Genomic DNA, 144,179 nt, shown 5'->3' on the forward strand with positions numbered 1-144,179 from the left:
GCAGTCTGGAGTGTGTTCACTGTGCCATTTCTTCTTTAGTTCCCAAGGTTGGTCATCTGTTTGGCAGACTTTCAATATGAGTCAAACTCCGCAGGTGGTAGTACTAGGACTGTTGTAACAGACAACAATAATTTTCAGGCTCTAATTTACACACTGGGGCTTCCATATTTTTTATAAATTTTTATAAGAACGATATCCATGCTTCCATCGAATATGAATTTCATTATACTGTTTAATTTTATTTCTAGTTTACAAAGCGAAGAGGCGTACTATAATTTAGCTGGCATCTGTCTAGGTGGTGATTTTAATGCTAGGATTTCTAGGGAAAATGAATTAGTCATGGACTCTGGTCAATTTGCCCTCATGTAACAAGGGTATAGAATTGCTGGATCATCTGTCTAACCATAACTTAATAAATGTAATGGAAATCGTAGCTGAATCTCATAAAGATAAGCATACTGTGTCATATATAAAGAGGCTGAAGTTGCGCTTCTACTATTGATTATCTTTTTATATCCACCTCCTTAGAAGATTGTTTAAATAAAGGGTGATGTCATACCAACTGCTCAGGGCGACCACAACCCCTTTTTAACAACAATAATCCCTAGGACGGAATTTGCCAGAGAGTGTGGGGCTAGTAATTTAGCATCTTCTTCTGACAATCTAAGATTGACTTGTTGAGGAGTTGACTATGACCTATTTTCAGAATGGTAAAAACACACCCACTACTTATTGGCATCTGTTTATAATCAATTGATTACAACACTGAAAAAATAAATGCCTTCAATCTCCTCTGTGAGGGTATCAAACAAATGATTTCTAGGCCTATAGTAGAATCCAAACAGGGACCAAGGTGGTTTAACAGAGTCTGCTCCGAGCAAATAGAGAGCTTCGAAGGGCACTTGCAATGAAACTTGGGGATGCAACCCTTGTTAAATCTTTGAGGCCCCAATATGAACGCATATCAAGGCAATGAAAAGATGAGATTTTAAAAGAGCGATGTAATAATCTTGCATGTGCTGTCAGACTAAAAAATGGTACTGGGTATTTGGCAGTAATCAAAAACATGAGACCTATGGGCCATACACTAACCCCCATAAGTTGTAATATAACTAGTGCAGCATGGGAAGCCCACTTTTCCAAGATATACCTAGCTCCAACACAAAATGAGGACCTCTACAACCATTAAATAGCTTTGAGGATTCAGATATCCATGCCAGTAGTAGAGGATGATATCTACTAAATTCTGGGCAAAAAGGCTCCTGGTCCCAATGGGCTTCCCATTGATCTCATCAAACGTAAACCAGTTTGGGTCGCCCCTTTCACTAAATGTTTTTAATAATTCAAATAATGCCTCAATTCTGAGCACATGGTCTACCAGTTCCTATTTTTTAAAAAAGGTGATTGATCCAACCCCAGCTGTTATAGACCGATCTCCCTGATTGATAACACATTAAAAATTCTCGGGAGGATCTTTTTTAATAAGATCAGGTCTTGGGCTGAGGAGGAAAGTATTTTAACTTCATGGCAGTTAGGTTTAAGAAGTAAAATAGACACAGCGAGATAGTGCCTAAACCTCAACTCGATTATCTGACCCTGCTCGCAGGCAGGCCGCTCCCCATGCTGCTGCACGGCTCTGCCTGCATTGAATTTTGCCTAATATTGTATTTTTCCCCTGTGCCTAACTTGCTTTCTTACCCAGACGTGTTTTTTTTCCCCTGTGCCTGTACTTGCTTTCTTGCCCAGACTTGTTTTTATTCCTCTGAGCCTGTACTTGCTTTCTTGCCCTGACTTCTTTTTATTCCTCTCTGCCTGTACTTGTTTTTCCTTACTGTGCCCAGTTCTCCCCGGTCCCCGCCCATTTTTCCTGCCACTGCATCCCTGCGGCCCTACCAACTGCAATCCCATTCGTAGCCCCGCTCCCACCTCCCAGCTGTTCCTCCCTCCCACATCCCCTCATTTGGAGGCCGCAAAGCGTCCGAGCAATAGATGCACGCAGCGGGCACGCAGCTGGTGAGCCGAAGGCACACCTAATGCAAACCTGTCTGCGCTCGTCCGCGCCTGGACCGCGCCCAGCCCCAGGACCCCTGGACCCTGTGAACACCGCGACACCCGACACCGCTACGATGCCAGAACCCTCCACGCACTCAACACCGGAAGATCAAACACCTGCTTACTGGCCGCCCCGAAACACACCTATGGAGCATTCACCTGCCGGAACTGCTGCTTCACAAGCATCCACCCCACCATGCTGCCGATCAGGAAAGAACCCAAACACCTCAGATGCATCCTTCTCAATACGCGCTCTGCCCGCAAACACGCCGTGAACTCTGGGACGTACTCGATTCAACCTCCCCAAAATGGCCTCCTTCAAAGACCGCCTAGACAACAACGCGCACAACCACAAAGAGCTCTTCAACATCATGAAGGAACTCTCCAATCCCAGCACGAACACCAACGATGTCCAACCATCGCAAGACCTGTGCGACTCGCTGGCTACCTTCTTCCACCGCAAGATCACAGACATCCAAGAAAGCTTCAATGCCGCGACTGCCCCGACAACCACTGAGACCTCTGCCCCCATGACCACCACCAGCACCAACCGCCTGCTGTCCTGGACCAACATCAACGACGATGACACCATCAAGATCATGAACACCATCCACTCCGGATCTCCGTCAGACCCATGCCCACACCACATGTTCAACAAAGCCAGCAAAGTCATCGCACCTCATCTCCAGAAAGTCATCAACACCTCCTTTGAGACAGCAACCTTCCCGCAGAGCTGGAAGCACGCCGAGATCAACGCCTTACTCAAGAAACCCAAGACTGACCCAAAGGACCTCAGGAACTTCCGGCCCATCTCCCTGCTCCTGTTCCCGGCAAAGGTCATCGAGTAGACCGTCAATGAACAACTGACCCGCTACCTCAAGGAGAACAACATCCTGGACCCTTCTAAGTCCGGGTTCCGCAGCAACCACAGCACCGAGACTGCTTTCATCACCGCCACGATGACATCAACTCCCTCCTGGACAACGGAGAAATGGCGGCCCTCATCCTCCTGGACCTGTCTGCCTCCTTCTTCATGGTCTGCCACCATACACTACAAGAATGCCTCCACAATGCCGGTATCCAAGAGAAGGCTCTGGACTGGACCACCTCCTTCTTCTCCGGCAGAACACAGAGCGTCCGCCTTCCCCCTTCCGTTCAGAAGCCACTGAGAGCATCTGCGGCGTACCCCAGGGCTCATCCCTCAGCCCAACTCTATTTAACATCTACATGGCACAGTGCACCCACGCCGTCTGACGGCATGACCTCAACACCATCTCCTATGCCGATGACACCCAGCTGATCCTCTCCCTCACCAAGTACCCCCACACCACCAAAACCAACCTTCACAAAGGAATGAAGGCCGTTGCTGAATGGATGAGGAACAGCCGACTGAAGCTGAACTCGGACAAGATGGAGGTCCTCATCCTCGGATCCACCCCTTCAGCCTGGACGACTCCTGGTGGCCGACCACAATGGAAAGCGCCCCAACACCCATCGACCATGCACGCAGCCTAGGGGTCATCCTCGACTCTACCATCTCCATGACTAAACAGGTCAACGCTGTCTCCTCCACCTGCTTCAACACCCTCCGCATGCTCCACAGGATCTACAAGTGGATCCCCACTGAAACGAGAAGAATGGTCCCCCAGGCCCTCGTCCGCAGCAGGTTGGACTACAGAAACACCCTCTATGCAGGAACCCCGACCAAACTGCTGAAATTACTGCAACACATACAGAATGCCTCTGCACGCCTGATCCTCAACATCCCTTGCCACAGCCACATCATACCCCACCTGAGAGACCTGTACTGGCTTCCCATCAACAAGAGGATGACCTTCAAGCTCCTCATCCATGCATACAAAGAACTACACAACAACAGATGAGAATACCTCAACAAACGGATCACCTTCTACACCACAAATGGCCAGATCCGCTCCACCGAACTCGCCCTCGCCACAGTCCCCTGCATCAGGAGAGTGCCAACAGGTGGCAGGTCATTCTCCTACCTCGCAGCCGAGTCCTGAAACGCCATCCTCATCGTCTTACGGCAGACCAAAAACCTATTAACTTCAGGAGGCTACTCAAGACCCGGCTGTTCGAGCAGTAGCAACACCGTCCTCCCAGCGCCTTGAGATCCTCACTGGTGAGTAGCACACTTTACAAATATCTTTATTTATTGATTTCCTCGACCAAATAAGTCTCTGCCATAAAATGGTTAAAATTTGACAAATAGGAAAACAGGTCATTTTACCTTGTTCCAGATTCAATAATTCAACATCTGCATATACATATACCTGGTAATGATGTAACGCATTGCTTAAAGGCTGTGCAGTTATACAATAACAAATCATTTTTTGTCAATTGCTTGGATTGACTTACAGACAGAGTTTCCCACTAAATACAAAAGAATTAATGCTACTGTAGCAAAATGATCAGGAACAGCCACGGGCCTACAAAGAAAGTACTGCTGACATTGGTTCATACACATATATTCACAAAGAAACATTAGTAAGTTAAATTATGAAACATAAACAATAGATAAAGGTAATACACATTGTAGGTCTTGTGATCCTCATCAGACAGAATAAGTATGTGGCTTCTCTGTGAGCCAAGACTAATGCAATTAATTGTCTTGGCTCACCAAGAAGCCACATGCTTATTCCATCTGATGAGGATCAAAAGACCTACACTGTTTATTACCTATCTATTTGTACGTTGAAGTCCCAGTGCACTCCCTCTCTCCTTCACCTCCCCCTTCACCCATTTGGGGCACTAATGTATTAGAAAAAGTTATACCATTTGTATAAATTATGTTTCTGTTGGTTCATTGTGATTAAATACCAGTGTACCTTTATCTATTGTTTATGTATCCATAATTTAACTTACTATTGTTTCTTGTGTGAATATATGCATACTGGGACCCCTTTCTCACTGTATCGCTATATACCCAGGTCCCAGAGACATTATTTAGGTCTACCCTTTTTCGGTAACGCAACATTGGCTCATAAACACTGAGAATTCGGAACTGTTTCTGTTAAACCTGTCAGTAGGCACTGAGGGTACTGGTGGAGGTCAGACGCTATGACATTTCCTGGAAGACCAGACTGGGGAGTGACCCCAGTGAGGATTAAGGTTTTGGGACTCTTGTATTGGAACTGAGAAGGGTGCAATAGGGGCCTGGTGAGTATATCTAGACCACCAACCAGTGTTCCTGTGTTGGTAGCATTTTATTCTTCCCACAACACCTGTTTTTCATTCTGTAAGGCTTGCCGCTGACCCTGAACCTCAGACAGGGTAGTCGCTAAAACCGCTAAATAAGTTTGTTCCAATTCCAGGGACTGTGCTAGAGCCCACACATCGATGATTTGTTCTCAGGAATGTTAGCCAGGCAACTCTGTTAAGGTGGGCTTGGCTTTCTGTCAAGGTCACTAACCTGTTGAATTTTTGAGGACTTGCAGGAATGATGTGGGTGGGACTATTCCCCTCCTTTTTTGCCAACAGCTGTTGATTGACACAAGTGGTAGCAAGCACCAAGCAGGGGGAAGGGAGAGATTTAGTAGGGAATAATACCTGACTATGTTTGATCTCATCCAGGCTTTCATATCCTCCTGATCACGGCATGTGTGAATGGCTTTGTTTCACTAATATACTGTCACCTGTTGTTATCACAAAGAGCTTACAGCTAGCACCTCATCGGAGCCTCCATACAAAGTTTCACATAACTGCCAAATAGCATTCTTGATACACACACACAAAGTTTATGTAAACATGTTCTCATTCCTTATTATCCTTTTGGATGTTGCTCAATGAGTTCATAATGACTCCACTCATAAGGAGCTGGTCGCCCACTTTACTGCATGATAATGTTCTCCGAATTTTGGCAATACCATCCATGTTCTTTTTCATACTGAAGGACAGGTCAGTACTTTTCCCTTGGCTCTTTGTGCCTATAATTTATCAGACTATTGTAGCCAGTTTTACCACTCTATGTAACACGTTCCCGGATTTGCAATTCTTTGAAAAAAGAGTTGACAATTCTATTCTCTAAAGTATCTGACCTCTTCTCCTGTTTTGCAGGTGAGGACTATCGGTGCAATGAGACAGTAATGGAAGAGAAGATCTCACTGGAAACAGAAGTGTGGTAAGTTAGGAAAGTACAAGTGAGAGATCCTTTCAGATTGGGAGCCGAAAAGCCAAGCACTAGCACATGTGCTCTGCATGGGTTGAATACTCAAGGGGAAATTACAAGATTGTGGGTATCCCATTCCACATCTGCAGACATCAGAGGCACTACCCTATCCTATCCTGTTGATGAATTTCATGTACCATGAGGCAAAACCTCTCTAGAAAGCAAGCATGTACTAAAATATTCTTGCAGTCTGACCCGTTAAGAAAAACTTCAATTTTGGCATTCCTACAGCAATATATAAAAGGTTAATTCCATGACTCATGCACATATCCTACTCCTAGTGCTTCACAAGTGCCTACTAGATGGTATCATAAACAGTATTGAAAGAGGAATATTGATACCAGCAGCAAAATAAACAGTGGATTATCCATCTATTGAAGGTATTTCTGCAAAAGTAAATGGTAATGTCCCTTACTTCCCTATGTGTAATATGGTGTATGTTCCATCCTCAATGGCAATGATTGTCAGCTTTTTTGTGAGATTATAACGTTAAATAACGTAAAATAAGCTTGTTGCATTTAGGTGTCGCCATGGTGATCAACTAGAACAGAGTGTCTGCAAAGTACAGCATAGCAATATAATCGAGTTAAGCTGTGACTGCCCATGTTTTTAAGAGGATATGTTATTCTGCATGATTTCTATCGCAGATGACACAATGTTACTCAAAGAGTATATCCTAGTGGACAATGTAGTCATACCACTATCTACTACCACAAGAACCCTTTCTAAATTTGGTACTTTAATCTCATGCAGTCTTTCAGCAGCCTCCTGCTGGGAAACATTCCACACTTCACTGTATATTGCATACAAGAAGTGCCTTTGACATGGTTTTTGAGGACTTAGTATAAAGTCCTGTAGTCCCATGTCATTAGACAGAAGGGACAAGCATTGTTCCAATAAAGGTACAACTTCCAAAAACTTTAAACTGTTACCACCCTGAGTGTTGTTTCTGAAAGTAACATGGGTTGGGACTGCTGATCTTAAACAGTTTGGGGTAACCCACAAAACTTGCATGACATCCGTTCGTATTTGACGGCACACTAAATACATGCTCTAGTTGGTCCCTGAAGAAATGTATGAACTTTACAAAGCGTGGTGATTAATGCTTCCATTGTGTAGTTTCTGAACTGGTGCCAGTGCACAAACTGTGTAAATGTGGGAATGTTCGGTGTCTTTTAATCATATTTCTTGGCCAGGCCAACACATGATGTCTGCTACGCGGTAAACATCGTTTACCACGATGTTTTCACAACGCAGTACCTTTAGCACGCATCCCTTACAACGCAAGTCGTTACCACGACTTGCGCTGGAGGGCGCTAAAGGATTGAAAATAGTTAATTTACTATCCCAACACCTTCCCTAGGGTCCACGGGGACTGGTGTTAGAATAGTAAATTAAACTATTCGAAATCCGCACCCCCTACGCAAGTCGTGGTAACGACTTGCGTTGTAAGGGATGCGTGGTAAAGGGATGCGTTGTGACGGTACACGTTGTACCGTCATACATCCCTGCTACGCAGATTTGTTAAGGAAAATCATTAGATGTGGTATTTAGCATGCTCTGAATAGTGCCTCATTCCCCTGAATCTGCAAATCTTTAGTTCCTCAAATTGCGACAGAAAACATAAAAAACGTGATGTATGAGCAAAATCGTATCGCAATATTAAGGAATCGCAAAATTTGCGATTCCTTAATATTGCATAAGCATTTAAGGAATCGCAAATTGCGATTCCTTAAATGCTATGTAACAAGCACCCAAGTTGTGCGATTTCTCCTTGACAAATCGCAAATTACCACCAACTTGCATTTTTCATGGTGCCATGTGGCAAACATATATGTGCGCCATATGCGCACACATGCTCATTTTAGAGCTGCATCAGGGTGTCCTTATGACACCCTTGAAATTATTCTCAATTTGCGATTCTCAAATTGTGAATCGCAAATTGAGAATGACTTCCCATTCATTCCTATGGGCCTCCTGGCCCATAGGAATGAATAGGAAGGTATTCCTTAATTGCGATTTCACAATTTGCTAATCGCAATTAAGGAACACTAAGAAATCGCCAAAAATTAGCACATTTTTAAATACATCCCGTTTTGCAATTCTCAAATAGCGATTCTCAAAAAATGATATCACAAAAAATGTTTTTCATACATATGCCCCTCATAATCCAAAATGAATTATTTCCTAATACTCCAGTCATATACATGTAGATTTATTGGCAGTGTCAGTTTGCGTACATTGTTCAGATGTCATGAATCTATACCTGCAATATATTATTTCTCTAAAGGGCAAAGCTAAACTATTCGACTTCTCTCACAAAGTATCTAGCATAGGATCAATACTTAACAAAATCTGTGAATAATATTTGTTTTGATCCTCAAAGTTGCTGTAGTCTGTGAACACATGTTGGGCCCCTTGTCCCTATGAACAGTAAAGTCATCACTGATAATATCCAGTTTCGCAGAAATTTCCAACTGCCTCAAGATCAAGTATACCCTTTGTCACCACATCCAAATGTCTCCTATCAGTAAATGAGATTAAATAATGTTTGATAATGAACAATGTTTTTTTTTGGGGTACAATTCTGAGCCTAACGTGAATATGATAATTTCAACCTTATATTACAGTATGTTTGTACATTTTAATATTATTGTTTGTAAGCTACTTTAATAGACATATGGATTCACATTTTTCATTAATTTGTAGTGCTTTCTCTATTGGCCTAATGTTCAGTCTTTCTCTAACAGCTCATCCCAAGTCATAAGGTTAGTATTGCGCTGCATAACACATTCTAGCTAAAATGCCATATGATCATCAGAAATTATTTTCTGTCCAGTAAGTCAGTATTTCTTCTACTAGTAAACATTCCCTTCATTATTTCATTTCATTAAATTATGGTAAATGATTTTACCTATTTGTGCCAATTTATTCATGGTATACTTAAAATTTACTTATGATACCAAATTAGAAAAGTACGAATGAATGTTTTGCAAATTAAATGTGGTCACAAAACATTCATAATTTGCCACCAATTGAAAACTGGTTGTAACTCATTGCAAATGTAAAGGTGTCTTTTCCCATTTGAGAATGGTTGGAAAAATATTGTTAAGGGGAGTCGGTGGCCCAAAGGAACACTGCATACATTTAAACCCATCCTCTCTCTTGTAACGAAAATGGATTGTAGTGTTTTACAAAACTTTCTCTATTTAAAAGCAATCACAGACATGGTGGCGTGCTGACCCCAGCAGGCCACAATCATTGTGATGGCTTTTATTCCTAAATGGTCGCAAATGTGAACACATTCATTATTACTCATGATTAGGGCTCCCACCTTTGTGGTATTTATTGTTATGACATTTCTGTCTGTATTTATCCATATTTATTATGAATTATTTGAGAAATAAAACGCTGAAACTGGTATATTTACACATTTATTAAACCCATAAATATGCAATCATGCTTGAATGCCTGCCAGGTTTCAGTGACATAAACACCCACAGAAGATAAATCAATGCACTATATGAATACTAGCAGCCCGCCCCGACGTTGTCCGGTGCAGAAGGGGGCTGGGGGCAGCACCGCTGCAGGAGACGCGCAGCAGAACAGCCAGCAGCGGGAGCAGCAGAGCGTACTCACCAGCATCACGTGTGCAGGGTGTTGTTTCCTTGCCCCCGTTTCCTTGCTCCTGGCCACTTCTGCCCACGCTCCTGTCCTGACTCTGGAGGCTGTCGGTTTGGCGCTCTTGCCCGCTTCTGCGCACGCTCCTGTCCGCTTTTCGCATGTCGGACTCAGTAGTCTGTCGTTTCGGCACTCCTGTCCTGCCCGCTTCTGGCCACGCTCCTGTCCGCTCTCCGAGCACTTTACTACTTTACTAACATGGTGGACCCGTGATTGTGATGTCAGCACGCATTAAACGCACACGCCCAGCTCAGACATGGCGCTACTTCCAAGGGACTACTTTCTGAAAGAACGTACTTTTCCCTTCTAAGGTATATTTTTTTATGGTATACCGCCTATGTCCATCTGCCTACCCTGACGTTTCCTATGATGTATTGGGTGTTTTGATTGGCGCTGCGGTTCCCGAGTTTACCTGGCTCAAAGGTGTGTGTTCTCGCTTTATAATAGTAGTGCGGATTTGTGCATTTCAGTGTCAGCTTTGCATATATACTGCTGTTTAGGCCTCTTTACTAAAATTCCTTTCTTTTTATTACGCCCTTACCTATCAATAGACACATTTATTGGCCTGGCAGTCATGGCAAAGTGTATTTAGAATCACTCAAAATTTACCCAATATTTATTTTTATCCACATATAAAAATAAATACAGACAGGACAATAAAAGTTCTTCTGTCTGTATTTACCTGTAAAACGGAAAACAGGGAGACTTATTTATGAAGCAGGTCTATTTACGACTCACTATGAACTTCTAATGAAATTAAAAAGAGTTCCAGACATTAGAATTTCCTCATTGCAATTCGCAGGAAATGCAATTAGGAAATCGCTATTCATGACTTTCGTACATCAAGCCAATGCTGCACTACTGTCCTCATTCTCCTTTAGGAAGCAAATACCTATTGATTACTCCTAGTGGGGTTTTCATTTGCATTGCAGAGTTTTTCATGCACTTGCTCACAAAAAAGTAGTTTTGAAAGTAAAGATAACTTTGTGTGCCTGCCTAATACTTAGACCTACCTTATAATTTCTGACCAGGTCTGGCAAAGATAAGAATTCTGGTGATCTATCACCTCTCACAAGAAATGTCATGCCTGATTTTATGTATTGCAGGGAAATTACTTCATCACAGAAATACAGTACACTTGTAATAAGTCAGGCATGATATTTGACACATGCGTGACAGTAACCAGGTTACCAAACTCTAAATCAAGCCCATAGCTTTTCATGGATATTTACCTTATTCTTAATTCTTTATCCCAGAGTGGTAACTTTATTCCCAGTCCTGACATTTTCAAGGGTTGAACAGGCTATGTTTTGGGCAGTTTTGAATGAATATATACATACTATTTTTGTATATTATTTACATTTTTAATTAAAATGCTTATTTTTTAACATTTCAAAAAATTTAAAATGTAATTTATTTTGATTTAATTTAACCATAATTCCCATGAGGTTTTATTTTGAGTTCCTTCCCCCAATTATTTGGGTGACTGTTGCAGTATCAGTGGTTAGCCATTTGGAGTGCTGAATAGGGAGTTTCTTTGCATGGAATTCCGCTGATCTTTGAACGGGTGAAAATCATCATGGTGCACGTCTTGGGGTGCACAATCAGTGAAAGTGGCACCACAATGTGTGCCAGAGGGTGCTGCTTCTTTATTGCCACCCAAGTAGATTTTCTACTCGAGTGGCAGCTTGCTTACCTTTAATGGTCCTGGCCGCCCATAAAAATCATGCCAGGGGACGCCAGTTTTTGCTCACAAATAGTTGGGGAGCCATGCGCAAGAAAAGTGGTTGGAGGAATTTGGCCAGACCTTGGCATTACATATATCACCCACCCTAGTACCGAACTTACTACAAAAGTGCAGCTTGTGAGTACTGAAATATAGTAAAATTACTCAAAAATCTATAATGTTTTTTGATGGTCTTAATAATTTTTGTTCATAAATCTTTTTTCTGAATTGGTTTGGGAATTGTAGTATGTACGGTGATTTACTTTAAAATTGTTCATACCACTTGAACTTAGCACACTCTGCTGAGGATTGTGTGTTGTTTGTGGCATAGCTACCAAGGATTGAACAGACATTCACAGTGTATTATATTTTGATCCAACTGGAGTCAGTTTATCAGTTGGTTGGGGCGTTGTCATCTCTAATTAATAAACCCATTTCAGACATTATTGTTCAGAGGTTGGGTTAGTAGTGTCCAGCAGTTACCATCTAGTTTTCAAATGTAGGAATTAAAACATGTAATTATAACATTTTCAATAGGCAAGAAATATTATTGATTGATCATGATTTTTCATAGTTTAATTACATTTTCTCACCTTGTTTTTCCTGTTGGAATTGTGGAGGTTAATCTGTCTACTAGCCTTCCTAGGTTGGATATGAAAACCACTTTCAAAGTAAAGAATCTTAAAGTAGTCCCTAGTGCAGGGTGCAAGACTGACCAGGACGAACACCCCAGTTCTTCATAAATGTGGACATTAGGGACTAATTTAATATTTGTTGAATGGGATAATATATCACAAACATGAGAGAAAGCCTGTTCACCTTATTACAAGGTAATTGTATCCTGTGATACTTGTAGTATGGTGAGTGGGATCTCTGCCACATTTGTGATGGGGTAACACATCCACCAAACCTTAAGTCAGGGCACTTAGTCATTGTTTGTATTAATATAGGGTTGGAGAAGTTGCTGAAGTGTACCCATGAAGGTCACACTGAAGGTTGCAAGAAATCCAGGTTTATGCTGCTCTGCACCTTTTGCTCCGATCAATTATGATTCAGTGGGATATTGTGTCAAAGGTGTGGGGAATTGATGAGCCCTTCTCAGCCTTGTCCTGCCAGATGAATGCTAGTTCCAAAAAAGGTCAAACTTTGAACCAGTGAAAGGCAATACATATTTCTGGCAGGTTCATCAGAGACACTAAAATCCACGTAGCATCCATTGAGAGCAGATGCTGACAAAATCAGCTGATCCAGCACTTCTTGATGAAGTTGCGTTAGACTTTGAAAGAACCTAACGGACCTAGTAAAAAGGTAAATAGTTGGACTGGGATGTTTTCTTAGTTTCAGTTTTTACTTTAAAATTGTTGTTGTTGCTTTAACATAGGACACATTTCATATAAGCCTGCTACCTAAAGCTACCAGGTTTTTTATTTGCTGATTCTCTCAGAACTTTGATTTGATATAACCAAATAGTACCCCCTCCCAATTAGTAACCCCATTTTTCTAAGAAATGTTCACAATGTGGTGTTCCCTACATTGGATCATTTATGATTTTGTCTGAATCTGCTAACACGCACATGGCTATAATTTAAGGGGCTGATTATGATTTAGGGCAGAAAGCGTGTTGGAGGAGTTTTGCCCGAAATCATAGGTTTCCATCAGACCACCATATTATCATATTGACGAATGGAGGGAAATCCACAGGGGAATTCCGCTCCACTTCTGAACGCCTCACAGAGCCCGTCGGGGGGGTGGGCCGAATAGTAATCCCTAAATGACAGTGGAGCCAGCCTCAGCTCTGCGGTCAGGATAAAAATGTATCTTTGACCCTGCCTTATCATGGTGGTCAGCCCGGCATTAAGACAGGTGGAAAGTGATTTTGGGGGCTCCTAGCAAGGCCCCTCCCTCCTGGCCCTCTACTTTGGGTTCTGGGGGCACCATACATGCGTGCACCTTGTGGCATGCAACGCAATGTACATTACAGTTCATGGATGTTTTAAATGTGTTTTAAATGTGTATATTTTCTATTGAGGCTGGTGATGCAACATGTAGCACTGGCCTCAGTAGAAATTATACATCGTCTACGACCACCGTGAAGGAGGCTGCATCATAATAGTGGAAGAGGGACTGCTAACAACTTTTCAGGTGGTCCAGTTTCTGCTACAATGTTGGCCGGACGCTCTTCTGATTGACAGCATATTTAGGGCGTAAGGAGCCGATTATGATGGCGGGTGGACTTTAGTCCGCCTGCAAACGTAGCAGGTTCAGGACCGCACACCTTTAATGCGGCAGTCCCGCACCACATATCATGATGCAACCACCGATGCAGCGGTTGCATCATGCGGTGGGAGCTGCTGGCTGCAGAACCCGCTGCAATGTTAAATGGCCATGTTGTGCATTTCCATGCACAATGTGAGAGGCACCGCCCAGTACCTGACACCTTGTGCATGGAAATGTAGTGTAAAACTGCCCTCCACAAAACTGAGGGTGCCCATAACTGGCCCCCAGATTCCAGCCTCCAGCAGCCTTTCCAAGGTGGTGGAAATGCCACGGAAAGTCTGGCGGATGCCAGCATTGTGATTGGGTGGGTGGTGCTTTTGAGGCAATGCCCCCATATGCCCAACCTTATCCGCTCTGCCAGGAAACCATCACAATTGCCTGGGGCAGATGTGTGGCGGGCATGCTATGCACCCGCAATGCTTGTGGAATGAATCCCCCACCATCCTGATGTGGCAGGGGGAAATGGGCATGCATATGGCGGAGGGACAGCCACCGCTTGTTTGGCAGTGCTGGTCCCTCTGCCATGGCAATGAGCCCCTAAGTTTGTGGTACCTATAATTTCATTGAACATTAAAAAAGACTAAAAACTAAAAGCCCAAAACTGAGCTTGTTGAAAGAATGAATAGCAAGTGCATGTTTTAAAGGACTTTTAGAAAAATCCTATTGACTTTAGTGTCAAAAATTGCATTGTTTTTTGTGTTTCAATTAAGGTGATGGAACACATGGCACACTTTACACATTGTGGTTAACACACAGGAAGTTAAATATTTATAAGCTGCACTCAGCAGACATCAAACAAGAATAGAATTTGGAATGAGGTTTGCAGCACACACAAACAAACTGAAACATTTGCAATTAAGATTACTTAATATAAGAATAGGTGCAAATACAGAAGAAGTAAAGTTTGAAACTTTTCATCATTGAACATGGCATCCTTTTCTGATCTGCAAGAGCTCCATGATCGACACTTGGATGCGACTGCTCTATTTAATGATTTTATGGCAAAGGATTCTGTCTTCCTTAATGATGCAATTACTCAAATGTTACCTTCTTTCAACAAAATCTTCACCTCAGGTCTGTTTTGAATTTCTCCTGTTCTCCAAGCTGATGATGTAGATAAATGTTGCTGTTATACAAATATATGCTCTGTGTTTATGGATTGAATTCTGCAAATGTTTACGAGGGCATCTTTGCTTTTGGTGCATTAGGTGTTTTATTTGTTTTGGTTATTTAAAGACAAGATTAAATAATAAATGTATTTGAAAGTTATGTAGCTAGTGAAATTAAATCAGGAACAATTGAAAGAATTATCAAATGTGAAATCATGTGCTTTGGGCAAAAGCACATTGATGATGAAAAAGACCTTTGTAAAGTGTATAAATATTTACCATTCATCCATAGTGTCTAGATGAATGCCAATAATGTACATTGTTTTTGCTGACACTGCACAAATAATGTACATTTTGAGAATAGAGAAATGGAATAAAGCACAGGAGGCTGTATCTGCAACTCAATATATAGGATCCACTAGAGACTTAAATGGGACCAATTGTATTACAGATCTGATCCTACTAAATATAAGTGACATTAAAAATCTGATGCATCATGATTGAAATAAACAAAGATATTTCCCTGGTTCTATTAATGAATCTTTTATATCTCACTATTTCGTGAAAACACAATTATACCTGAATATATATGCACGGGTGTCAATATTTTACCATAGATTATGTAAAGTAGACTCAACATCGCATCAGACATAAAATATAGACCCCCATACCCTTTAGCTTGCCCAGAGCATGAACAGGGCATGTTTTAGGACTGAATTTGTCAGTGCAGAGGTCACGGTTAGACTCTCAAAATTATGACTTCAATAGTCAACACTTTACTCGCTGGCTCCCTGACCTTTCGGGCCTTATTTGGCAATGGGACAATTCTCAAAGCACTCCAGAATTACTGCCTGGAGTATTTGCCTCATTATACTTTCACGTCTTTATTGTTCAGATTCTGAACACATTTATATTCCTGTTGAAGAGAACTTGAAGCCATCATTTTGAGAGTGGGACCGTGACCTCTGTACTGACGTTGCTGTATAAAGATTATGGTCATTGGATTCTCACCCTTTTCAGGTTTTTTGTGATTTCGAATTTAGTCTGCTTAACCATTTAATATTTGGTCATTTTGTATTCCTCCTTCGAAGGGTTATTGCCCTAAGGAGCCCTGACGAAGTTCTCTTTCGAGAACGAAACGTGTTGGCTGAACTCTGTTTTGAACATTCGTATAATTCTGATAAATAAAGGACTTTGAAAATTCCATTGGTAATTCTTGAACGTCTTGAATCCTGTGCACGCCCTTCATCTATATGTTTAAGGATCTGGAGCACAGCGCCATCATAAGACGGTTGTTGCCTGGGATAGTGCGTCGGACTAATACTGAACGGTGAAACTGGTGGAGCGGTGCAGAAATGGTGGTCCACCATCTGTTCTGCTTTGTTGTACAGATCTTGTTCCATTAAATATTAGTGACATTAGAATTCTGATGTTTCATGAATGAAATAAACAAATATATTCCTCTAGTTATTTTAATGAGTCTTTTATATCGCACTATTTCACGATAACACAATTTTACCTGAGTATATATATATGCACAAGTGCAGATATTAACCATTGGTTATGTGAACTAGAATGAATATCACATCAGAAATACAACCTGGACTCCATACCCTTTAGCTTACCCAGAGCATGAATAGTGCATGTTCAAATGTTGCATTCAAAGGTATGTCTGTGCAACACATTTGTGGAGGTGGCTGTGACTTTCTAATGTTGCATATTTAAACTGTGTGATATATTGGGGTACGCTGGGCTCTATTCACAAAGGTAAACTACTACTAGTAGAATGTACTCCTACAATTGTGTGTATTTCACTTCTTTGGGTATTAACAAAATAGGACTGTAAACGTTCTCAGACATGTAGACATACTTTTCCATAACCCTTGAAACAGGGGGAAGAGCCACATTTATAAGTGAAAAGTTACAACTGCCAGATAGGAACAGTAATAAGTGAAGCACCATACATGGCCCACCACTGATACTGAACACCCTCCGATAGAAAATAAAGAAGCTTGTTTCTTTTAAAATAATCACTTAGTTAATAATTAATCTAAATTATTTTAAAAAGTAAAATGTAAATATTCGTATTCAATGTTAACAAATTATCTAAAAAAAAATTAGAATTTATTATAAACCATTCTATAATTTTAGAATTAAGGTGACATTCATTTTTACTAAAATATAATTGAATTACTTTCAATTATGTCTATACATCACTTATATTAAGTAATAATATATATTAAAAAATAAAATATTTTACTGTGTCGTTTTTTCTTGTATACTTCAGAAAAATACTGCTAATTTATTTTAGCATATTTGACTAACTGATCGCCTGCCTACCATATTCAGTGGTAGAAGGACCACCAACTTACTGTTGACGGAGCACTCCCTTGATGGAAAGCAACCTCTGATGGCCCACAGAATAGGGGCTGTTTCAGGAAGAACCTTATACAGCCCACCCAACTCAGAGCATACTGTCTTACTCCCACAGCCAAGTAAAACCTGGTGGTGGGTACAAATAGTGACCTCACACCCAGTGTGAATACTACCTGGATACAGGGTTACATATTGTTTTATCCTCTGGAGATATCACTGTGTGTGATGCTCTGCAGATTCTGGTATGCATGAGACCTGTGGGCACTAAGCAATAGTAACTTTCTCCCAAAAGGTTGCAAGCAACATAATGAAAGCTGCCAAACAAAAGACCTTGAGAGAGGTTTTTGCAGTTAGTCTAACCACTGGCAATCACACAACCTCTTCTGCCACAAGATTAAGATGATCTACAACAGCTTCAACAGTCTTGTTATACAAGATCCTCTCACCCTGCTCGCAACCACTGCACCCAACATCACCAGACCCCAGCAGACCCTGCTCAGCTGGACTCCCCTCATCACTGAGGACACCCACAAGATCATGAAGAGCATCCACTCCAGAGCAACCACAGCCTCTTGCCTGGACCAAATCTTCAACAAAGCTGGCACCTCCATTGTCCTGAACTCTGTCACACCATCAACTGCTCCATCATCTCTGCTACCTGTCCAGAAGACTGGAGACATACAGCCAGCAACCTCTTGCCTAAGAGACCCATCTCTCTGCTCCTCTTCCCAGGAAACGCCCAGCTTTTCTAGATCATAGTAGCAAAAAACACCCTGGAACTCTCTCAATCCAGCTTCTGAAGCAACAACAGCACCGAGACAGCCGTCCTCGCTGCCACAAATGATGTCTGTACCCTCCTCAACAGAGGCAAAACTTCAGCACTCATCCTTCTGGAATTCTCTGCTGCCTTCAGAAGAGTCCCCCACTGCACCCTATGCACTATGAGACAACAGCAGCTGCAAAAAAGCTGTGGGATGGATCCGCTCCTTCCTCACTGGCTGAACACAGAGAGTCAGACTAACACAGTTCCGCTCTGAACCTACAGAGATTAGCTGCAGAGTGCCTCAGAGATCCTCCCTGAGCCCACTTTCTTCTCAACTACATGGCCCATTTACAGACATCATCAGGAACCACGGACTCAACATCATCTCCTACAACAATTAAGACCAACTAATCCTCTCCCTCACAAATTAACCCAAAGTCACCAAGAACAACGTCCACAATGGGAAAAAAGCTGTCACCACCTGGATGAAGAACAATCCTTATCCGGGGCTCCACCCCCTCCTCCTGGGATGACTCCTGCTGACCCTCATATCTTGAATCCCGATATACCCACAGAACTTGCCAGAACAACAACATCCTGTACTCCTCACTCAACATGAACTACCTGATCAACAACATTTCATCATCCTGCTTTCACAAGCAGTGCCTGCTTCAAAAGATTTTCAAGTGGATCCCCACCAATTCCAGAAAGACTCGACTACAGATATACACTGTATGCCAGCACCACCCAGAAACTCCTCAAAAAACTGCAGGACATTCTCAATATCCCTCACTTTAGCCACATCACTGACCACCTAAGAAAAATCCACCTGCTCCCAGTCAACAAAAGAATCACCTTCAAGCTCCTCGATTGATTGATTGACATTTTTAGCATTGTCGGTTGTGGTGGGTGTGAGTTCAAAATCAGCAGGCTGCTAGGTGCAATCCCAATGTGGGCTCTTATTCCCGAAGATCATCCAATTGGCAATACTGCTCATGCATTGTTGAAGTTTGCCTTTGTGGTGACAACGTTGTCTGAGAGTGAAAAAATAGCTGAGTGTTGTCGGCATAGGAGATGGTGTTGATTCCGTGTCTGATGATGTTTGCAGTGGATTCATGTATATGTTTAAAAGCGTGGAGCTGAGTGATGATGCATGTGGGACTCTGCAGATTAGGTCCTTGGGTTCTGATTTGAAATGTGACAGTCTGACTTGTTTTGTTCTTCTGGAGAGGTAGGAAGCTATCCTTTTGCATGCTGGTCCTAATATTCTTGCTATGTGTAGTCTAGTGATGAGTGTGTAGTGGGAGACAGTGTTGAAAGCAGTAGAGGGGCAACGGAGGAAGAGGGCAGATATCTGTCCTGGGTCTAGGATAGTGGGTATGTTATCTATGGCAATTACGAGCATTGTTTCTGTGCTGTGGTTGTTACAGAATCCTGATTGACAGATTTTTTTGCATTCTAAGTGGTCCAATGTGTCTGTCTAGGTAGGGGAACAAAGAGAATGTTCGGTAGTTCCTGAGTACTTCGGGGATGGCTGAGTTTTTTTTTTAAGGCGGTGGTGATTTTGGCATGTTTCCAGCCATCTGGGATGGTGGCTGTTTTGAGGGAGGTCTTAAAGATTGAAGCGAGTGCAGCATTACTGTTTCTCTATCCAGGTTGCAGATATGATAGGAGCCCCTAAGAGGATTGTCTTCTTTATTGCTTCAGCGTCCTCGATGGGTAGAGGTTTTCCATGTTGTCAGTTCGTAGTGTTTGGCTGATGAGGTTAGCAGGCTGGGAAGGTCGATGTTGGTGACTGGAATTCGAAGTTGCTGCAGATCTTATTGATATTTTCATGGAAGAAGTCAGACAGGTTGTTAAATTTCATGTGTGTATGCTTGGGAATGGACACCATGTGTAAATGCTTGTAAATTGGCATAAACTAGGGGTGGGCAAAGAATTCCGCTCTGCCGGTGGAGTTTCCCGAGTTTTTCTCACCCTGCATTCCGCAAGGAGCACAAAGTGAGCATTTGCGAGTAAAAATCACTCGCTAGACCTCCTCCCGGCAAGTTATCTCAAAGCTGATGGTGCGGCAGGTTGCAACAGCTTGCATTAGGTCATGACTACTCGTGTTGAGAAATCTACAGCTTGCCATGAGGAAGGTGCTGCTTGAGTAGAACATCTACTCGAGTGGCAGAACCAAGAGGCACCCTCCTGCACTGCACGTAGTGCTGTTTGTGCTGATTTTATAATGTAGAGCCGACTCCCGGGGCTAAAAATCTGTGCAAGCAGCGCTTCTTGCCAAACTCTACTGCTCGCGGAATTCAGAGTTTTTGAATCCCTTTGCAAAGTTTTGCAGAGCAGAATTCCACGAACTCTGCCCAGGCCTATCATAAAAAAAAAAAACATTGAATATATCCCTGACTGACAACTTATGTAACAGTGTTCAAACAGATGCCCTGCTTAACATTTTGTTATAAAGCCATCCATAGCCACACAAATCAGGCCTTGTGTGTTTTACAAGTAATAGTGTTTATTTCACAAATTTAATTCCATAAAACATACATTCGATAAAGCATTTCATTCTAGGAAATATTCCAACACTTTATATGCATTAAAATCAAGTTTAATTGAAAAGGTGCAATATGCATGTACAATTATACTTCCCTTGACCAATTAGCCCACCTCTTTAACCCCTTCGATGCTGATGACGGAGCGGTTCCGTCATCAGCATCGGTTGGGCTGTGCTGATGACGGAACCGCTCCGTCATCAGTACAGCCCTGGGGGAGAGCGCTGGCGCTCCCCCCCCCTGTGCGGCGATTTTTTTTTTTTTGCAGGGGTGGCAGCGGAAGACTTTCCGCTGCCACCCCCTGGCCCCCCATGCTTCCTGGTGACGTCAGCGCGCACAGCGCGCGCCGACGTCATCAGGAAGCGCTGGACGCGCTGGAAGCCATTTGCTTCCAGCGCGTCCAGAAACAAGGTGGGTGTTTCGTGCTGCGGTGGGGCGGGGGGGCCGTTTTTCGGTGCCTTGAGGCATCGGGGGGAGGAAACTGTGTTTCCTCTCCCCTGATGTCCCAATGCACGGCATTCCTGGTGCACGATCGCGCACAGCGTCGCGATCGTGCACCAGGAATGCCCCACTAGACACCAGGGATTGTGTTTGGGCAATATATACTGTGCAGCAAGCGACCCCTTGGGCAAGGGTCGCTTCCTTTTGGGGCCATATTATTTATTAGACTTTTCTGCCCCCCCTGGGGCAGATCGGCCTTTTTTTTGGCCGATCTGCACCCAGGGGGGGCAGAAAAGCCCACTAGACACCAGGGATTGTGTTTGGGCAATATTTTACTGTGCAGGAAGCGACCCCTTGGGCAAGGGTCGCTTCCTTTTAAGGCCATATTATTTATTAGACTTTTCTGCCCCCCCTGGGGCAGATCGGCCTTTTTTTTGGCCGATCTGCACCCAGGGGGGGCAGAAAAGCCCACTAGACACCAGGGATTGTGTTTGGGCAATATTTTACTGTGCAGGAAGCGACCCCTTAGGCAAGGGTCGCTTCCTTTTGGGGCCATATTATTTATTAGACTTTTCTGCCCCCCCTGGGGCAGATCGGCCTTCTTTTTGGCCGATCTGCACCCAGGGGGGGTAGAAAAGCCCACTAGACACCAGGGATTGTGTTTGGGCAATATTTTACTGTGCAGGAAGCGACCCCTTGGGCAAGGGTCGCTTCCTTAGGGGGGCAAATAATGTTTTAGACTTTTCTGCCCCCCCTGGGGCAGATCGGCCGTTTTGTTTGGCCGATCTGCACCCAGGGGGGGCAGAAAAGCCCACTAGACACCAGGGATTGTTTTTTATTTATAAAGGAAGCGACCCCTTGGGCAAGGGTCGCTTCCTTAGGGGGATAAAATATTTTTCAGACTTTTCTGCCCCCCCCTGGGGAAGATCGGCTGTTTTTTTGGCCGATCTGCACCCAGGGGGAGCAGAAAAGCCCACTAGACACCAGGGATTGTTTTTTATTTGAAAAGGAAGCGACCCCTTGGGGAAGGGTCGCTTCCTAGTGGCCCTAATATTTTTTTAGACTTTTCTGCTCCAGGGGGCCCACGTTTATAATGATTTATAATCTTCCCCCCTTGGGGACAGACACCCCATTTGTGACATTCCCATGTGACATAGCATGTTGTAATGTGTGTTGTTTTTGTTTCTTCTAATGTGTTTTGTTTTTTTTTCTCTTTAGATTGTTGCAGTGTGCGGTTCTGTTACTGGTGGTTCTGTTGTGCTGCTGTTTCTGTAGTTGCATGTGTTTGGTAAGAGACCTTATTTTTGTTCAATTGTAATGTAATTGTTTATTTTGCAAAGTGTGTAGTAATAAGAGTGTGTGTTGTTGCTGTTTGTTGTGATTGGAAAACATGTTTTGCATTTGTTTTTGATGTGTCCTTCTGTAGATGTAAGTTTTTTTTTTCTTCTTTCTAGTGGGATATCGTTGCCTATTTGCTGTGTCTTTGCAGAGTAGGTGCTGGTGAGTGTAGTTGTGTCTTGTAAGTGAATTGTATATTTTTTCTAAATCTATTTTTTGGTGAAAAAGTCTTACATTTTTATCTTACTTTGCGCAGTGTTGGGGTTGTTGAGTTGTTTGTGCAGACTCCTTTATTTGTAAGGATAATGGCTAGCCGCCGGATTACTGCTCAGCAAGTTGTTGGAATGCTTTTTGATTCTTCCTCCGACCATGGTCCAGAGTCTGACTCTGATTCTGAGCCAGAGGTGGGGGGTGAAGATTCAGGTAGTGAGTTTTCTCTACGCATGGCTTCATCTGATGATGAAGACACTTTGAGTGCTGATGAAGCTACTTTTGGTGTGGATGATGTGCCTGTGGTTGGGGAGGACATTGCTGTGTTTATGGTTTTGGAGGACATGGTTGTGCCTGTGGTTGCGGAGGACATTGATGTGCCAATTGTGCGGCAAGAGACATCTGGGCTGCAGCCTGGGGCTGCTAGACTTCCAGTTGGTGGTGAGAGACAAGGGTTAGCTGGGCGGCGGCCTGCGGCTGCAAGACTTGACGATGAAAGTTCTGACCTCTGGGTTGCACCAGGCATGGTGCAGCCGGCATTGCCTGAATTTACTGGTGTTCCAGGATGTAGGGTGAACACTGAAAACTTTTTGCCTATCGATTTTTTCAAGTTGTTTATGGATGATGTGTTTTTGGCAGAGATTGTAGAGCAGACTAATTTGTATGCTGAAATTTTTTTGAGGGTGAACAGTGCCAGCCTTAAGCCCCATTCTAGAGCTAACCGGTGGACTCCCACAAATTTGGAGGAGATGAAAAAGTTTTTGGGTTTAACTTTTTTGATGGGCTTGCTTAGGAAACCATCAATGGCTTCATATTGGTCTACTAGTCCCTTGATGGCAACAGCTATATTTCCGGCAGTCATGAGTCGTGATAGGTATTTGCTTCTGCTGCGGATGATGCATTTTGTTGACAATAGTCTTGCTTTGCCACGAGATCACCCTGATTGTGACCGTCTTTTCAAGATTCGGCCTGTCCTTGATCATTTGGTTGATCGATTTTCTGAGATCTTTTATCCTGGGAAAGAAATTGCAGTGGATGAGTCTTTGCTGTTGTTCAAGGGCCGCTTGGTATTTCGGCATACATTCCTAGTAAGAGGGCACGCTATGGAATCAAACTGTATATGCTGTGTGACAGTGAGACTGGATATGTCTCTAATTTCAGGGTGTACACTGGTAAGGAATCCAGGATTAACCCCCCTGGTTGTCCGTCGACTTTTGGAGTGAATGAGAAAATTGTGTGGGAACTTGGTCGTGGATTTTTTAACAAAGGCCATCATTTGTATGTCGATAACTTCTACACTGGTGTGCGGTTGTTTAGGGAATTGGCCAAAGTGGACACTGTTGCTTGTGGCACAATCCGCTCAAACCGTAAAGGTTTCCCAAAAGAACTTGTTTGTCGAAAGCTTGCTCGGGGACAGTGCAGTGCTTTGCGTTGTGAGGAGCTTCTAGCTGTGAAGTTTACAGACAGGAGAGATGTCTACATGTTGACTACAATACATGATGAAAGCACTGAACCGCGGAATGTTTGGGGTCAGGTTGCAGAAGTGCGCAAACCTGTGTGCATACTGGACTACAATAAGTACATGGGTGGTGTTGACAGAGTTGATCAGAGGTTGGAACCGTATGCTGCTCTTCGTAAGGCTTACATTTGGTACAAGAAGTTGGCTATCCATCTTTTCCACTTGGCAACCTTTAATGCTTTTATTGTGTTCCAGAAATCTTGTCCCCAGTCAAAGTTGACTTTTGTAAAGTTTCAGGAGTCTGTAATAGGCAGCCTTGTTTTAGTGGAACAGGCAAGTGTTCCTAGAGTTGGAGTGGTGGAGGATGTTGCCAGATTGAAAGATCGCCACTTTGCTGATACAATTCCTCCTACAACCTCAAAAGACTTTCCCAGTCGGAGATGTAGAGTCTGTTGGCGAAGAGGTTTGCGGAAGGAGGTTCGCATGTACTGCCCCGACTGCCCTTCAAACCCCGGGCTGTGTGTACCTGCTTGTTTTAGATTGTACCACACGCAAAAGAATTTTTGGGAGTATCAATGAGTGGTAAAGTGAACTGGTTGGTCTTTATTCTGTAATAGTTATTGTTCAGTTTCAAAGTTTGTATTTGTGTAGTCTTTTTAGATTTAGTTGTCGAGTTAGTAGATTTGTATCAATTTGCAATTTGTTTTTGTTTCTCTTTTATTTAAAAAAAAACTAAAGTATGATGTTGGTTTGCGTGTAGTGTCCATTGTCTGACTGTGTGCATGGTTTGGCGCTTGACTGCCGGTGTCTGTGGACTGATGCTTGTCTGGCGGTGTCTGCGGACTGGTGCTTGACTGGCGGTGTGCGTGGTCTGGTGTTTGGTTGGCGGTGTGCGTGCTCTTGCGCTTGCCTGGTGTTGTGTTTGGATTTGTCTTTGGCTGGTGGTGTTCGTGGAGTGGTGCTTGACTGGTGGTGTGTGTGGAGGGGCGCTTGGCTGGTGGTGTGCATGGAGTGGTACTTGGCTGTCTGTGCACGGAGTGGTGCTTGGCTGGCGGTGTGTGTGGAGTGGTGCTTGGCTGGGGGTGTGTGTGGAGTGGCGCTTGGCTGGACGGTGTGCGTGGAGTGGTACTTGGCTGTCTGTGCACGGAGTGGTGCTTGGCTGGTGTTGTGTTTGTGGAGTGGCGCTTGGCTGGTGGTGTGTGTGGAGGGGCGCTTGGCTGGTGGTGTGCATGGAGTGGTACTTGGCTGTCTGTGCACGGAGTGGTGCTTGGCTGGCGGTGTGTGTGGAGTGGTGCTTGGCTGGGGGTGTGTGTGGAGTGGCGCTTGGTTGGACGGTGTGCGTGGAGTGGTACTTGGCTGTCTGTGCATGGAGTGGTGCTTGGCTGGTGTTGTGTTTGTGGAGTGGCGCTTGGCTGGTGGTGTGTGTGGAGGGGCGCTTGGCTGGTGGTGTGCATGGAGTGGTACTTGGCTGTCTGTGCACGGAGTGGTGCTTGGCTGGCGGTGTGTGTGGAGTGGTGCTTGGCTGGGGGTGTGTGTGGAGTGGCGCTTGGCTGGACGGTGTGCGTGGAGTGGTACTTGGCTGTCTGTGCACGGAGTGGTGCTTGGCTGGTGTTGTGTTTGTGGAGTGGCGCTTGGCTGGTGGTGTGTGTGGAGGGGCGCTTGGCTGGTGGTGTGCATGGAGTGGTACTTGGCTGTCTGTGCACGGAGTGGTGCTTGGCTGGTGGTGTGTGTGGAGTGGTGCTTGGCTGGGGGTGTGTGTGGAGTGGCGCTTGGCTGGACGGTGTGCGTGGAGTGGTACTTGGCTGTCTGTGCACGGAGTGGTGCTTGGCTGGTGTTGTGTTTGTGGAGTGGCGCTTGGCTGGTGGTGTGTGTGGAGGGGGGCTTGGCTGGTGGTGTGCATGGAGTGGTACTTGGCTGTCTGTGCACGGAGTGGTGCTTGGCTGGCGGTGTGCATGGTCTGGTGCTTGGATGGTGGTGTGGGTGGACTGGTGCTCGGCAGGCGGTGTGTGAGTAGTTACTTTCTGTTGGTCACTACACACACTGCTAGTTGAGTGACACTCCACACAGTCCATCATTTTGTGTAGTTGCAGTGTCCGAAATGTCGGCGTGTGAAAGTGATGGGCCCTTGAATGGCGCTGTTTGCTGGTGTGAGTGTTGGAATGTGATGGGTCCGCGGCTGGCGGTGTGAATGTTTTGTATGTGTCACGCGTACGAAAGGTGTATGAATGGCCTGTAAAGAGGTTGGTGCCTTGACGTGGCTTTACAGCTCACGAGCTGTGAGTCAGTGGTTCAGTTTATCATACTTTCAATTATACACAGTGTATTTCATTTTTGTGAAATTACTTGCGTATACAATTGTATGTACTGAATCATCACTCACCCTCGTGCCAAATCTAACCAGTATGTGTGTGTGCTTGCGGATTAGATGGGTGTGCAGTAATAATTGTTTTTTTTCTCTTTCTGCAGTAGGGTGTACCTTGTCCCTTATTGTGATTGTTGTTATGTGTTGCTTTTCCATTTGGATGGTGTCAATGGTCTGGTTTGTATCAGGTATGAAAGGTGCGTGAATGGCCTGTAAAACGGTTGGTGCCTTGTCGTGGCTTTAAAGCTCACGAGTTGCGAGTCACTGGTTCAGTTTTTATGCATTTATTTATTGACAGAGCATTTCATTTTTTTGAAATATCTTGTTAATAAAATTTTATGTACTGAACCATCACTCGCCCTCGTGCCAAATCCAACCTGTATGTGTGTGTCTTTGAGGAATAAATAGCCGTGCTTGAATGTTTGACTTTTGAGTAACTCTGTTAAGGTGTGGTATCCTTTTACTCGGGAGAACAAGGGGAACGCAGGGTGGTAGGACTTTTTTGCCGGCACGGCGATCCCACGCCAAAATGTTTGGAAAAGTGCTATTTTTACCTATTTTTAAGGTTTGCAAGGAGTTCTGGGTAGGAACACATTGGTGGACCCACACATGCCATACCTCCCTGGACTCTCCCGGGTGTCTAGTTTTCAGAACTGTTTGGGTTTGCTACTTTCCAAAGAATACCACCCAGCCCCGGGCCAAAAACTCAGGTCCCCCCCCCCCCAAAATCAAAGTTATATTGCTTCAGGGTATTTTATATTCACCACTGTTAGATTTGGACCTTTTCCTGTTGCAGCACTATGGCTACCCACGCAAGTGAGGTACCGTTTTTATCGGGAGACCTGGGGGAATGCTGGGTGGTAGGTAATTTGTGTGAGCCCAGTGATGCCACGCTTTCCCAGACTACAACGTGTGAAAAAATTAATTTTTTTCTGCTAAAATTGAGGTTTGCAAGGGATTCTGGGTAAAGGAACGTTGGCGGATCCACGCAAGCCATACCTCCTTGGAAGCCCCCGGGTGTCTACTTTTCAGAAATGTGTGGGTTTGGTAGGTTTCCATAGATGGCTGTCTCGCACGGGGACAGAAACCCAGGTAACCCCTCTTGCAAAAGCTGGTGAATGTAACAATGGTGAAAATCTTAAGTCCACCAGCTTTTGCAAAAGGGGTTACCTGGGTTTTTGGCTCCGTGCTCGACGGCCATCTAGGGAAACCTACCAATCCCACACATTTCTGAAAAGTAGACACCCGGGGGCTTCGAAGGAGGTATGGCTTGCGTGGATCCTCCAACGTTCCTTTACCCAGAATCCCTTGCAAACCTCATTTTTTGCATGGAAAAAATCAGTTTTTCACACGTTTTAGTGTGGGAAAGCATGGCATCACTGGGCACACACAAATTACCTCCCACCCAGCGTTCCCCAAGGTCTCCCGATAAAAATGGTACCTCACTTGCGTGGGTAGGCATAGCGGCTGCTTTAGGAAAAGGCCCAATTCATACTGTGGAGACGAAAACATTACCTTTAGCCAAATAATCTTATTTTTTGAGGGGGTCACCTGAGCTTTTGGCCCGGGGCTTGGCAGGCATCTTTGGAAACTACCAAACCCAAACAGTTCTGAGAACTAGACACCCGGGGGAGTCCAGGGTGGTATGGCATGCGTGGGTCCCCCAATGTTTTCCTACCCAGAAACCCCTGCAAACCTGAAATTTTGGTCAAAAACTCACTTTTCCATACTTTTTTGGGTGGGATCTCGCTGCCGGAACAAATGTCCTACCACCCAGTGTTTCCCTTGTTCTCCCGAGTAAAATGATACCTCACTTGTGTGGGTGGGCCAAAGGCATGTGACTTAGGCTGGGGTGCTTAATTTGTAAAACGTAAATATGAGTAAAAACTACTTTTTTCAAAATTCATTTTTGGCGTGTTCTGCTTTGGGGCACCCACACAAGTGAGGTATCCTTTTACTTGGGAGAACAAGGGAAACGCAGGGTGGTATGACTTTTTTGCCGGCCCGGCGATCCCACGCCAAAAAGTTTGGAAAAGTGCAATTTTTACCTAATTTTAAGGTTTGCAGAGAGTTCTGGGTAGGAAAACATTGGGGGACCCATGCATGCCATACCTCCCTGGACTCCCCCGGGTGTCTAGTTTTCAGAACTGTTTGGGTTTGCTACTTTGCAAAGAATACCACCGAGCCCCGGGCCACAAACTCAGATGCCCCCCCCCCCAAATCAAGGTTGTTTTGCAATAAGGTATTGTAAATTCACCACCGTACGATTTGAACCGTTTCCTGTTGCAGCCACTATGTCTACCCACGCAAGTGAGGTACCGTTTTTATCGGGAGACCTGGGGGAACGCTGGGTGGGAGGTAATTTGTGTGAGCCCAGTGATGCCACGCTTTCCCAGACTACAACGTGCGAAAAAATTGATTTTTTTCTGCTAAAATTGAGGTTTGCAAGGGATTCTGGGTGAAGGAACGTTGGCGGATCCACGCAAGCCATACCTCCTTGGAAGCCCCCGGGTGTCTACTTTTCAGAAATGTGTGGGTTTGGTAGGTTTCCATAGATGGCTGTCTCGCACTGGGCCAGAAACCCAGGTAACTACTCTAGTCTCCTCCAACATGAAATGAAGGTCTGGGGATATATATCATCTAGGGGGGCAGGGAGGTGCAGTAAGATAAATTGGGGTATGGTCATATAAAATCAACTACCCTAGTCTCAAGTATCAAATAAAAATCAATCAAGTTAGTCCACCTGCTCCTGAGGGAAATTATTTTACAAAATGATGTGTTATCAATGGACTTTTGCAGCTACTACAAGGTCATATCAGCTGACTTCCTCACACTTTCTCCATTCCCTTTTAAATGTATTTTCTTATACAGATCTCTTTATGTATGCATCTTAGGGGATTTTTGTTTTTTATCACATTCATCAGCGCCCATTTTGCCACTCCTTACTTTAGGACTCCTAAATGCCTTCTGCGAATATCAAAAGTCTTAAAGTTAGGATGTTTCTCAGTTTAGGAGTGCTAAAGTTAGGAGTCCTAAGTTTACGACTATCAAACTGGAAAAAGGGCGGTCCATGGCAGCTATCGCAGTATTGGCTCAATGAATGTTATGTCTTGTGGCCTGTCGGAGCATGAATCCGGACTGATCCGGGTGAATAAGATTAGGGAGGTGCACCAACAGTCCGGTGGCAAGCATTTTAGCTTTATTCAGTAAATATATTGGTCTATAGGAAGCATGCAGTTCCGGCGGGAGCCCTGGTTTATGAAATACGACTATTTCGGCATACCTCCAGTCTGGAGGCATGAGTGCCGTCTGGACTGCTTCAAGTATAGCCTCAAGACTGTGTAGGCCTTGTAGGGTTGTATAGGTTTTATGAAAATCACATGGAAAGCCATCTGGACCTGGTACCTTTCCAAAATGTAAGTCAGCTATAGCTGTGGTGAGTTCCTCTAGAGTTAGTGGTGCTTCGAGTGAGTGGCGAGCCTCATCAGAGAGAGCTTACGTAGGAAGATCTATAAAGAACTTATCAATAACAGAAGCATCAAAGGTTTCCTGTGCTGTTTAGAGGAACTGGTAGTAACCCGCAAAACTATTCATGAGTCCCTTTGGATCAACCTACCCTGAACTTATACATACTAGCTACTCTCCAAACCATACTCAGACTCAGAAAAGAATTAAAAGCCGGCTTTTAAAGGTTATCTATCTTAACACTTGCTCAATGGTAAAACACCAATTGAACATATATCTTGTATTAGGGTCATAACAACTGGACATCCTATTATTAACAGAAACCTTTTTAGCTCAGGATTGCTCCCCCAATATTTTAGCAGCATTACCCAGTGAATTTGATACATTACAAGCTAATAGACCACAGGGGAGGATAGGAGACGGAGTAGCAGCTATAATACGTCATGAGCTTACATTTATGGCACTAACCTCCTTCAACCTACCATCAGTAGATAATCTGGTGATTAAGCTTGAATCTGACGCTGCCTGATGGTCTGTGTTTTACTCTACAGGCCAACCCATAATATGCCCCAGTTCTCACAAATTTTGGGTGAACATTTAGCCCATCTAATAACAAGTCACGCTAAAATGTTGATGGTTGGTGACTTTAACTATTGGGTCAATGAAATATCTGGTGGTCCCATATCCGCTGAGCTTCTAGATTTATGTACAGGGCTTAACCTCAGACAACATGTGACTGTGGACACACAGATTAAAGGTCATATACGCGACCAGGTATGGTCAACTAATTTGGATATAACTAATCCAGTGGTCATTCCCTGTTCATGGTCTGACCACCATCTGATTGAATGTACTATTAATAATCTCACTAGGATTCAAATCCCTACTCTTGATGGTGGATCAGCCAGGAGCTGGAACACCAATAATAAAAATCAATTTATTGAGACACTGATTAACACAGTGTCGCTGGCCCAATCATCAATTAATCATAGTGAGAAAGACTTATCGGCCTGGTTGCTCACAGCCAGCACAAACATGCCCCTCTTAAAAGAGTACTTCGAGCCCGACGTCATGAAGCTCAGAGATGGCTTTCCTCTGATCTGAAGTCCTTAAATTTAGCCCTGCGACAAACCTAACGGAAGTGGAGAAATAAATATTTACTTGTAGAAAGAGACTTATTTGGTTGCATTAAGAAATTATGAAAAAAACATTCAGACCTTAAAAACTGTTTATTTCTCCTCCAAAATTATAACTCCCACAAATTGGTCTAAAGAAATTTTTTCAATAGTGAATGAATTATCCAACCCCGATAGAGTGACATTAAAATCTATACCCTCTCAGTCACTATGCGATGCCCTAAATAATTATTTTAGTGATAAAATAAAAGTCATCAAGGTCAGCATTCCCACATGTCTGAGTCTGGTATGTGTAATCATACCTATGAATCTTTGAACCAGTTTCCAGGATTAAGTAATATTGCCTTCCTGGACCTGCTGACAAAAGTCAAATCAGGATCTCCTAGAGACTATTGTCCCCCTTGGATCCTGAGAGAGATCTTCTCCACCCTCCCTGGTCCAGCAACATTTCTACTGAATGAATCACTGTCTCAGGGCTATGTCCCTGACACCTTTAAGGAGGCCATTATCATCTCCCATTTGAAAAAACTGGGGGCCTAACTACCGCCCGACATCGTTGCTGCCTTACCTGGCTAAGATACTTGAAGTCTATGTGGCGAGATGTTTGTCCTCCTTTCTGGAATGTCTGAATGGCTGAACCCTAATGAAGCAGGCTTCCGGCCAGATCATTCCACAGTGTCAGTAGTTCTGACAGTACTGGAGACCCGGCGGGGGAGGAGGATAGGGGTCTCCCACAGCCCTTAGTACTTCTGGATCTCTCCCCGGCATTCGACAAGGTCGACCATAATATTTTGGTCGACCTTGTCGCGGGGGCAGGAATCCAAGGCTCAGCTCTCAAATGGATTCGCTCCTTCCTGGGAAACCGATCTCAAGCAGTTTGTCTATGCCAGTTCACCCCCATGGTGAACACCTCTTGCGGTGTGCCACAGGGGTCCTCACTCTCCCCCCATCTGTTCAACCTTTATCTTTTCCCTCTGATTCATGCCCTTAAGTCTGTATCTTTATTTATGCAGATGATATCCAAGTTGTGTTTCCTATTAGTAACACCCAAGAATCCATCCTTGAAATTCAGACCACAATGTTGTTTGTCCGTGACTGGATGAACAGCAATCACCTGAAGTTAAATCCAGACAAGATGGAGGTGATTCTAACATAGGGCTCTATGAATCCCTGGAGCACCCTTTTTTGGCCTCAGGAGCTGGGACAGCCCCCTATGCCCTCGGCATCTGCCAGAACATTGGGGGTCATTTTTAACAGCGACCTTACAAAGAAGACTTAAATTGGCTCTGTGATCGCTACGTGTTTTTTCCAGATTAGGAAAATAAGGAAAATCAGTAGGTTCCTTACACAGGAAGCTAAGATACAGGTGGTTTTAGCCATGGTGATTATGCCAATTCTCTATATCTTGGCATTCCAACTGGTGCAGAATAAGGCAGCAAGACTGTTTCTACAGGAAAATATGCGACAACATATCACCCCTCTCCAGAGGAAGGTAACTGGCTCCAAGGTGGGATGTATCATCTTTAAATCTCTGAATGGTAGAAGCCCCACATTTGTTGACAGGATTATTAAAATACACATTCCTACTCGCATTCTGCGACCGACCCACTTGCATCTTCTTACTCCTCCATCATTCAGATAGAAGCGTACCGGCGGAACTAGGTTTGCCGTGTTAGGCCTCAGTTTTAGGAATTCCTTGCCCTTGGAAATCAGATCTTGCACAGAATTTTGAGATCAAGGAGACTCTTAAAAACATGGCTGTTCAGACAGACATTTGATTAATGTTCAGGATTATGGCATCTTTAGCCATGAAACTAATCTGGTGTACATGCGTTTTATAAGTGATATATAACATAACATAACAGAACCAAAGAGACTCCAAGGGATAACACCCTGTTCTGAATACTCAGGGACATCAAAAACTTCCAACCACCCAGCAGCAGAGCCTGTTCTCTGCCATCTGTGAGTCTGCCATGCCACATGGTGCCAACCCAGTCCTGGGCCCTTAAATGTGGGCCTGAGGTGCTGTCCAAGCAGACTCCATGCATTGCCATTGACACAGCAGCTCAGAACCAGTGGATGCATCACTGCCATTGTGAGGATTGACTGTGATGCATTACCGACTCTGCAGCACAGTGACTACAATTCCGATGCATCTTTGAAATTTGCACGGCTCAGAGCTGATGCATCACCTTATTCCTGTGGATTAACAACAACACATCACTCCTTTACTTCTCGCATATCGGCCCCATTGACGGTGCACTTAAGGTAATTTGCAGTGGGACAAGCCTGGTCCCTGTATCACGCCCGTGCTCCATCGTGGTTGGCCTGACCTTTTGTATTTTTTCAGGTGAAGTATGACAAGATAGCCCCAGTTGGATGTTCATGCTTTTACGCACTACATTTCAGCTTATTCTTTAAAAATTAATTACTCAAGTTTTACTTTTAGGATTGTTGTAGCTGTTGTCTAGTTTTGTTCATGGAATTAAGCTCTATTTGTCTAACCAGTTGTGGTATCTTATTGTGTGGTGTTTTCACTGTTTTACTGTTTGAGATGCTGCACAAATACTTCACACGCTGCCTCTAAAAATAAACCTGATTAATCTGTGCCAAGTTACTGGGGGAGCAGAGGTTAATATTATTTAATTAATTCAAAAATCGTACTCAATAATCCATTTCTGTACATTTTTCTTATCAGGCGCTGTAAAAGGGGAGCTCCTGATGGAGCTGTCCCATGCTCCTTACTTCCAATGGACTTTTCCAGCCTGCGACTATTTTTCAGACATCGTTCTTGGTGGCTCCACTGAACGATGTGTTACAGAGATTGAGAAGTGGAGGAGAAATGAACCTGGAGCTTTGGACTGGAGTCATGTAACAAAGGCCCTTTGTGAGCTTCAGGGCAACAGGTATGTATTCTACACCTCATGATGTATTACAAATGCCTTCATTTATTTACCTTGCCAGCAATCCTAATTTCATGAAATTAATTTCAAAGTTTCCAGAGGTGAGCAGCAGGTTTATGCCACTTTTCCATTGTTGATACTAGAGATTTGTAGGGCGTTCATCAAACTGATTTCCATCTTTTAACCTGTAAGTGAGCAAGCATGACAAATCTATCGCTCACCATTTCTTGAAATGAAATTTTGGTTTGCAATGTACTCAACGTACTTTGTGATTTTTTAATTCATTTTGTATCACAAAAGGGTTTACCAACTCATTCTGAATCACAAATATGAGAAATCATGGATTGGGCGATTAGCATTGAGATGTGTCAAATATTTGGGACTGCAATTGTGCTAGTAAAGTTTAAAAAGTTACTTAATGCTCAAAGGAGTTGATAAAACATTCAAAAGAGGGATGCTGTTCCATTGGACAGCTTTGACCCAGGAATTTTGTTGGGGTGTCTATGGCTGCTCCTGTAAATGAAGTTCTCAAATAGGATTTTGTTCAGAACAGTAGTGCAGGTTCCTTTGAGAAAATAATCTGATTTTGGAATTCAAATACAGGGATTATGGTATACTGTTCCCTGTAATCATTCATCCGTGTGTTTGGAGCCCGTCACTGGGAGCCACAAAAAGTGTCCTACCTATTTAATAGGCCTTAGCTCAGCTCTTTTGGTACCTGATGTAACTAGAAATCTCACAAAGCAACTATATCAATACATGGATTGTATTGAAGATAGTTCAAAAGTCCTTGGTGCACAACTCCCAATCACTAGCTGCTTATACACCATGCCCTAAGCTTAATAGGGCATATACCAGATGAAATGTCAACATTCTGACATTCAAAATAGTAGGAGAACCTTAAAATATGGAAACGCTTATGACATTTCTCGCCTACTTTATTATTGTACAATTGCAGCCATAGCAAATCAAGAGCAAATTTTATGATACCAAATTTAAGTAAATATTTAGGGTCCTATCCACACAATGCTTTTTTAGTATGTTTAGTTCTTCTACAATAGTACTACTAGCATACTACAAAATGCTGTTCACAAACCTTTGTGTGGTGGTTCCGCCTATGACTCCCATATAATTCTTTTGTGCAGAGGTCTCCACCCCTGCTGTGGAGTCCCCACACACATAAGAATACAAGAGTTTCAAATATGAGAGAGACAGGGAGGAGTTGCTGCAATGGAGAATACTAACTGCTGAAGGGGAGGGGTTAAGGAAGGAGTATAGAGAAGTTAAGGGAGGTTTAGATAGGGGTTCAGATAGGGTGTTCACCCATCTACAAAAGAGTAACACCATTACTTTACACAACCTGCGCTTCTAAAGTTATTGCAGCCAAAATAATTGGATATGTGCTTCAGATCAAAGGTGGTGAAAGCCCATCTCCACACTTGGCTAACCATTGATTATGCATCACCATCCCAACACCCGCTTATTGAAAAGAATGGAACTAGTGACTGTAAATAAATCCCCATGGAAATTAACATTACAATGAATTAAATATTTAAATTATTGGAAAATATGAATGCATTTAATTCAATGTTTAAAAACGTATCTATAAGTAAAATATATTTTTATCAAATTATATTGTAATAACCATTTTTGTATTGAGAAATTAATGTAACATGGTGTTTTATAAAATTAGAATCCAATTATAATGAGTTCCGTGTTTTTATTAATTCTATACATCATTTTAGATAATTATTAAGCAAAACAATTGGATGTGTATGTTAAAATGAATATACTCTGAAGCAGAGGTAAGAAAAAGTAGGCTTTATTCTGTCACCCACTCTCCAAGACTACCAGAGTGATGCCAACATTCTATGGAAAGGTCAGGCAGAACATACCAAAGAGGAGGGGGGGGGAACAAAGAGGAACGTACCAAGGCTGGTGGTGGAAAAGGAAAGGAAGATTACAACACATCTCCCTTCAACCAGCATAAAGAGAAAATAAACATTATATAATGCGTTTGATCTTCCTGCGGCCACCATAAAGAGATAATAACATTGAATATAATGCAAACGTAGCATCTCAATAGAAACAAGGGGAAAGAGGGATAAAAAAGACATCCCTACAGGTTGATAGTACATGACGAGGATGGTAAACATGTCATGCAAGGCGTATGTAACATCCCCTAAAACTACAGGAGAAAATATTATTAAGGATTTTGACAGGAAACCAACAAGGAGTGGTACCATGCAGATTGTTGTAATACCATGGATCTCTCCCTCTGATGGAGGAAAAAGGGGAGATTCTCATTCCCTCAAAGGGAGACATGTGATATGTCCAAATACCATCTCTTAATGTTTTGTCCACATCCAGATTGTTGTCAAGAGCAGATTGAATGTGTTTGATAATTATCTGAACAGACTTGGCAGTTAGCTCATTGGCTATTGAAGCACAAATGTTGGTTCCTTCGTTTTTGATTCCTACATTTTGTATGAACTTTTCCATTTTGCTTGAAGAGAATATTACATCTTTTCCAGTGACTGAGGTTTCTGGTACACCTTCACTAGTGAATGAATTTTAAAAAAATTCGATGAGGGTTCCTGTTGTTGTGTCTGATACAAACTCGTGCTTGATCCACATGGAAGTGTAGTCGATGAACAAGAACATACATTTCTTTTGGCTCATAACTCTGAGCAACTGAAAAGATCATCTGCAGATATATGTGGCAGTGGTGAACTCCACAGAATCAGTATTAGCGGCAATGTCGGCAGCCAGGCAGGAATTTGTTACATCAATACCTTGTGGTCAGCAGAAGATTACAATGCAGCCAGGCGGTCTAGTCAGCATCCAGACAGAATCTCCACAAAAACCCCACATGTGTCCGGGGAAGGCAACACGGCCAGGTGGGGATCTTTACAAAACTTGCACAGATGGCAGGAATGTGGCGGCAAGGGAGCACCACAATATCAGCACCAACTCAATGTGTTGATTGACAGTTTCCCTCTTGGCACCGGGATCACATGAAGCACTTGACTATGAAAAATTGTGTCTCACTCAACGCCAATATCAGCCACAATGCAGGCAGGGAACCCATTGTTGCATGAATGAAGAACCCAGACTCCTCCACAACCAACAACAGCAATGGTGAACCTCAAACCTGAAGAGAATGGAGAGAGCACTGAAAGGGGAGGTGACAGAAGGGCCCCCTGTGCCGCTCTCGTTGCCAGTGTTAAAATGAAGATACTTTGAAGCAGAGGTAAGAAAAAGTAGGCTTTATTCTGTCACCCATTCTCCAAGACTACCAGAGAGATGCCAACATTTTAAGGCAAGCACTGGCAGAACATACCAAAGGGGAGGGGGGGAAACAATGATGACATACCAGGGCAGGTGGTGGAAAAGGAAATGAAGATTACAAAAGTGTACTCCAACTCAGAGGTAGTGTAAGTCCAGAAACACACTTGGCTAACCACTGACACTTCAACACCCTCTCAACATCCTCCCACAGAAAATAATGGAGATAATAACTTAAAGTAAAACCCCATGGAAAATAAAATGAAATGGAACTAAGGGGCTCATTAGGATAGCGGTTTTTCCGCATCCTCTGGGCCGGCGGAATTCACCGCCGGCCCGGAGGATGCGGAAAAACCGCAGCGGACCAACCAAAGACCCACCGCCACATTAGGATGGCTGGTGGGTCCTGTTTTCCGTCGGCAGCTTTTCCGCCGCGGTTGGCTTACAACCGCGGCGGAAAAGCTGTAATATGGTGACGGTGTCTCTCAAACACCGTCCACCATATTAGGATGCACAGAAAGAAATGCTTTTACACGGCGGATATTCCGCCGTGTAAAAGCATACGGTGCTTCACTGCGGGGGCCCGTTGCGGGCCCCCTGGGTAAAGGGGGGGTGGGGGGTGCACATGGGGGGTACCTATGGTACCCCCCTGCATATGTATGCAGCAATCGGCAGGCACCGCGCGGTGCCTGCTGCTTGCTGCATACATATGCAATGTATGCTTTTTTAATATTGCGGCGGGTGCAGCTTGAAGCTGCACCCGCCGCAATGTTAAATATCCAGGATGTGACCGCCAGGGTGGCGGTCACATCTTAATTTGCACGGAGGGACCGCCGCAGCCCATGCGGACGGTCCCTCCTACTCTAGGGTGGCAGACGGACGCAAGTCCGTCCGCCATCCTAATGAGCCCCTAAATATTTAAATTATTTAAAAATAGGAACACATTTATTTTAATGTTTAAAAACATATACACTTTTTTGAATCAAGAAATTAATGTAACATTGGAATGTTTTAAACACATAGAATCGAATTTTTTTTAATTAATTGTTTTAATTAATTCTATACATCATTTTTATTAGTTTTTTAAGTGAATGGTGATTTCCAAAAGTAGTAAAGTTACTCAATAGTGTTGTGTGGCGTTTTAACCTCCGAGTGAATTTTCCCAAATTCATGCCCTTATAAAGGTACAATTCACATTGCCCTTAATAGGCATAGAAATCAATCCCTTATTTAGGCATAGACCATGCTACCCAAATACAGGCATGGCTACTTCCACCCGTACCAAACGTCACAACGATTTCTTGGAAAATCGGCAGAAGCAGTTAGGGAAATTCCCCTTGCTTGAATATTGATTTGTCCGAGAATCCATGTACTTTGCAAAGATCAACTATTCCGTAGAGGTTCTTTCCTGACGTTAATATGCCTGACTTTAGGTCAACTATGGCATACCTAAACACCTTCAAGATATAAATATACCTACACTTGCTCTAGCAAGATACGGTGTGCCGGAGCAATTCGAAGACCTTCTTGCCCGGCGCAGCTCACTACAGCAAGTGCCGAAGTAAACCGACTCTCCAGCTCACGTATTGATCAAGAGGCTGCATTTCTCTCGCCGAGAAATCGAGTCCCGGGACTGAGATACCAGACCTCTTTCATTTTAACTAAGGTATGGAGCTGAAACAAAGTTGTCATGTTTATGTGGTTGTCAGAAACGAATCCCTTCTTGTGAATTCGAGAAACTATCTAGTGACCTCTGAGCTAGCTGGCACTCACTATTAAGTTTATCATATTCGATAGAGACGTAGTCGACCTCAGACCTACGTCTAATCTATTGTGAATATAGGAACTACACTACAATAGTGTAAGAGTAAGCTTTCCATTTAGATTTACTCAGATATACCTTTTGTGAGTAGATTCTTTGTGAAAAGATACAACACTTAAGGACATTTATTAAGCAGCAATGAGTCTAAAATCAAAGTCGGCTGACACAGTTCGAACTCCCACAGTTTCAAAGACAGGGCTGCCAGTCTCAATCGGTTCTTGTGAACAATTTTATGACTTAGGGTCTGATTTAGACTTTGGCGGATGGATATTCTGACACAAATATGACAGAGTTTCCCATCCGCCATATCGCAAGGGCATCATATCCTGTGTCACTTGTAATATGGCAGACAGAGTATTCCATTGACACAATCTAAAGCCAGGCCTTAGTACTTAATATCAAACTATATGATGGCCAGGAGAAGATTAACAAAAACGAATGTCTTCCTAACCAAGCACAATGCCAGAAGAAAGACAGTAAAGACTAGAATGCCAGACATATTGGATTTGCAAATACAAAAAGCAACCTCATAATTTTAGACACTCACATTACTTCTAAAAACAATATGCTGGACAAAAGAATATAAGGAGGACATCCGTTTATTCAGTTATTTTATAATTGTGGCAAAATTGTGTTGGCATACTTCCTAGGCTCAATTTATAATAAATGTAGCCATCAGTAGTATTTTATTCGGATCATCAAATGAAGCATTTTGGCTAACTAGGTCTTGATGTAGAGTCAATATATCACGTGATAAAGTGTCAAGTTATGCTATTTTATTTAGAGTGCACTAACACATTGAAAAAGCTGAGAAAGATACATAACAAGTGGGTGGTAGAAATAGAAGAATTACACGTTACAAAGTCAAGAGCCTCAATTATATGGTTGTGGAGCAGGAACTCTGTTGTAAAGGTGACAATTTAGATTAATTTAGATGCAGGCAGATACAAAGTCTATGAAAAAGACAAGCTAAATGGCTTACAATAACTGTGTGCACTACTAACAGAACATGTTATTCAATCCTTATAAAATGTACGACAACAAAATACTACAATGTTACACAATGTGAATGAGACAAAAAACTGTAATCAAGGGAAGTGTATCCACGAAAATCTTCATTAATTTTAAGACAAACTCATATTATCAAATTGAATGGTTACAAACCAATATATTGAAACTTCAAACACAGCATGTAGATAATACGTCATATACAAGGTGTGTAATAAAGAATACAAAAGACTTCATGGCAATTCCAATTGGTGACATAAGCCCCTATGCATTTCGGGATATCAGCGCCCCTTCATCGAGGCCGCTGTAACAGAAACAAAAATATTATATGATTGCTGCTACATTAACAAATCTTGCTTATAAGCCACCTTAAGGCCCGACACCAGAAGGTAAACAGAAACTGCTAAAGAATACACAAACTTATAAAAATGTAACGCAAAAAAAAAGATATCAAGAGTCCTAGAGAGCTAGGTAATACTTAACAACAAATGAGTGCACATGCTCTAAATATAACATGGTGATAAGTGAACTGACACTTACTGCCAAGCAGAGCAACAGCAATTGCTTAATGAGTAGGACCACGTTCATGGCTGAATCTACCAAATATAACATGTGTATGAAAGGAAGAACTACAAGAACGAGTGAAACAGCAGTATCCGAAACCACAAATAAACCACGGTACCTGGTAACTGATCAAAATGCTTGACCGCAGCCTGTAAAAAAAATACCAAAAACATAGCAGTAAGAACTCCGCACATAAATAACATGTTCTGTTAGTAGGGCACACAGGTACTGCAAGCCATTTGTCTTATTTATTTTTATATTTATTTATTTATATAGCGCTAACCAGACCCAAAGGTATCGGAGTGCTTTACAACAAGAATCACTCATAGGATACATTAAGCAATTTAGTATATAAAAAATATGTCACTCGTAAAGTAAGATATCGCAGTAAAATTTACAGGGGCCGAATGACAGTTATCACGTTAGAATGTAAAGGGAACATATGACGCCCCGCTGAGGTAGTCGTAGATAACCTAATGATTCATGGATGGGATCGACCAGTGAGTGGGGGACGGGAGGTCATTATGCAGAGAGTGAGGTAGAGGTAATTGAAGACAAAGGCACCCATTAGGATGTAGGGGAGATCGCCACAACCCGCATGGCGGTTGCGATCCGCCCTACATCCTAGCCTGCCCGCCACCTATTTACCCCCACCATATTAGTATGGCGGGGGGACCACGGTGGACGGGAAGACCGTCTGCCGCTTATCCACCTGGTCGACAAGTCGACGCGGCGGAAAAGGGTTTCACATGGTGGCGGTGTCTGCTAGACACCGCCAACCATATCAGGAAGCAGTCGGGAGGGAGCCATACCTTGGCAACAACGGTATTTGAGTTTGGGGGCCCCTTATGGACCTTCAGGATGTGTGGGGTTTGTGGGGGGCACATGGGGGGTACCTATAGTACCCCCCTTCATGTGCATGCACAACATGGCAGGCACCGCACGGTGCCTGCCACGTTGTGCATGCAAATGCACGGCATGCATTTTTGGCATTGCGGCGGGTTCAGCACCGCCTGCCAAAATGGTAAAAATGCAGGATGCACCCGCCAGTGTGGCGGGCATATCCTAATGTCACTCAAGGGACCCCCACAATATGGCGGGTGGTCCCTTTTACCGTGAGGATGGCGGGCGGACAAAGTCCGCCCGCCATCGTAATGATGCCCAAAGTGTCTGTGTGCTACTATGGTTTGTCTCTGGCTTGTAGCTATCCATTTGGGGGAGATACGTTGAGGAGGAAGTCCTTGAATTGCCTTTTGAATTTTATATAGGAGGGGTTAATCCTGATTTGGACTGGAAGGGAGTTCCATATTTTTGGCGCATTTCCTTGCAAAAGATCGAGATGCGTTTTTTTGTCTGCGGGATTTCGGGGGGATACGGAGTAGAGTATTTGTGCTCATCAGGGTTCTTTACTGACCGGCCTTCTGGAGTTTAACAGCCAGGTAGGCGGGTTTTTCCCCTGTGTGTCTGAGGCAGATGGTTCTGAAACTCGCTTGCATTTTGACAGGAAGCCATTTTAGCTCTTTGAGTGCAGATGAGATGTGATCATATTTCTTTACTCCGGTGACCATTCTGGAGGCTGCGTTCAGAGTTGATTTGAGTGGAGCTAGATCGGATTTTACTGCTCCTGTCCTGGTATTTGCTTTTATCCAATCTGTAATTTGGGGGTACTCCTCTTTGTTGGAGATGAGAAGATTTTCTGTCTTATCCTGATTTAGTTTTAACTGGTTGTGTGAGAGCCAGTGCTAGACCTCAAATAGAGTGGCGTTCAGTCTCTGGATGTCTTCGATGGAGGAGGTTTCCAGATTAATTTGGGTATTGTCTGGATAGAGGTGGAAGGGAATGTTGTTGTTTTTTAGTATGAGGTAAGGGGCTCCATATATATGTTGAAAAGTTGTGGGGAGAGTACTGATCCTTGGGGGACACCCCTACATACAGGGGGTGGGTCAGCCAAGAAGTTCTTGATTTGTATACTTTGGGTATGGTTCTGTTGGAAAGGGGTGAACCACTATAGGACCACCTCCTCTGCTCCCTTGCTTTGATGAGTAGTTTGTGGTCAACCATGTTGAAGGCTGCCAATAGATCCAAGAGTATGAGTAGGCAGTATTGGCCTTTGTCCAGAGATTTGTGCATATCGTCTATTACAATTAGGATCGCTGACTCTATCCTTTTCTGAACCCCGATTGATGAGGATCAAGAAGGTTGGTGCTGTCTAGGTGTTAAGTGAGTTGGAGGAAAACACTACTTTGCAGAATGTTCGCTAGGACAGGGAGGTTAGAGACGGGTCTGAAGTTGTTCAGATTGTTTATGTCAGAGCCAGGTTTAATCAGTAGAGAAGTGACTTGTCAAATGTTGAGACAGTCAGGCATGACTCCAGTGCTCAAGGAGCTGTTAATAATCTTAGTCCAGTGCGGGGCTAGGCATAGTTTGAGCTTTTTGACCAGTTGGGCCAGTAAGGGCTATATGACATTTGCTGAGGGTTCAGTGTTAGAGATCATTTTGATGACCTCTGCTTCGGGGATGGGGTTGAAAGATTTCCATAAGTTAGGGGGTGTTTGGGTATGAAATCTTCTGATTCAGTGGGCGATTTACTGTCATGGGGGCTTTTCTGTACGACCACGGTAGAGTTCTATCTTGGAGAAATTGGCAAAGTTGTCACACAAGTCTTTAGAGCCTATACCTTGTGTCATATGGGGGTTTGGAGTTTTGTTTCTTGATGAGGCTGAATAGTTCCTTGGGTCTGTTCTTTGCTGTGTCCAGGGCGTTGCAAAAGAATATTTTTTTTTCATTTTTTATGTGTTTGTTGTATCTCGCTCTTACTGCTTTGAGTCTAGCTTGTAGGATTGTGGATGGGTTGTTTTGCCACGGTCTTTCTGCCGCTCTTAGTTCTCTTCTTTCTGAGTTTAAGTCTGAATTGAACCATGATCTGGAAGGAATGTTCCTGACACTTAGTTTCAGGGGGCTATTTGGTCCATAATGGAGGTCATGGTAGAGTTGTACAGAGAAGAGAGTTCTGTGTGTAAAGGGAGGAGGGAGCTAACCCTCTCCTCCAGGTCTGCAAGTGGGATTTGGCTTATATTTGTCACCCAGCATGGTGGGTCCCAAGTCCTGGGTTTTTCTTGGATCATTTGGTTTAGGTGGAACAAAATGATATGGTGATCTGACCAGTCCACAGGCAAGGTGTGATCAATGGAGACTTTGTCTGCAAGAGCGATAATGGCATCGAGGATAGAACCTTTGTTGTGGGTTTTCTCGGTGCAGTGTTGGGTGTGATTGAGATTGCTTATAAGATCATTGAGGGTTTTGATTAGCACAATGTTTTCATCTTTCCAGTTTAAGTTTAGGTCACCTAGAAGTATGTTGTTTGGGCCATGGAGTGAGGAATGAGTTAATAGGTCGGAGAGGTGCTCTCCGAAGGAGGATGTGTTTCGTGGCAGATGGTAGAAGAGATGGCAGAGTAACTTGTCTTTTTCATACCAATGTTTCATATAGGACAGGCAGCCCATAGATACCGTGTAGCACACATTGAGTAGTATCATTTGAGAGCTGTTTTTGTAATATTGGTGTGCAGTACTTACACAGATATAAAGTCTAGCAACAACAGTGATTACACCACAACTGCCATGGCCAAATGGCTCCAATTGACCAAGAAGTGAGTATTGGTGGAAAATTCACTATATGTCCATCTACCCAATTAGGATGGGTAGACATATAGCTGTTTTATTTTTACTGTACTTCACTGCCAGGCACCCCCTGGTGGCACACCTTGGTGGTAAGCGAAAAAAAGAAATAATTCTCCCCACAGCATAGGAAATGACTCCCATGGAGGGGGAGGCATTATTTTTATTATTTAAAAAAAATCCCACCATAACATTCTTTTTACAATAAAGAAAAAAGCTCTTTCGTCATGTTGCTGAAGCACCCTACACCAAACATTGAAAGACTTTGATAGAAACGAATGGGAGTGTGGTTCCTGCCAATGCTTTACGAATGACCACCCGGTTTTGTAGGCATTTATGAATATTTAGGGCGGTACCTCCACCAGGGTGATAGACTCATTTACTCCATTACACTAGTTAAAAAATGGGCTGTCCATTGGAATCTATCGGCCAAAGTTTTCATTATCCTTCTAAAGATAGCTAAGTTACACTGAGGGTTAATAGGGGAGAATTCCACAGTTCTGCTGTAGCAATACAAAAAGACCTGTCCCCATAAGTAGCTATTTAGGCTCAAGGCAAGTAAGCAAGAACTGTTTGGATGAGCAAAAGGACAAATTTGGAGCAAAGGGTATATATTTGGATGTCAGTAACTGCACTGATGTACAATCTGTTGGATAAATGTACGGGCTTTAAAATAAACTATGGACAGATAGGCAGCAAATGAAGAGATCTTGTTATTGTTCAAATAATGTTGCATATTAAAATGTGCAAAACTTGCTTGCTGCTCTGACAGGTCAAATATGAATGTGGGGCCATATTTAACTTTTTTGTGAAGCTAACCATCTTGTTGTGCTCCGTAAAAGGGCACTAATTAACCATATTTATCAATGTATGGTGCATTCCTGTCATTTCCTGGCACACTTTTGACTGCCTTGCGACAAATAAGGCACCATTCCGTTGTAGTGCAAGGGCGGCTGCATTGTAGGCCGGATTGTTTGTGAGCAGAGAGGGACACCTTCCTGCATAAATAAACCTCAAAGGCATTTTCTCTTTCTATGCGTGCCTTAGAATACAGCACACGTAGAATGAAAAAAACAAGGAGAAATAAAGATATTTCTCTTTTGATGCCTTACCTGGTGAGGCATCACATTTTGACGCATTCCGTTGTCGACCACCCTTGGTAAGTCTAGGAATGTGCCAAAATCCACGGGTGAAAGTAGATGGTTATAGTTCGGACTAAAGTTTGCATAGGGAAATCATTTTTTATTTTGCCAACAACATTGAAGCCGCTGGACAAATCTTCAGAAAATTTTCCCAAAACTTTCTTCTTTTTGGTTCAACCGCTGTGTTAAAAGTTTTGGGATAATTTGTCAAGTGGGGGCTGAGGAAAAAGGGCAAACTGCCTTTTCCCCAGGATCTATCTGTGGGGCTTTTTTTTTTTACCATGTCTACAGCCCGAACCACTGAACTTAATAAGAATATAGGAAGATAGACTCCACTGGCTACTTCATGTGAGAATTAGCCTTAAGGAATCTTACGCACACTGAGAAAATTATGCCTTCCCTGGTCCCTACTTTGCACGAAGGGACAGATCACTTGATCATAGGACCCAAAGTTACTCTGGAAATAAGCATATTGGAAGCTTCCAAGGCCAAGGCCCAAAGCAGTCGAAAAGAGGTCCATCATTGGGGGAACAACCAGATCAGCAAACAGACAGTCCAAACAACACACAAACGTAGCATGGCTAAGTGCAATCAATCAATCAAGTGTTTGTTAAGTGCAACTACTCACCAGTAAGGGTCTCAAGGAGCTGGAGGGTGAGGGGGGTCACAGGTTCCAGTCCATCAAAGAGGGGGTCTGTCGAAGAGCAAGGTGTTGAGGTTTTTTGTGAAGATGGGGAGCGATGTTATCTGCCTGAGGTGGAGCAGAAGGTTGTTGCAGGGTCTGGCCATGCAGAAGGAGAAGGAGTGGCCTCCCCATCTAGTCTTTCTAGTAGGAGAGCTGGGCTGATCGTAGGGTCCTTTGGGGTGGGTGGAGTTTGAGTTGGCTCTTTAGGTATTCTTATCCGGTGTAATGGGGGGCCTTGTGAGCGTGGGCTAACATCTTGAAGGTGACTCTAGCTTCAATGGGGAGACAGTGGAGTGTGCACTGGTACTGGGAGATGTGGCAGTGTATTGGCAGGTAGAGAACCAGTCTTGCGGTGGTGTTTTGGATGTTCTGTAGCTTGTGGGTGAGCTTTTTGTTTATTCTGGCATAAAGTGCGTTGCCGTAGTCGAGCCTGCTGGTGACCAGGGCGTGAGTGATGGTCTTTTTGTGTTTGAGGGGGATCCATTGAAGATCTTACATAGGAGGCAGAGGGTGTGGAAGCAGGAGGACAAGACGGAGTTCATCTGGTGGTCCATTTTGAGCTCTGAGTCCAGGATGATTCCCAGGTTGCGTGCATGATCCATGGGGGTGGGCGGGCTTCCGAAGGCGGGGGGCCACCAGGTGTCATTCCAGGCATTGGGATTTGGGCCCTTGATGAATACTTCTATTTTGTTGGTGTTTATTTGTAGGCAGCTGTTTTTTATCCATTTGGCGATGGCTTCCATGCCTTCTCGAAAGTTGTGTCTGGTGGAGTTGGGTTCGTTGGATAGGGAGAGCATGAGTTGGATGTCATCTGCGTATGACACAATGTTGACTCTGTAGGTTTTGCGAAGGGGCCAGCAGAGCAATGTTGGGGTTTGAAGAGTGTTGGGCTGAGGGAGGAGACCTGGGGAATCCGCAGGTGGTAAGTATAGGGTCTGAAAGGAAAGGGGCCAGTCTGACCCACTGCGTTCTGCCAGAGAGGAAGGAGCGGATTCAGTCTAGGGCCTTGTCTTGGATCGCTGCATTGTGGAGTCTGCGTATTAGGGTGCGGTGAGGGACTGTGCCGAATGCTGATGAGACATCGAGGAGGATGAGGGCTGCTGTTTCTCCTTGGTCCAGTAAGGTACGGATGTCATCTGTTGCGGCGAGGAGGGCGGTTTCCGTACTGGGGTTTTACTGAAGCCGGATTGGGAGGAGTCGAGGATGTTGTGCGCTTCGATGAATGTAGTGAGTTGGCTGTTGATGGGTTTCTCGATGACTTTAGCTGGGAACGGGAGCAGGGCGATGGGTCAGTAGTTTTTGAGGTTGGTGGGTCGGCCGAGGGTTTCTTCAGGAGGGGGTTGACCTAAGTGTGTTTCCAGTCATCAGAGAACGAGGCGGTTGCCATGGAGCGGTTGATGGTGTGGCAGTGCATTGGTGTGTTGTGTCGGCGGCTCTGTTGAAAATGTGGTGGGGCATAGGTCCATAGGGGCCACGGAGTGGATTGACTTTATCGTCTTCAGTGTGTCTTCAGTGGTGAGGGCTTTCCAGTTGTCAATTGCTGGCTTTAGGCTGTCAGGGATGGTTGGTGAGGGTTCAGTGTGTCGGTTGTTTTCGTCGAAGTTGTCATTGATGCTCTTGAGTTTGTGGTGGAAAAAGGTGCTGAGTTTGTCACAGAGGTCTTGTGAAGGAGGGTTGTTTGTGGATTCGCTGGTGGGTTGGGTGAACTCCTTTATGCTGTTCAAGAGTTATTTGCTGTTGTGTGCATGAGTGGAGATTCTGTCTTCAATCACTTTTTTCCTCGTTTTTCTGATGAGTTGGTGGTGGGCATTGGTGGCGGCTCTGAAGTTGTTGTGGGCTTCTGTGGTATTGCTGTTCCTCCAGGCCTTTTCGAGGCGGTGGCAAGTGCGTCTGAACTCTCGAAGTTTGGTGGTGAACCATTGAGCTTTCTTGGCGTTGGTGTTGCTGTATTTCTTTAGGGGGGATATGATGTTGGCGCTGTCGGAGATCCATCTGTGCATGGTTTGGGCTGCGGTGTTGGTGCCGTTGTTTTCCAAGATGGTTGGCGTGGAGTTGCTGAGCGATTAGGTTAGCTGGTTGTCGGTGATTCTGGTCCAGTTTCTTCGTGGGAGCAGGTGCTGGTGTCTGTGGATTGTGTGTGTTCTGAAGGTGAACTGGACGCATCAATCGTCAGTCCTTGGGAGTTTGGTGGTGTGGCTGAAGGTGATAGAGTTTCCTGTTGGGAAGAGGAGGTCGAGGATGTGTCCTGCTGAGTGCGTGGGTTCGGTCACAATCTGGCTGAGTCCAATGTTGTGGAGGTTGCCCAGGAGGCATGTGATGCTGGGGTCCAGTTGGTTATCGAGGTGGAAGTTGAGGTCTCCCAGTAAGGTGTAGTATGTGGAAGCGATGGCATAAGGGGAGATGATGTCTGTGATGGAGTTGGAGTAAAGTCCGCGGGGTCCAGGGGTGAGTAGATAAGGGTTCCTCAGAGGGTGAAAGTAGGGCTGCTTGGAGGGTGGAGGTAGGGCTGCACACAACAAAGGGCAATACAATCAGTTACAACCCAAGCAAGTGGAGAGCCAGTCAACAGCCCTAGATTCTCAGAACAAAGGCCATCAAAGGAGCATACACAATGTAGAGCCACACAGACCAGAGAACAGATACCTGTTGGGCCCCAAGGACAAAATAATGCTGTTCACACCCCCAAATGACCCATATAACTCAAAGTAACTCCACAATATGATTGCTCCAGGCAGGTCACTCCCCTCACCGCCACGCAGCCCCCTGCATGACCTGTGACCTCTTTGGTCTGCTCTGCTGCTGTCGGTTCCTTACTCGTTGTGCTCACAGCCCCCTGTGTGACCTGTGACCCCTGAGGTCTGCTCTGCTGCTGTTGTTTCTCATTTTGTGTGCTCACTGCCCTCTTTTCTTCTGTATGCCTGTGCCCCTTTTGCCCCGTGCTCTGCTGCTGTTTGTTTCCTTCCTGGTTTGTGCCCACTGTCCATCCTTCTTCTGTGCCCGTGCCCCCTCTCCTTTTCCCCTGCCTTCCCTCTCCTTGCCGTTTTCTTCCCACCACTGCGTCCCTGCGTCCCTGCACCCCTGCCCCCATTGCCCGCCCCGCTCACACCTCCCAGGTGCTCCTCCCTTCCTCTGACCCTCATATGGAGGCCGCAGCAAACAAAAGCCCGTCTGTGCCCGTCCGCACTTGGACCGTGCCCAGCGCCACAACCCCTGGACCCCACGCCCCCCGCAAAGCCAGACTGCGCTATGATTCCTATACCCTCCACGCACTCAACACCGGACGAGACCACCCCTGCTACCGGGCCACCCCGAAGCGCACCCAAGGGCCCTTTGCCTGCCGGAACTGCAGATTCACCATCATCCAGCCCACCAAACCACCAACAAAAGATCCCAACCACCTCCGCTGCATCCTCCTCAACCCCCGCTCAGCTCGCAAGCACGCCATCGAACTCTGGGACCTCCTAGACTCTACCGCCCCCGACGTGGCCTTCCTGACGGAGACCTGGCTCAACGCCACCTCGGCACAGACATCGCCATAGCCATCCCACAGGGCTACAAGATCACCCGCAGAGACCGCACCAATGGTGTTGGAGGGGGAATCAGCATCATCCACAAGGACACCCTCAGAGTCTCGACCAACACCGACAACACCCTCACCGCTGCCGAGCACATGCACTTCCAGATCCACACCGACCCCAACTCGACCCTCCGAGGAACACTCGTCTCCAGACAACCCAGACCAAGACCACAGTTCAGCGACACCATCGCCGACCTCGTCAGCACCCACGCCCTCGCTTCCACGGATTACATCCTCCTCGGGAACCTGAACTTCCACCTCGAGAACAACAACGACGCCAACTCCATCGCCCTGATCGACAACCTTGCCAACCTCAGACTCAAACAGCACCCACCCATGCCGCCGGACACACGCTGGAGCCCATCTTCTCCACAAGCCCCCACGTCTCCTTCAACTATACCACCGAACCCCACTGGACCGACCACAGATGCGTCCACCACACACCACCGCACCCAACAGCTGCCACGCCGCTGCTGGGGCAAGGTTACCAAGGATCAACTGACCACCACCCTCACCATGAGACCAGCCGCCGGCCCCACCGACCTCAACACCGCCGTTACCAACCTCAAACAGTAGATCAATGACTGTGCCAACACCCTTGCCCCTCTCAAGACCTTCACAACCAACCACACCAACAAAAAAGCCACCTGGTTCACCGAAGACCTCCGGATCTCCAAGCGCACTTGTCGGAAGCTGGAGAAGAAATGGCTCCACGACCGAACACCAGACAGCCACACAGCCCACAACAGCTCCACCCGCAGACACCACCAACTCATCAGGACCGCCAAGAGGACCACCTTTAAGGACCGCCTAGACAACAACGCACAAAACACCAAAGAGCTCTTCAGCATTGTGAAAGAACTCTCCAACCCCAGTTCCAACACCAACGACATCCCACCTTCACAAGACCTTTGCGACTCCCTGGCCACCTTCTTTCACCACAAGATCACCGACATCCACGACAGCTTCAACTCCGAGACCCCCGCACCCACCACCGAGTCCACCACCCCCGCGACCACTACCCGCACCAGCCGCCTGACCGCCTGGACCAACGTCAGTGACGAAAACATCCGCAAAACCATGAACTAAATCGACTCCGGATCCCGACTGACCCCTGCCCTCACCATGTCTTCAACAAAGCCAGCACAACCATCGCGCCCCACCTCCGGAAAACAATCAACAGCAACCCAACCTTCCCGGAAAGCTGGAAGCACGCCGCGATCAACGCCCTTCTGAAGAAACCCAAGGCGGACCCCAAGGACATCAAGAACTTCCGTCCCATCTCACTTCTTCCCTTTCCCGGTAAAAGTGACAGAGAAGATTGTCAACAAACAGCTAACTCGCTACCTCGAAGACAACAACATCCTGGACCCTTCCCAATCCGTTTTCCGTAGCAACCACAGCACCGAGACCGCCCTCATCGCCGCCACTGATGACATCAGGATCTCTATGGATAAAGGAGAAACAGCCCCCCTCATCCTCCTGGACCTATCAGCTGCCTTTGACACAGTCTTCCACCGCACCCTATCAGCATGCCTCCCACCCTTTTGCCCGAAACCACCAAGATCATCTGCGGTGTCCTACAGGGCTCCTCCCTCAGCCCGACGCTGTTCAATATATACATGGCACCGCTCGCCGACGTCGCACAACAACATAACCTAAACATCATCTCCTAAGCCGACGACACCCAGCTGATCATATCCCTCACCGAAGACCCCCACACCGCCAAAGCCAACCTCCACAGAGGAATGAAGGTCGTAGCCGACTGGATGAAGGACAGCAGACTAAAGCTGAATTCAGACAAGATGGAGGTCCTCATTCTCGAACCAACCTATCAGCCTGGGATGACTCTTGGTGGCCCCTCGCTAGGCACAGCCCCGGAACCCACAGACCACGCACGCAACCTGGGGGTCATCCTCGACTCCACCCTCTCGATGACCAGGCAAGTCAACGCCGTCTCCGCATTTTGCTTCAACACCCTCTGAATCCTCAGCAGGATCTTAAAGTGGATCCCTCCCGACACGAGAAAATCCGTCACCCAGGCCCTCATCACCAGCAGACTAGACTATGGGAACACCCTCTACTCAGGAACAACAACCAAGCTCCTGAGACGACTACATCGAATCAAGAACACCTCAGCACGTCTGATCCTCGACGTCCCCCAACGCAGCCACATCACATCACACCCCACCTGAGAGGCCTGCACTGGCTCCCCGTCAACAAGAGGATAACCTTCAAACTCCTCATCCACGCACACAAAGCACTACACAACACCGGACCTACATAACTCAAAAACTGACTCAGCTTCCACATCCCCACCCGAAGCCTCCGCTCAGCCAACCTCGCCCTCTCCACAGTCCCTCGTATCCAAAAAACCAGTGCCGGCGGTAGATCCTTCTCCTACCTCGCCGCCAAGACCTGGAACGCTCTCCCTACCAGCCTCAGGACCTGCTGGCCTTCAGAAGACTTCTCAAGACCTGGCTCTTCGATCAGTAGCACCCCCCCCCAGCGCCATGGGTATGTAGCGAGCTTTAGAAATGCAGTGATTGATTGATTGATTGATTGATTGGAAGCTCCTGGACCAGGTGCAACCAACTGTAGGTCCCAACAGTAGAACGGTGTCTTGATCCCACAATGGACAATGTTAGAATTGCATCTGAGAGTGGAGATGAAGGTACTCCCTTCAATCTGGTTCAACCAACTCTAGGTCCCAACAGTGGAACAGTGTCTTGATCCCACAATGGACGATGTTAGAACTGCATCTGAGAGTGGAGATGAAGGTACTCCCTTCGACCAGGTGCAACCAACTGTAGGTCCCAACAGTGGAACAGTGTCTTGATCCCACAATGGACGATGTTAGAACTGCATCTGAGAGTGGAGATGAAGGTACTCCCTTCGATCTGGTTCAACCAACGCTAGGTCCCAACAGTGGAACTGTGTCTTGATCCCACAATGGATGATGTCCCATATTACCTGCTGCTTTGTTTTCACACAACTCCCTCTGTTGAGGTGCATCACATTCTGTGCTTCAGTAGATAACTCCTACACATTATTATTGGGCTTGACTGACTGTAGTCGTTAGACTACACCATGATACAGCAGGTCCAAACCGTTAAACAGGGTCTTGATTCTATGATTGATGATGTCAGAAGTTAAAGTCTGATGATTTCTGTGTACCCCCTCCGTGCAACCAACTCAGTGCTTCCGAATCCAACGACACGTGGTTGTGAGGCATGAATGACCACTGCCTCTGGCCTACACTGCGCTCAGCAGGGCTCACAATTAAGATTGAGTGGTGATTTTTTAATTACAGAATCCAGCGGGCAACAAACTACAACGTCTATTGAAATATACACAATATCCTTTTAGTATACTTGATTGAAGAACTTTTTTTACATAAGTTATCGGTTCACTACAATGACCAAAATCTTCTTGGTAGTGGAAAAGAACACTGAATAGCAGTCTAAACTGTGGACAGCAGAGTTCCCAATTTGAATTGTTTTTATTTATTTATTGCAGAGTTTTTTGTAAGTTCTGTTGTATTTTGTGAAGAGTAAGTGAGAAAAAGTATTCATGGAAGTCTGAGCTGACTACTACCTTAAATTTACACTGCAGACAGTAGTGTTTACAATTCAGATTGAGTCACTATTGTAGATGACGCAGTCCTGTAGGAAAAGACATTGCTCCAGTGCTCTCTGTCCGCACCATGCATAAGCATCATTGCATGCTCCGCACACGCTTTTTGTTGCTTCGTGTATTACAAACTGGGCAGCTCAAGTTAACACCACGTGGCTGTGGGCCCTTGCTGACCGCTCTCTCTGGCCTACACTACAGTCAGCTTTGTTCACAATTCAGATTGAGTCGCTATTGCAGATGATGCAGCCCTGTATGCAACAGCCATTGCTCCTAGTATGTCCCACCTACAGCACGCATTATTGATGGCTGTGTACATGCTGAATGCTTTTGATGTGGCTGTCTGAGTGCACTAGAACTGATGGACCATTTATGATACCATTTTTTGGTGTATTATTTCAGATCTACTGCCTGTATCCCAGTATACCACAGGTTATGGTTCTTTTACAATACAATTTTTTGTGTATTATTTCCCATATCCTGTCCGTACCCTACTGCAGCACTAACTATTGACCCTTTTATTATTTAATATCTGTGTTTGATCCAATGATTGTTGTTGTTGTTGATGCTAGCAGTAACCATTCCCTGAGGGCTGGTTTACACTAACCCCACACGCATGCAGCACAGACGTCATGGGATATGTGACCCTGGTAATAAAAAGGAGTCAAGCGCACATGCCCGTACCCACTTCCACTATCTATCTGTGTTTGTGTGTTCATTATCTATGCATGATACTGCCCCTGGGCCGTACCACATTACATTGTGCTGTGGACAGCGTATGCAACCATGTTACCTCTGACAGTGGGGAAAACTTTGGTTATGTAACATTTAGGTGCATGGCTATCACAGGTGAAAGGCTACTTTACAGATCATGAATATTGATGAAGATGATTGTTGCATGTTGTGTGTACATAGCAAAAAGTTTTCAAAAGAACTCTCTAAGCAGAAGAGGTGTGTCTTATCAAATGCTCTAGAGAGAATGACTAAAATGGGTGTCGTTCTCCAACTGCTGCAATGGCAAATGTTACGAACTAATCAAATGCTTTTTTTAAGGTCTCATGGCAATCGGGCACCCAGAGAGCAAGGAGACAGCACCGACATGATTTTGAGAAAATGAATTTACCTTAATATACGTTTATTACAGTTAGAAATATATAAATGTTTACAATATTTTAAATTATCGTTTGCTCTAATATACACTTTAAAGTTATTTAGATATAGTTTTGAGACATGAAGAAAGTAGCACACTGTCAGCATTTAGGAAAAAATTTCTTAAAAGAAAGGCAGAACTGATTTCAACTGCATTAGGAGCGTGTTTACAGCAATCAAAAATGGTTGACCGGCCGAGTTAAAGAGTGCGTCGTACTGTGCTATGAAGCCCCGCTTGGTGGAGTCGATGCTACATAAGATATTACATAAATAAATATGAGGGGGCTGTTGAGTTAGTTATTCTGTTCAGAGGTGGGTTCTGTCCTTTAACTGAAGACCCAATAAAAGATGGCAGCTAACACTTGTTTGAAGAGGCTACTCCTTTCACTGGACCTATTTAACTCTCTTATGAGAAGAGCCGGGCCCCGCTGTCACCAAACTAACCCCTCCAGCCACCTTTTCAGATCTCTTATCTGACACCATTAAACCTCTATTTGCACAGTCGGGTCGAGTGTCTGGTGTCAAAGAATGGCTGGTTATACAGGGGCTCGTTCACAGGGCCTCGGCAACCGCTTTGAAGAGAAGTGAGGCAAACGCGCCTGCATACTGGCCAAGATACCAAACATTGATTTGCATATGGCTGAGTTAAAAAACAATGGATTGAGGCCCAGATCTCTGTACTGGGGTGAATGTATGACATGATGTAGAAAACGTGTCTGGCGTGGCTACATCGCCTGATGAAATTGTGGTTGTCTTTGCCTGAATGTTGCTGCCATCATTAAAGAATCATACTCAACAGTGGTGTCTCTCTTCTTTGGGTACTAACCTTTGATTGGATATTAAGAGGCTGAGCCCAGCCTTGAGAGACACCTACCACGAGGAAGCAGGCCTGTGCTGGAGCTAGAGTGGTTTTAGCAGCACAACTGGAGTCTGCGTTCGACGTGCCAGCTGTTATGTACGGCAGACAAAGCAATGAGATATTCATCTTCCCACTAGGGTAACAAACCTTTTAATGATTTTTACATCAAACGCCCTCACAGTAGGTTTATCAAAGTTTGACCAGCACTACCTGGACCAGAAGGCCATGCGATTGGCCCTGCCCACTGGGGCAGGTTTCGGTGAATAAATGTGTGCAAGAAGTTCGTGTCGGTGTTAAAGACTGATGCCATTGAAGAAGGGAATGCGGTTGCCGAAACGCGCCTGGCAAAGCTACATCGCCTAATGAAATTGTGGTTTGTCTTTGCCTGAATGTTGCTTTCATCATTAAAGAATCGAAGAATCATACGCAACAGTGGTGTCTCTCTTCTTTGGGGCTAACCTTTGTTTGGATATATATATATATACTGACGGAGGCATACCGCCAAAACGCGTCTTACCATTTGATTTCTTGTGCAATAAATCCGACTTGGATTTGAACCCCCCGCGAGTGCGAGTCAATTTCTTCTGGGCATCTGGCATATATATATATGTATATATATATATATATTACCTACTGGCGATAGCCAGTAGGTATATATAGTTAGGATTTTTTTCCTATGGGATTTCTGAAAATTCTATGTCGAATAACTTTGGCGTTTGAGGACAGAATTGGCTGAAATTTTCAGGGAAATGGAACATTTTGTTTCTGAGCAGCCCCTAAAAATTTGGGGGGGTTTCGTCAAGGGGGGGCCGAGAAAAAAGGGGGGTCCCAAAACGTGTTTTTCCCATGCAATTTTCCATAGGGCGGTTGGCCTCACTTTTAGCCTGAACGGCTGAATGGATTTACACCAAACCTGGCAAAATTGTAGGGACTGGTAGCCCGATGTGCCTTTGCTATGTCTCAAGATATAGGCTCCAGTGGTTTTTACGAAAATTAACTTTGAAAAATATATATTGGGCTACATTGGGCTATATATATGTTGGAGCCCAAATGTAGCCGAATGTAGCCCAATGTAGCCCAATGTAGCCCAATGTAGCCCAAAGATGGCCACCAGAGACAAAAGAAAACAAATGTAGCCCAAATATCAGCCAGATGTAGCCCAACTATAGCCCAATGACAGAATGTCCCAGAGTGTTCTAAAGAACAACTAGAGTGCTAACAGTCCTACTTATTACAAAGGTATGGCACACCTGAAGCCATCTTGATTGGAATAAAGTGGTAACTCTTAAAACATTTAATTTAAAAAGCAACAAAATGAGGGGGTTCATTTTGCCATAGAAAGTATGATTAGCGAATATATGACGAAATCCCGCATACCATCAGTCCGCAAAAAAAATCCCGCATGTACTATTAGGCCGCAAATTAAAATAACGAAAACTTTTAGAACGAATATGCCTTTAGCATACACTAAACAACTAAACTACCCTAAACCCTAAAACACTACCCGCAGCATGACCCTACACTACACAAACAGTACAACACTACCCTAAACCCTAAAACACTACCCCCAGCATGACCCTACACTACACAAACACTACAACACTACCCTAAACCCTAAAACACTACCCCAGCATGACCCTACACTACGCAAACACTACAACACTACCCAAAACCCTAAAACTCTACACCCCAGCATGACCCTACACTACGCAAACACTACAACACTACCCTAAACCCTAAAACACTACCCCCAGCATGACCCTACACTACGCAAACACTACAACACAACCCTAAACCCTAAAACACTACCCCCAGCATGACCCTACACTACGCAAACACTACAACACAACCCTAAACCCTAAAACACTACCCCCAGCATGACCCTACACTACGCAAACACTACAACACTACCCTAAACCCTAAAACACTACCCCCAGCATGACCCTACACTACGCAAACACTACAACACTACCCAAAACCCTAAAACACTACACCCCAGCATGACCCTACACTACGCAAACACTACAACACTACCCTAAACCCTAAAACACTACCCCCAGCATGACCCTACACTACGCAAACACTACAACACTACCCAAAACCCTAAAACACTACACCCCAGCATGACCCTACACTACGCAAACACTACAACACTACCCTAAACCCTAAAACACTACCCCCAGCATGACCCTACACTATGCAAACACTACAACACTACCCTAAACCCTAAAACACTACCCCCAGCATGACCCTACACTACGCAAACACTACAACACTACCCTAAACCCTAAAACACTACCCCCAGCATGACCCTACACTACGCAAACACTACAACACTACCCTAAACCCTAAAACACTACCCCCAGGATGACCCTACACTACGCAAACACTACAACACTACCCTAAACCCTAAAACACTACCCCCAGCATGACCCTACACTACGCAAACACTACAACACTACCCAAAACCCTAAAACACAACCCCCAGCATGACCCTACACTACGCAAACACTACAACACTACCCAAAACCCTAAAACACTACCCCCCAGCATGACCCTACACTACGCAAACACTACAACACTACCCAAAACCCTAAAACACTACCCCCAGCATGACCCTACACTACGCAAACACTACAACACTACCCAAAACCCTAAAACACTACCCCCAGCATGACCCTACACTACGCAAACACTACAACACTACCCAAAACCCTAAAACACTACACCCCAGCATGACCCTACACTACGCAAACACTACAACACTACCCAAAACCCTAAAACACTACACCCCAGCATGACCCTACACTACGCAAACACTACAACACTACCCAATACCCTAAAACACTACCCCCAGCATGACCCTACACTACGCAAACACTACAACACTACCCTAAACCCTAAAATACTACACCCCAGCATGACCCTACACTACGCAAACACTACAACACTACCCAAAACCCTAAAACACTACCCCCAGCATGACCCTACACTACGCAAACACTACAACACTATCCTAAACCCTAAAACACTACGCCCAGCATGACCCTACACTACGCAAACACTACAACACTACCCTAAACCCTAAAACACTAGCCCCAGCATGACACTACACTAACACAACACTACACTACACAACACTACACTACACTACACAATCACTAACCCACGAAAAATTTAACACAAACCCACTTACCTCTCTCGTCATCGTGGTTTTCACAACGCAAATGCATTTACCATACATGCCTTTAAAACGTAATTCTTTGTAAAGGCATGCGCGATAAATGCACATGCGTTTTGAAAAAATGCGGGATAATGGTATGCGAGGTCAATGACCTTGCGGGATAATGGTATGCGGACTGAAAGTCTGCGGGATAAAAAAAGCGGGAAAATGGCTGCAAACCATGATTAGCAGCAGACTTCCCTGGTGAGCACTAGCTTTACTACAGTGATCTAATGAGCAACTAGAGTGCTAACATTCAGAATTTATGGCAAATGTGTGACACATCTGAATGCCTTCTTGATAGAACCAAAGTAAACAAGCATTGAAAATGCAATAGATCTCGCCCTCGTTTAAGTTAAAGCCATTTTGTTTGTAATGAGGTGGCTTTTTAGCTTTGCTTTTATTAGTGTTTTTAAAACTTTCATGTAAATAACATGCATATGTATGCATATATGTATATGTATGCATGCATTTATATTTATATAGATATGCAGATTATATATGTTTATATATGTATATTACCTAAGCATGGGCGTATTTTGCGGATTCTCAATCCGCGAATTTGCGGATTTGCGTATTTGCGGATTGCGAAAATCCGCAAATTCCGCAAATTCTCGCGGATTTGCGTATTTTTGGGGGGGGGGGGTGTGTTCGCACGGGTTTCTGCAAGTTCGCAAGGGTTTTGTACAATTTCGCAAATTGCAAACTTACTTGTCGGGTCGCCAGTTTTGCGAACTTGTTGTTTCTACGTGCCCAGCCTGTTTGCAAGGCTTTCTTCATCACTGCCACCCTTTGTTACCACTGGCACTCTCTTTGGTCACCCATGCCACCCTCTGGCTCACCCATGTTACCCTCTGTGTCATCACAGCACCCTCTGGTTCACCAGTGTACATTATTGGGGCAAAGCAAAGCACTGCCATCCTGTCAACACTGGCACTCTGGTTCACCCATGCCACCCTCTGGCTGGCACACCCATGCCACCCTCGGTGTCATCACAGCACCCTCTGATTGACCAGTGAGTGTACATTATTGAGGCAAAGCAAAGCACACCTGCTAAGTGCTTTAAGTTTTGCAAACAACAACACCTGCCCTGCCCCAACTGACATTAATGAAGGCTGGCACCTGCTTGTCTGCTCCCTTTCCTTTTTGTTGCAATGTAAAAAAATTTTAACAGGATGCAATGGCATACTTGTAACTATTCTGTGACTGTCAGAGCAGGGTCACACAATAGTTGCAAGTAGGCAACCGCATTCTGGAGGGCCCCTTCAGGAAGCACTACAGGGAAATGGTTACAAATGATGAGCTCGAACTTTTGCACCTGCTCGTTGGTTTTGCTTTTGCAAAACTCGTTTTTCGGTAATTTCGCCCTATTCGCGAGGCGCGGCGTCGTGCGAAATCGACCGTGGAAGCCGCAAACTCGTGCGAGTTACCCCAAGGTTGAGTATGGGCGCCGCCATTTTGTTTGCGTGACGTATTTCCGTTTCCGCCCGCTATGTGTAATCTCGCGCGATGAGCGCCTTGCGTATACAAGTTCGCACGAGTTCGCGAGAGAAATCGCGTGCGAACTTACTTACACGCACGTGTTCGGGCGGCCATCTTGTTTTTCATTCATTCCTATGTGTCTGGGCATGGTGTTTCTATCCTCATCCTTTGCTTGTTTTATTTTTTTTTTGATCTATTAAACTTTTTTTCTATCCCTCTTGTTTTCTAGGTCTATATTTTTGTGTTTTAGTCTACTTTTGTTTACTTTTCAACTACTTTTTTAAACTTTTATTTCCTTCTTTTCTACTCTTATTCTTTTTCATTTTATCTCCTTACCTGCCCAGAACATGGTGAAGACAGCAGTCAAGCTGCCCAAGACGGCCGCCGCAGCCCGTGCCCGGCTCCCGTGTGGCCGCTTGAGGGCGGAAATGGTGGTGCCCCGGGAGATCTTCAGCCCTGAGGAGGTGGGCGCACTTGTTTTTTATGTGCAGCGCCGTCTCCTCAGGACCATCGCGGCAGGCGGCAGGATCGCTGCTGGTTACACCAACAGCCAGGAGCGACGGAAGCGGTGGGGGCAGGTGTGCCGGGCCCTTTTTAAGATCACGGGGGTCCAGCGCACCTACAATCAAGTCACCCACCGCTGGACCGATATCCTGGACCGAGAGCGTGACCTGCTAGACGTGCTGGGAGTGGAGGTCCCCGGGCTTGGTGAGTAGTAGTAGCATTTTTTTCATCACTCACTACTCTGTTTTTTCTCCTGCTCTGTGTGACTGTGTTATATTGCAAATGTTTGCTTTAATTTTTTTACAAAGAGCAATAATGCTGCTGATTACATTGATAAGAGAGGTAAATTAATATTTCAAAATCTTCTGTGCATTTCAGGTGCACTGTTCTCCTTCTCTGTGGCGGTGCCACTGCTTATTTGTTTTCTATTTTGTGTTCATTTAATTGGGCTGAGTAATGTATGAGTGTATTTTACAGAACTGCGTAATGCTAGACACAAAGGGGCAGATTTACAAGGCCCTTGTTCCACGTTTACGCTGCCTTACCTGACGCACAGCGACGTAAACGTGGCGCATCCCTGCGAGTCATGTACAACGTGATCCATCTAAGGAGATGCGCCACGTGAAGGCCTGGGCCTGCGCCACAATGGGTGCGTTCCCACGCAAGGGGGGGGGGTGGCGGTCAGGCAGCTGTGCGCCTCGCAAAAGTGCCTGCGTGAAATCTACAAGATTTAACGCAGGCACTTCCGCGACGCTGCTATGTCAATTCTTTATGCCTGCTTGCTTGAAGCAGGCGTAAGGACTGATGCGGTAGGTTGAGTATTGGGCAGCCCTGAGCATTGCTATAGTTGCATCGCGCCCGCGACGCGACTCTAGAGATGCGCCCCTCTTTCGTCACGGGATGCGTCACGCATCTGCCTACCCTTGCGCCAGGGTTTGCCGCATTGTAATAGCGGCGCATCTGCCGTGACGCAAGGTTAGTTTTGCGTTACGCATTTGTTCTGGTGCACATCTGGAGGTGTCCAGCTCAGAACTTGTAAGTATGCCCCTAAGTGTCAGATTAGCAATTACCTGTGCATCCCTGCAAAGTGTGCGGCACGCCAGCACCACCCATGGTGCGCCGTATTTACAATGCTGCACACCATGGTCCCAAAACGTCACCGAAGCGTTACGCATCGGTGCCGTAAAGGCGGCTCATTGATGGAGTTGCGTTGCAACGATGGCGCAGCTCCAGCAATGCTGCGTCAAGCCGTAAGTCTGCTTCATGCAGGCGCAGGGTTTCAGTGACGCATCATTGTCCTAAATGACTGATTGAAATTTTATCTATTCCCCATAGCCACTTTTAGCATGCGTTCCTGCGCAGGAACGCCCTCCCTTGCGCTGGAACGCTCCCTAATGGCGCAGGGCTTTAGAATGGGATGCATCTCCCATATGCGTCACGTTGTTAATATACGCCACACCATGGCGCCTCTCTTGTTGTGGCGCTGCGTCACAAAAGTGACGCAAGAACGGATCAAAAGAGCTGCAAGGGGCTTGTAAATCTGCCCCTAGAGTAGAGGCTCAGGTGCAGTCCTTCCTTTGTAGCCCTCTTTTTGACTGAAATAGTTGGTTCTTGTTCTTTCTAAATGTTTGATTTGGTTGACAAGGACATCGACAAGCAGCAATCATCAATGTTTTCTGTTCTTTCTTTCATGTTGTACGTCATGTCCGCCCAGGGGCAAGCGGATGGAAAAATCGGATGCAGTGGCTCCAAAGGAGGACGATGCAGGCCAGGGCGGCGAGTGCTCCTTTGCTGGCCCCAGTAAGTTTTCATTTAAATATAGAAGACCTATTGTTGTCCAAGCGTTCCTAATTTAATTGTTTCGAAATAGTGTTTAGATAGGAGCAAAATCAATAATCCTACTGTTGCAGGGACAATTCTCCACAAACCGAACTATGGACACCAGAGTAATAATATTTCAGAGTGGCGTGTTTGGCACACTGTATAAATAAACCTAGTAGTGTCAGCGGCACGGACTCCTCCTTGCAAAAATTGCAAAACTTTTCGCTCAGTCACTCTAGTCTGGAGGACTAAAAACCACAGAGTCTATTCAAGTTTAAAAGCTTTATTAAAAGTTTAAGTAAACACATATATTAAAATAAAGTTAGTTGGAAATGGAAAAGTGCTTGGTGCTGAGTTGATGAGTAATGGAAAACATTTCTTGTGGTCGAGCCGAGCTTTCACCTGGTTTGAAGTTGATGTTGCTCTTGTCCTTAGAAGTCCAGTTTCTGTCTGTTCAGAGAAAAATGGAGTGTGTTAAAATTAAGCAAGCATTCAACAATTGTGACAAAAAAATGAAGCAAGACAACAGCTTTCCCTGGAAGGAGGGACATTTTTACTTTAGACTAGAGTAGACAGTCAATTAATTTTTCTGTTGTTTTCACATTTTTTCATTCATAGACAAATACTAGTGGAGTGGTGTAATCTAACATTCTTAAATCAACTTTGTAGGTGGAACATCTGGTGGCGGGGCCAGCTCGGATGTGGTGGTGATCCTTGACTCGGAGTCCGAGGATCAATCTGGGGAGGAGGCGGCGCTAGAGGAGTCGGACCAAGAAGTACAGACTGTGAGGAAGGAGACAGTGGCGGTGGCGAGTACAGGTAAGCTGGATCATGGTACTATCTGACTCTTAGATAGGATATGATGTGTATCCAGTGGTGGCCCAGTGACAAATTACAATATGGTAATTACAGCAGGCTGGGACCAACAGACAGATAGAGGCCGAGACAGAGAGAGAGGAAGACAGAAGGAGAGAGAGAGAGGGAGGGAGCCAGAGGGAGGGTGAGGGAGGGAGACAGAGAGAGAGAGACAGCAAGGTAGAGGGAGACACAGGGAGACATAAAGAGGGAGACAGAGAGAGAGAGAGAGAGAGAGGGAAACAGACATATCGCCTGGGCTTCTGCCAGATCTCTTTCATATGAAAGAGCATCAAACCAAGGATACAAGTGAGTTGTGGGAAGGGAAATGGTGATTCAAGCGCCCCCCTTGCTCCTCCCTGCGGACGCCCATGATACTGGCCTGAATACTTTTGTACTGCGCTGGCTAGTTGCTAGTTGTACTGTGACACAACTTCCTGCTGAATTATTTTGTGTTAATCATATTCTTAAAGAGCATTGGTTACATATTATGTCTTTCTTTCTTCATATAGTTGGCAATACTAAAACCTCAAAACCGACGAGGAGTATGCTGGCTGTACTGGCCCGGCAACGGAGGCTGGAAGCAACTGTTGCCCAATATCGGCGGCTGGTGGAATTGGAGGGGGACGACACACAGTCCAGTGCATCAACATCTGCATCCTCCTCCGTGACCCCACGTTCTGCCGGTAAGCGCAGTGCTCCAGCGAACCGGAGCCGTGCTGGAAGACGCCACCGCCGAGCAGCAAAAGCTGCACCTCGCAGTACTGTTAAGGCTCGCTTGCGCCGTGCACTCCGCAGAGTGTCCGACCTAGAGGCAGAGGTCCAGAAATGGAACGAATATCAGAATGTGGTGGAGGGCCTCCGCCTAGATCACGCCACCCTCCAGGAGAAGTATGATGCCCTGGCCCTAAGGCATGATGCCCTGGAGGCCAAACTTAACAGCTTGCATCCCTAGAGTGTCCCTTGCCCCTTTTTTAGAGACTTTTGGGGGGTGGGAATTGGGAGTTGGGTTTTTTGGGGACTTTTGAAGGACTATTTATTTGTTGGGGTTAGGGAGGGTCTTGCGGGAGATTATTTTGTTAGGGATATAAATATACTTTTTCAAATTTTATCTGAGCATACCTGTTTTTTTACTACTTTTGAGCTTGGTGGGTGGTGGTTTTGCAGTAAGTTCATTTAACTGAACACTGTCATCGTGTTGGTTCACGTGCAATAGGCCAAATGTTTTCCAAAGTAAATGCCTGTCACAGAGTTTGTTAATTCAAGAGCCCTAGGACTTTACTACCAGTACCACTGTCACTCTCTCGCCTCTCCGAACACTCCATTATACTACCTCCCATCCAAACGCTTATCTTACCTGTAATTTGTGTTTGAGGGCTGGCTCCACCTGGAATTCACAGAGTCCTAAAGCGTTCTGCAGCAGGGCCACAACTGGAGTTTCCCGGCGTGGATTTTCTGCAAAACAAAAGCAATCAACATTAGAAATGTGGCAGCGGTGCTCACACACCACAAAAACCTAGAAGCCCCACAGACAGCACCCCTAAGACAGGCAAGCGAGCAATAATAACGCCTAAACGTTCACGTGCAATAGGCCAAATGTTTTCCAAAGTAAATGCCTGTCACAGAGTTTGTTAATTCAAGAGCCCTAGGACTTTACTACCAGTACCACTGTCACTCTCTCGCCTCTCCGAACACTCCATTATACTACCTCCCATCCAAACGCTTATCTTACCTGTAATTTGTGTTTGAGGGCTGGCTCCACCTGGAATTCACAGAGTCCTAAAGCGTTCTGCAGCAGGGCCACAACTGGAGTTTCCCGGCGTGGATTTTCTGCAAAACAAAAGCAATCAACATTAGAAATGTGGCAGCGGTGCTCACACACCACAAAACCTAGAAGCCCCACAGACAGCACCCCTAAGACAGGCAAGCGAGCAATAATAACGCCTAAACGTTCACGTGCAATAGGCCAAATGTTTTCCAAAGTAAATGCCTGTCACAGAGTTTGTTAATTCAAGAGCCCTAGGACTTTACTACCAGTACCACTGTCACTCTCTCGCCTCTCCGAACACTCCATTATACTACCTCCCATCCAAACGCTTATCTTACCTGTAATTTGTGTTTGAGGGCTGGCTCCACCTGGAATTCACAGTGTCCTAAGGCGTTAGGGGACTCGTCAACGTAAGTTTCTTCATTGTGCAGAATCCAGGCATCAGCATTATGGGTAATGGATAGGGTGAGTCTGGAGGAGGAGGACTCAGGATAGACGACCAGGACTGAGTTCTTGTCAACTAACTGTTGTGAACCTGAGGAATGCTGCGGCATCAAAATCAAGACAGTTCTGTTGATGGGCTTGTTGTTTTATTGGTTGATTACAGTTTTGTTGGGAATGTGATGAAGCACTTGCTAAAGAAAGACAGACACACAGGAATAAAAGTGAATAAGGAGGACTACATTTACAATTAATGAATGATTGACTAATTTTCAGAACTCGCTGTCAGGGAAGCAGAACTCGTCCTCATACTCTGCTAAATCATCAGTCGGGGTTACTTCTAGTAACTGAGGAGAACTTTCCTCAGGTAGGTCGGTGTCCTCTTCTTCCTGCGTGGATTCTCGTACTCTGTAATCTGGTGGTATGAAGTGCTGGTTCATCTTTATCAAGGTGAGCCGCTCCACATTTGCGGGCAAGAGGCGGGACCTTTTGGAAGTCACAATGCCACCAGCAGAACTAAAAACACGTTCTGAAGACACGCTTGCGAGTGGGCAAGACAAGTAATTGATAGCCAGGTTGGTGAGCTCTCGCCATATTTTTCTTTTCCCATGCCAATACGCCAATGGGTCCTCAGTAATATTGACCTCTGTTGAGTCATCCAGATAGGCCTGCACCATTGAAAGAATGTCCTCCCGGATTCCTGTATTTTGCACTTCTGTGTCCTTTCTAGGACAAGGAAACCCTAGCTGAGTTAGCCAACCCGCTTCAGACATATCGCCTGGGCCTGGTTCAGATGATACGGTTGCTGGTGTGGTTAACGGCTCAGAGGAAAAGACACTCACTTCTGCCACAGGCACAGATGCAGATGTGCTTTTTTGGGACGCCTGATGGCCTGCTGATTCACTAGTAGTACTGTCTTCTCCTACAGTTTCCTTCCGCTCTCTTTCAAAACGAATGGCTGACTGAGCTAGCCAACCTTTGTACTCTGTAACATCCGATGTTTCAAAAGGAATTATTACTTTGCCAAACAATGGCTTTTTGTAACTTGGATCCAGAATAGTAGCACAAATGTAGTGCTGTTGTTTCTTGATTTTTACAAGCCGTTCATTGCTAACTAGGCGTTGTAATAATCTCTGCGCCAACTCATGTGCTTCGTTCTTTCCAACGTCCTTTAATTGTGAAGACACCACCTTGACTTGGTGCTCGAGCTTCAGCAACAATGGGATAGCTTTGCTCAAAGAACAGTCCTCCCTGCTGACGTCACGCGTGAAGACCTCAAAAGGACGAAGCATGTCTGTCAGGCTTTTAACTAGCTGCCATTGCTCCACCGCTAGCATCATTTCTGTTGTATCACCACCCAGGTTGTAGAAATACTCATTGACTACTGGAAACAGCTCATGCAGACGCTCAAGCATGTAGAAGGTTGAGTTCCAACGTGTTGCCACCTCCTGGATAAGTGCTTTCACTGGCATTCTACGTTCATTTTGCTTGCGCCTCAGCTCCTTCCGGGCCTTAAAAGAATGGTTGAAATGTGTGCATATTCTTCTGCAGATGGTCAGTGTTTTGTCGACTGCAAGTTCTTTTTTCAAAAAATTTTGCACAACAAGGTTGATACAGTGCGCCAAACACGGCACTCTGAAATAGAAACCGTCCTCCATGGCCTTAACTACATTGCTGCCATTATCTGTAGAAACATAACCAACCTTGCATTTTCTTGGGGGCAGCCATTGCGAGACTTTTTTGTTAAAGTCAGCCAAAATGTTGACTGCAGTATGACTTTTCTCCATGCCAAACATGGCTAATGTTGCATGTTTACGAGCACCCTTAAAAATCTCGACCAAGTCACCACCTGCATTTATCTGTTTTATGACTCCTGAAAAAGAGACCCAGTGTGCAGTGATGCACATGTAATCAAGGGCTTGGCAACTGGTCCACATGTCTGTTGTCAGGTGTATAGTGTGAACAGCACTCTTCTGCAAAGCTGCCCCCACCAACTCAAGCACCTCTTTATGTAGTGCTGGAACAGCAACCCTGGCAAAATAGAACCGGCTAGGAACCTTCCATTAAGGGGCCAGTGTTGCCACGAGTTCAAGGAAACCCACACCTTCGACAAACGAAAAAGGGAGAAGGTCCACCGCTAGCATTTTAGCCAGCTTAGTGTTATACAGGCGTACAGTTGGGTGGTTGCGTTGAAATTGCACATCTGATGAGAACATGGCTGAAATGGTGCGCTGGACAAATTTACGGGATGATGCTGATGCCTTCTTCGACCCACTTCTGATCAGTGTTGACATTTTCCGCATTGGTGTGTCTCCCAGACTCTCAGTGTGCCTCCTATGTGTTCCGGAGGGTGTGGTGCTGCCAGGGGTACTGGGTGCAACCGGACACATGTCTGACGCTTCTTCTACCTCCCCGTCATCTTCAGATGAAACACCTAGTATGGGTATATTTTGGCCACTTGCCCTTTGGGATCGCTTTCCCTTGACGTTTGCTAGGTGCGGAAACCATTCGACAGCGTGCTTTCTTTCAAGATGACCTATCTGGCCTCCGGTTCCATAGTTGGTACCAGTCTTACCACGGCTAACGCTAGTCTTACAAATGCAACAAACGGCTATGTTATCATACTTTTCATGGACACTAAAAAAGTTCCAAACTGGGGACTGGAAACTTCTGGTTTTGCCGCACGAGGTGATACTGCTGCCAATGCCAGATGAAGCAGTGGTGGATGAGCCTTGCAGACATCTACTGGGTTGTGCAATTATTGCAGCAACCTTACTTGAGGGAGTCGAGCTGGATGGAGTCCCCCTCCGGGGAGAAAATATGGGAGCTGTAGGTTTTGTTGAACTTGTTGTACTACTTGACTGCGTTGGTGGTGCTACCAGTGCCACGTCGCCAGGGTCACGCTCAGCATGACGTCGGGATAGGGTATAAATGTCTGTCTGCTGCATGGCCGGTGTGGCTGGAATGACGTGTGTGATGACTAGGTCATTGCTGTCATCCTGTTCATCAACATCAGAATGAACCACTTCATCAAGTCCGACGTTCGGATCCATAAGTATGAGCTTTCCGGGGCCCTTCCTTTTAACATTTGATACCTTTCGCAGCTCATGGTGTGCCTCCCTCTCAGATGTCGGAGATGGTTGCCAATCTAGATCCAGATCATCATCTGATGGAGCGGGGCTTGAAGAGGAACTTCTACACACCCTCCTTGATCTTTTCCTTGCTGGGGAGCTGGGAGAAAATGAATCATCAGGAGGAGTGGCTTCGTCTTCCTGACATGATACCCCGGCTCCAAAGTCAATTTCCTCCTGTGCCCCTACGTCTGGAAGAACAACCATTGTGGGCACTTGCACCGCTCCATGCGCCGCTACATGGGCATCTTCACTGACCTCTACTTGCAAGTCTCCATGGACCTCTCCTTCTCGGTCTTCTCCTTCTCGGCCTTCTCCTTCTCGGCCTTCTCCTTCTCGGCCTTCTCCTTCACGGCCTTCTCCTTCTCGGCCTTCTCCTTCTCCTTCTCGGCCTTCTCCTTCTCGGCCTTCTCCTTCTCGGCCTTCTCCTTCTCGGCCTTCTCCTTCTCGGCCAGCTCCTTCTTGGCCAGCTCCTTCTCGGCCAGCTCCTTCACAGCCAGCTCCTTCACAGCCAGCTCCTTCTCGGACAGCTCCTTCTCGGACAGCTCCTTCTCGGACAGCTCCTTGCGCATGTACTTCTGCTTGTACTAGTAGCCCATGCAGTTGTTGTTGCGGCTTTGGTTGTTGAATAGTACTTGTGAGAAGAGTTACAACCTGTGTTGATGGTGTGCTGCTACTTTCTTGCGATGAAGCAACATCACTGGTCGTTGGTGATTCAACAACTAAACAGGCTACCTGTGCAGCACTCATGGTGGGCCTTTGTTTTTTTTGTTGTTTTTCCCCAAAAAATGTATTGGTTGAGCCACCAGTCTCCTTGGTAAGTGGTGCCACTTGCTTCTTCTCCTTAGTAGAGACATCTTTCTTGCAAGAGGACCTACGGGCACCTCTTTTTGGAGCCATCTTCTTCAGATGTCGGAACAACAGGCCGCAGCAGGACTTCTTCCTGGCACTGAATGCTCAACGATGATGCAGAGTTTTGTGCACCTAAAAGCAAACGAAGACAGAGGAACATCAGTAAATATATGTTGCTTATGTAGCGCTTCAATAAACAGTTAGCAAGTAGGCATTTATGAATACACACGTGCACAGTGCACACCACACAATATGGAAATTTCAAAATTAGGATTTGCTAAATTTTTGGGAAACAGGAATTTAACATTGATCCAAGAGAGCACACACAGAGAGGGTTGTACTTTCATGTACCCCTGACTCCGCCTGGGCACAATGGGTGAAAGCAAGGCACAATGGGTGCAGGCCTATGTCTCAAAGCTCACTGCCTGCCTTCAAAATGGCCGCTTGACCCCCCCATCCACATGGCCAGGACCATGCCTCAAAATGGCCACCACCAACATAGCCAGCCCCCAACCCCTACTCCAAAAAGTGAAAAAACACAACACTAATCAAATCACCACAATCCAATGCCATCCATCAAGTTTCAGAAGGCTTATGCTGCCTGCTGGTGGTTTTCCGGTGCAAAATTGCAATTTTTACAATTTCGCGAGTGCGAGATTGTTGCCTCACGGCGCGAACGTGGCGAAAAACCAGCAAAATCCGCGAACAGACCGATTCTGGGCCCCCTGGGCATAATGGATGACATCAGAGCACACTGGGTGCAGGCCTATGGCACAAAGCACACAAACTGGCTTAAAAATGGCCCTTAGACCCCCACCCACACGGGACCAGGCAATAAAATGGCCCCCACCCACATAGCAAGCCCCCAACACCACCCCAAAAAGTCGTAAAACACACAAAGATCACCACAATCCAATGCCATCCATGCCCTGGCCAGAATCATGTTAAAAAAGAAAATTCAAGAAAACAGTCGTATCATGCATGCACCCATAACTACTAAGCCTGGTGGTTTTCAATTCATGTGCAGAATTGTAATTTTTACAATTTCGCGAGTGCGAGATTGTTGCTGCGCGGGACACGAGCAGTGCGAACACAAGCAAAAACATCCTCAGCTCGCGAACTTGCAGATTTTCCCCCCCAAAAAGTCGAAAAAAAAGCAACACACACAAAAATCACCACAAACAAACAACATCAACTTACTTGTTTGTGAAATCAAATTTTGAATCCAAAAGTAATCCAAAAGGCCTCAAATGCAAATATCCAGCAGCAACCACAAAAAGTAATCCTTCCCAGTCAAGATCGAAATCAAAGTGGCCAGGAAATGGAGGAGCTTGCTGGACAGGAACAGGAAGTTGGAGACTGGGGCACTTCCTTCACCCCACCCCTATGGGAGGAGCTTGCTGGACAGGAACAGGAAGTTGGAGACTGGGCCACTTCCTTTACCCCTCCCCTTGTAATTTTTGTACTTTCGCGAGTGCGAGATTGTTGCGAGATTGACCGCGAGCAGTGCGAACACAAACAAAAAATCCGCTTCGCGCGGATTTGCGTATTCTCGCCACATCCGCGAGAGTTCGCGGATTGCGGATTCTCCGAAAATACGAAAAATCCGCGAGCGTAACGGATTTTACGCCCATGCTTAATATTACCTACTGGCGATAGCCAGTGGGTATATATAGTTAGGATTTTTTCTCTATGGGATTTCTGAAAATTCGCAATCAATCAATCAATCAAGTCATTTATATAGCGCACTACTCACCCGTAGGGTCTCAAGGCGCTGGGTGGGAGGGGGGTGCCGCTACTGCTCGAACAGCCAGGTCTTGAGCTTCTTCCTGAAGGAGAGGTGGTCTTGGGTGAGGCGCAGGTCGGTCGGTAGTGAGTTCCAGGTCTTGGCGGCCAGGTAGGAGAAGGACCTTCCTCCTGTTGTCGTTCTTCGGATGCGGGGGACGGCGGCGAGGGCGTGGTTGGTCGATCTGAGGAGGCGCTTGGGAGTGTAGAAGTTGATCCGGTTGTTGAGGTAGCTGGGGCCTTGGTCGTGTAGGGCTTTGTGCGCGTGGGTGAGGAGGCGGAAGGTGATTCTCTTGTTGACCGGGAGCCAGTGTAGATCTCTCAGGTGTCCGGAGATGTGGCTGCGTCGGGGAATGTCGAGGATGAGTCTGGCTGAGGCGTTCTGGATCCGCTGCAGTCTCTTCTGGAGCTTGGCGGTGGTTCCGGCGTAGAGGGCGTTGCCGTAGTCCAGTCGGCTGGTGACGAGGGCCTGGGTGACCGTCTGCCTCGTCTCGGTGGGGATCCACCGGAAGATCTTACGTAGCATGCGCAGGATGTTGAAGCAGGACGAGGAGACGGCGTTTACTTGTCTGGTCATGGAGAGGGAGGAGTCCAGGATGAAGCCCAGGTTGCGTGCATGGTCTGTCGGTTTGGGTGCGGTGCCCAGGGCGGGGGGCCACCAGGAGTCGTCCCAGGCGGAGGGCGAGGAGCCCAGGATGAGGACCTCCGTCTTGTCCGAGTTCAGCTTCAGGCGGCTGGTCGTCATCCATTCGGCTACATCTCTCATCCCTTCGTGCAGGTTGGCTCTGGCGGTGGCGGGGTCGTTGGTCAGGGAGAGGATCAGCTGGGTGTCGTCGGCGTAGGAGATGATGTTCAGGTTGTGCTGGCGTGCGATGGCCGCGAGGGGGCTCATGTAGACGTTGAAGAGGGTGGGGCTCAGTGAGGATCCTTGAGGGACGCCGCAGATGACTTTGGTCGCCTCTGACTTGTACGGTGGTAGGTGGACTTTCTGTGTTCTTCCATCGAGGAAAGAGGTGATCCATTCCAGTGCCTTGTCCTGGATTCCGATGTTGCCGAGGCGCTGTACTAGGGTGCGGTGGCATACAGTGTCGAAGGCCGCGGAGAGGTCCAGGAGGATGAGGGCCGCTGTTTCTCCGTTGTCCATCAGAGTTCGAATGTCGTCGGTGGCAGCGATGAGGGCGGTCTCGGTGCTGTGGTTCGCTCGGAAGCCCGACTGAGAGGGGTCGAGGGATCCATTTGTCTCGAGGAAGGCGGCCAGCTGTTTGTTGACGGTCTTCTCGATGACTTTGGCCGGGAACGGGAGTAGCGAGATGGGACGGTAGTTCTTGAGGTCGGTGGGGTCTGCTGTGGGTTTCTTGAGAAGAGCGCTGAGTTCGGCGTGCTTCCAGCTCTCAGGGAAGGTGGCGGTGTCGAAGGAGGTGTTGATGATGTCCCGCAGGTGGGGTGCGATGACAGCGTCGGCCTTGTTGAAGACGTGGTGAGGGCAGGGGTCAGTCGGAGATCCGGAGTGGATGGCGTTCATTGTGCGGATGGTGTCTTCGGTGCTGATCGGACTCCAGGCGCGGAGGGTGGTGGTGGGTGGCGTTGTTGCGGTTGTGGCTTGCGTAGGTTGGTTGCTGAAGCTGTTGTGTATGTCCGTGATCTTGTTGTGGAAGTAGGACGCGAGGGAGTTGCAGAGGTCTTGCGTCGGGGTGATGTCATTGTTTCCGGCGTTGGGGTTGGAGAGCTCTTTCACGATGTTGAAGAGTTCCTTGCAGTTGTGTGCGTTGTTGTCCAGTCGGTCCTTGTATGTATTTTTCTTGGTGGCGCGGATCAGTTGGTGGTGTTTCCGGGTGGCGAGTTTGAGGGTGGTCATGTTGTCCGTAGTTGGTTCCCTTCTCCAGACTTTCTCGAGGGCTCGACAGTTCTTCTTGGAGCTCTTGAGTTCGTCGGTGAACCATGGTGTTTTTCTGCTGCAGGGTCTGCTGGGTGGGGTGCGCAGAGGGGCGAGTTCGTCCGCGCAGTTGTTGATCCACTTCGTGAGGTTGTCGGCCGCTTGGCTGGGGTTCGCTGAGCTGGCGGGAGGGTGCTGGCTCAGGGAAGCAGTGAGCTGGTCGGCTGTGATCTTGTTCCAGCTTCTTCGGGCAACCTGTTGCTGGTGGTGGTGGATTGTCGTTCTACTGAAGGTGAAGTGGACGCAGCTGTGGTCCGTCCAGTGGAGTCCTGTTGCGTGGCTGAAGGTGACGTCTTTGCTGGATGAGAAGACGGCATCGAGTGTGTGTCCGGCGAGGTGGGTGGGGGTGGACACCAGCTGCTTGAGTCCGAGGTTGGCGAGGTTGTCGAGCAGGCTGATGGTGTTGCGGTCGCTGTTGTTTTCCAGGTGGAAGTTGAGGTCCCCCAGGAGGATGTAGTCGGCGGAGGGGAGGGCATGCGGGCTGATGAAGTCGGTGATGTCCTCGCTGAATCGTGTGCGTGGTCCCGGGGGTCGGTAGATCAGGGTGCCTCTGAGGGTGGTCTTCGGGTTGGTGTGGATCTGGAAGTGCAGGTGTTCAGCGGTGGTTAGGGTGTCGTCGGTGTTGGTTGTGATGCGGATGGTGTCTCTGTGGATGATGGCGATGCCTCCTCCCGTCTGGTTGGCGGTGCGGTCCCTCCGGATGATCTTGTAGCCCTCTGGGATGGCGATGGCGATGTCTGGGGCTGAGGAGGCGTTCATCCAGGTCTCGGTGAGGAAGGCAACATCAGGGGCGGTGGTGTCGAGGAGGTTCCAGAGTTCTACGGCGTGTCTGTGGACGGAGCGGGTGTTGAGCAGGATGCACTTGAGGTGGTTGCTGCTGGTGTTCGGCTTGGTGGGTGCAGGGAAGGTCCGGATGCAGGTGAACTTGCAGGCGTGGCAGCTGAAGGGTCCGTGGGTGTGCTTCGGGGCGGCTCGGTGACATCCTGGGATGCGGCCGGTGTTGAGTTCGATGAGATCGGCGGTGGTGTAGGTTCGTCGGGACGGCTTCCGTCGGTGGGGGCCAGGGGTCCTGGCGCTGGTCGCGGTCCAGGCGCGGACGGGCGCAGACGGGCTTACCTTTGGCGCGCCTTTGGCGCACAATCGGCGCGCCCGCTGCGCGTCAACGCTGCGCGTTCGCACGGTCGCCATTTAAGGCGAAGTGCGCGGGTGGGCGGGGCAGCTGGGAGGCGGGAGCGGGGAGGGAACAGAAGAAAAAGGGGCGGGGGCGGCGGTGGTGGCGGGAAGCGGGGGGCGGCGAGGGAGGCGGGAAACAGGACGGAGGACGTCCAGAAACCTAAGAACAAGCACAAATTGCAGGCAAAAAACGCTAGCAACACGGGAAAATTCTATGTCTAATAACTTTGGCGTTTGTGGATGGAATTGGCTGAAATTTTCAGGAAAATGGCACATTTTGTTTCTGTGCAGCCCCTGAAAATTCGGGGGGGTTTCGTCAAGGGGGGGCCGAGAAAAAAGGGGGGTCCCAAAACGCGTTTTTCCCATTCATTTTTCCATAGGGCGGTTGGACTCACTTTTAGCTCGAACGGCTGAATAGATTTACATGAAACTTGGCAAAAGTGTAGATATGGTTTGCCCGACGTGCCTTTGCTATGTCTCAATATATGTGCTCCAGTGGATTTCGAGAAATTAACGTTTAAAAAAATATATATATCTGTGACAGCGCTCCGGTTAGCGCCCCGGTTCGCGTACCTGACGTGTAACGGAACTTCGCGAATCGAAGCTGATTGGCTCTCCGGTGTCTGTCAACATTCTAAACAGTCCGGAGCGGCCGCCATCTTGTCTCTCGGTACGATCGAGAGACAAGATGTGGTGAAAAACAAAGGGGGAAATGAAGGAAAGGGGGCAAGGTAGACCACTCCTGACCCCCTAGGATTGATGAGGGGGATATTAAAGTGCCCCGCAAGGCGATTTTACGCCGTAGAGGCGCGTCCCGGTACGCGAACCGGGCAGCGAACCGGGCAGATCACCGGGCAGCTAACCGGGCAGGTAACCGGCAGCGTAGCTGTCAACATTGTAAACAGTCCGGAGCGGCCGCCATCTTGTCTCTCGGTAGGTTCGAGAGACAAGATGTGGTGAAAAAAGAAGGGGGAAATGAAGGAAAGGGGGCAAGGTAAACCCCTCCTGACCCCCTAGGATTGATGAGGGGGATATTAAAGTCCCCCGCGATTTTTCGCGGTAGAGGCGCTTCCCGGTACACGAACCGGGCAGCTAACCGGCAGCGTAGTGGGAGTCCGCCATCTTGTGTTTTTGGAGCGTCCGGTTCGCGTACCGGGTAGCGTCCCGGTAAGCGTAACAAGGGGAAAACCAAGAGAAACAGTAAAAAAAAAATTAAGGGAATAGATTTCCAGCAAACTTGGCAAAATTGTAGGGACTGTTTGTTTGATGTGCCTTTGCAAGGCCTCAAGATATGTGCACGTGTGGATTTTGTCTAATTAAGGTTAAAAAAAATATATATATCTGTAAGCGTGCTCCGGCACGCTTACGTTACAGGTTTTGTTTGCGCTGCAGAGCCGATACGACACGGTTATGCGACGCGTCATGAGGCGTCTCACGTGGCTACGTGATACGTCACGTAATAAAGAATATATTTTACAGCTATAGATATTAGCTTTTAAAAAACCAATGAAATTCACTGAAAAAACCATAGGTTATAGACCATATATAGTTAGGAATTTGCATTTACAAAACCTTGAAAATTCACTGAAAAAACCATAGGTTAGAGACCATATATAGTTAGCTGGACATTTTATTGACATAAAACCAATGAAATTCCATATATAGTTAGTTGCACTAACTATATATCGCGCACCCGCAATCCACTGCTGATGATGTCACATATTACATCATTCATGACATGGTCAGTGACATCACTGATGACATCACTGATGACATCTCAAATGACATCTCAAATGACATCACTGATGACATCATGACACACCAATACCAGTTACTACATACGCACTCACTGATTCCTACGTCTACACACACATTCACTCATTCACCCATACAATCACTCATACATACAGTCACTCATTATTACAACACTATCATATGCACTCATACACCTATGCAGACACTCACACACTGCCACTCATCCATGGAGTTACTCACACACCTAGTCAGTCCTGTAAAGAATCAATCACACTTCCATTTCCTCATCTATACAGTTAAACACAGAACACCATACTTCAGTGACATCACTGATGACATCTCAAATGACATCACTGATGACATCTCAAATGACATCACTGATGACATCATGACACACCAATACCAGTTACTACATACGCACTCACTACTGATTCCTACGTCTACACACACATTCACTCATTCACCCATACAATCACTCATACATACAGTCACTCATTATTACAACACTATCATATGCACTCATACACCTAGTCAGTCCTGTGAAGAATCAATCACACTTCGATTTCCTCATCTATACAGTTAAACACAGAACACCATACTTTTCACACATATATTAACACATACTTACTCTCTTATACAATCACTGATACGAGTACACATTGATATGCACAGAGTCACACACCTCCCAGCCAGCCACACACACACTCAGTCTTCCATACATCCACTCATTCTTCAATATGTAAAACATATTTAAACTTTACAAAAACACACAGACACTAGATGATGTCATCAGTGATGTCATTTAAGATGTCATCAGTGATGTCATCAGTGATGTCATTTGAGATGTCATCAGTGATGTCATCAGTGATGTCACTGACCATGTCATGAATGATGTAATATGTGACATCATCAGCAGTGGATTGCGGGTGCGCGATATATAGTTAGTGCAACTAACTATATATGGAATTTCATTGGTTTTATGTCAATAAAATGTCCAGCTAACTATATATGGTCTCTAACCTATGGTTTTTTCAGTGAATTTTCAAGGTTTTGTAAATGCAAATTCCTAACTATATATGGTCTATAACCTATGTTTTTTTCAGTGAATATATATATATATATATATATATATATATATATATATATATATTCACTGAAAAAACCATAGGTTATAGACCATATATAGTTAGGAATTAGCATTTACAAAACCTTGAAAATTCACTGAAAAAAACATAGGTTATAGACCATATATAGTTAGGAATTAGCATTTAAAAAACCTTATTTTTCAATATCTAAAACATATTTAAACTTTACAGAAACACACAGTCACTGGATGATGTCATCAGTGATGTCATCAGTGATGTCATTTGAGATGTCATCAGTGATGTCATCAGTGATGTCACTGACCATGTCATGAATGATGTAATATGTGACATGATCAGCAGTGGATTGCGGGTGCGCAATATATAGTTAGTGCAACTAACTATATATGGAATTTCAATGGTTTTGTGTGAGTAAAATAAGGTTTTTTAAATGCTAATTCCTAACTATATATGGTCTATAACCTATGGTTTTTTCAGTGAATTTTCAAGGTTTTGTAAATGCTAATTCCTAACTATATATGGTCTATAACCTATGGTTTTTTCAGTGAATTTCAATGGTTTTTTAATAGCAAATATCATAAGCTGTCGAATGTCAAGTACGTGGTAAGTGAAAACATTTTCGTGTTTATGCACACTGATCTACTTTGAATGGTGCCCCCCCCCCCCTCATTTCTATTAGGAGTACTCTCTCTTTGCAGATAGTGAAAGGTAGTTAACGCAGGCCTTTGCCCCCGTTGTAATCTGTCGTGCCTGCTTCTCTCTCCATTTGATTGATTGTTATCCAAGTATTTACTGTTTTAGAATTAGTTCTCTTTGGTTCATTCTCTATTTACAAACAAACACAGAGTCGCAATACTCTGTTTAGTCTTTGCAGATAACGAAAAATCGTGTAAAAAAAAAGAAAAGGAATCGAGCAAAATCAGTAGGCCACTAATGGGATCTCTTTTTGACCTCGCTAAAATAGAAACATTAGGAACAACCCCTCATGACAAATACAAAACTAGTGAGATGAACTGAACTCCACACAATGATGGCTGCAAAACAGCTCGGCTCCGCCACCCACCCCGCCCAAAATAACGATAAAGAGCGGCTGCCATGATTGGTTGCGGAATGGCCACAACGGAGCTACGAAATGGTGCTGCTCTCATGCTAACCCCAGCTTCGGTCTGAAACATCCAGAAACACTGTAGACTACCAATTCGATCAGTTCCGGTAGCGCCCCAATGTAACCCGGTAGAGAAGAACTAGCCCTCCCCTCTTTGACTGATGGTTCTTGTTGCCTGTCCCTTCTGTTGTCATTTAACAGAACTATTTAGCCTGCTGAAAGGGGTTGTGTTTCGACCGCTGGTTGGTGGAGACATTTTGACTATATTCTGGACCTGCGTTGTCGCGTAATGCGTCATATGACGCGCCGCGTTAGCGCATCCGGAAGTCATCCGGGGCGCGCAGCGCGTAACGTAAGCATAACAAGTCATGTGACTTGTTAATAAAACTTTTCATTGGTTCATTTTACTTTTCTTATTCTAATGATGAAAGCCTTGGTCATATCACCTAAAAATTACGCTTTTAATTACTTCCGAACATTATTTTCTCTTAAATATATGTTATAATGTTCCAGGCTAATGTACTTTCCCGGAAATTTTACAACTGTCCTGCAAGTAAAATATATTCTTTTTTCGAGAAAAAGAGCGTTTCTTCGTCCCATGACGGAGCCGTTGAGCAAAAGAGGGTCGACCTGCTGTCTTAGTCGCCGATACGCCTGAATATGAGATTCTTATCGATCACTTTATGTTGCAGGAATAGAAAACACAACAGCCCTTGACCATTTATCTTTACTGCGTTCCTTCGTATTATACCTTTTACCCTTCATGTAATTGGTCTGCTTTATTTCACTTGCCTTTTAATGATTCTAAAACAGTGACTATTATTAAAAACTTTACCAATGTATACACTACTACCATGTTTTCTTTTAAAAACCTTTATTGTGAAAATTTCATTATACAAATACGAGCCTATAACCACGTGGGCCTGCCACGGAGCAAACTGTAATCGTATATGATGAATAGACATTTACACTGTAGAGGAACGTAACGGGCGGGCCATTAGGTTGCAAAAACTAAGGTGTCTAACAGTTACGGAATCGGTGGACGTACATTTTATAATTAAAATACGACAGGGCCAGTTACAATAAAATTATCTAGATATACATTTGCGGGCAAGTACCATGGGTGACGTTAATTCGAATTTTCAACAGTACAGTAATCAATAACACATCAGAACTTAATATCAATAGGGATGTCGAAATATTCAATCAATTCTCGTCCCCGCCCGCCATGTGCTTCAAAACTGCATACGTATCTCGTGATTTCAAGGTTCTGCAACCAGTACACAACAAGGAGTTACGAGTCCCATTTATTCCGGCGCCATTTTGGGCGAGGACGGGCAGGTCCAGGATATAGTCAAAATGTCTCTACCAACCATCGACTATGATGATGTTCATATGCTGTATTTATTAGAGTAACACTCATCTGCCCACATGAAATTAATTTACCACAATCTAAACATGTCATTTTAATCTTTCCAAAGTTCTTCTAAATATTTGGGACCGTTTCCCTTGCCTCTGAAGCTCTCAGTGCCACTTCTTTGATGAATGTACTAGCAGGTCAGGGGTTCTCCTCCAAATCTCTCTTTTATGCAGCACTATAATTAATTGGTGCCACCTCTCCATATGACGATGCATGGTATAGTTACCACAACTATATATTTTTTCGGTTCCTCTGGAGAGTTCATCGTGGCAGATGAAGCGTGTAACATACCGGGCATTTACCTTTTTTTGCATGTACAGGAAAGGAAAAAAAAATCGAGCGTTCGAGTTCTTAGGTGTCCCAGGGCCATTTTAGTGGACCAGGCCCAAATCCAAAGAACAGCTATCTCACAGGCTAATGGGGCGACCCACGCCGAGTTTCAGCATTGTAGGATGACCACACAAGTACAGCAACTTGCTAGACATCACCTCGGTGCCATCCGGATCTCGGCGCCCCACTGCAGATGAAGTGCCTCTCAACTATGAAACCACCACGGTGACATCCGGATCTTGGCGCGTTGTGCTGCCTTCGGCCTATTCGCACATCGGTCCGCTACTGACGCCATCTCACAGGCTAATGGGGTGACCCACGCCGAGTTTCAGCATTGTAGGATGACCACACCAACTTGCTAGACATCACCTCGGTGCCATCCGAATCTTGGCATCTCAACGCCTAGTGGTATCTTCCATACAGAAAATATTGTTACGCTGCCTTTGGCCCCATTCGCACATCAGTCCGCAACTTAGACATCACCTCGATGCCATCCGGATCTTGGCATCTCAGCGCCTTGTGGTGTCAGTCAGAAAATATTGTTGCGCTGCCTTTGGCCCCATTCGCACATCAGTCCGCTACTGACACCATCTCACAGGCCAATAGGGCGCCCCACGCCGACTTTTACCATTGTACGATGGCCACACCAGTGGCACAACTTGCTAGACATCACCTCGGTGCCATCCGAATCTTGGCATCTCAACGCCTAGTGGTATCTTCCATACAGAAAATCTTGTTACGCTACCTTTGGCCCCATTCGCACATCGGTCCGCAACTTAGACATCACCTCGGTGCCATCCGGATCTTGGCATCTCAGCGCCTTGTGGTGTATTCTCTTCAGAAAATATTGTTGAGCTGCCTTTGGCCCCATTCGCACATCGGTCCGCAACTTACACATCACCTCGGTGCCATCCGGATCTTGGCATCTCAGCGCCTTGTGGTGTCTTCTACTCCGAAAATATAGTAGAAAATATTGTTGCGCTGCCTTTGGCCCCATTCACACATCAGTCCGCTACTGACACCATCTCACAGGCCAACAGGGCGCCCCACGCCGACTTTTACCATTGTACGATGGCCACACCAGTGCCACAACTTGCTAGACACCACCTCGGTGCCATCCGGATCTTGGCATCTCAGCGCCTTGTGGTGTCTTCAAATCAGAAAATATTGTTGCGCTGCCTTTGGCCCCATTCGCACATCGGTCCGCTACTGACGCCATCTCACAGGCCAACGGGGCGCCCCACGCCGACTTTCAGCATTGTAGGATGGCCACACCAGTGCGGCAACTTACTAGACACCACCTCGGTGCCATCCGGATCTTGGCGCGTTGTGCTGCCTTCGGCCTATTCGCACATCGGTCCGCTACTGACGCAAACTCACAGGCCAACGGGGCGCCCCACGCCGACTTTCAGCATTGTTGGATAGCCACACCAGTGCGGCAACTTACTAGACACCACCTCGGTGCCATCCGGATCTTGGCGCGTTGTGCTGCCTTCGGCCTATTCGCACATCGGTCCGCTACTGACGCAAACTCACAGGCCAACGGGGCGCCCCACGCCGACTTTCAGCATTGTAGGATGGCCACACCAGTGCTGCAACTTGCTGGACACCACCTCGGTGCCATCCGGATCTTGGCGCGTTGTGTTGCCTTCGGCCTATTCGCACATCGGTCCGCTACTGACGCCGCCTCACGTGCCAACGTATTTTCTCCGCATTTTATACCCTATGCCGCATAACAGGTCATGTGACTTGTTTATAAAACTTTTCATTGGTTCATTTTACTTTTGGTTTCCTAATGATGGAAGGCATGATCATGTGACCTAAAAACAACACTTTTCATAGGATGAAAACTTTTTTTTTTTCCCAAACGATGAAAGCCCCACCTTGTTTCTGGATGTTTCAGACTGAAGCTGGCGTCAGCATGAAAGCACCACCATCTCGTGGCTCCGTCGTGGTCATTCCGCGAGCAATCATGGCAGCCGCTCCCCACCAGAAGCCTGCAGGAGTCGGAGCCCCCAAAACTTTTGATGAATTCTCAAGGCGGAGGGGACGCTTTCGAGAATGGGGTCCAAGACCTAGCAGACAAGCGTCCGATTTCCAAGGTGTCCCAGGGCCATTTCAGTGGACCAGGCCCAAAAAGGAAACAGCCTGCCGCCATTTTGAGAGTCCTGTGACAGCCGCCTATCGCTGCACCGCAAGAGTGGGCGCAACTCAGCTGAATTGCGGCTTTTGACACAGTGGACCAAAAACGGACGGAATGGCAACTGAAACGGTAAAGGGGCGCCCCACTACAACAGATGACACTCCACCTGGAGAGGCCCGTTCACGCCGCCTCCCCCGGGGCGCTCCACGCCGTTATTCGGAGCAGCATTGTAGGATACCAAAACCAGTGCGGCAACTTACTGGACATCACCTTGGTGCCATCGTTCTGCTGCCTTGGAACTATTCGCGCAACAGTTTGCTACTGATGACCCACCCCCCGCGACGCCCCATGCCGTTATTTGCTGGGTGGCAACTTACTAGACATCACTTTCGTGTCATCTAGATTTCGGCGCGTTCTGCTGCCTTGGAACTATTCGCACAACAGTTTGCTACTGATGACCCACCCCCCGCGACGCCCCACGCCGGAAATCTGGACGTTGTGCTGCGTTGGGACTATTCGCACAGCCGACCGCTACTTCGTTGTTTTTCCCTAAAAATGTTTATATGTTATTACTATTTTTGTTTTCTTGTATATATTTATAAATTATTAAAGTTTTATAATCTTACTACTTTGTCGGAGTGCTATATATTTTTAATGTGACACATAATTGTAAAAACTTTGATGTACAAACAGTCATCCCTGGAATCTACCGCTTCAGGCTCGGTCCCCTCCCCAATCACAATACAGGATGGTTTTCAGATAATAGCAACGCTTCTGCTGTGACGGATCTCATCGAGTGTGGGCCTTGATCTACTATAACTCCTTTGAAGAGGGGTGATTCTTTACAGCTGTGGCCATAAACTACATCTGCAGGGCTAGCTGATACCCTAGGACCAGCCTGGACAATCGGACACAGAGGAAAAGGAGTGTCAGAGGGTGCGGTAGTGAATAGGGCGAAAGGGAGGTGTCGGGCGGGCACAGGGTGTGATTCTCAGGGAACAGCAGTGCAGATGGGGGAGGTTTATTACCCATGCATAAGACAGAGAGCGGGGGTGACCACTGCCTGGGGGAGATGCTTGCGAGGGTGGGGAGCCATGCTAAGGATCGACAGCGTGCACAGAGTGGGTCTGGTCAAGGCATCTAAAATGGCTGCCGTGCACGACAAAAGTGTGGCATTTGAAAAAAGACAAGATGGCGCAGACAATGTTTTTCAACACTTCCTGATTTCCTTCGAATCGAACGTTAACAGACGTTGGGGCATATTACCAAAGTTAAGCGATATTTATCCCTAACGATGCTTAGCAACGATTTTTTTACCGTCAGAAATTATCGCAGATAAACCTTGCTATTATCAAGGTTTATCGGAAATACGACAAAAAACGACCGCAATGCATTAATATCGCTGAAAACTCAGCGATATTCATGCATTACCGAGCTAATGCTCTTAGCCATGTTATCCACCTCCCATTGGATAACATGGCTAAGAACTGCTCAGGGCAGGTGGTAGCTTTTGGAGATATTCGCCCTTATCTCGAATATTTCCAAAAGTTGATAATAGGAGATAGCGATGTTAGCGACTGTTTCCAGTCGCTAACATCTTGGCATGCCCACTTTGCATGTCATTAGTGATAAATATCACTCACATGCAAAGTGGGGCCCAAGATGGTCGCTATCTTCTACTAGCCGTCGCTAACTGGTGTTAGCAACAGCTAGGTAATACACATATAATTTTATCTCCGCGAAGCGGAGCGCTGTTACAGATATATATCTTGTTTCTGAACGTTAATTTCTCAAAATGCACTGAAGCACATATATTGAGACCTAGCAAAGGCACATCGGGCTACCAGTCCCTACAATTTTGCCAAGTTTCGTGCAAATCCATTCAGCTGTTCGATCCTACCGAGAGACAAGATGGCGGCCGCTACGGACTGTTTGGAATGTTTACAGACACCGGAGAGCCAATCAGCTTCGCTTCGCAAAGCTCCGTAACGCGAAAAGTACGCGAAGCGGTGCGCTGTTACAGATATATACCTTTTTTTGAACTTTAATTTCTCAAAATCCACTGGAGCACATATATTGAGATCTAGCAAAGGCACATCGGGCTACCAGTCCCTACAATTTTGCCAAGTTTCGTGCAAATCCATTCAGCTGTTCGATTATTATTATTTTTATTTTTTTTTGCCCCGCGGGGCCCTTTTAAAACCTCCACATCAAACCTAGGGGGTGAGCGACAATGTACTATGCCCCCTTATGGTCATTTGCCCCTTCGCTTTGGCCTCCTCTTGTCTCTCGATCCTACCGAGAGACAAGATGGCGGCCGCTACGGACTGTTTGGAATGTTGACAGACGCCGGAGAACCAATCAGCTTCGCTTCACAAAGCTCCGTTGCGCGAAAAGTACGCGTAGCGGAGCGCTGCCCAGTCCGCTGTTACAGATATATACCTTTTTTTGAACATTAATTTCTCAAAATCCACTGAAGCACATATATTGAGATCTAGCAAAGGCACATCGGGCTACCAGTCCCTACAATTTTGCCAAGTTTCGTGCAAATCCATTCAGCTGTTCGATTATTATTATGTTTATTTTTTTTTGCCCCGCGGGGCCCTTTTAAAACCTCCACATCAAACCTAGGGGGTGAGCGACAATGTACTATGCCCCCTTATGGTCATTTGCCCCTTCGCTTTGGCCTCCTCTTGTCTCTCGATCCTACCGAGAGACAAGATGGCGGCCGCTACGGACTGTTTGGAATGTTGACAGACGCCGGAGAACCAATCAGCTTCGCTTCACAAAGCTCCGTTGCGCGAAAAGTACGCGTAGCGGAGCGCTGCCCAGTCCGCTGCTACAGATATATATCTTTTTTTGAACATTAATTTCTCAAAATCCACTGAAGCACATATATTGAGACCTACAAAAGGCACATCGGGCTACCAGTCCCTACAATTTTGCCAAGTTTCGTGCAAATCCATTCAGCCGTTCGGGCTAAAAGTGAGGCCAACCGCCCTATGGAAATTAACATGGGAAAAACGCGTTTTGGGAGCCCCCTTTTTTCTCGGCCCCCCCTTGACGAACCCCCCCAAAATTTTCAGGGGCTGCTCAGAAACAAAATGTGCCATTTTCCTGAAAATTTCAGCCAATTCCGTCCACAAACGCCAAAGTTATTAGACATAGAATTTTCAAAAAACCCATAGAGAAAAAATCCTAACTATATATACCTACTGGCGACCGCCAGTAGGTAATATATATATATATATATATATATATATATATATATATATATATATATATATATATATATATATTACAATGTCATACATTCACCTTAGTACAGAGATCTGGGCCTAATTCCATCGTTTTTTGCTCCCCATGCCATTCCAGTTAGAACTCATCCTAGCACAAGTTTCAGGGTATCACCTCTCATCAGTCAGGCACGCTTGAATCCAGTGGCACAGGGAACCCAGGACCCACGTTTGGACATACATGGCACACTTAGGATGAAAAAGTAAACGAAATATATGTTCCCTTTGCAAACTGATTGTTTATATTCATACAAAACAGTTTTGAAAAACATTCATTAACTTGTAAGAAAAATATGTTTTAATCAATAATAACATTTTATTTCAAATTTTTCTATATTTTGTTTTTAGTGACGCATAGCCTGAGAAGCAAAATAAGTTACGAAGAATAATCAAGCATGTTGTTAAATATGATGCCACTATATGTAACGCCTTGTCTCACATCACCCTGCCTCAGGCTGACTGTCTGATTTTGTCTCATTGTTTGGAGGTCCACATGACAGATAAAGAAGGGTTTTGCAGTGCTTTAAATAATGTCTCATCACTGTTAAGAAATGGAGGCCATTTAATCCTGACAGCATGCCTCGAAGCCACTTTTTACATGCACGGGAGCTTTAAGTTTCCCCATCTATGTATGGATGAGAGATTTATAAGGAAAGCACTAACCGCTATATGTATCAACAAACCATTTTGCATTTCCTAAATAGCGAATTTTAAGGAATCGCTATTTAGGAAATGCAAAACGGTATGTATGTACAAAATCGCTTTCCAATAGCGATTCCTTAGCATTCCTTAATTTGAGATTAGCAAATTGTCAATCGCAAATTACCCCTTCATTTCCATGGGCCAGGAGGCCCATAGGAATGAAAGTGCAATTTGCAATTAGCACTTTGCTGATCGCAAATTAGGGATGTTTCCAAGGGTGCAGGGGTGTCTCAAGAACACCCTGCTGCACCCCTGAAAAAGACATTTGGGGGCATATGGCGCACATACATGCCCTAAGGGCATGTATGGGCGTCATATGGCACCTTTGGTTTTTATCAAAAAAGATTTTTGATAAGAATTCGCAAATTACCACCAACTAGAAGTTGGTGGTAATTTGCTACTCCTTAATGGCATTTTTTGCATTTTATTTGTTTGATACATTGCATTTAAGGAATCGCAAAATTTGCAATTCCTTAAGTGCAATCGCAAAATAAGGATTAGCAAATTTTGCTAATCCTTATTTTGCATCAAACTTGTTTGATACATTCCATTTGTCTATTTAGCATTCGCAAAGGCCGAAATTCGCAGAATTTCGGCCTTTGCGAATGCTAAATAGCTTGATACATATAGCGGCTAGTGAGGCTGACTATGTCATCAAGGAGCTGCAGGTGTTTCCTAGGACAGTTAATCAATTGTTTGATGTGATAGATTACAGTAGTGTAATACTTGTTCATGCTTGTAAAGAAATACTTGTTTCATGTACATGTGAATCCTAATTGATAGATATAACGTCTACAGTGAGGAAAGGAATAGGTTGTCCCTGTCCTGCATCAAACTTCTTCGGTTACTCCTTTGTTGGCCCCATCGCTGCTGACACCAGTGGTGCTCTGCTCTCTGCCTCTCCTCACTGCTTGACAACTTGCCTTTGATTTTGCTTCGACCACTTTGCCTTAGCTCTGGGAGGTTCTGATTTACTTAATATCCACTTGTCCTTTACTCCAAAGTCAAATGGATTGTGTCTCAGTCAAAACCTTGTAATTGAATCTGTGTGCATCTGGGAAGAACATTTAAATCTTACAAAAAAATTATAATCTTTTTTCTCAAATAATTTAAAGCGTGTCTGTTCTAACTCTGTATGTATCCGTGAATACCCATAAATAGATGGATCAGGTATATAGTGGCTATTAATCCATGGAGAATAGGATAGCCCTCTTTCCACTATTTACGTATTCCCAATGTGCATGTTATAATATGTAAACACAGCTTTAAAATGTACTAGTAAAATGCATGATAATATTAGTTCTAATGATATATTGTGGTACTTTGCAGTGATGCAGTGTAACCACCCAGTTCTGCAGACTCATTTTAGGTCTACATTGTTTTTTAATAAATATTTTAAAGAACGTCTAGCAACGGAATTACCACAACAGTGAGGACAGTCCCTCCCACTCTATTCCTTCCGCTCACCCTTCTCTTTCTTTAAACACCCACCCTTTTTTCCCACATGCCCACCATCGCCACCCTACACCTGTTTACTGCCTGTAGTCATCTATGAGCCACATCTGTTCAGCAATGTTTTGCCATCTCACAATGGCCAATTTATTGGCGATCTTAGATGGCGGACCTCTATCTTGGCATTTTTCCATCTGTCCTCCATGATGGAAGTTTCGATCCGCTCATCATGTTGTTGGAGGTTTTAGTGCCTAAATTATACCTGCAAAGGAAAAAAACCATCGCCTTGACAGACATTTTATCATCTGACCAGCATGTCTTCTACATTCCCAGTGTGCAATTGCCTGCTATTGGACAATACTCCATCAACAGTTATCTGTCCTTGAGATCCTGGCAGGAGTGTAGTAATGGAGTGATTAACTTGCAGTCACACTATAAAGCACATATATTTTCACACATTAGACATTTACCTTTCTCATTTGTAGCTGCAAGAAAAAATGATGTATTTGTTGCATTTTCCTTCTTCTTTATTATTTTTTTGGTTACCTCAACTAATCTTGATATTTGTAAGACTATTTTTTTGTCTGCCCCATGTCTGGAAAAAGGTACCCCCGATTTTCACATGCATAATTAACTGCTATGCTGAGGAAATAATTACAATAGAGCTATAGTTGTAGGTGCCCTTGTACAACTATTACCCAGAAAAGACAAATGTTAGAGAGAGTTGTTGCAAGAGTGAATGCTGTATCTGACAACAGGCACTCACAGGAGGAAGTGTTGGAATGATCTCTAAGGGAGAGTGCACTCACTCCCTGGACTCAAAATCCCACCTAGAGTCCCTCAGACAGGTGGTTATTTTCTCACTCACACACAACTATTGCCCTGGAAGAAAAAAGTGTATGAAATCCTCCACACTAAAAGTTTTGCAGGAATCCCTGGTGGAACAACCGTGACCTCATATATTTGTACTTCTACAAATATACATAGTATTTTAACCTAAAGAAAGACATACTTTTATTTTAAAAATGAATTGTAATATTATTATCAAGCTTGCTTGTTACTCTGTATCATCTCTTCCATCTCACTATGCATACTCATGTATAATTGCTTTACACTGCCAACAAGAACCATATTTTTTTGTATTCCCAGCATCTTCATTATTGTTAACAGAACACACATTGTATATTAGGTTTTGGGGTTTAGTTTACAAACTATATGTCATTACTGTCTCTTACTTATGTTCCACAACTACTTCAACAGTGTTAGTGGTCACTGAACACATTTCCCATAATGCTCGATGCTAGTTAAAGTCCATGTATGCTGTTTTAAAACAGCATCATGCTAAATGTTCCACTAATAACAGCTCCAGATATGTGTTGTGCTTATCTATAAACCTATAATGAAAGATGAGTTAGTTTAGCCTGTTGTCTCTGACTCTCAATTTTAGCTATATGCAATCAGTGCTCCATTGTGTTTATAGGTTAATACACTTACTGATAAAATCTCAGGTTGTCTTTAGCCTTTCAAGATAATGTTTGAAGTCATACAAATAATAAGACAATATGGAGTAATATTGTAATGGGAAAGATACATGTTAAATCACTCTTAACAGGCTGAAGCACAGCACTGTTGTTAAAATGTTAATAGCTACCTCTGTGACCTTATAATTATGCAATCACTTCAATGTTATTTGCATTCACAATTCACATTCTAATTGACAATTTATTAACATCAGTTATTGTAGTGTAGTTCCTATCTTCCCAATAGGCTCTGCGCATTGGAATAATACCTACAGCAGTAAAGGCCTAGGCCAGACGTTAACTAGGTCTACTACTGTCGATACTAGACTTAAAGTTTTGGGTTTGCCAGCGTAGCTCAGAGTTCGCTAGAAACTTTCTCGAATGTTCAAGGAGGAATTAACTTCCCTGATTAGACAAGAAGGGATTTAGTTTCTGACAACCATAGAACATGACAACTTTGCTCTCCCCTAATCAAGAGTCAATCTCGAGAGTCGTGTGAACAAAAGGCAATTTATTTTACTCAGTCAGTACGTGCATTCTTAGTCTCATCAGAATGTAGAGAAAAGGAAGAGACGGGCGTGTTCAATAAAAAGGTGTTATTTATTGATCAGTCTCTTTTCTCATACAAGAGAAATGGATCGATATTATTGCAATACTTATAGCTAAGTAAAGTGCATACATTAAAAGCAATAGTATAAAGTAATACTGTAAAAACATTGATATGGTTTCTAAGCCATATGATGTTTAAAATGAATAAAATATATTTACATACACATATACATTTGACTAAACGTACTCAACTGGTGTTTCTAGATACGCCTACCCCGTGTACCTGACCTAAGCCTAATACGTGGGCGGGAATAGAAAGTTACAGTTTAAGTTAAGTTTGTTTTTGCCAAGTGAATAACTAAAGAATTCTCTGTGAGGGGTTATTCAGTTCTGTACCTGGAAGTTAGGATGAATGAGGAATGGTATCTCTTTCTCTGGTCTCGATATTCCAGGCTGCCTGCGAGGGCTACCCAGAAACGCCGGTGCTGGATTCTCGGCAGGAGAAAGCAGCGCGTCTCTCAGCGCGTCAGGAAGGCGGGGCTGCTGACAGCGGGGTCTGCTCTGCTCTTGGCTTCGGCAAGTATGGCTGCTCCGTCTCGTCACCACCCGTGTGTTTGCATATGGCAAGATCGGTAATATTTATACCTTTAAGGTGCCGAGATTGACGTAAGGATGGACATAGATACGTCAATCAAGATGTCATACGATTTGCTCGTTAGCACATTCTTTTACTAAAGTTCTCGGTGAAATCAAAACAATGGCCGCAGGGTTTTGCCCAGGTTGTCATAGGTTTGATTTGTTATGAGAACTCCGTATGCCTTATCAGGGGCTGGAGGAATATCGCTTGTCTAATTAGATCGCAAGCGTTATGACCTAATCAGATAACACGTTCCTGTGCCGTAGTGTGACTGCGTCAGATAACGGTATCTGCATCATGGGGGTTTTCTGCCTCATGGGCTGACTGCTAGTTAACTTGTTGGTTTGTTTAACTAGAATAGGGTCAGGAATAGGGGGATCGATTCAGAACCGATAGGAATACATGACACCCACTCCACGCTAACTATGGACATATTTACTAATCTAGGCATAGTATAACATAGTACAACATACTATAGAGTAGTGTGTATACCTTACCACCCCAAAATACATAAATGCATTTCGAAATTTTCAAATATACTGAAAAAAAATTTGCAGACATATATATATGGTATGCACTCAAGCTGTAGAAAAATGCCAAAGTAACTGCATTTGTATACATTATTGCTTATTTGGTATATGAGAATTACACATGAAATGGTTTCTGACAGAAAAAAGTTTCGAGACCATTCCATCACAGAATAAAATATCTTTATGAACATGCCAGCGGGCAGCTAATGTCTATAAGCTATCTAACATTTAGAAACCTTAGTTCTCTAAGAATAGTTCTTACTTTAAGCAGAAGATAGTGTCCCGAAAAATATGCAAAAATATTTGGGGCTGCTGGAAAAACTGCTGTCCGTGAACTGGAGCGAAAAATGTTCATGTGACTTTATTTTTAAAGTTGAAGGCCGAATTCAGGGAACGCCGTGTGCGAGCTTGCTCAAAAATCTCTATTTCTGTTCGGGTGAGAACATCATATCATTTAGGCTTTCGAAAAAACTGTCAATAGCTTCCTGGGAAAGTTCCACTAACTCGGAAATAGGTGTGATCATGCATTCTTGCGCATGATTGTCTCCATTGACATTCTGATTTGCATTACTGACAGAAGGTCGTACCTGTTCGATGCTGCTTTCATCTTGAACTTCACTACCCATCAATCGTAGTGGTGAAGCTTCCACGAATGCCGTCATCAGGATTGGTAGCCTTTGAGGGCAGCACAAAGCATGAACCTTAATCGGGCTCAACAATGTTTCTGCATCCATCGGCGCATCCGATTGTAGCGTCAGACAGGTGTCTAACACGCATTCTTCTCCGCATAGCAGACACCTCAATACAGGTAAAACACATCTTTGCCACATTGGTCGAAATGATAGAAACCAAGTCATGTTCAGGTCTCTAAGCCGGGAGAGTCCCAGGATTTTTGATATCCGGTCCCGGTATCCAATGCCTAGGATTGTTTCTTCCCTTGTCGCAAGAGTTTTGTCTGTGACATGGGTTGCCATAACGAAAAATTAGGACTAGGAATAGGATTCCTGCAATTAGTCTCAGGATCAGGGGAAGTCCGCCAAAAATCGAATGGACGAAATCTGGAAAAATACCCAGTATGGCTTTGAATGGTGTTAATGCCATCGAAAATACTGTCTTAAATACCCCTGAGATCCCATTGGTATCAGAAATATTTAAGATTTCACTTAGGATTTCCGCGAAATGTACGGGGGAATTAGTTGATAATAATGTATGTATCTCTGCAGTCGTCCTTGCGACTTGTAGATCATACGTTTCTTTTGATGACGAGAGCCTGGTGGGCGTCTGAAGAAGGACTGTTTTCATTCTGCTTAAAGTATCTATTGGAATAGAAGTAATTTTCAAATCGGGCCATGCCCTTGCCTCCCTGTCTGGGAAGGAGCTGGGGAACAATGTGCGTCCACAGCACTTGACCTTCGCAGTAGTAGTTACTAGATAAGGAGTCCCGGGCATAAGACTACAACATCTGCGGTCTACAATAAGAATGTAACTCCCATTATAGAGTCTTTGAAAGAATGGTTCTATTTCTGTTGCAGGTGCGCCTTGCTGGTGACATGAAAGGTTGTATGAATTCCCTTCACAGGCTCCATGCAAACTAATTCCGTTACACAGAAGCGTGCCGCTTAGTGGCATCGCACAATTGTTGCCACTAAGAAACACTTTCTGGCCTTTATTACTGACACATGCATGTGAATAGGGCAGGTTCCATGTTGTTTTAAGGTACCCCTTTCCCAATTTCTCGTACATGCCAGCCTGTATATATTTTTGGCAGTATTGAAACCTGAAGGTTGAGATTGGAATATTTATGATTCCGTGTATTATCCATTCACTGACAGGTCGTTCTGACATTGTCATTGGTAATCTTTCTAGTTTTTCAATGCTCAAGATTGTATAATCAGCACCCTTTTGCGCCATACCGATTTGTCTATCAGTAAGGTTAAAGATTTGGAATAGTGACGTTGTGTTGATTAGACGCCAAGGCACATAGCCTGAACGCAGATTTTGTAACGTCCAGCCAAGCTGTACAATAGAACGCAATTGTGACTGACCATGTTGTAATAACAGTAAGTCTTGCGATAATATATCGATTGCTGAAGACACAATGCTGTCCAATGAAAAAATTCTGGAGGACAGAGTCATTAACCCATTGTCCACTACAGAAAGTGATTTTTCCAAATTGATACGGTCAATTTCCCGTATTCTCTCTGCTGTTTCAATTTGAGTAACCTTCCAGGCCTCATTGTATGCTGCATATACAGAGGCTGCTATGAAACGCTTTTGACGCTGTTTGCGTGGTCCCAAAGTGAAATCACGCAAGTCAGCACCATCAGTAAGTAAAGTTAGGTGTTGCTTAATTTCAGGCAGTGTGGAAGTTTGTAGCCATTGAAGGCATAATTTGCCCACACTGTAGGTGGTAATTATCCCTGGGTGATGTCTTTGGGGATATCTAGGGTCTGGCCTGGTCATTTTGAAACCTTGTGTTTTGTTCAGGAATCTGTCTTGACAGTTATTAGTATCTGTGGGCCAGATCAACCACTGTTTCCAATCAGGATGTGTTCTGTTTTGGTTTAATATATGGTTTACGTCTATCTCTTCATCTGTATCAGAGTTATTGCTAAACATTATTGGCTTTGGAATAGACGGTTTATTTAAATCTTTGATTTTGGCTAAGCCAAGACAGGTGGTTTGTTGAACAGTGTCATTTAAAAATATCATTTGTTCTGGGATCATGCAGGCTCTAAACAAAGCTATTATACCCTGTACTTGCCATTCTTTTGTACCCCAAACACTTTTCAATTCAACATTTTTGTCCCAATAATCAAAACCAAAAGTATTCATTTGTTCGAAAAATGAGTCTGAATATAACAATTTTGTGTTGGTTATCATGGTCTTGGTTCCTGTCTTGTTTGACAATTTAAAATAAAATGCTTCAGCATTACTTGTGCTAAAACCTGAAAAGTATGAATATTTGTCATAAACGGTTCTTGAGCTCCCTTTTGGAGGTGTTGCACAATGTTCCCATTGATTATAATTTAAAACATTTCTAGGTTGTGCAGATCTATGTAGAAAGTGGTTACCATAGTGGTTATAGCAATACATACTGTCATAATTTGTAGAACCCTGCAAATAATCATGTTTGGTAAATTTAGCAGACATTATTAAGTCAGACATCATGTTATTAATGCTTTCGAAGTCCCAATCATCAGCAAATGAGTTTGGTTTTGCAAAGTCACTCAATGAGATCTTAATTTGGTGTGGATATTTCAGGATCTCGACCGGACCATAAATTTCATAGTCAGTGTTGTCCCAGGCTGCCCCACCAGGTATTGGATTGGCTGTGAAGTTGGCTGAAGAAAGTTCTCTTTTCTCGACGTGTGAAGATGTGTGTGGTTTGAGGATCAATTTGATTTTCTGACTTGCTGTGTCCATTTTAGCATATTTTCCCTCAATGAAGCGTCCCAAAGTAAGTACCATGATGAGCCAAAGTATGAGGATAAATGCACCAAAACCCACCCAAAATTCAATCCATGGAGAAATCAGATATGTTTCTTTCAGTTGTTTCAAAAGTTCTTTAGCTTTGTCTTTAAAGGTTTTTGATGATGGCTGTGTCTTTGATTCACTGAAGCCCTCAGAGGAATCATCGAAGTTTATGAAGTAACCGGATGCAGTTCTGTCAATTGTTCCAATTGGTTCAGGATTTTTGTTTCTTGCATTGTCACTTGGTACTTCATTATAGATTGGTGTGTCTCTGCTAAATGTTTTTATTTGGGTTTTCAGAGGTCTGAGTTCTATTGCATTGTTGCATAGTCCTTGTTGTTCTTCTGTAGGCGTTTCGAATGTGATGAGCCTCTTCGTTAGGACCTCTGTACTGGTAGCAAACCTTGGTGTTCTGCTACTTATTGGGAGTCCACTTGGCCTACTGTTTGTTATCGGCCACATGTTGTGGTTTTACCAGGTCGATGGATACAACTCGGTTCTCCTTTTTACCAGCAAGTGGCGGTAGTACAACTGATCTTGTCCCGTTGACAGACAAGACAGGAACTGCTTTTCTGTAAGAAGGCCCAAATTCCTTCTTTACCACGATCTTCTCCCTGACTAGATCCCCGACTTTTGGAATCCAGACAGGTCTTGCTGGGACAGGTGGTGGTTCTTCAGTGGTTGTTGGCTGTTGTTTCAACTTAATGTTGCTCAGGTCTTTTCTTGTTTTGTTTAAGTCCTGCAAAATAGCCAAACGGTCTTTGATATCAAAGGTTTTTTCTTTCACCACTGAAGTCTGACTATCAATGTCAGAGATCATCATCCTAGTTCCAAATAATAATTCGTACGCACTGAATCCCTTCAGAGAATTTCTTGGCAAGTTATTGAGACTACGTTGGACACCTATTAGATGTTTGACCCACCCAGCTCCCGAACCTAATACCTTTGCCGTTATAGATTGCTTTATGTCACAGTTTTTTCTTTCAACAATTCCGTTCCCCTCAGGGTGAAATGGACAAGAGTACCGCAATTGCACGCCCATGCTGACCATGGCCTCCTTATAAGCCCGAGAGCTAAAAGCAGGACCATTGTCCGAATGCAGCATGCCAATTGCGTATGTGCCGATAAAGACTCGCAAATCTTTTATAACAGTTCTGGCGTCAGCCGTTCGCTGGGGCCACATCCATATGAATCTCGTGCATGAATCCACTGCGACCAAGATATATTTATAGTTACCATCCCTTTGTAAGGGACCGCAGTGGTCTAGATAAACACAGGCTAATGGTTTATCCGAGATTAGAAGGGGCGTCTGCGCTGGACGTCTCACCGTTGATACTTTCATTTTTTTACATATTTCACATTCTAGAACATAGTTCCTTGTTTGTCTTCTCATTTGTGGCCACCAGTATCTCTGCTTTAATAATGATACTGTGGCTGAGACGCCAGCATGAATAGAAGCAAGCCCTTCATGTGCCGCTATTATTAGTCCTAACCTATGTTCCATGTTTGGAATTGCCCTATCCCCCACTCCAGGGATTCGAGCAAAAGGAACATTGTTTGCATCAGTTATGTATGAGTATTTTACTGGAAAGCCTTTAGGGAGTGGTTCTATCGAATCCTTTTCTGAAGCGCTGACAGCTTGTAATATTTCGCTGTCTATTTTTGTTTTTGACCGGGTGACGGCAGCTACGGAAGCCGTTTGCACAGCTGCCTTCGCGGCCTCATCAGCCAATGAATTCCCTGCAACGTGAACGCCATCACGTTGATGACTCAGTGTATGTATCACGTGAGTCCTTGGTAGTTCTTTTTGTAAAAGAACTACTTGTTCCCAGAGCATTTTATGCTTGATTGTGCCACCTTTCGCATCCTTGAAACCATTCTGAAGCCAGATCTGCAAGTATTCATTGTAAGATTGAACGCAATAATACGAATCGCACACTATGAGTGTGGGGAATTCTCGATCGGTATTTTCAAGCGCCATCTTGAACGCCAGTAGTTCAGCTCGCTGAGCTGTACAATCTCCTAAAGATTGTGTTTTAGTGATTGCTGGTTTAAATTTTCCTTCGTGCCAGCGACCTTTAACGATCGCGCACGCAGCACTGTAAGCTTGCTTACCCCCCACTGCGGGTTGTGCTGATCCGTCTGTATATATTATACAGCCGTAGTGGTCTAGAGGCAGAATTTCGGTTGGCGGAGGACATTCAAATTCATATTGGAGAAATTCTTGTGTTTTTAAGTAAGGATCAAATTCGTACACCACGTCTGTTGCAGCAAGAGAATTAGCCCATTGTATCCATCTCGGATGGAGTGCCTTAGCATTTGGAATGCTTGCTTTGTTACCGCCTCTAGGGCTGGTATTAGTGTCACGATTATTATTCGTTTACCTTGTGCCAGGGCTCGTTCTTTTGCTATGGCTGTCTGTGTTGCTGTAAGAATTTTTTCCGTTGGGCTAAATTTCATTTCAGCCTTAGTGTACAAGTGTGATTTGAATGCAATCGGTACCTTTTCTCCCTCATTAGAGGTCAGGTATGTGAATCCGCATCTCCCTGGGATGACTCGAATCACAAGATTGCGTGTGTTATCACGTGTTTCTAATTTTGTTTTAATTAGCATGTCTGTTTGTAAGGATCTCAAAATTTCTGTGTGTATTTGAGTCCAATTGGATCTTTTAAAATCTGGTTTAATTAGATCATAAAGGGGTTTGACCCTTTCTGCGTAATTTGCAATGTATGTTCTTCCGAAATTTAGGAAGCCTAGAATCGACTGTAGGTTTTTTAGTGTTCTAGGTGCTTGGAGTACGGCACATTTCTCTAGGAAATTGTCAGCCAGGCTTTTGCCTTCACTTGATAATTCATATCCTAAGAACAGGACTGTCAGATGGGCAATTCTGGACTTTTTAAAGTTGAATTTGTAACCCTCTGCAGCGAACTCAAGTATTATGGTGTTCACTCTTTTCAAGTGAGTATCCAAGTCATCATCTGTTAAGTAAATGTCATCGACATAAGATAATGCTTCATCATCATATAGTTGAAGTAATTCTGTTACTCTCGCTGAGAATACCCCCGGGCTGTTCTTGTACCCCTGGGCTAACCGACAGAATTGCTTTTGAGTGCCATTTACTGAGAATGCAGTTAAATGTCTGCTCTCTGGTGCTATGTTTTGACAAAAGAATCCATTGGAGATGTCCAAGGTTGTTTTGTATTTTTTGCGCACTATGTTATTCATTAGTGCAGCACTGTGTGAGTTTTGCACTGCAAAAGTTTTGCAACATGTGTTAAGGTGTCGGTAATCCAAAACTAGACGATATGAATTGTCTGGTTTGGAGACCGGAAACAAAGGGTTGTTCATTTGTGAGGTGCAAGTTTCAATCACCCCCTGGTATTCTAGCTGATCTAGTATTTCATTTACCTGTTTTTTAGCTTCTTGCTTAATTGGGTACTGCCTTTGTGCAGTAGGTTGTGATTTTAACTGGATTTTGTGAGGAGGGGAGTCCTCATCCCATCCTACGTGATTTTTATATAAAGCAGGTGCTAGAGCCACTGCCCATTTTCTGGCAAGTGTGTATTTTTTATGAATTGGAATTTGATTTGAGAAGGCAGGCATAATTATTTCTTCGCCATGAGGGCACTCCCTGACAAACTCTGGTGGCCAGTCTTTTTCAGCTAGAAGGATATCATAGCCCTTGGAGAGATTATCCCAAAATAGTCCCCTTATTTTCCTAGTCTTATCTCCCTCTATACGTAATGTTATCTCGTATATCTTGTGGGGTTTGCTAACCCTGGTGTCTGCAGTTTCCACTTGAAGGTATTCATTCGTGTCCACTGTCTCCAGATGATTCATAAGGACTTTGCGAGCTATGCTCACTTCTGCTGCACTGTCTAGCATTGTCTGAGCCCACTCTCCGTTTTTCAGTTGTGTCCTCAGTATTCTCGGCATTGTTAACTACCTTGATACTGGCTACCTTCTTTTTTGGAAATTGTAATTTCTTTTTTAGTTGAGCAGGTTCCTTGTCTTTGGACTTGGCGTGCTCTTCTCTTTGTTCTGATCGTCCTCTTCTTTCCGATTTCTGCGAGGAATTCTGAAAAGATTGAGAGGGACGTATATCAATGTCTTGATATCTATCAGGTTTTTTTATATTATCCCTATTTCTAAGGTTATATCTTTTCCCAGAGGGGTCACTCTGGGGTGACCTGTGTCTCTGGTTCGGAGATTTCTCCCTTCGCCTAGGAGACCTTCCTCTGGACTGGAATTTCTTTTCTTTAGGATTGGATTGTTTGTTTCCATCCCAGTTCTTTTTTGGTGAATTAATATTAAAAAATATTTTTTCTGGACTTTCAGTCAGTGCGGTTTTACTGGTATTCCACCTAAACTATCTCTACCTAGTTCCTCATAGGATTATTCTATGATTCTGGCAATTTCAGCTGGTTGGTCTGCTATATCTGTCTCTTTTAACCTCTGGCGGATTGCCACGTTTGCTGCTTCACCTTTTATGTTGGCTAATAATATAGCCGAGACCTGTTTGAAGTCTTTCAGTAATTTCATACCAAGAGTTAAAGCGGGCTCTGGACCGTATTCGTCTTGAATTTGTTTTAGCACATCTGGTATTACCGAAATGAATGGAACACCGTGCGTTTTTGTGTAGATGGAAGCAAAGACTGTACCCCAAGTGTCACAGTCCTCAATGTGTGGTGCGATTCCCATTGGAAGACAGATAGTCAGAATCCTGTGTTTTTCTAATGGGGTGGTGTCAGGAAACACCGCCTCTATTTGGGTAATTTTCTGTGCCAACCAGAATGGTATTTGTTCCCGTTTAGCCGGTACTTTACCTAGGCAGGACTGGATGTTCTGTGGTGTAATTTTATTTGTGTTCCCTTATTGAGGGGTCAGCTGTGGAAGTTTAATCGCTGGCTGAATTGTTGATGTCCGCATCACATACTGAACTAATTGTCTATGAATTTTTATTAATTGTTTTAGCTGTGTTAAAAGGTTAGCTGCAGACATCCCGTCGATGTCTGGATGTGGTGTGTATCCGGCTAGGACCGGCCACGTTGCTCCTGGTCTACCTAAAGGACCGAGCCTGGTGATGTGATTATTATGTTTTAGGGCGCCATCAAATAAGAGCAAATGCTCTTGGAATTTGAGTGGTACTTCCACCTCCTCGAAAGGAGTGTACTCATTAGGAGGTTCCTCTATTTTGTAATAGTGGAAGTACTTTGTTACAGCATTAGCTGCTGGAAAATGTATCCATGAATAATATACCTCTGTCTGCCGATATTCGTGTGCCTCAATTACGAATATGACTGTGCCACCTCTAGGTGTCAGTCCATTTTCTATAAGTTTTAAGGTTATAGATTTTCTTTTAATGACCGGGATGAGTATTATATCCGGGTCTGCATTTTGTAGTGCAGTATCAGCTTCTGCTATGTCAGCTGCTAATCTAACTGCCTCTCTTTCTTCTTCATTTTCTGACATTTTACTGTCCTGAAGGTTATTTTGTTTGCAGATCAGGTTTCTTATGGAACAAAGGTTAGATGCACAATATTTTGGAACTGTTTATCCTTCAACGTTGACTATACCAAGAACCATACATAGGAGTTCCCTCCTGCGAGGTCTGGCGGATATAACCTTTCACCCACTCCAGACGTCTTTGGAGTATGTGGGAAAAGGGGTCTGAGTGAGAAAGCACGACTGAGTTACTCTAAATGTCTTACGTTAGTTTTATCGCCCTTTCCAAACGCGTTGGGCGCCATGTAGTGTAGTTCCTATCTTCCCAATAGGCTCTGCGCATTGGAATAATACCTACAGCAGTAAAGGCCTAGGCCAGACGTTAACTAGGTCTACTACTGTCGATACTAGACTTAAAGTTTTGGGTTTGCCAGCGTAGCTCAGAGTTCGCTAGAAACTTTCTCGAATGTTCAAGGAGGAATTAACTTCCCTGATTAGACAAGAAGGGATTTAGTTTCTGACAACCATAGAACATGACAACTTTGCTCTCCCCTAATCAAGAGTCAATCTCGAGAGTCGTGTGAACAAAAGGCAATTTATTTTACTCAGTCAGTACGTGCATTCTTAGTCTCATCAGAATGTAGAGAAAAGGAAGAGACGGGCGTGTTCAATAAAAAGGTGTTATTTATTGATCAGTCTCTTTTCTCATACAAGAGAAATGGATCGATATTATTGCAATACTTATAGCTAAGTAAAGTGCATACATTAAAAGCAATAGTATAAAGTAATACTGTAAAAACATTGATATGGTTTCTAAGCCATATGATGTTTAAAATGAATAAAATATATTTACATACACATATACATTTGACTAAACGTACTCAACTGGTGTTGCTAGATACGCCTACCCCGTGTACCTGACCTAAGCCTAATACGTGGGCGGGAATAGAAAGTTACAGTTTAAGTTAAGTTTGTTTTTGCCAAGTGAATAACTAAAGAATTCTCTGTGAGGGGTTATTCAGTTCTGTACCTGGAAGTTAGGATGAATGAGGAATGGTATCTCTTTCTCTGGTCTCGATATTCCAGGCTGCCTGCGAGGGCTACCCAGAAACGCCGGTGCTGGATTCTCGGCAGGAGAAAGCAGTGCGTCTCTCAGCGCGCCAGGAAGGCGGGGCTGCTGCCAGCGGGGTCTGCTCTGCTCTTGGCTTCGGCAAGTATGGCTGCTCCGTCTCGTCACCACGCGTGTGTTTGCATATGGCAAGATCGGTAATATTTATACCTTTAAGGTGCCGAGATTGACGTAAGGATGGACCTAGATACGTCAATAAAGATGTCATACGATTTGCTCGTTAGCACATTCTTTTACTAAAGTTCTCGGTGAAATCAAAACAATGGCCGCAGGGTTTTGCCCAGGTTGTCATAGGTTTGATTTGTTATGAGAACTCCGTATGCCTTATCAGGGGCTGGAGGAATATCGCTTGTTTAATTAGATCGCAAGCGTTATGACCTAATCAGATAACACGTTCCTGTGCCGTAGTGTGACTGCGTCAGATAACGGTATCTGCATCATGGGGGTTTTCTGCCTCATGGGCTGACTGCTAGTTAACTTGTTGGTTTGTTTAACTAGAATAGGGTCAGGAATAGGGGGATCGATTCAGAACCGGTAGGAATACATGACAATTATTTTGTACTAGTAATTAATACTACCGACAATGCATTTTGAAATGGAAATGGGTCTGTGTAGTATGGTCCACATACATCTGCCATTTTGCAACCATGTTAAATATACACAATCTTATGTGAAAACAATAGCATAACCTAGATATCCAACATATTGATTTAAAAGAAGGATTAATGTGTCACTCAAAGTATACAGCTGACTTTGTGTTGGACGTTACTGACGACACATAGGTAAAAAGATGAATCCAATGTACTCACATTCAATACTTCTAAACATATTGTTTAAAGAGTATCTAGTTTGAAGTCATATCTATTCTTTTCTTCTTACTTTATGGTATTTATATAATGTTTGTGTTGGAGGACCTCATCTCAGTCATACTAAAGAAGAGTTTATCTAAGGTGGACAATATGTTTTTTGTATTTCGTCATTAGGAACACATAAAGGAGTTTGTAATATCACTGGAGATACTAAAGCATTCAGAACTAAGGGTCAGATGGATAAATGCTCTTGAAGCAATCAATATTCAAGAAGTGATAGTAGTTCTTCTTCTTTACATTGTACGATAATTGAAGTTCAAAAATGTGCATAAAATATCCCAACTTCTGCACAATCCTTCAGTGGAGTCACAACTCCTGCTGGTCTGCATCAATATGAGGAATTGTCTGATCTGTCAGTTGTGTCAGGGCAGGTTGAGAGACTGAGTCTCACTCATCCTTTAACTCCTACAACTAGTAAAAAGTACCTGCTTCCTCTCTACATATTATAACAGTCTCTGCTCCCTGTAGTGAAAATCATGAACCAGGACCCACTGTTACGGTACACACTGTTCAATGTCCACAGGGCATTGTGAGAAGGGGAAAGCCAATATTGAGACAGCTGAGTGTGGCCACTGATGCCCATAGTTTGTATAAAATTGTGGGACACAATATCCTGGAGAGGTCTCCAGACATGAAGTCCAGGTGGACCAGGTAATAGGGTTCCTCAAACAAACAATCAGTCTCTTGGGTAGCAATACTTCTAGTTGCATAGGAAGTGCAATGACATTAGGGAGAGGCAGATTTCTATCTTGTTTTTCCTTTATGGGCAGGTGCAGGGTGGATTTGTGGGCATACAAATGGCTATTAGAGATTCAGCTACCACTTTCTATAGATCTTCCACATGAGCCATCCTTCCTCCAGGCTCTTCCATGGACAGGGAGGCCCTGAAACCCCTGGAGACACCTGTCATCACCTAACACTTTAAAACTGTGTATTCATCCATCTTCCTCAGCAGGGGTCATATGGCTGTATCAGTGGGAATGATTCCACCAAACCACCACCAAGAAGAGCTTGTCTTCAGTGAGGCACTAGCATTTACTAGCAGCCACGGAGAAGTGTGGCTCACTGGTTAGAGGAGGCAGACCTGGAAGCAGAGGTCAGCCTGGGACCAGGGGTCAATTCCCTGCTCGGCGGGGTCTTGAGTCCTAAAATGTCCATTGACTCGACAATTTTCGCTCCGGTGCCTACTCGATTCACGGGTTCACACTCTGTGACTCTGGGCAATAGCTTGCTTAATCTCCACAACGGCCCCTCGCGGCGGGATGCCTGGCTTTCACCTTGCGGATACCCTGCCGCGGTTATCTCACAGGGGAATACCAGGATGGGTTCCCTAAGCAAGCGCTTAGAAACTGCTTGGTGATTTGCGCTATATAAATTCCTGTACATTTACATTTACATATTAACTCTTGTAGCAAATGTATTCCACACAATTGTCAACGGGTGAAAAGATCTATTGCAAACATTAACTCCAAACTATTGTGTCTTTACCCAGTTAATTTAAATCTATCATACTGGTTGATTCAGTGTCTGAAAATATATTTGTTAATTCATTTTAATTGTTACTGTATAGTTATTATTAACATTATAGTTGACTTTTTTGACCAATAGAATCTATTGTTTAATATAATTCATAGTGGTTTATGCTGAGTTGGTATTAACAGGTTGAAGTAAAGAATGATTTTTGAAAAAACAATATAAGATCATGTAACCATTACCAACACTATTACACAACATATATAAGTGGTTATATATGCCTGTATGGGGCGTGGCTAGCAGGCCATGATGGCGGTCGGAGGCTGCTAGAGCTCCGCTGCCGTTGAGGGAACAGACTCCTGTAAGCCGTGCTTGGGGAACGATAAACGCCGCCACTGATTGGACACTGCCTCTACAGAGCCCCTACACGACTCGACATGGCCCCGGAGGTCCTATGAGCCCGGAACATCGAGCGAACGATGGAGTGCCGACTGAGGCCTACCTCCGAGCCGCGAGCCGGGCCCTTGCGTGGTGAAAACGGCCGAAGTGCCTGAAGTGTTGAGCGCCGGCTGGCGCAGCGGACTGTGCCTGTTCGGAGGAGCTTGCCCTCGCTGAGACCTGTGGCGCCGCCGGAGACTGCGGCGGACGTTGGGGTGCCTGCCTGCTTGCCTGCGGGGAATTTCGACCGATCTACGGGCCGGGGACCAGAGAGAGGACCCTAACTTTTACGGTAGGCCCAATCTGGGAGGGGCCTGACTGCCGCACTGACTCTGTGGCTTGCCGAGTGGCCTGGAGAGCTGTTGGAGGCACCGGAGCAGACTAACCTGAAGGGGAACCCTGCTGTGGCCCGTGAGGGTGGATGGAGTGGGCCTGAGTGAGTGCCCGGGAGAGACCGCCGACACTTCCATGCCGCGAGTGGGGCGGGAGAAGACCAGCACCATATCCTGCGGCCCTCCCTCTGGCCTCCTTCGGGGACGCAGACGCTGGGTGCTGCCGGCGAGGCCCCGTGGGCAGTTCTGACCGGGTCCTACTCCGAGACACACCTGGCCGCGGGGAATACGGAGGAACCAGGCATTAATCCAGAGGCTCGTACGGGGATGACGGGGGACTAGAAAGACGCCCATCCCTGTTCATAGCCCCGGACACTGCCTAAGCCTGCAGACGGCCATAATGGTATGGAAGGAGGCAAAACCAACGGATGGCAAAGATGAGACGCTGCCGGGGCCTCTCCCGGACGCTGGCCTGGGTGGCTCTGCACCGACCTCTGCCCTCACTGAAGACCAACAAATGGACAAACTGGACCTGATCCTTAAAGAAATTAGAGACTCCAGGGCCGCAATGGAAACGCAGGTGGGCGCCCTAACTACTAACCTCTCGTTGTTAAAGGCCGACCACGACAAGCTGGTGGACAAAGTTAAAGATCAGGGTATGGTGCTGACGGATCTCGCCCTGACGGTTGCGGACCACACGGACTCCATCCAACGAATCCAGCACCAAGTAAAGTCCCTCATGGAGCGGGTGGAGGATGCTGAAGGCCGCAATCGGCGTAATAACATTTGCTTCATCGGACTTCTGGAACAGAGTGAGGGAGCCCACACAACGGAATTCATGGAGCAGTGGTTCCGAGACAACGTGGCTACAGAAGGTTTATCGCCGTTCTTTTGCGTGGAGGGAGCCCATCGGATTCCCTCTGGACAACCGAGACCAGGACAGCCCCCACGACCACTGATTGTTAAAATTCTCAACTACCGGGATAGGGATGTGCTGCTCTAGAAAGCCCGGGTGAAGTCCCTCATCGAATATGAAATTAAACCTATTTCGCTATACCCAGATTACACTAACCTGGTGCAGAAACAACGGTCCTCCTATTACGACGTTAAAAAGAGACTTCAGAAGGCCAAATTCCGCTATGCCCTAATGTTTCCGGCCCACCTCAAGGTGGTCCATGATAATAAAACTCACTTTTTTGAAAGCCCCACGGATGTGGAAGAATGGCTGGAGGTGATGGACATTGAAGAAGACCCAGGTCCAACCCAAAGATCATCGGTTAGTGGCTCCAAGGACGACTTAAGCCAGACGGGTGGTACATCCGATGCCCAGATCACGAATCCGAAGTGGCGCACACCCACCGTCTTCCAGAAAAAAGATCTGTTGCGATGGTAGGCTCCTTCCGGGAGGAGAGAGAGACAATACATACAGACACTGAAGACAGTACCTTGCATTCCGACTCGGAACACAGTATGGTATTGTTCCCGACGGTCACACCTAGAGCAGCAGATGAACTCTTGGACAACGCTCATGAATAACTGTCGACACAAACATCTCCTGAGACTGTGAGATCTACTGATATCCTTTCCTGTATACTGATTGAAATATTGAGTTAACAAAGGGGGAAGCAATTCTGTAGCACGGGAATTGAGGTTGTTATGTGATCATGTATGGAGGTCAGGTTATCTTGTGGTATGTTTATCGAGAGATAGATTTGATTTGGGGACCACAGGATTCACATCCCTGTGGAGTAAGAGGTGCAACATTCAGTTAGTGTAAGCAGATTCCTCCCCTAGAGGCTGTCAGTAATTGTTGTCTACACAATGACTCCCCCTGCCGCGCCGTTGAGCCGGCGGCGCGGACAGGTATGGAGTTCTGGACACGGCCTACGCTAAGCCGACCCCCCAAAAGCATATGAACTGTCGATTGTTTGTTAATGTTTTGCATTTTTGGGTTCGGCACAGCAGAGTTCCTATGCTGCGCCCTTAATGTTAGGGTTTGGGGAAGGGAGGGCGCTGTCTCATGGTTCATACTGACATCACACCCCTCGCAACACGAAATGCTACTTATTGTGCTGCTTATTGTGCTACACTAGGACATGGCTGACAGGGAAGGGAAATATAGACTGGCTACCTGGAATGTGCGGGGGCTAGGCGCGATCCAAAAGCGACATCGAATACACACCTTTTTACTTCGCCAACAGGTGCAGATAGCATTCTTACAGGAGTCCCACCTAACATTGTGTGAGGCACACACATTGCGTAAAAAATGGAGGGGGACTGTGTTCACCACAACGTACTCTGCATTCTCCAGGGGGGCCACTATCTGGATACGCCATGGCACCCCTTTTGTGGCACTGGAAAGAAAGGTCGACACTCAGGGTCAATACATTTTAGTGAAAGGCACATTAGACGGTTCAATGATAGTCCTGGGAAGCATATACGCCCCGAATTTTGATCAGGACAGGTTTCTGGCAACTGTAGGGAGAGCCTTGACCGACTGGATAGACATTCCCTGGGTATTGGGGGGAGACTGGAATATGGTTTTGGATGTTGACATGGATAGCTCACACCCCCCTTCCAGACGACAGGAGTGCACAGGATGGCCGATTCCTTTGGAACGAGGCTTCATGGGTGGGGACTGACAGACGCATGGCGTACATTGCATCCAACACACAAAGAGTATTCATACTACTCCCCTGTGCACAACCTACACACTCGCTTAGACAGATTCTTGTGTACCAATTCCCTTATAAACAAGTGTACGTCCTCTGAATACCTCGCAAAAACATTTTCGGATCACAGACCGCAAACACTTGAACTACATTGGGGGAGAGTGCCTTCACCAATACCCACCTGGAGACTCAACCCCCTACTATTAGAGGATTCCCCGTTCCGCTAACACCTCTCCGATACCCTTAATAACTATTTCAGGGAGAACTGGGATTCCACGTCCTCGAATCTGGTGGTATGGGACGCCATGAAGGCTGTGATACGAGGGGACACGATTGGCCAACTGGTGGGAGCCCGGCAAGAAATTCACAGCAAGCTCTGTGAAACCGAGGCACGCATGAAAGACCTAGAGACGGGAGCGGGTATAGACCCGGAGCGAAGGAATGATTTACAGACATGCTACATTGAACACGCGGAACTCCTCGAAACATTGAGGGTTATAGACTACAGGAACTATTTGCGACGCCAACATGCGGAGGCGGATAGATCTGGAGCTCTGCTAGCTCGCTTAATCCGGGACACTCCTGAAGTCCCTGTGATTACGCGAATCAGGACCGAATCGGGTGTGGAGGTGATCACACAATCCGAAATTAATGCTACCTTTAGGGCCCACCGAGAAAGATTATATGCCCCCTCCCCGAGAACATCGGAGACGATATGAAGGGATTCCTGCAGGAACTACCGTTCCCGACCCTGACCCGGGACGCCCGGACTGAGCTGGCCGGACCCATAACACGACAGGAAATAAAACTAGCCATCCACTCCCTTAACTGAGGTAAAACCCCTGGTATGGACGGATTACCTGCGGAATTTTATCAGACCTTTTCTGAAACATTAGTACCGGTCTTAGATAAAATGTATAGAACCGCTTACGAGGCCGGCCGCCTACCCCTCACGACTATGCAGGCTTCGGTGATATACATCCCAAAACCTGGCAGAGATACCCTGGACGTAAGTAATTACAGGCCACTCTCAATGCTCCCTACGGAGTATAAAATACTTAGTAAAGTTAATGCCATGCGCATACAGACCCATCTCCCCGCTATAATTCACCCGGACCAATGCGGCTTCCTTCCGGGGAGGAGCACCTCCCAAAACACGAGAAGGCTCCATGCCCTCATGTCGGCTACGCCGCCGGATCTACCTCAGGCCGGCTGTATTGCCCTGGACCTCCGACAGGCGTCCGACTCGCTGACATGGAACTTTATGTTTGAAGTCATTAAGCGCTTTGGTTTCCCTGACACCCTGATAAAATGGATACGCTTATTGTATACCCACCCGACGGCTAGGGCGCGTACAGGTAGGTACACCTCGGATAGCTATAACATCTACAGAGGTACCAGACAAGGCTGCCCATTGTCGCCATTGTTGTTCGTGTTAACGCTCGAACCTCTGGCAATCGCGCTCCGGACTGGGGCGGCTGAGATGGGAATATCGGTCGGGGGTAATCATAACCTGATTTCCATATATGCCGATAATATTTTGGTATATCTCTGAGATTTGGACGAGGACCACTCGCACCTGGTGACCATCTTTGATCACTTTGAGACCATCTTTGGCCTGGCCATCAACCCGTCGAAATCCCTGGGATTCTACTTCCGGGAAGGACAACGACCATCCCATATACAATTTGGTGACTACTGAATGCAAATAGCACCGACCACATTTAAATACCTGGGCATTAACATATACAGGAGTCAGGACGACCAGATTGAGGGCAATGTACGAAGGGCAATTAATGGTCTCCGGGGCAGTGTGAATTTTTGGATATCCTTACCCCTTTCAGTCATGGGCAGAGTGGGGATCTCAAAGATGGTCCTACTCCCCCGGATATTGTACTATTTCGTAAATCTACCAGTCATTGAATACATTGTTGATCACTCTAATATGGGGCGCGGGGAGATGCCGAATAAGCCTTAAAAAACTACAGCTGAGCACCAGACGGGGTGGCCTGGGGGTACCGGACCTGCGAGGTTACTACTACGCAAGCCAACTACAGTGGCTAACAAGATGGGTGGCGGGTAGGGACCTACATGAAATCGCGTTTACACAGGACCGACTGGCACGCGGGGAACTACACTCCCTTTTGCTACCTACGGCCAAGATCCCCCGGGACTGCCATCCCCTGCTGCGCACTGCTTTGCGATGCTGGTGAAAGGCACTGACGTACACGGCCGGGATCGCCCCTTATGTGGATAACATCCCCCTGTTAGGGCTTCCCACACTGCAGGGAAATTTGACACAGCTTAGGTTACGGCCCTGGACAGAGGCGGGAGTGGATAGAGTGGGAGACCTGTTCGGAGACGACACGCTGATGGATCATGCCTCCTTTGCACAGGCCACAGGTGCCCCATTACATTTATACCTGCTGCATGCCTCAGTGAGTCAATATGTCCGACGTACATGGGCTCCACATCGCAATAAACCGACACAACATGAACTGGTACACCTCCTCCACTATATGGGGACGGGGGGACACTTGGTGCGATGGCTCTATGGGGGCATTAGGGAACATGCTGCACTACCCCTTACCACACTCAGGGACACTTGAGTTGAGGACACAGGAGAAGCCATGACAGATGGGGAATGGAAGATTGTCCTAGAGCATCACAAGAGAGTATCCAGAAACGTTCAATTTATATTCATACAGGCTATGATACTACACAGAGCGTATCTCACTCCCCATAAGCTCCATAAAATATACCCTACCTCCTCCCACAACTGTCCCAGATGTCAGCAGGATGAAGCGGATATCCTTCATATGCTATGGACATGCCTGAGACTACGCACTTACTGGGGGAAGGTCAGACACGCACTGCACGATGTCACAGCCCTGCAGATCCCGGAGGGGGCACTGCCCTGTCTGATAGGGAACAGGAAGAGGCCCAAGACCCACAGGGCGCAACTGAAATTCTTGGATCTGGCACTCCTGTTGGCACTCAGAGTTATCACTATGAGATGGAAATCAGCCAGGCCACCGAGTGTTGACGTCAGGCACTCTGATTTGTTAAAATGGGGCAAAGCAGAAGGAGTGACCCTGCGACGGGAGGAGGAGAAGGGGGCCCGCAAACACCCTGTAGCGCAAGATCGGGAGCGAATGCTGACAGAGTTAGAGAGTGTGGACATAGAGTCCTCTCAGGGAACCGTTCCATGACAATATCAGAAAAGGGGTGAACCACAGGAACTGGAGAGTGAGGATGCGAACGCCACAGGTATGGGATAGCCAGCTAAAGGTAGACATTTTCTCTGAACTAGTTATGATCCAGGGACCTAGATAAACAGTGTGTATATTATAGATACGCTAGGAGACGGGTAGGTGGGATAGCCATGGGTGGGACATAGGTTTATTAAAAGTTGATACTGTAATGTGAATGAGGGATGTAAGTTTATTGAAAGATGATATTACAGTGTGAACGCAGACACTTCTTAATGTTCTAAGATTGATATCTTGAAACACATGCGGTAAAAGGATTAGTAGATGTAATGCTCACAATGCCATGTAATTTTGATGCAGTCAATAATACAAAAGTTTTTTAAAAAAACACAAAAAAAAATATATATATATGCCTGTAAATTTGGCAATGAAAAATGGATATCCTTATATTTAGGTAACATTTCCAAACAAGTTAATACTAGTGAACAAGAGAATGAATGAGTGCATTTATGGGTCAGTGAGTTATAGCATAAGTGTATGTATGTGTGAGTGAGTGCATAAGTGGTAAATGATTGAGTGCATGAGTGGTATATGGGTCAGTGAGTGTTGTATGTGTGCAAGAGAGAATGCTTAAGTGTATGTATGGGTAAGTGGCCTGATTGGCCCTGTACCTGATAAGTGTGTACATTTAGAGGTGAGAGAGTGAGTGCATGACTGATTTATTTATTTATTTATTTGTGAAGTTTTATATAGCACTGGCTAGACCAGGAGGTATCAGAACACTTTACATAAGGATTTGTGAAGATACATGGTTACAAACAGTTACTGGAGCAATGCAATACATACTCCAAAAAGACAAACAAACAGAAATGTTACATAGGTGCATGATACAAGATGAATGTGGCATGCGAGGAAGAGGGGTGAGGTAAGGGATCAGAGGTAGGGGTATGGTAGGGGTAGAGGTATCAAAGGATGTATGGGTGAGTAAATCAGTGCTGTATGGATGATTGATTACGTGCAAGAGTGCATGTATGGGTGATTGAATGAGTGCATGAGTGTTGTATAAACTAAGGGCTTGGTGTCCAGACTGATTCCAGACCCCCCCAAAGGATATATTAGTTTGTAGACCAGCTAGCTTACAGTTACATTGTGAACTCCTGTTACCAACGCACAAATAGTTTCTAGCAACTATCGAAAATGACAACCCTAACTCCTAAGGTATCTTTGTACAGTACAGATATTTTTGCTCAGTTACTTGTGCTGACTTTGTCTCGGAGATATACACAGAATAAACAGTGGAGACATTTTCAATAAGTATTTATTGATCCAGTGTCAATCTAGTATAAAATATGTGTGCTACAACAACCATGAGACAGAAACAGATAGATGTGGTTATAAGCACCAGTAGAGTTAAGAATACGTAGAATTCTACCATTGTGCTAAAACAATGAATAAATGCAGACATATAGATACATGACAATAATAATGGCTACTCCTACAATGCAAACCCTAACTACATGCACCTAAGTGTACCTAGCATGTATCTAGGTGGATAGCCACGAATCCCCTTAGGATAGAGTTAACCCCACTACCTGATGTGGGAGAGTAAAGGATCCCATCTTGATTTCAAGAAGGATGCCCTACGAGGGATGTAAGACCGCTGTGTGCTGGAGTGTCTGCATGCAGGAACCTCAGTGTCTCCTGTGAGCTTGTCAGCATGGAAGGCCTTTTCTCCTCTGGTTTTCCCAGCAAAGATGTAGTGCTTATATACTCAAAAGGTACCCTCAGGGCCTCTACCTAGAAGTATACCATGGGCATGTCGATCAAGGATGACGATAGACATGACGCTTATACAGAGTTAATATGCAGAAGATGGTAATCCTGCTGTGATACTGAGAATCCTCATGCATAATAAATGTGAGGAGACCACATGACATTTATGCAGCACCTAACTAAGTAAAAGGTCAGCTCCAAACCTGCTATGTAAAACAATGGTAGGACGAATATGGATAAAAGTTCTTGTAACTACCTAGGCCTATAGTGGGGTACATTGGAGTTCATAGCACATGAGTGCAAATATATGCGAGTGAGTGAGTGCACAGGTAGTGCATTGGTACTTTAGTGAATGAGTAGTGTATAAGTATGTGACTAGGTGCATGAGTGGTTACATGGGTGAGTAAGTGGCTGTACATGTGAGTGTGTGTCTGTGTTGGCAGCTGTATGGGTGTGTGAGTGGGTATGTCAATGCCTGTATGGATGAGTGAGTGGCTCTGTGAGTGGCCATATTGCCCGGATATGAAATTGCCTTAACAAAATTAAAAAACAAGGGTCATTTGGTGAAACAGGAACAAGTTGATTTAATTAAATGCAGCAGCAAAAAGTGTATCAACATCTTAAGAAAGTCTTTTGCTATACAAAGTCTTGGCTGACAATATCTACATCTTGTGAGGTACAATAAACCATTTATGTATTCTTGAAAAGGCATCTTAGTCATAAATAAACACGTTTGAGCATTTGATAAGTACACAGATGGCTCTTAACCTTGGGAAGAGCTAGTGTGTGCCAGCATGTATGTATCCAGATATCTGGTATGGGGGATCATATGATCACTACTTGTGGTGTTTATGTTGTTTTGTATCTACATTTGTCATGAGAACAAGCCTGTGGCCAAACATGTTTTATTGGGATCAAGTTCCTCAGGCCTGTTTGTGGTGCAACTTTGTACCTGCCACATGGCATGGGTAGGGGTCGTAGAGCCTGTCTGAACATGTATCTCTGACTCAGGGTTGATGGGTATGCCACCTTGGTTGAATTTGGAAGCAATCATATGACTTCTTTAGAACTTCTACAATTAGTGTGGCAATCATTGTTATTAATTTTCTGACATTATCAACATTGTGCGTACAGTTGTCATAGTGTACATCAACATTGTCTTTACCTATATTGATATTGATATGAATTCCTAGATCATGACATATGTAAGAAAGTGCCTCTTTTGACATGTTTAGCCCCCTATTTATGCTTGATTCCTGATGTGATTTCGAACTATAAGTGCAATGGGTCCCTACTAACCAGGTTCCCAGTCCCAGGTCTCTTTCCCAAAATTATATGATGATTGGCACAACTTCAGCCACCCATGTAAATACCCAGAAAATTGTTCCCTTGGTACCTAGGGCATGGGTACTGAAGAGGGCCCAATGTGGTTGCACCACAAATTGTGCTACCCATGTGACCCTTCACCAAGACCATGCAAACCGCCACTGCAGGCTGTGTGTCTTGATGCAGAGAAAACCGAAGAGTCGACATGCACTAAGCCCAGTATGCCATGCCCTCACACTTTGCATGATACATGGGTAAGTCATCCATACAGCAAACCTTTACAGCTCAAAGGCAGGGTTTACTATATTCCATTTGTGTAAATATCACCATGAGCAGATATGACCCTGCAATATCTGAGTCATTCTTGGATATTGTGTGTGTACACGGAAGCCTTAAAGACTACATGGGCTGGATACTTGTCAGTACGAGTTGTCCAGCTTTGTGACGGCTTCACTGTACCCTAAAATGTTTGGTATCAAACATCTTGTCTTAATCAATCCTCACTGACGAAAGTGTGGGATTTATCAAAAAATACACACAGGAGACCCTTTAGAGGGTCTCTTGAAAACCTGCCAAGCACTGGGGTGGTCTCTGACTGGTCATTGTCAACCTGCCACCACCAGACGTGTTTCAGATCTCATGGGGTTAGAGCTTGCACTCTCATAGGCTAGACACAAAGCTGCTCTGGGTGGAGGTGCTTCACACCGCCTGGTGGCATTCCAGAATGGAGCGCTTCAAAGGCGGTGTTACTTTCGAAGTTCAGCCCAGGCTCCTCCAGATAGTGGGTGATGCCAACCGCCCCTGTCCTGTTCCACATTTGATCTTCTGATAAACTGGTGTTGGTTTAAACTGATAGTACTTTGAAAACAAGTTTATGTTAAGAAGGTGATTTTGACTAAAGCAGGATGTTATCCAGATAACTAACCTCAAATTGATTGGGAACATTGGCAAAGTTGTAACCTATAAACGACTGAATGATCTCTAGCCTATCACAAAAGCCGATGGGAATGTCACATTACTTTTAGTGATCAAATGAAGTTTGAAAGTTTTTCTTCAATTAACCATGAGGCTTGATTTGCAGAAGATGAAAAACTCCACGAAGACCTACCTTTCTGAATAATGTGCCACTACTTACCATCTCAAAGATGTCTTTAGTGTGCAGTAGAGGGCAGCAATCGTTGATAGTAATTTCTTTAAGACCTTGATAGTCCATACATGGTTGAATACCTGAGATTTTTAGGGAACAAAGAAGAAAGATGCACCAGCAAGAGTAAAAAATGTGTTCATTAGCCCATTTTCCAGGGTGTCCTGTAAATAGCTCTTCATGGTTTCTTTTTGGACTCTGAAACTGACTAGGTTTGGCCAAAGGTATAGTGAAACCAGGTTCATTTGGAATTGCACAGTCATAATCCAGACAGCAGACCCGGGGATAGCAACGAAGGGATGATAACGGCCTGGGCAGGACACAAAGCTCACAACTACTTTGAATCTTTTCTAATTTCATAGTTTTGAGACCTATAACTATCAGATGTAAAACATGACTGAGAAGACTGATGTGATTATGGGAAATTGTGACCATCAAAAGTCTCAGAGATTGAGTTGTGCCCTCACTGACTGAACCAAGAGAAGGTGATATACCATCAAAATTCTGTACATGTTCAGGTTCCTTCTTGGGCATCTTTGGAATCTGTTTGTTCACTATTTGCTACAGGTTCCATCACAGCCGGAACATGGAAATCGACCTTCTCGTTAGTGTGAATAATAACTCATAGGAGAAAAAGATGGCATCCCTCTCTGTCGGACTGGAACCAAGGGCCCATTGTTGAACCAATCTGTACAGGCTTTTTTTTGAGAAATTGGATCTTACTAAATATTTTTGAAAACAGAAAGTTTAAAAACCATATCTTCTCTTCTCACCTCTTCTTTCAATCAGGCGATGTTCAATTAAGAACACCATCTCATCACCAATCGTTTGCATGGTATTGAAGGGAATGCACAGTAAAGGCACACCATATTTCAAATCCATTTTCCAATGGTAAACTCCTGGGAGGACCTTGAGATCCTCCTCATAGAAAAAACTGCTGTCTCCTAGATTTCAAAGGTCCAGATGGGGTGGCCGCTCTTTCTCTGTAACACCCACCAAGCTTTATTTCCAATACAGACTCCTTACCGGTTTAAAACAAAAATTGAAAACATGGTTATTTTCATCTTAGATGGCTGCAGGTATGTTTCCCTCCTCCTTTGTCTGCCCAGCACCTTGGCACCTTTGGGTATAAGCACGCTTTATAAGTATTATCCTATCCTAATTAAGTCAAGAAGAGTAGTAGGCCTGGTATAACACAATAGGTAGTCCTTGATTTCTTCCTTCAAACCACATTCGCAAAAATATGTTTTCAGTTATTTCAACCCCGGTGTTGTCAGCGGCCAAATGATGAAAACAGTTATCTCAAGGAAAGACATCATAAATTCCTTGTTAGAAACCATTCATGCTCCTTTGGCATAAAAAACTCAGGTTAAAGTCAGTAAAACACCCTCTTGATTCTTAATCAGGATATAGGGTTAATGGATACAAAAATGAATATACATTTACGTTATGTTAGATTTCATTTCATAGGTGTCACCTCATGATGCTTATCAAATCTATGAAATGTGGATGATAAGTTGTGAAATATGGAATCAGATTATGAGAAGTTATACCTGGATTTAATGCGATTATGAATTTTTTGCATATTGGAATCTCTACACCATCTAATGTACTTTTTGGTGCTTGACAGCTCCCACGCTCCACTCTCAGGGGCGCAGGCCCATAGGAAAGTGGCAGGGTTGTGCGAGTGGATGGCCCACTGGGAACTACAGGACATTTAGAGGCGCCAACACATGGGGGACAGGGAATAATCCTTCTATTCCCACATACATCAACTCCATATGAGGCTGGATGCATTCTGGTGCTCCCCAGGCATCAGCGGTTCCATAATACACACAGAATATCTTGGTCGGACCATCTCAAACCATGGTCTTCTATTACTGTTGTATCAACCCTGTGGGCAAAGACATGGAGACTTAACCGCCTGTTGTTGGAATACACACCTTTTGCGGAATCCCTACAATCCTTTGTAGATACGTACGATAACACATGCTCGGTGTCTTCAGCACTGGTGGAGTTGGAGGCATTCAAGGCATTAGTGAGGGGTCATTGAATGGGACAAACAACTGGAATACAGAGGGAATTATACCAGGAGATCGTGGCATAGAAGGGGAACTGAACATGCTATGCAACATGCAGGAAATGGGGGTACATGCACAGGCATGGCTACTGGCCACAAAGAAACAATATAATGAGGCCATCAAGAGACTTTGATCCCACGACTATAGGGAATAAATGGACAGAGTGCAGAATGAATAGGGAAAGGTCGGTCACCTACTGGCATGGCTAATCAGGGCAGAGGCCCAAGATTCCTCCATTACTCGCACTAAGGCTTCTATAAACACAACTGAATTTGACCTGAATAGGATTAACAGCCTCTTTCAGAGGTATTATGAACTGCTATATACCCCCCAGGCTTTGTGCTTTCCTGTCCCCGCTGGGTCTTCACACTGTAGATGACCCAATTGGCTCCATCACTATACTAGAGGTCCTGGGTGCCATTGATTTGATGCTGGTGGTGATATACCAGGCCCAGATCTCCTGGCAGAGTTCTATATGAAGTATGAGGCTAGACTGGCTCCCCACCTGATGACTATGTACAATGAGGCTCTACACTAGGACACTTACCTGATTCTATGCAAAATGCATTAGTGATCCAGCTTCCCAAAACATCCGGCCCTGACATTGGGGTGAAAGACTTTAGACCCCTGTTAATGCTCAACAGGGACTTTAAAATATTAACTAAAATTCGAGCTCTTAGACTGTTCCCACATATGAAGCAGCTGACCCACCCTGAGCAGAATGGGTTCATCCCTCATATAATCTGAGTAGACTGTATTCAGTACTTTATCATTCAGGTGCCAGGTCTCTCACACAGGCTGCCTTTCTATCAGTTGTCCTAGAAAAGGCATTTGATACTGTGCGCTGGGACTATCTACGTCAGGTCATGCAGAGACTGGGCCTGGGAGTGGGATGGATGAAGTGGGTAAGACTGTTATACACCCTCCTCAAAGCATGAGTCAAGACAGGAAAGACTAGCATTCCACATTATGTGAAAACACACAGCACCCGCCAGGGATGCCCCCTATCTCTGCTCTTGCTCGTGTTGGCAATAGAACCGCTGGCTGTGCTCTTTTGCCAGGGTGGGGAGGGCCTTGGACTGACGTTGTTTGGTAGAGACCATGTCGTTTCCTTGTAAACAGATGACATATTGATCTACATGGGTGATTCTTTAATGGGACAGAAACCGCATTTGGGCTATTGGATGCCTTCGGGGCACTCTCGGGCCTCTGGGTTAATCGGCACAAAACATATTTTCTTCCAGTGGCCAGCCTCTCCCCAGACCCTGTGAGCAGCCTGGTTATCATAATTGGACCCTCAATATATTTAAATATTTAGGTATTCAGATCTTCCACTCACTAGATGACATAAAGGAGGGCACCATGGTTAGAGCTCTTGAATCTCCCCAATCTAGTGCTGTCTTTTAGAGCTCCCTGCAGCTTCCTTTGATGGCCATATTGCATCATGGTGGCCCCATTCACTGGGCACGGCCCCAGCAACCAAGCAGTGTGCAAAAAATGTGAGTGTCTTCACTGATAACACTCTATCAATGCAGGACCATGTGCGGACTCTGTGTGGCAGAAGCTTCACCACACTGAAGCTCTTAAAAGGCCTTTTCCCTGTATCCCACTGGAAAGCAGGAGAACAGTCACACAGGCCCTGCTTGTCAGTAGGCTGGACTATGGAAATGCACTTTTTGTTGGCATGCCAGACTACCTTTTAAAACGTCTGCAAGTAATACAAAATGCAGCGGCCAAACTGGAGTGCAGCAAGGGCAGATACAGCTCTGCGACTGACTGCCTGAGGCAACTTCACTGGCTGCCCATGCATCAAAGAGCAAGATTTAGGCTCTTAGGACATGCACACAGTTCACTCCATCATACCGGCCCCAAGATTCTCCAGAATATAATTACATTCTATTCCCCGTCCAGGTGCCTAAGGTCATGCTCTCAATCGCTAGCTGAGACTAAAAGAATCAGTAAGAGTAGGACAGGCGGACGCACCTTTTCGCATCTTGCAGCTTTGCACTGGAACGAGCTTCCACTGGAAATACGGCTGAGTGAGGAGTACATGGTGCGCAGGAAGAAACTTAAAACGTACTTATTCCCCTAGGACTATTGCCACCGATCTCAATAGACCAGCTTAACTCACCACCCTCCCGTTACATTAACACCGTGATATGCCAACAGGATGATTGTCGCGCTTTATAAATAAATAAAATAAATAAATAAATAGTCTCCATGATGAAAATTGTCATGCAACCCTGACTTTCCAGTGCTAATGCCTGCAGGTTGCACTGGTACAAAATCGTATCTGGGGGGATGGGAGGCGAAGAGTGTCATTACAAATCCTCCAACGCCCTATGAAGGTTTTCTTTTAAAACAACAACATAATGAATTTGCCTCTTGTAGTGAGTGCATCTATAACATTGTTTGGTTTATTGGAGCAGACCGTGCTAAACACTCTAATCTCTTCTTGAAAGATATCAACAGTAATACTTGCCTCCTGTTCTGGTACACCTCCAGATACCACGTCCTCATACATCCCTACAATCATTCTCAAGACCAAAGAGATTGGACATCATCATAAACATTTTCTACATCTGCCACTGTACCATGCAAAATAACTCCATTCATTTCTCCTAAACATAAGGCAGGAGTTTTGACTTAGTAAAGACTCCCAACTAGATTGTAATTTTTTTGTGGTGTACAGCTGACAGTCTGAAATGATGAACACTTTCTTTGACAGACAGGCTAGACAGTGTCTCTGTAAAATAGAATACTTCCTTACTTTACTTTAGCTATTATCTGCTTCAGTCTTTTATAGGAAAACATGCGTAGAACATTTATCAACATCTCAGTATACTGCTGCTGAATAGTGCAGATACTGCTACAGTTCCACTTATAAATAGGTGCCTGTCTACGCCTTTGTTGTGCCTCTTCAGCTAATACTTCCTTCACACTCCTAGGCACCACCACCTCTTTTAGAATTTGACTAACATCCTTCATCTCATAACATCATCCAGAATCATTAACTGCATACACTAATATGTTCTCTTGAATGAAGCTTTCTTCATTAAAGGAAATACTTAGCAAAAGTTAGTTTTATTGACAACTCTTCTTTTTTGGCATTTTTCCTCACCCACAACTCTATTGTATCCAGTATCTTCATTCTGTGTAGAATAAAAAATAATAGTTTCCCTTTCGGAGCCAATTCCATATCCACTTCAATCTCAAGACGTTCCATTTATCTGAGTGCTTCGCATGTTCTTTTATGCTTGTTTATACTTGTTATTAATTATTAATTACTGTACTCTGGAACATACTATCTCTGATTTCCTTAAACTACCTCTACTTTCTGTCTAAACATTTTTCTCTTCATCTCATTGACTTTTCTTTTTTTTGTAGTTGCTCTTAAACTTTGTTTTCATTTAATTTATTTACTTGATTTTCCACTCAATCCAGTTGTGCATATACAATTTTAAGAAATTTATTTTGTTCTCTTGCCAGCCCCACTTTTTTGGCATGTTGCCCCTTTTGTTTCTCTGTTGTGAGGACATAGTATTTTTGCTTCTGTTCCTTCTTGTCTAATTATTTGAAAACATAGTAACTGTTTGTAGTTAAATAGAACTTGCTGCCTGTGAAAAGGGAAAGAGTACGCACATTTAGCTTTTTAGTATGTACTATCACATGACCTAGTTTTAAATGGCAGTTCACACACAGGTCTGAAATAGTAGACATCACCCATGTTTGAAGGAATATCTTTCTTCCAGGATAAGAAGGTTATTTCACTACTCCCAACATATCTGAGCGAGTGTACCAATGCCATCATTTTTTCAAGTACATGTGATGGCATGTGACTGTCTGTTTTTCTACCTCTATTCATCTCTAAATGTGTATGTTAGTGGGCTTGAGACTTGTGAAACAGCATTACATGCAAGGGAATCTTGCAGTGAAAGTGTTCAGAGAGGGTCTGCACCACTAGATATCACCCATGATTGAAGCACTATTTCTCTGGTTGGATAAGAAGTTTGTGTTAGTACCTGCCTACACATCTGATTGAGTGTATGACTACACCTGTAGTAGTGCCAAAAGATATTTAAGTAAATGAGCTAATATCTAACTACCTACTATAATACTTCTATGTCTGTCTACATGTGTATATACATGTGCACACATATTTCAGTGCTTGTGTTAGGCAATACAGAGCTATGTAGGTATGACTGTACCTATCTTTGAGTCTGCTGTTTGCATACACAGTTCCTGATGAGTGACTGAATGTATAAGTGCTTCTTTAGCTGTCTCTGTAAGTGAAAGAGATGCTATATGCTTTTGTGAACATGTATGTCAATTATTTTTAGGGATGGAATACTCTGTGTAGGACTTGGCATAGAGGCCTGCAAGTGCACAAGTAATGTATTTGTATCTAAAGGACATCTCTCAAGCACAACATTATTCATGGCAATAACTGTAGCTTATCTTAGAAGGGTGTTATGTGTACTAAAACGTGGGTTTGACACTTGAAAATCAACTGTTACATTCCAAGTGAAGCTTTGAGTGACAATGCAGAGACATGATCTGCACTAGTAGCCATCACCCATGTTTCAAAGACTATTTCTCTGCATGGTTGAGAAAGTTATTTCAGTACTTTACTACATATTTGAGAGAGTGTAGAAGTATACTTGTATCAGAGCCATGACTTGTTTAAGTAAATGTGCTCATATGTAACTACCTGTTTTTTTGTGTTTAACATAGCTTTATTAAAATATGAGAAGAACAAGGGTACAACTTAGAGCATAGATAAAAAGTAACCAGAAAGAAATGTAAAGGTCATAATAAAAATATGTCATAAAACAATGAAACAATTAACAAAGAATACAAAAGTAAAAATGGGGAAATGTATCATATTAAGATAGCATTTTTGATATTTCTATAAAAGGAAAAGGAAGAATAAAAAAGAAAAAAAGGAAGGGAAAAAGGGAACATACATAAGAAAAATACAGTATTATTTTACATAAAAATCTAATTTAGTTTGAATAATTGCACAATGAAAGTTCATATAATGCAAAGGTTACTGGACATTTTATAATATAGACACTATGGGAAAATTACAACTGTTGGGCTCATGGTGATTGAAAGACAAAAGTGCTATCCTGGGTATGAGTTGAACGAGAGGATAGATAAGTAGTAAGTGGAAACCAAAATGTCTCTTTTTTGAAGAAGTTGAAGAGGGAAAGTAACATTTAAGCATGGGCGGATTTTGCGGATTGGCAATCCGCGAATTTGCGTATTTACGGATTCGCAATCCGCGAAGGTCCGCGAACTCTAGCGGATTTGCGGATTTTTCCGTTTTTTGTGTTGGCGCGTGTTCGCGCCGATTTTGGGACAAGTTCGCAATTGCGAACTTACTTTTCGGCTTGCAACGGCCGCGACTATGTTGTTTCTACGTCTGGTTTATCATCACAGGTTCACAGCACCCTCTGTTTCACCACTGCCACCCTCTGGGACACCCATGCCACCCTCTAGTACATCCTCACTGGCACCTATTAGGTTTATTTATCACTGTAGATTATGGTGGTTGAAAAAAGCAAGCACACCTGCCCTTCTTCAACTGCCATCAATTAATTTGTGTTTCATTAATGTGTCAGTAATTTTGAAAGTTCCAGTCTGGCTGGCACCTGCTTCCTTCCTTATCTGTAATTTGCTTTTTGTTGCAGTGAAATTTTTTTTTCACAGGACCTTTATGGTGCTATTCTATGAGCCTGCTGTTTGGGTCATAGCAGGGTCATAGAATAGTTGCAAACTCTGGAGGGGCCCATCAGGAAGCACTACCTTGAATGTTACTAATGTTAAGTTTGAACTTTTGCACCTGCTCATTGCTTTCAGTTTAGCTAAAATCGTTTTTTCTGCAATTTCGCACGTTTTTTGGGGCGCGAATCCGTGCGAGATCGATTTCGGAAGCCGCGAATACGTGCGAATACAAAATTGTTTTTGTTGCGACGTGTATGTTCGCGTGATCTTGCGCGTGTTCGCGAGGCGCTTCTAGCTATACGTTTGCCAAGTTACCCTATCGGTCGTACACGGGCGCGGCCATCTTGTTGGCGTGACGTAATTCCGTTTCCGCCCGCTATGTGTAATCTCGCAAAGTGTGCTGCTCGCTAGTACAATTTCGCGCGTACTCGCAAGGAAAATCTCGCGCGAACTTACCCACGCGGTCGTGAACGGGCGCGGCCATCTTGTTTCTCATTCATTGCTATGGTTCTGGGCATGCTTTCTCTATCCTCTCTCAATCTCTGCCATCCTTTGCTTGTTTGAAGTTTTTTTGATCTAATTTTACTTATTATCTAACCCTCTATTTTTCTAGCTCTATATTTTTGTTTTCTGCAGCTTTTAGTTACTTTTAAACTACTTTTTTAAACTCTTTTCTTTTCTTCTTCACTATTCTATTTCTTCTTTATCATTTAAGTTTATTTCTGCCCAGACCATGGTAAAGGGAGCCGGGAAGCACCCTGAGAAGAGGAAGGGTCCCGCACCCCGTGCCCGGCTCCCGTGCGGGCGTTTAAGGGGGGAGCAAGTGGTCCCGAGGGAGATCTTCAGCGCGGAGGAAGTGGCGGCACTGATCTTCCACGTCCAGCGCCGCCTCCCCAAGACGATCCTGGGAGGCGGCAAGATCGCGACCGGCTATGGCATCCGGGAGCGTCGCAAGCGGTGGGAGAAGGTGTGCCGGGCCATGTACAAGATCTCTGGGGTCCGGCGCACATATAACCAGGCCACCCACCGCTGGACCGATGTCATGGACCGGGAGCGGGACTTGCTGGACGCGCTCGGCGTAGAGGTCCCCGGGCTTGGTGAGTAGTAGTAGTAGTACATTTACTACTCTGTTTTATCCGGCTCTGTTATTTGCAAATCTTTGTTCTTTACCAAGAGCAATAATGCTGCCGATTACATTGAGGTAAATTATATTTCAAAATCTTCTATGCATTTCAGGTGCACTGCTCTCCTTCTCAGTAGCCTTGCTTGCTACTATGCTTCTTTGTTTTGTATGTTGTGTTCAGAAGCATTTCATTGGCCTGAGAAATTATGTATGAGTGTACTGTAAAGAAAAGAACTGCGTAATGCTAGACAGTAAGGGTCATATTTTCAATTACCGGCGCATCCCTGCAAAGTAGCAGGGATGCGGCAGTAATTGTGTGCCATGCCACCACCACCCATTGGCCCAAAACGTCACAGAAGCCTTACGCATCTGTGCCGTAAAGGCAGCGCATTGCTGGAGTTGCGTGCCAACGATGGCGCAGCTCCAGCAATGCTCTGGGGTACCCTATCTCCCCAATGCTGCATCAAGCCGTACGTCGGCTTCAAGCGCGCAGGGTTTGAGTCATGCATCATTGTCCTAAAAGTGACTGATTGACATCTTGTAGATTTCCCTCAGCCACTTTTAGGATTCGTTCCTGCGCAGGTACGCCCTCCCTTGCGCCGGAACGCCCCCTGATGGCGCAGGGCTTTACAACGTGATGCATCGCCCATATGCCCATATGTGTTTTTTTTTTTAATATATACGCCGCACCAACACCATGGCGAGTCTTTTGTTCTGCCGCTGCGTCAGAAAAGGCACGCAACAATGGAGGAAAATCAGCCGCAACTTCCGCAAGGGACTTATAAATCAGCCCCAACAGACTGAAGTCCAGTCCTTCCTTTAGACAGTCACATGGCTATCAGAAGAAATAGTGGCGGTGGTGGCGGGTGGATTGATAGTTTGAGTATTCACTGATCTGCAAGCAGGATGGACTTTGTCTGTCACGTGTTGCGCACTGCTGCCTGCAGTGCCAGGCCTAGGCAAACCTCTTTAGTAGTCTGTTTATTGAGTTACATAGGAACTTTCTAAGTCAACGTTCCGCAAATCAGGCAATACGAATAACGTAGCATACCACATGAGATAGATCCCGTGGAATAGTTGTCTATCTATTTGCTATTTTTCCAAAATATGTTGTTATTGTTCTTTTGAAATGTTTGATTTGGTTTAAAAATCTCATCCATGTTTTCTGGTTTTTCTTTCTTTCATGTTGTACATCAGCTCCCCCCAAGGGCAAGAGGACACAGGAGGAGGGTGCTGAGGATGCAGGCCAGGATCGGGCAGGCGAGGGCTCCTTTGCTGGCCCCAGTAAGTTTACATTTTAATAAACAGTACCTATTTTTTCCTAGCGTTCCTCATTCGATTTTTTCTAAATCGTCTTTGATCTTCTTGTAGACTGGATATAAATTCTTATCCTGCCTCGAATATGACTCCCTGTGGTATTACTAGACTATTCTTATTAGTCTGTCTGTGTAGCTAACTAAGATTGGACATTTGGCAATTCCATTGGACTCCCATTATATTCAGCAATACCTCTATGCACTGTCTCCTTACTGACTAGATAGTGTGGCAGAGTCATTCAGCTCCCGAAGTCACCGATTATAGATCCCCAATGATCTCTAGATTATCGTACGCAGGACAAGAGAGTAGTACGGAGTCACAGCACAATCAAGAAGTGTCAGAGGCACTCATGCTTGCAAAAATTCCAAAACCTTTAGCTCATCCACTCTAGTCTAGAGGAACAAAAACCACAGAGTCTATTTAAGTGTAAAAGCTTTATTAAAAGTAAACACATTTATTAAAATCTACTTTGTCATAAAACTATTTAACTGTAAACGGAAAAGTGGTTAGTGCTGACGATTAATTGGACACATTTCTTGTGGTCGAGCCGAACTCTCACCTAGTTTGAACTTGATCCTGGTCGTGTTCTTAGGACTCAGGAGTCAAGCTTCTGTCTGTTAGGAGAAAAAGTGGTGCGTGTTAAAAATCAAAAGCAAGCATTCATCAGTTGTGCATAAAAGTGCAGCAAGACAACAGCCTTCCCTGGAAAATGGGACAATTTTACTATGGAGTAGACAGTCACAAATTATTACATTGTATTCTGTTTTTTTAACATTTCTCCTAGACCAAATATTATATAGTAGTGAGTGGTGTATTAACATTCTTAAATGTACTTTGTAGGTGTAACATCTGGTGACGGGGCCAGCGCGGAGTTGGCTGTGTTGGACTTGGACTCGGAGGCCTCTGGGGAGGAGGCGGCGGTAGAAGAGCTGGTGGCCGTTCCTGTGGGGGATCAAACGGTGGTGACGGAAACAGGTAAGCTATATATTCCTTACTTATTGAGATTGAAGACTGCATAGTGTGCTTTCTGCACGGGTGTATTACAATTACAAATCAACCAGGTAGTAGCCTCCTCGAAATGTACTTCGACTTAGCTGTGAAGTTTTTGGTGAGAAGAATCCCAATAAGTTCTTAGACGAACGTGATGGATGGGATGAACGAAAAGCGAAAGAAGGGTGTAAGTAAGTGGGACGCGAACTTGTATGATGGCTGGCAAAGAAGAACGATATGTGTTTGCTTGGCCCCCGAGGTGGCTGGGAAGGAAAGAATATGGTATGGTGCATGGCTGGGTCAATGATGAAGCAAGGATGGGTGGAAGGACAGCAGCCTGGGTGGGTGAAACAGAAACTGTATGTGTGCGTATACTTTGACTGAATGGATGCCTGGAGCATGGTATTCTCTGACTCTTACATAGCACATGTGTATCTAGAGAGAGTAGATGGTCGCCAGGTGAAGTAAGTGTTACCTTGAAGAGCATGTACCACCGCACCCGCACGTCCGTCCCAGTGCAGGGAAGGCAAGGAAAAGAAATTATAAATGTGTCCAATACTACCATGAATAGTAGCAGTACTTTGTATTGCGTTTGCATTCACAGCATATATCTGGTTATTACGGTGGACACTCCGTACCTCTCTTAATAACTTTAGTTTACTTGTAGTACGTCATTCATGTGTGGGTGTATCACTGTTCACTCAATATTAAGCAAAGCACCTAAAGTCATCTCATCTGTCATTAAATACGTCCCATGTGAAGTGATAGATAATCAAATTAGTTAGCTTCTTCAGTTTCCTTTTCTAGTACTCATTTGCACTGTAGGGTGAAAGGTAAATTAATTAAGCAGTAGCCCTTGTAACAGAGTATTCTCAGTGCCACCCGTAATAGAAAAGTAATAGCTTCACCACCTGCATGTACTGGACCGGTACAGTAACGCAAGTCTGTCTCAATCATCATGGTGTGCAACTTTTTTTCTCGGGTGCAACTTCACTGTGCTGTGTCCATGTCATTCTGCCGGCTTGCATAAGATAACGTACCCATTTCCCTAAACAAGAGAGAAGAAGAAGAATAAGACTGGTGTACTGTCATAGTCGACTGTAATGGAAGTCCATAGTGGTCGTAGAATTAGTTCATTAAACTACCACTACTGTTAGAGCAAGGATGCAGAAGTGGGAGGTTACATAGATACTGTCCTCAATAGTTATGTACTGTGCTTTCAATTTGCTACTTGTACTCTGTGACCCAACTTTCGGCTCAATCACTTTGTGTTATTAATAAGGAGCATTGGTTACAGACTATGTCTTTCTTTCTTCATATAGTTGCTCCTTCCAAATCAACAACAAGGAGGGAGCAGGCTAGATTGGCCCGGCAACGGAGGCTGGAGGCCACAGTCGCCGAGTATCGGCGGCTGGTGGCCCTGGAGGAGGAGGAGGACACGCAGTCGAGCGGGGCAACATCCTCGACTGTGACCACTGCATCCTCCTCCGTGACTAAGCCAGCGGGACCGAGCCGGGCTAAGAAAGCCGACCGCCACCGCCAAGCAACCGGAGCAGGAGGTCCTGAGGTATAAGAACTTGGTTAAGGGCCTCCGCTCCGAGCTTGCCACCCTCCGCAAGGAGTATGATGCCCATGCCGCATCATGCACCAGCACCAGCACCCTCCAGTAGTGGAGTGTCCCTTGCCCTTTTTTTATAGACTTTTGGGGGGTGGGATTTGGGAGTTGGGATCGTTTTGGGACGTTTCAGAGACAATCGTTGGGGTTAGGGTGGGTGAGGGAGATTATTTTGTTAGGGCTAAATAAATATATTTTTCAACTTTATCTGACCATACCTGTTTTTTACTGCTTTTCAGTCTGGTGGGTGGGGGGCGGGGGTGTAACAGTAACTTTGTTTTCCTGAACAGTCGTAGGACTTTAGTAGTACAACCGTCAATCTCTTGTCTACTCCGAAATAATACTCCATTATACTACCTCCCACCAAACGCTTATCTTACCTGTAATTTGTATTAGAAATTAGGGCTAGGCCCAGGGCTGGCTCCAGGTGAAATGGGGATTAACGTTGTCAATCCTGGGCGGGTGACATTTCCTCATTGCGGTGGTACTAGTGGTGTGACACAGTGGCAGTTGCATGCCTATGGAAAAAAAGAAAACGAAACCTTGTTTGTCCTCCTTACTGTAGCATTACAACGGTTACGGTACGATCGAGAAAATAGCAGGTGACAGTACACTAGAACAGTGCCATAATGTAGCCTAACAAATGGTAAAGTATTTGCTTGCAAGTATAACTAGTACTTGCGTTGAATTTATTTGACATTGGCTACTACTACTAGAAGATATAGTACTGAAGCTGAGTAAGTCTAGAAGATATCCTCGTATTCATTCACCAGCCTGTTGCTGCTATCACCTTATCCTCCCCAGCAAGTGTGTGGAATTATTGATGTCATTTTAGTCAGACATCAAGCAAAACAACACAGCCCGGGGGAAGAGGGTTAGGGTTTGTAAAATGGATGGGAATGGGGGTTTCTTTTTGGGTAGGTTTTGTTGAGAGAAGAAAAAAAAAGCAGAGCATGGACAAACAATAATTGAAGATACAGAGTTTACAGACAATCTTTGGTTACAAACTAAAGGTAAGCACATGCAGTCACACTCATAGAATAAAAGACAACAATGGATACTGTATCTGTATTGCGTATGTTGTTGGAGTTGTCCTGTTGAAATTGGTAAGTAAGTTGCATGCAGCAAACAATTCCTCTTATTGGCGGCACTCCTCCATTCCAGCTGACGCTTCGTCCATCAATGTGGTGGTGACCACTGACAGAAGAGACACCCTGTCCACTGCCTGCCTGGCGGATGTTGACTGAAACCCGGCCTGTAATTATTGAACGGAAAACAGGAAGTGCTATTACAATACCACTGATAAATAAATAAAAGGTATGTACGCTGTGTGGTTCAAAAAGTGACACTTTGATTTCCCTAATAGACAGTACAATATTTTTGAAATTGCGTGCTCTGTCTGAGTCACCTTTTTAAGGATCAATAAGTATGGCCAAAATATTATAGCGGATCTTTCCCCTCATTGTGGGTGTACTACTGTGTTTTAGAACAAAATTTGACCTTCCCAGCAATGCTCCCACCAAGACCCTTACTAAAGCCAGTCGCAAAAATGTAGAAGAACCCAATCATATCTCCAAAAACGATGCCTAGCAGAAAAATGGTTACAAAACGTACTTTGAAAGTAACAGTAGGCCCAAATACAGACCGTGGATTGTATTCAAACCACTTGCCTGCAAGCAAAAGTATCCATAGCCAGCATCGCTCCAACAGTGCTCTACAACAACAGAACCGCGTTGCAATAGAACCACCCTAAACACATGCAATCCTGCTGCTAGGGCTAACCCTAACGAACCCTAACTTACAAAAAGTGCCAAAACTGGTGTTTCCTTATGGATTTTGTCCAACAAACTTCTAGCCGGTATTAGACCTTCCCAGGAATGCCCCAGGCAAGACCCGCCAACCCACCCGCAAAAAAAACACCCGACACAACACCACCAAACAGCGAAAAAGCTAAATCTCATACTTACAATGTCTCTCGGCCTTCGGTCCAAACGCGGCGCTGTGCAGCTAGGTCGTCATCATCATCAATCATCATAACTCCTGTTTTCCACCACGGATTTCCTGAAAAGCAAATGCAATCAAGATTAGACTGTCGCAGCAGTGCTTCGACAGAGACCCCGGCCGCAACCCACCCACGAACAGCAGGAAGCCCCCCAAAACGCTACATTGAGCAAGATGTCTGAAGAAATGGCAAAAAAAAGGCTGTTCCTTATGGATTTTGTCCAAAACACTTGTATCCGGTATTAGACCTTCCCAGGAATGCCCCAGGCAAGACCCGCCAACCCACCCGCAAAAAAACACCCGACACAACACCCCCAAACAGCGAAAAAGCTAAATCTCATACTTACAATGTCTCTCGGCCTTCGGTCCAAACGCGGCGCTGTGCAGCTAGGTCGTCATCATCATCAATCATCATAACTCCTGTTTTCCACCACGGATTTCCTGAAAAGCAAATGCAATCAAGATTAGACTGTCGCAGCAGTGCTTCGACAGAGACCCCGGCCGCAACCCACCCACGAACAGCAGGAAGCCCCCCAAAACGCTACATTGAGCAAGATGTCTGAAGAAATGGCAAAAAAAAGGCTGTTCCTTATGGATTTTGTCCAAAACACTTCTATCCGGTATTAGACCTTCCCAGGAATGCCCCAGGCAAGACCCGCCGGCGCCAACCCACCCGCAAAAAAACACCCGACAACACCCCCAAACAGCGAAAAAGCTAAATCTCATACTTACAATATCTCTCGGCCTTCGTTCCAAATGCGGCGCTGTTCAGCTAGGTCATCATCATCAATCATCATAACTCCTGTTTTCCACCACGGATTTCCTGAAAAGCAAATGCAATCAAGATTAGACTGTCGCAGCAGTGCTTCGACAGACACCAAAAATTACACACAAACCCCCGGAACCCCGCCAAAGAGCACCTCAAAGGCAAGCAAGTCAGCAAAAACGGCAAGAAATTTCCACCTCATATTTGGTCCAAAACACTTTTGTCCATTATTAGAGCTTCACAGCAATGGGCCCAAAACCGTCAACTCACCCGCAAAGAAGTACAACACCCCCACAAGTGCTGAGTCTTTCTTCATTGTGCGTAATCCAGCACTCTGCTTGGAGGGAAATCGCAGTCTGGAGGAGGAGGATAGAGGAGCATGTTCTTCAGAACTTGTGAACCTGAGGAAAGTAGACTGCGGCACCTTCAAATCAATAAGCAAACAAGTGAAGACAGTTCTGATGATGGTCTTGTTTTTGGGATTAGGTGATTAAAGTTTGAATTAAATTAACTGTGCAAAACAAAGAAAGAGAGACACAAAGCACACAGGAATAAAAGTGAATAAGGACGAAAAAGAAAGTTCTTGATTGATTGTCTCATTTTCAGGGCTCGATGTCAGGGAATAAGAACAAGATTTCGTCATCATACTCTGCGAATTCAGGCTGGATGAGGTCAGTGGCACCGAACAGAGAAAAAATCCCCTCATCTACGTTGCTGTCCTCCTCGTCTTCATGCGGCGTGCTTTCTCGTACTTTGTAATCTGGTGGTATGAGGTGCTGATTCATCTTGATCATTGTCAGCCGCTCCACATTTTTGGGCGAGAGGCGGCTCCGTTTGGGAGTTACAATGCCACCAGCAGCACTGAAAACACGTTCAGAAGACACACTTGCAAGTGGGCAAGACAAATAGTTTATAGCCAGGTTGAAGAGCTGTGGCCACAATTGTTTTTTGCCATGCCAATACTGCAATGGCTCATCATTAAGGAAGACCTCTGTTGAGTCATTCAGATAGTCCTGCACCATCGACTCAAGGTCATCAACTGTTCCTCCACTTTGCTTACTTTTTGCTGTGCCTGTGACATTTTTTCGAGAACCATACCCCATCAAACTTAGCCAATCCTCCTCCCCAGCCACTGTTAGTGTTGTCATTGTGTGTGGTGCAGATGATCCAGTTGCCGGTGTCTTTAACGGCTGAGAGGTCACTTGTGCCCCAGCCACAGGTGCAGAAGTGGATTCTTGTGACTGCGGATGGCCTGCTGATGCTGATGCTGATGTACTGGCTTCTCCTTCAATAACCTGCCGTTCTTTTTCAAACCTCTTGGCTGACCAGGCTAACCAATGTTTGTACTTTTGAACATCTGCATCAGCGAAAGGAAAGAATGCGTTGTCTGCCAGCGCCTTTTTGTAGCGTGGATCCAGAATAGTAGCACAAATGTAATGCTGATCTGAGTTGATGTTTTGAAGACGTTCATCACCACGTAGGCGATGTAATAATTTCTCAGACAAAATGAAATGGTTTTTTTTTTTTTCATCTTTTTCAAACTCAGAAGAAACCGCCATCAGTTGGTGCTCCAGTATGCACAACAATGGGATAGCTTTTCCCAAATTACAGTCCACCTGGCTGACTGCACGCGTGAAGAACTCAAAAGGACGAAGCATGTCTGTCAGGCTTTTAACTATGTCCCATTGCGCCTTACTCATCCGCAGGTCCTCCTTCTGAGATGTAGCCTCTGTCAAGAAATAGTGATCGAGTACCGTATACTGCTCATACAGACGCTCAAGCATGTAGAAGGTTGAGTTCCAACGTGTTGCCACCTCCTGGATGAGTGCTTTCACTGGCATTCCACGTTGAAGTAGCAGTCTCCGCAGATGCTTCCGGGCCTTAAAAGAATGGCTGAAATGGTTGCACATTTTGCGGCAGGTGGCCATTACCTCGAACGCTGGACTCTCTTTATCACTCAAGAATTTTTGAACTACCAGGTTGATACAGTGCGCCAAACACGGCACTCTAACATGGTCACCAAGGAACATGGCCTTAACTACATTGGCGCCATTATCCGTGGAAACATAACCAATCTTGCGTTTTAGGGGGGATAGCATTGTCAAGACCTTTTTGTCAAACTCTTCCAAAAGGTTTTCTGCTGTGTGACTTTTCTCCAAGCCAAACATGGCTAGTGTTGCATGTTTCCGAGCAGCTTTGAAAACTTGGTCCGGGTCAACACCTGCGTTTAGCTTTGCTTTAACACCTGAAAAAGAGACCCAGTGTGCAGTGATGCACATGTAATCATCGCCTGGGCCACTGGTCCACATGTCTGTTGTCAGATGTATTGTGTGAACAGCACTCTTCTGCAAAGCTGCCCCAATCGCCTGCAGCACATCTTCATGTAGTGCTGGAACCGCAACTCTGGCAAAATAGAACCGGCTCGGAACCTTCCATTTAGGGCAGAGCGTTGCAACTAATTCAAGAAAACCTACCGCTTCTACAAAAGAAAAAGGTAGAAGGTCCACAGCTAGCATTTTAGCCAGCTTAGTGTTATACAGACGCGTCAGTGGGTGGTTGCGTTCATATGGCACGTCTGAAGTAAGCATTGTTCTAATGTTGCCCTGGACCAAGCATTTACGGGCTGATAATGACTTCGTTGACCCAATTTTGCTCGCTGGTGAACTTTTGTGCGTTGGTGTCTCACTCGCTCCAACACTCTTAGTGTGCCTCACATTGGGTGTGCTGCTGACAGGGGTACTGGGTGTAAGGGAAGTGTTTGACACGTCTTCTTCCTGCTCGTCAACATCAGATGAAACATCAACGTTTCCTTGATTTTGGCCTTTCTTGATCGCAGCTAGGTGCGCAAACCATTTGACAGCGTGCTTTCTCTCAAGATGACCACTCTGGCCGCCGGTACCATAGTTGGTACCTGACTTACCACGACTAACTGCAAGCTTACAAAGGGTACAAATGGCAAACTTTGGATTTTTGGGACAAACAGTAAAGAAGTCCCAAACTGGGGACTTGAAGTGTCTGTGGGACCTGGAGGAGGCGGCGATACTGGTGGTGGTGGTCATGAAGCTAATGCCAGATGAAGTGGAGGATCTGGATTGCCCAACTTTTGTACGTTTTCCACTTTCACCGCCACTAATTAAGGTCGAGGTTGACGGAGGTCTCTTCTTGCTAGAAAGAAATATGGAAGCGGGACGAGTTGGTGTACTACTTAACTCCAATGATTGTGGTGTTTCCACTGCCTCCTCATCGACAACATCATCATCATCATCATCACGCGCAGCAGCTCTTCGGGCTAGGGTCAAAATGTCTGTTTGCTGCATGCCCACTGGGGCTGCAGTGACCTTTATGATGACTGGGTCGTCGTTGGCAGAGTCTTCATCAGCAGCAGTATCCGCCACTTCTTGTTGAGCCTCATCACACTCCATAAGTCTGAGACTTTGGACGAGCTTCCTTTTACGCTTAAGTACCTTTGTTGGATCATGGTGTGCCTCACTCTCAGACGGCTGTGGTGCTGGTTCCCAAGTTTGATCCGTATCATCAGAAGGAGGTGTGCTTGAAGAGGATGTAGACACCACCCTTGATCTCTTCCTTGCTAGGGTTGTGGAAGACAATGAAGGATCAGCAGGAGGAGTGGCTTCCTCAAATGATACCTCACCTTGATTGTCGATTTCCTGATGTGCCCCTACTTCGGGAGGAACAACTATTGTGGGCACTTGTGACCCTCCATGCACCTCTGCTTGCGCATCTCCTTGCGCTGCCTCTCCTTCCACATGTACTTGGGCTTGTACTTGCACATGTGATTGTTGTTGCGGCTGTGGTTGTTCAACACTCGTCAGATGAGCTACAACAACCTGTGTTGATTGAGGGACATTGCTGCTGCTTTCTTGCGATGAGCCAACATCACTGGTCGATGGTGATTGAAGAACTATACTGGCTGCCTCTGCAGCACTCAAGGGCTTGGACTTAAGTTGGCGTGGTGGTGGTGGTGGCACTGAGCCCAATGGAGCGGGGGGGGTGCTGCCTGCTTGGTCCCCAGCTGATCCCGCTGCTACTGCTGCATGCATACTTTTTTTTTTACTCCCAAAAAAAGGGGCGGGCGGCACACCAGTCTCCTTGGTAACTTGCTTCTTCTGCTCCTTACTGGCACCTTTCTTGCTAGAGGAGCTACGGGTTACTTTTTTGGGGCCATCCTCTTCAGAGCAGGTCAGCAGGCAGCAGTTGCACGAGTTGCAGAGGGTTCTGTGTCCAGACGTGACGTCGCGTGACGTTATGCTGCACACACCGCTGCAGGACTTCTTCCTGGCACTGGTGGTTCTCTTGAGTCTTCTTGTGCACCTAAAAGCAATGGAAGACAGAGGAACATCAGTTCAGTTATACACCCCAAAAATTCGACAAAACACAGAAAAATGAGCACTGGGGTGGCACATGTTGCCTGTACCAGCCAGCACTCAAGATGGCCACCACCACCACCCACATGACCAGTCCACATCAACAGTACACCCCCAAAAAACAGAAAAACAGCCAGAAATCACCACAATCCAATGCCATCCATGATGTTTACATTAAAGAGAGTGAGACCACACCACAGGCACACTCAGTCCATGCACCACCACCCCTGGGCAAAAGGCCACACCAGCAGCCCCCCAAAAACGACAAAAAACAATAAAATAAGCCCAATCCCAGCCCATCCATGGCCTCAATTATGTTTAAATTCAAGAAGACACCCCACAGAAAGACTAGGCCCATGCAACACTCACCACCCCTGGGCAAAGGGCCCCACCAGCAGGCCCAAAAAAACGACAAAAAACAATAAAATCAGCACAATCCCAGCCCATCCATGGCCTCAATGGTGTTTAAATTCAAGAAGACACCCCTCAGAAACACTAGGCCCATGCAACACTCACTACCCCTGGGCATAATGGATGAAAAGTAGGCAAAATAAGTGCAGGCCTCAGACACTGCCTCTCCTCAAAATGGCCCCTTCTTACACCCCAAGCACATGTTGCCTGTAGCAGCCAGCACTCAAGATGGCCACCACCACCACCCACATGACCAGTCCACATCAACAGTACACCCCCAAAAAACAGAAAAACAGCCAGAAATCACCACAATCCAATGCCATCCATGATGTTTACATTAAAGAGAGTGAGACCACACCACAGGCACACTCAGTCCATGCACCACCACCCCTGGGCAAAAGGCCACACCAGCAGCCCCCCAAAAACGACAAAAAACAATAAAATAAGCACAATCCCAGCCCATCCATGGCCTCTATTATGTTTAAATTCAAGAAGACACCCCACAGAAAGACTAGGCCCATGCAACACTCACCACCCCTGGGCAAAGGGCCCCACCAGCAGGCCCCAAAAAATGACAAAAAACAATAAAATCAGCACAATCCCAGCCCATCCATGGCCTCAATGGTGTTTAAATTCAAGAAGACACCCCTCAGAAACACTAGGCCCATGCAACACTCACTACCCCTGGGCATAATGGATGAAAAGTAGGCAAAATAAGTGCAGGCCTCAGACACTGCCTCTCCTCAAAATGGCCCCTTCTTACACCCCAAGCACATGTTGCCTGTAGCAGCCAGCACTCAAGATGGCCACCACCACCACCCACATGACCAGTCCACATCAACAGTACACCCCCAAAAAACAGAAAAACAGCCAGAAATTACCACAATCCAATGCCATCCATGATGTTCACATTAAAGAGAGTGAGACCACACCACAGGCACACTCAGTCCATGCACCACCCACCACCCCTGGGCAAAAGGCCACACCAGCAGCCCCCCAAAAACGACAAAAAACAATAAAATAAGCACAATACCAGCCCATCCATGGCCTCTATTATGTTTAAATTCAAGAAGACACCCCACAGAAAGACTAGGCCCATGCAACACTCACCACCCCTGGGCAAAGGGCCCCACCAGCAGGCCCAAAAAAACGACAAAAAACAATAAAATCAGCACAATCCCAGCCCATCCATGGCCTCAATGGTGTTTAAATTCAAGAAGACACCCCTCAAAAACACACTAGGCCCATGCAACACTCACTACCCCTGGGCATAATGGATGAAAAGTAGGCAAAATAAGTGCAGGCCTCAGACACTGCCTCTCCTCAAAATGGCCCCTTACACCCCAAGCACATGTTGCCTGTAGCAGCCAGCACTCAAGATGGCCACCCACCACCACCACCCACATGGCCAGTCCACATCAACAGTACACCCCCAAAAAACAGAAAAACAGCCAGAAATCACCACAATCCAATGCCATCCATGATGTTTACATTAAAGAGAGTGAGACCACACCACAGGCACACTCAGTCCATGCACCACCCACCACCCCTGGGCAAAAGGCCACACCAGCAGCCCCCCAAAAACGACAAAAAACAATAAAATAAGCACAATCCCAGCCCATCCATGGCCTCAATTATGTTTAAATTTAAGAAGACACCCCACAGAAAGACTAGGCCCATGCAACACTCACCACCCCTGGGCAAAGGGCCCCACCAGCAGTCCCAAAAAAAGGACAAAAATCAGCACAATCCCAGCCCATCCATGGCCTAAATGGTGTTTAAATTCAACAAAACAGTTGTATCATGCACCCCTAACCAACCCTGGTCCTACTGGATACTGTGGCTACCCACAATATAATTTATTTAATGTTCTGAAAAAGTTCCCAAATTTTACTTGCAGCAACTGTAATGCCCCAAACAAACTTACTTGTGAAAGTTGATTTCTAATCCAAAAGTGATCCAAAGACAGTCAAAAAGGCCTCAAATCCAAATATCCAGCAGCACCCACAAAAAGTAATCCTTCCAGCTCCAGATCCAAATGAAAGTGACCAGGAGATGGACAAAGCACTGGGAGGAGCCTGCTGGACAGGAACAGGAAGTTGGAGACTGTGGGGCACTTCCTTCCTCCCCCCCCCCAAAATGGACTCCTTGCAAAAAAAAAAGGCCATGCAAATGTCAACCTGAGGAGTGATTCTGATAAAAATCATAATTTTCTGAAGGTTTATCCTGTTTGCTGGTGATTTTCTTGTGCGAAATTGCAAAATCTCTATTTCGCAAGTGCGAGATTGTTCCTTTCCGCCGCAACTACGTGTTCGCAATTGCGAACTCTCGCGAGGTGTGCTGTGCAAGGTGGCAAGCCGCGAGTACGTATTCGCGGGCGACAAACTCCCGCGGGAACACGCAGCAAGATCTAAAATGGCGCGTCACTCGCAAAGAAAAACAACTCGGCAAACGCTAAAATGACGGAAAGTGAACGCCGTGCACCACGCCGCGCGCCGCAACCAAGCAAAAAATCCACCGCGAGCGGATTCACGGATTTTCGACAAATTCGCGAGCGTTCGCGGATTGCGGATTTGCCGAAAATCCGAAAAATCCGCGAGCGGAGCGGATTTTACGCCCATGCTTAGTAACATTGTCTCTGCCCAGTCTGTGGTGTTGACAGATAAGGTTCTTCAAGGGAGAAAAGGTGACATTGGAGGTGTCTTTCCAATTGGAAGTATTAACCTGAAATGCAATAGCCAGTAACAGATCGGCAAATTTACCAAGTTTACTGGCATCAAACCATACCAGGGAGATACTTCCCAAAAATATAGCGTTAATTGTAAATAGAAAGCTAATAGAACACATAGAGGAAATAGTTTTACAAATTTTTCACCAAAAGGAGATAACGTGTGGACATAAGAAAAGGAGTGTAGGTATGTACCAGTAGGCAAGTGAAGAACCCTGGGTGTTTTTAGAGATAAATTGTTTAAAAAAGTTCTACAGTTATCAGTAATGTTCCTGGCTTTAACAAACCAAGATTGCTCAATCCCGAACAGACCAGGGATCACTTGATTTAATCGAAGAGCCAATACTTTAGGATCATTTATCAAAGAAATGGGGCAATAGTTAGCACAAAAAGAAGGATCTTTGTCTTTATTATGGATAAGCCAAATCATTGCCTGCAAAAAAGTGCCTCTAGCAGCCTGATGTGCGATAAAGTGTTGAAAAAGAGAAAGGAGGTTAGGAAGACGTCTTTGTGAGAAACATGATTAGAATTTGGCAGTGAAGCCGTCAGGGCCAAGAGCCTTATCCTTGGGTAATAGGGTTAGGCCCTTCTAAATCTCAGAAAGAGATATATCATTGTCGAGAAATGAACAGTCAGGGGAAGGGGACGAGCGTGGGGTCAGAGATTCAAAGAAAGAATCTAATGTAGGATCAGAGGGAGATGATTCAGGGGTATACAGAGTTGTAAAAAAGTCATTAAAAACTGTAATATTTCATCAACTTTAAAGTAACTATCTCCCTTGTCATCAATAATATTGTTTACTCTAAATTTTTTAGACTTAACTTTTAAATAGTTTGCTAACAGTTTGCCTGCTCTGTTACGATCACCATCAAATTTGGCACTGATCTTTAGTAAGGTCCCAGAGGCCCCCTCAGTCAATTTCCTATTAAAAAGCAATTTGGCAGTAATACGTCATTTAAGCGTATCATTGGTAGTAAAAGTATAGTAGGCGTGCTCCAGATGCTTGATAGAGGACAATAGAGAAGAGGATTCCTTGAGGGATTTTTTCTTTCTTGACAGCGGCAGAATCCATAATAGAGTCCCTGGCTGTCGCCTTGAATGCATCCCATACCACAGGAAATGAAATGTTAAGGGTAATATTTGTTTGAAAGAATTCAATAATGAAGGAATTAAAATGCTCCACCAAAACTGGGTCTTTAAGTAGTGCGTTATTGAAGCGCCACCTACAAGGTTTGGAAGAGGCAGACGGAAGTTCTACATCAATATAAACCGGGCCGTGATCAGATATCAAAATTGATCCAATCTCAGTGTGAGTTAAGTTAGGTAGTAGTTGAGGAGACATAAATATGTAACCTATTCTTGAACTTGAGTTATGTGTTGTGTCGGGGAGTAGAAAGTGAATTCCAAATTATCTGGATTACAAATCCTCCAGGCGTCTACCAACCCCCTTGTTTGGATAGTGTTTCTGAAAGCCTTTTGCATTTTGTTAGGAATATGCCTGGAATGGGGTTTTCTGTCAATGAAGGGATCCATAATCTGGTTGAAATCACCACCAACTAGAACATTTGGATTGGGACAGGAATGTAAGATATGTGTCATGGACTGCGAAAATTGAACAGCTAATCCACTGGAACCATATATATTGAGAAGGGAACGAATCTGTTAATGACCAAGTGGAGGAGAAGCCAACTACCTTCATCATCTCCCTCCTCTTTTTCAATAATTACAGATAGTGATTTGTGAAATAAAGTAGCAACTCCATTCTTTCTCTCCTTAGCAAGGGAACCAAAAGCAAGACCCACCCAGGTTTTTTGAGAGAGTTAATCATTTTTCTGTAAAACGGGGTTCTTGCAATAAAGCTATCTTGCATTGTAGATGAGATAAATTTGTTTCTAAACAGGGTTCCGTAAACCCTTCACATTCCAGGACTCAATTTGAGCGTTACCAGCCATGAGAAAGTGAAGAAAAATGTAGAAACAACCCTGAGCCATACAAAGTGAATGACCGTATACAATCACCATGAAAGCAGGGACCTTATCAAAAATACTGTAAAATAAATGTCAAATGTCAAACTGGAAATAAAGGGGAAAAAAGGATATCTGAGGAAAGGGGACTACACATCAGAAAAGGAAAAGGAGCATGACATAGGAGGAGAAGTTGCCAGAAAGCTGAAAAGTCAGTCAAAGTTAAAAAGGTACACAACAGGTGTAGAAAAAATAGCATGATGAAGCGAGGAGGTGGGAACAGGATAATGACCATCATGAGGACATAAATCAAAATATTGACAGGGACAAAAAATAATGCAATGATATATAAGCTATCAGCAGTAAAAGGACGGGACCGAAGATAATGGAGATAGCAACAAGAACAACAGCAGGAGGCAAATCATGTAAGAGGGAAGAGGCTGAAGAACGACAATTAAGACCAATAACTGGAAGAATCACTTACCACCATGGAAGAGGAACTATAAACACTAGGATTGGGTAGGAGGTGCATGGAGAAGGGAACATCAAGGAGGGGTATCTGTACAAACATAACAACGGGGCAACCTGTGAAAGAGACAGAAATATAATAAACATTAGAATAAAAATGGAGTTAACAAAGAGAATAACTCCACTTCTTCAAAATGCAATAATATAGTTAATGGAAAAATGGAACAATATCTAGATATGCAATGAGGAGGAATAGTTTCTGTTCAAGTTTTCCCAAGATCCATCTACTCTCCTTTATTGTGGGTAATACATTGTCTTAAATCCTCCAGGTGATCAAAAGAGAATGTCCTGTCTTTGTAAATGACCTTAAAAAACAAGGATGCACAAGACCGTAGCTAGCATTCATAGAGCATAAAGCAGGGCGGAGAGAAACAAATTATTTATGTTGATCCTCAGTAGAACGGGCCACATCCTGGGAAAAGAATACTTTCTGGCCTGACCAAAGCATTTGTTTTTGTTGTTTCTCTACTGACATAACCATTATAAGGTCAGTGTATACCAGAAAGTGAACAATGATCCCTTCAGGATTACTATTCGAAGAGGAGGACGAAGGAACCCCGGATTTAGGGCCTAAGTGGTGAGCGCCCTGCAGATTAAGGTTGGTGTCTTCCTCTAGGCCCACAATTTTAGTAATGTGCAGCTTAAGAAAAGATAACATGGCTAAGCCCTCTCTCCCCTACGGAATGCCATACATTCTGAGGTTGTTTCTCCTATTTCAATTTTGCAAATCCTCAGTCTGTTGTTTTAGGAGGAAAATGTCTTAGGTCATGGCCTTACACTTGGAGGAAACATCCTGAACATCGCTGATCCTTTGTTCCATCAACAGCACTCTAGACTCCAGGTTGGACTATTTTTCCTCCATTTGTTGGAGAGTGGTATTGGTGTCTATAACAAAAGGCTTCATTAGCGAACTAGACCCAAACTGAATCGGGTATCAGAGCGCATTACATAGCACCAGTTACGTTATATGAGGACACACATTTTAGGCACGGGGAGATTGAGTGATTTTGCCAGAATCACAGGAGGTCTTGGCATTGTTACCGAGACTTAAACCCAGATCCACAGCTCCGAGGTCGAGCACCCTCGGCCAACTAGAGGTAAAGGGGACTTTGTAGGGGAATTGGGCTCTTTTTTCTGTCACTTTGAGGCAGTAATGGAGTCATTGTGAGCAAACTACATATCAGAAGCAATGCTTCGCTGGCCAGGTGCAAAGGGAAGTGTTGTATGTTTATTTACATTCTGCATGAATTTCCCAATTCATGCCCTTATATGGGTACAATTTACGTTGCCCCTTAATAGGCATAGAAATCAAGCCCTTATTTAGGCATAGCCCATGCTGTCCAAATACAGGCATGGCTACTTCCATCCGTTCATCTACGTCACAACGATTTGTTGGAAAATCAGACTCTTAAGACATTAGGGACTGCCCGTTGCTTAAATATTGATTTCTCCAAGAACTCAGTTATTATTCTTGAATATCTATTCCTTAGGTGTTCATTCATGATGTTCATATGCCCGACTTTACGTCAAAGCTGGATTTTTGAAAACACCTTGAAGGTATAAATATGCCTTCACTTGCTGTGGCAAACTACAGTGGTTCGGTGCTGTTCGACTACCTACTTGCACGACACAGCTCGCTACAGCAAGTGCCAAAGGAAGCCAACTCTCCAGCTGACGCACTGATCAGAAGCTGTCATCCTATTCTGAGAAATCTAGCACCAGTTTTTCTGTCTCCCCCATGGGTGTTGTGAAATCGAGCCTGTGAAAGAGATACCAACCTCTCGCATTCTAAGGCATGGAGCTGATTAGAACCTAGAGAAACCTTTGGCAATTCTTGGAAAAAACGAAATCTATGCTAAAGACAAACACCTACTTCTTCCCTCGTACTAGACCTAGGTTAGGTGCGCTGGGGTAGGCGTATTTTAGAAGCACCAGTTGAGTAATTTAACTTGTGTTATTCATGCTTGTATTTTTACATGTCATAGCAACAAACAATGCTATTACAATATTATTTTATATTACTGTTTCCTCTGTACGCATTATACTTTGCATCTGTCTAACAATTGTAGCAGTTCACCGCTCTTGCATGAGAAGGAAGACTGTTCAATAAACCCCTTTTAATTGAAACGCCCATCTCTATATTTCTATGCAACTCTTTAGAAACAAAGTAATCTATTGTTTCCACGACTCTGAAGATATGTTTCAATTCTGGGTGAAACACAGTTGTCATATTTATGCGGTTGTCAGAAACTAATCCCTTCTTGTTTACTTAAGAAAGTTTCTAGTGACCTCTGAGCTAACTGGCACTCACAATTAAATTTAGTATACTCGACAGAGACATACTGACCTCAGTCCTATGTCAAATCTATAGTGTATATTATTCCAATGCGCAGAGCCTATTAGGAATATAGGAACTACACTACAGAAGGCTCCAAAAATAGATGTGTGAATACCCAAAGGGGACAGAAAACTGACAAGGGGGTATAACACTGACTGGGTAGGAGGAGCTAGAAAAAACCAGGACCAGATATGCTTGAAGTGAAAAATGAATTGTTTGAAGCAAGGGCAGAATGCTTCAAAACAAAAGAGGCAAGACACCACAGATAAAAGTCACTAAGAAATGTGTCTATATAATAATACATTAAAATATATTTTCTAAAAAGGCAGCAAGGACTTGGCTCTGTGCAGTAGGGAGGGTGATGACTCAAAGTACATTAATTTACCTGAGGAAGTCCAATTTAAAGAGGGGATGCCTTCCTCAAAGTCAGCGCCGGAACGAAACAAATAACAAAATGGCGGTTGAGTCCTGAAGAGAACGCATCATGGGAGCTAGGAGGACAGCCATTACCAGAAGAGGTTCCGAAGAATGAGGTACTTGTGCCCCTGAGGTACCAACATCAAAGAAACCACTTTATGATGGGCGGTGAAGCAAACTGCTGACATATAAAAGCTTTTGGCGCTGTCGCGTTGCAGACCTTCAAAAGGGTGCAGCCATAGTGCGAGCGCATTAGCCACTTCCCCAATACTACCTTCTTTAATTCTTAAATGGCTGTTTAAATGTGTATGCAGGAGGCTGCACAAATACTTCAGTGCCTGAGTTAAGCAATATAGAACTGTAGGTGTGACTGCTCTGCTGCATGTATAAATTGTTTCTGGTGAGTGATTGGAAGCATAAGTGCTTCTGTAGCTCTCTGTAGCTGAAAGAAAGACTCTAAGTTTATGTTAACATGTATGTCAATTGTTTCAGTGATGCCATAATCTATATAGTACATTACATAAATGGCTGCAAGTAAGTTATTAAACTTAATAGGACATCTGTTAATCTCTTGAGTATAAAACAGCATTCTTTACGGTATACCTACAGCATATCTTGGAAGTGTGTTATGTTCATATAACATGCCAAGTGAAGCTTGAACTGACAGTGCACATACAAGGTCTGCACCAGTAGCCATCACCAATGATTTAAGTAGTATTTCTCTGCATAGTTGAGAAGATGATCTCAGTACTTACCTACATATCTGAACAAGTGTAGAAGTACACATCTGTAAATGCCAGGAGATGTTTAAGTAAATGTTTAGGTCTTTAACTGCCTGTTATAATACTACAATTACTGTTTAAATCTGTCTTTAAGTGCCTGCAGAAATACTTCAGTGTCTTCATTGAGCAACACAGTGCTATGTAAGTGTGACTGTAACTATGTTTGACTCTGCTGCATTTTTAAATAGTTGTGGTGAGTGACTGAATCTATACGTGCTTCTGTAACTTTCTAAATAGCTGAAAGAGATGCTCACTGAGGTCGACACGTGTTATAGGTTCCTAGTAATATAATTGGAATTACCTGTGAATACAGTCAGAGAAAACTCCAGGGAGAGCAGCCCTTAGGGGTCAACTAGCCTACCTGATACTGCCAGTATGCCCCAGATAGAGGCATTGCTGAGAGGTGGACACAGGCCACGGCTCCATTCTCCACCACTCTGCTAACGTACCTCCTGGTGTTCTCTTGGTTAGGGGATGAAGTTCTCTTGCCTATTGAAGGTCTCTGGAGGCCAACTAGCCCTCCTGTAATCTCTAGTAAGCCCCACAGAGTTTGATTGCTGACATTGGTCCAATGCCATGCCCCCTTTTTACACCACTACGCAAACGCACCTCTTGGCGTACTGCTGCTTGGGGGATGAAGTCCACTTTAGTCCTGAGGTCCTCAGGACATAGAAGGAGCTTATCGCCTCACCAGTTTTCAGACTGGTATAAAAAGGGGCGTAGCTTTGGACTACTTCCTAGCAATCCCTTACTGGGGCTTACTGGA

General features: G+C 44.8%; 1 long non-coding RNA gene and 1 pseudogene across 1 annotated transcript; one reads left to right on the plus strand and one right to left on the minus strand.

Moving 5' to 3' along the window:
* The first annotated feature begins 14,851 nt into the window (after positions 1 to 14,851).
* On the plus strand, positions 14,852 to 87,287 carry LOC144752098 (nicotinamide N-methyltransferase-like; annotated as a pseudogene).
* LOC144752097 (uncharacterized) lies at positions 62,744 to 65,156 on the minus strand. The gene is made up of 3 exons (XR_013594027.1): positions 65,058 to 65,156; positions 64,683 to 64,780; positions 62,744 to 62,920 (listed from the first exon to the last, which is right to left on the minus strand). It is a non-coding gene; the product is annotated as an uncharacterized LOC144752097 (long non-coding RNA).
* Positions 87,288 to 144,179: the final 56,892 nt, after the last annotated feature.

The sequence above is a fragment of the Lissotriton helveticus genome, chromosome 4_2 (assembly GCF_964261635.1).
Source record: "Lissotriton helveticus chromosome 4_2, aLisHel1.1, whole genome shotgun sequence".
Taxonomy (NCBI): Eukaryota; Metazoa; Chordata; class Amphibia; order Caudata; family Salamandridae; genus Lissotriton; species Lissotriton helveticus.